At 40.0% G+C, this 144,179-nt stretch overlaps 2 protein-coding genes across 2 annotated transcripts; both read right to left on the minus strand.

Annotated features, from left to right (window-relative positions):
• Positions 1-7,588: 7,588 nt before the first annotated feature.
• Positions 7,589-18,363, minus strand: TTLL2 (tubulin tyrosine ligase like 2; the record flags this gene model as incomplete). The annotated part of the gene is made up of 3 exons (XM_081312580.1): positions 7,589-9,237; positions 14,839-14,876; positions 18,131-18,363. 3 exons carry the CDS (start codon positions 18,361-18,363, stop codon positions 7,589-7,591), a joined length of 1,920 nt encoding a protein of 639 aa, XP_081168706.1.
• Positions 18,364-21,850: 3,487 nt separating this feature from the next.
• On the minus strand, positions 21,851-65,762 carry UNC93A (unc-93 homolog A). Its single transcript, XM_081325787.1, has 9 exons — positions 65,739-65,762; positions 50,722-50,887; positions 48,833-49,014; positions 38,239-38,468; positions 36,739-36,867; positions 32,124-32,335; positions 28,132-28,267; positions 26,310-26,441; positions 21,851-22,190 (listed from the first exon to the last, which is right to left on the minus strand). The coding sequence occupies exons 2-9, from the start codon at positions 50,806-50,808 to the stop codon at positions 21,919-21,921; spliced, it is 1,380 nt and encodes a 459-aa protein (XP_081181913.1). The 5' UTR covers positions 50,809-50,887; positions 65,739-65,762; the 3' UTR covers positions 21,851-21,918.
• Between the last annotated feature and the right edge of the window lie 78,417 nt (positions 65,763-144,179).

Here is a 144,179-nt window from a genome sequence, read left to right on the forward strand (position 1 = left end):
GGGAAGATGTTTCCCTGATAGAAGTATTAGCAACTTTTTCCCCACCCAGGAATGCAATTGCAAAATGTGTGAACTATGTCTTAAAAAAGGGTTCCAATATGATTTGATACTTTTAAAAAAGTTGGGGCTAAGACAAAGCTATCCCAGTTTGAGAGGAATTCTATTTGCTTCTTGCTGCCCTATTTTGACCAGCCCCAACTACAGTAGTGTATTTTTTACTTTGAGAATAGATGTAACTGGCACAACATTAAATGGGTCACTCTGTCAGCTTCCGGAAGGAGGGTTTCTGTTTCACCGGTCACAAGGCCTTGTGCAAGAGTTACATTTTATTTTCCTTCTGGACAGTGTTTTTTTTTAATGGAAAGGAAAATGATAGGAGAAGGTTGGAAATGGGTAATACAAATAGAGAAGGATACCTTCTTGGCCTCTATGAAAAGTTTTGTCAGGGTGATTGCAGCATAGAAGTACTGTAAATTTATTTATTTATTTATTTATTTATTTATTTATTTATTTATTTATTTATTTATTTATTTATTTATTTATTTGACTTATATACCGCCCTATTCCCATAGGACTGAGGGCAGTTTACAGGGCAATTAAAACCATACAATACAAAAGTTAAAATAAACTTAAAACAATTAATTAAATTTAAGCCCAAAAGCTCAAAACTTTAAAACCTAATTAAAAACCCCTCAGTCTAGGCCAGACAGCTCAAAGAGCCAAGTTTTCAGGTCCCGGCGAAATGAACGGAGGTCGGGGGCAGTCCTAAGTTCCATAGGAAGTTGGTTCCAAAGGGCAGGCGCACCCACAGAGAAGGCCCTCTCTCTGGGAGTCACCCGCCGGCAATCCTTCACCGGCGGTACCCTAAGAAGGCCCTCCCTGTGGGAGCGCACAGGACGATGGGGAGTTAATGTCGGCAGCAGGTGTTCCCTCAGATAATCCGGACCCAAGCCATTTAGGGCTTTATAGGTCATCACCAGCACCTTGAATCTCACCCGGAGGGCAACTGGAAGCCAATGCAGCTCGCGGAGAAAAGGAATGAATGAAAGAGAATTTACATACATGTGAATAAAGAGATACACTTATCGTAACTTGCTTTTTCCAGCACTTCGATTGCAACCATTTAACAGCCAATTTTGTTTGCAAGAGAACCAAACGCTATCTTCTAGTGGAGACATGATATTTTAAGAGTGATGTCTGTCCATACAAGAAAGGAACCATGTGTATTCTCAAACATCTGGTCTTTGCTTCGAAGGTGAAGCAGCTGTTTACTGATGGACGCAGAATTACTACATACCCTAATGGTACAAAGATGGAAATTAGTACCGATAAAAAGACAGCTACTGTTACTTTTTACAATGGCGATATTAAGAAGATCTTAGCAGATCAGACAGTGGTGAGTATGTTTGCTTCTATCTCTCTGCTTTAAAGCTAAATTTTTAGCAGTGCTGAATTCTGAATGATTAATCTTGAGAAAAAAGGCGCTAAATAGGAGGCCATGTCGTTTTGTTGCAGCAAAATATGAACACATTTATCTCAGCATACAATTCCATAGTCAGCTCATTTCAATAATGCATAAGGCTAAAACATCTGAAGAATGGTTGCAGGAATTGGGTATGTCTAGTACAGGGGTCTTCAAACTTGGCCCTTTTATGAACTTGTGGACTTCAACTCCCACAATTCCTCAGCCGGCATGAAAAGAAGGACCAGGGGTGACATGAAAGCAGTTTTCCAATATCTAAGGAGCTGCCACAAAGAAGAATGGGTCAACCTATTCTCCAAAGCACCTGAAAGCAGGGCAAGAAGCAACAGATAGAAACTAATCAAGGAAAGAAACAACCTTAAAACGAAGGAGAAATTTCCTGATAGAACAATTAAATCAGTGGAATGAATTGCCTTCAGAAGTTGTGGGTGCTCCAACCCTGAATGTTTTAAGAGACTGGACAACCATTTGTCTGAAATGGTATAGGGTTTCCTACTTGAGCAGGGGGTTGGATTAGAAGATCTCCAAGGTCCCTTCAAACTCTGTTATTCTGTTATAACAAGAGTGTTACAAGAGTATTATTTTGCTTCTGTTGCTAATGGGAAGGGTCATAAAGGAGTTTAACTGAATGAAACCCTTGAATACCTTGAACCAAAAAGTAGGTCAATTCAAGGCCTGCAAATGTAGCTTTTTTAAAAAAAAATAACATCAAGCTGGAGTTTAGTTACAAGAGTCTAATAATTAGAATTAAGGAATTTCAAGAACAAGTAGCCCATGAATACTTGAATACAGACCTGAATGCGACTCATAACATTTCCACATTTGCTAATCTGTCTAAAGTTCTGCAAGCTTTTTTTTTTAAACTGTTTTGGTTAAGGCAGGTAGTCCTCACTTTACTACCACATTTGGGACTGGAAACTCTATTACTAAATAATGTGGTTATTAAGTGAGAGCTCACATGATTTCAATTGTGATTTTACTGCTGCCTTCTACACCAACTCTGCTCATCAGAAGTTGGGTATGAAACTTGCAAATAGCGATCACATGCCTGCGGGACACTATGATGGTCATAAACACCCACGGGTTTCAAAATGCCTGAATCTTGTTCACATGACCACAGGGATCCTAAAGTGGTCATACGTGTGGGGACCAATCAAAAAGTTACTTTTTCATCACATCCATAACTTTGAACAGTTACCAAACAGGGCAGTCACCAAGTGATGACTACCTGTATAATGTTTGAGTCGGGTCATTTTGTGAGCACTCTTGTTAAGTCCTTTAAAATAGGAAATCACTGCTGATCTGTCTTAAACAATCCAGAGATCTCCTTCTAGCTAGCACCAACTCAACCTCCTGGCCATCTTTGCTGTACAAACCTCCACTCTTCCCAGGATGCCTGAAGAGATATTTAAAAATGGAATTGCAGACATCAGCCCTAGGTGCAGACAGCCTGAAGGGCCTGAGGCTGGAAAAGAAATGTTCTTGAGGGATGTTATTATATACAAAGAAACAATTTTAGCAGTTGCATTTTGATTAGACTGTTGAAGAATACTGGGGTCAGCTGCCTTATTAATATTGTATGTTATGTTTGCATATGCATGCAAAGTACTTGAATTGAATAACATATTCTGGCTTTAACCAAGCATTGCCGATGTTATATTGCTCTAATAAAAGACTTTTAAGGTAAATAATGCCTCAGAGTTCTTTGAAGAGCTCATCCGTCGGAAACTTGACAGCAGTTTCTTTCCAGTCTCAATCTTGATGTCCCAATGGAAAAAAATTGGCACCACTGGAAACTAGCCATACAAGTAATGCAGCTAGCTTTTATGTATTCCTTTGGTCACAAAGATAGTAAATAAAAGGAAAGGTTTTGTAACCACCCAAGATATGTGAGGGGGGAGAGATGGTAAGCAACCAAGATTTGTTTTATCTTTTTCAGATTTATTACTATGCAGATGCACAGACAACCAGAACTATTTATCAGGATGGTTTGGAGGTCCTGCAGTTTCCTAATGATCAGATTGGTATGTGATATAGGCCTATTACATTTTAAGCCAACTTATTTATATATATATATATATATATATATATATATATATATATATATATATATATATATATATATATATATATATATATATATATATATATATATATATATATATATATATATATATATATATATATATATATATATATATATATATATATATATATATATATATATATATATATATAAGCCAGTGTGTGTGTGTGTGTGTGTGTGTGTGAGTGTGTGTATTTTTATTCATAAAACGTTCATACTGGGAGAATATGGGCAATTTGGTTTACAAGGAATTTTGAATGATGCCCTTGTTAACAGAAAAGTATCATCCTGATGGTACTGAAGAGATCATCTTTCCGAACCAGACAGTGAAACGACGCTATGGTGGAGGTTTTGAGGAAACCATTTTCCCAGATGGCACAGTGGTTAAAGTAGAAAAGTAAGTAGAGAGATATAGACTGGATGCAGAAGACAATGGTACTGACCTAGTCAACACATCAGCTTTATTTGTCAGGAACTATTAAAGTAGAGCAGATCTTTAGTAGCCTTTTCTGCTGCAAGATTTATGAGTCCTGACTAGACCAAACTATAGATAGTCCTCAACTTATGACTGTAACTCAGCCCCCTCCTCAATTGCAGTCATAAAGGAAGTCACCACATAACCGGACCCAATTTTATGACTTTTTTGTGGTGGTTGAGAAATGAATGTGGACATTGGTAAGCAAACCCATTGTTTGTTATGGGGCTTTTTTTTTGCTGGAAATCGGAAGCAAATACTGGTTTCTGGCAAAAACATTGTAAATCATGGTCATGTGATCACTGGGTGCCGCAAATGGCTGTAAATCCGGGCTGGTTGCTGAGCACCCAAAAAGCAGTCACATGACTTCAGAGAGACGGTGTCAGAATTTTGAAACGGTGTCATAAGTAGTGTTGTGGGGAGGATCTGCTGTAACTTCAAACAGTCACTAAGTGACCGGTCATAAATTAAGACTACATATATAAGCCATTCTTGACTTTCAGGCTAGGCAGATCCTGTGCTTCATTTCTGTTACACTTTTCCTGAGAAACCCTAGCTAATCCCTGTTAAATAAAGTATCCTTGTCTGATAGCCAACAGGGTTATTGGCTGGCTTACTAAACTTACAAAAGATGCTTACTCCTAGGGTCAGGAATTCCTTGTCTTTGGACTGGGCAGTCTGTTGAAGCCAGACATTTTTTTTAATTCTTTACAGAAATGGAGATAAAACCATCCACTTTCGTAATGGGCAAAAGGAGATCCAAGCTGCTGGCTCAAAAAGAAGAGAGTATCCCGATGGTACTGTAAGGACAGTGTATGCTAATAGACAATGGGAAACCAAGAATGTTCCTCAACAGGTTCAAATCCAGAATGATAAGGAAGTACTTATTCTAGATGAGTGAATCATTCCCCTAAATCAGAGGTGGGGAACTATGGCCTTTTTATGACTTCAACTCCCAGAATTCCTGAGCCAGCCATGCTCACAAGTCACAAAAGGGCCATATTTCCCCATCCCTGCCCTAAATGGTGGCCTTGCAACCCTCCTATTTGCAGTGTTTCCAGGTCAGTGTTAAAATTCAAAATGTAAACAAATGTAAACAATACAAATAGGGTACAGCTTGCTATAAATTAATGAAAACAGTGACATAATCAGCATTTTTTTAAAAAAAAAACAAGCTATAGAGACGTTCAATATGAATTTATTTTTGAAAGAGTGGTGGAAAGAATGGTTGTCCCCATTTGCCTGAAGTGGAAAAGAATGCCTCCACCTCTTTGAATTCTGGAATCATGGTGAAAGCCTGCAAACCCTTTGGTTTGAGCAGTGACGACTTGTGACGAAGAATCAAGAACCACTATAACACTAAAATATGGTGTATTCTAAATAGTCAGTTGCAGCTACCGCTAGCAAGTGGAACAGATGTCAAAATTATGACACATATACACTAATATCATCAGACACAGTTGTATCCTAAGGTGTGATGGACATACATAAGCCATAGTATTTGGGTGATGGTGTTGCAAATCTTTTATCATTTGCCCCGCTTCTGTGTGGATCCTGAGGAAAATGTTTTTTTTCTTTTTAACATAAACTATTTTTCTAAAACATTACCAGTTTTAGAACTGATCAGGATTACCTCCTCAGGATCTGAGTTTTGAGATGTATGTGATTAGCCAAGCCATTATTTGTTAAGGAAGGGTTTGTTGAATTGGTCATAACTGACTGGATTTCACAACATGCCAAGCTATAAAGAGTGGTTTACAAATCACAATGAGATCAAGCTAAAATTCATACCGGATTGTTGCTTAAGGCAATGTGTGCAACCGGGCTAGAACATACATCTTTCATCCAGGGAGGGTGGGACAATGACTCTTAAAACTTGTGAAAAGGCAGCAGTAAGAATAGATGTTTCTGGAGCTAGAAGGGCTAGTAGTTAAGTGGAAATGACTACGCACACCAATCAAGCAGTTGCCGAATGAAAAAGCTGTGTGTATGCAACAGGAAGGTAAATGTGATCTTTGACTTACAACCATTTGTTTAGCGACCTTTCGAAGGTGAATGGCACTGAAAAAAGTGAGTTACAACCAGTCCTTGCACTTACGACTGTCATAGGATCCTGACAGTCATGTGATCAAAATTTGGGTGCTTGCAGCAGCATCCCAGGATCTTGCCGTTTGTAACCTTCCCAGCCAGCTTCCGACAAGCAAAATGAATGGGGGCAATTGAACTCACCTAATAACTGCATGATTCACTTAACACTTGCAGTGATTCACTTAATTGTGACAAAAATAATACTGTAATATCAGGCACAAATTGAGATGAACAACTGCCTTGCCTACCAATGGAAATTCTGCCCCAGTGGTGTCATACGTCAAGGTCTATCTATAGTTTTTACCCTCCTCCCTTTCCAGAAGGGAGCGGCTGAGTTGGTAGAGTTCTCTTCAGGAAACTATGTAGTGTAATGGAGCTCTCTAGAAATCTACAAGTAAATAGGACTCCAATGGAGTTTTAAAGTTATGAACTCTCAATTTATACTCAGCTTGTAAGTGCCGTGTGTGAAAATAAGCCCTATGTTACAGAAATGCCATAAATGCTCCAGTGAAATTAAATCTAGATAAACATTTGCATCCAGATAGGTTTCACTCTTCAGGAGTGCATGTCCATAATATTTTTCCAGCTGTGTAAAGAAATTCAGGTACTACGTACTTTTCAGGAGTTCTGTGTCCAACTCTCCCTGTCACTCAGCTGTCCTTTTGTTTGTTTCCCTGGGATACATTTTTTCCCAAGCTGTTGATTTTTAGAAGTGTTGGAGTATAATGTGTATTACCTCTGTTTGCATGGCTAAGAATCTGTGGTTTGTAGTCCAACTCATACAGATGGTGCTGAGTTGGGGAAAGCTCATCTGGTGTCACGTCTTGTGTTTGGATCCTGTGTGGGTCCTTCAATGACAGGATGAATATGTAGATGAGTGTGTCTATGTTAGACCACAGAAAAGGCTTCTGTATTTTTGACATGTTCAAGGGAAACAGGCTGTTTGACCTTCGGTTTTCACTTTTGTAATTTTGATGCTAAACTTGAATACAAATTGAAAGTGGCCAAAAGTCTTTTTAAAATTAAACAATGATATATTAGTACAACCGGTACATTACTTGTTTGTAGTGTTTACTGATTCAAATGCCATAAACTGAATGACCTGCTTAATATTTTATCTCTGTCGTTTGTATAAATATAATATTGTATAAATATAATATTTTGAAGGAAATCATTGCAAATTTTCCCACATTTGCACTTATATTGAGAATTATTTCAAAGGAAGAGAAAGAAAGAAAATTTGGAAGTGTACAGGAGAGATTTTCAAAATTTCCCACCTGCTAGATGTGTTGGATTCTACTGATTTTATTGTTTGAGAAATATAGCCCTTAGTCTGGCACATTTGGTGGGCACCAGGTTGAGGAAGTCTAGTATAAGAATGGCACACATTACATTTTTGTCATCAGCTTTCAAGCTGTTTCATAAAAAAGGGTATAGAATTGCTCAAACCATTTGTCTACTGGTTAGCTAAGTCTTTATTTAACTTTTGATGTTCTGGTTGTAATTCTTTACTTATTAACTTATGGATTTCCTGTATTACACTTTTGACATTCATCCCATTCTTAGATGCTTCAAGTGCTGCATCGTTGAAAGGAAATATAAGGGTAAAATCACCTACACGGGGGAATGGCCGGCGGTCTTTATCTGAGAGAAAATAAGGAGGAATAGTTGGCTTGCGGGTGTAGAACTCTAGTGAGTTAAACCAATGTGTGGACTGCACAGACTCACATAGCGAATGACTAGTTCTTAACATCTGTCTGCTTTTGGATAATGGCTTTGATTGGATAGGTGTTTGGGGCAGGTGCATCTTTTCACGCAATTGTGAAGTCAAAGTTTTCCGAGGGTATGCACTAGCCGTTCTGCCATACGTAGGTGTTCTTTTATTGATCTGCAAACAGGATGGAGAAGGGGATGTTGTTGCTGATTTGGTTCCTTTCCCAAGAGCCAGGAAATCCAGTGGGACCTGTGACTGAGTGGTCAGCAAATATTGTGACTGGCTGAAGCACGAAAGCCTCCGATTGGTCCCTCTGCTTTTTCTTAAAGTATCAGCTTCCTTGTAGTTTAGCAAGTCGACAATGTCATGGAGCAGCTTCCTTTTGACAGTGACATCACTGGCACAGTCTAAACGCAGACCTGGGCTGTGGTTTACTTCGAGAAGCCAGGGTTTCATTTTCTCATCAACCAATATGTCAAACCCAAAGAGTTCAAAGCAGTTGGACGTAAATGGTACTGAAGTGGTGATGGCCAACAAAGTTAGAATGACTATATGGTTGATTCTTTTCCAGAGGAGCAGGTCATCAACATTGCAGCTCCGTAAGTAGGCCCGAAATTTGCTAAAAGTCCATTTGCAACCAGAGCCAATGACTTCTTTGTCCTTTCTGTATGATGGCCCAAACTTATTGATGCTTGTGTTTGTCAGGTGAGCGTAAATGTTGTCAAGGGATCTCAGGTCAAACTTCTCTGTTGCAAACCTCACCAGTCCTTCTTCATATATATAAATTGTAAGGGGATAAAAGCTTGTGACACAAACATAAATACGGAGGTCCCATTTGTATCCGGAAATAAGCAAAGGGTTACTGATATATTTTTGCACAATTACCATGCAGTCATAAACAAAATCCTTAATGTCTTGAAAAATGAGAATGCCTCTCCCGCGAGACCTATCAACTGGTTTGCAGATCCAGTAACTCAGCTTTTTTCCTGGTATTTGCCTCTCCTTGGAGTACTCAGTTATAAATTTTATATAGTCATTGGGCATGATGAAGGCCACGGGACTGAACTCATAAAGGGTGGTTCCATAAATTCCCTTCATGCGTTTCAGATGTCTTGCCAAATAATCTTTCCGAGTGATTCTGATGGTTTCTGGATGGTGATTGAGCCTCTGCCATGGTTTGATGCTCTGGTGTTCTGTCAGCCGGAAAGGGCAATTCCTCCAGTACAAGTTCCAGTCTTCATTATCTTGTTCATGCTCATTATATTCAATCCAACCACGTTCCAATAAAATTTCACGAACTAATGAAGGTACACTGTCATGGAGCCGGAACACGAGTGGCCTGGTGATGCCTCCAAGCTCAACTTTTTTTGCTGTTGTGGAACTCTTACTTCCTACAAAATTAATAGGGGCACATAGTAGGGTAGAAACAATTCATTCAGTTGATTTGAATTATGATATCATGAAATAAATGCTATTGCTATCTCATATTTTCTAGGCCAAGGGTCAACTTTAAGACTTGTGGACTTCAACTCCCAGAATTCCTCAGCTAGCCATGAGGAATTTTGAAATTGCCAAGTTTGGAGCCTCTGTTTTAGGCTAAAAAAACCCCTACCTGTTCTATAAACTAATCTCAGGATAAGTTTTTCAATCCAGATAGTATAAAAATAACCTATGTCTTCAACATTAAGTGGGAATATAGGAAACAATTTGACAATCTTGTTTGGGAATAAGGGCTCTGAAACCAGAACAAATCATGAGCAATCTACGTTCACGTTTTGTTCTTAAAGTCTGATTTTTTTTCATCCTAACTGGCTTTAATTGGATAATTGAAATATGAGACATATTTATAAACCAGGTCCTTTGGATTCCTTTCCTAGCTGTCTGTGCCAAAAAGAAGTCCAAATTTCTTACTGTTGCTACAATGTAAGAGCTCTATTAATTAAAATCAAAAGAATATCTTGTTTAACATTCTGACTCAATGTAGTCAGCCAAATGCCTACAAACAGGACATGTATTCAGTAGGGCCATTTTGTTAATATTCCCTTGGGGCTAGTATTAAGAGGCCTGCAGCTCCTAATCTTGTTAAGTATTATATACCTATCATGACCAGCAGCCATGAATAATAACAGCAATGACTTCTGATTTAAGAGCCTGAATCATAAGCTGTACTCATATTCATCAAGTTTGCAATTCCTTACATCACACTGATATACAGGTAGTCCTCTCTTAATGACCATGATTGGGATTGACAGTTCCATTGCTAAGCAACTTGATTGTTAAATGAGGCATCACGTCTGCAATTTTGATTTTACTGCCAGCTTATCCATTGACTCTGTCTATGGAGACTCTCAAACATCCAGGTCATACTTATCCCAAAGGTGCTTTTTCACAAGGCGACTAGATTTTCTTGTTTTTCTTTGAAGACATTTCACTTTTCATCCAAGAAGCTTCTTCAGCTCTGACTGGATGGTGGGGAATGGAAGGATTTATACTCCTTGCAGACAGCTGGTCATTTGTATTCTTTTTAGCAAGTCGTTGAGGCTGGAGGTTTATCTGTGTTGTCAGAGTCACCTAGGTAGTACAAATGGGTGTGGAGACTTCTTGAAACTGCTGAAAGGATTGTGTTGTAGACTGGAGATAGATGATGTTCTATAATACTAATAATAAAAATAATGCTAATAATACTAATAATAATAATAATAATAATAATATAAGTTGGAAGGGACCTTGGAGGTCATCTAGTCCAACCCCCTGCTCAGGCAGGAAACCCTATACCATTTCGGACAAATGGCTGTCCAGTCTCTTAAAAACTTCCAGTGTTGAAGCATTCACAGCTTCTGGAGGCAGGTTGTTCGGTTTCTCCTTAGTTCTAGGTTGCTTCTCTCCTTGACTAGTTTCCATCCATTGCTTCTTGTCCTGCCTTCGGGTGCTTTAGAGAATAGCTTGACTCCCTCTTCTTTGTGGCAGCCCCTGAGATATTGGAACACTGCTATCATGTCACCCCTCACCCTTCTCTTCGTTAAACTAGACATACCCAATTCCAGCAGCCGTTCCCCATATGTTTTAGCCTCTAGTCCCCCAATCATCTTTGTTGCTCTTCTCTGTACTCTTTCTAGAGTCTCAACATCTTTTTTTACATCGTGGTGACCAAAACTGGATGCAGTATTCCAGGTGTGGCCTTAAGAGAGAGTCAAAATTGAGAGAGAGAGAGAGAGAGAGTCAAAATTGGACACCTGTCTCTCAACAGAGGGGGAGGAAGAAGACATTATCTATCTCCTGTTTACAATACAGTCCTTTCAGCAGTTACAAGAAGGCTCCATACCAATTTGCACTACTCAGGTGACCCTGATGACACAAATAAACCTCCAGGTGGCCTCAACGACTCTCTAAAAGAATGCAAATGACCAACTGTCTGCAAGGAGTAGTTCATTAAAAGCAGTACTTTTTGCCATATTTTCTTTTCTTTTTTTCTTTTTTTTTGCCATATTTTCTCAGCCTTGTGTTCTACAGATATGTTTGGCTCCAGTGTCCATAATTCCCAGCCATACTTGTTGGAATTTGGGAGTCAGCTACATTGAGAACGAAAGTTTGTCTGGGCATGAATGTTGAACATGTCAATAACTAAGCAAATCAAGTCCATCTCGGTAACAAATGCAAAGTCAAGTGAAAGGCAGATAGAAGAAACTCAGAATTTAAACTACAGAGGATGTGGTTTCTTCTGTTGACAGAAAGCAGCAAGCTGGGTAAATTGGCTTCATCTTGGCTAATCTGTCTAATACCAGTTTTCTGCTGAGTTCAAGTTCAAGTCTGCTAGTTATGGGCGCCCAATACAACCAAAAGGGACTAAGATAGGGAAGATTTATTTCTATCTATTCCTATAATCTATCCTTGATTTAAACTGTAATTTGAGTTAACAACAGTTACATCCAGTGATATTATCTGACGTGTGTAGTTTGCTTATACAGTGAAACAAATATTATATTATTAAACTATCCCAGTAGTATTCCTGGTTGTCAAAGCACGTGCAGCAGCCTGTTGTAGGTTAAGGTAAAGGTAAAGGTAAAGTTTCCCCCGCACATGTGTGCTAGTCGTTTCTGACTCTAGGGGCCGGTGCATTGAGGGTAATTATGGTTCAAGGGCCCTAAGCTGTACTGTGAAAAGAGTAAGCCATTCACAGATGGAAAATTAAACTCTTGGCTTCTGTGTCACCCCCCACAGATCCCCAGAAGTTGGAATGCTATCTGCTCTTTCTGCTATTGCTTTTTAATGGCATTCCTTATATGCACGTTGGTGAAGAGTTTCAGGGGGCCTCGGCTGACAGACGTGTTTGTTCACAGACATCTCCAAGACTGGCATAGAAGATGTATTGGTTGTTTCTGCTTGGCTGTATATGCTGTTGACGGGAGTTATCTGGCTGTGGAATTCAAGGGTCCCCCTCTCTTGTGAAGTCACATACTGCATTCACATTGATAAGGGCAGGGGGGGGGGAAATCACAGAGCCACTAGCCTACACTTGGTTTGACACATACTAGGCTAGTCCTTACCATTGCCAAATGGAAAGGCCGTGGGAAAGTGTTTCCACAGCAACAGCTGTACTGTGTGAAAACCACTTGTCATATGGACTGCCTTAGGAAGCTCGAGGGTCAGGGGTTAGAGGAGTGCCCACATGTTCCTTTTGCTGTATCCCTTTTTTCTTTTGGTCAAATTGTACAGCCCAACTTAGCTCAGACAAAGAACCTGCCTGAAGCTTGCTCTTCCCTGTGTGATTGTGACTGACAGCTGCTGTCCACAGATTCCACAGCAAAGTGTCCATGTTCAGACTGCTTCGGGATGTGTGCATTCACACAAGGAGTTGGATCTTCCCTTGTGTTCCTGTGAGCTGCTGCGAAGTGGCTTTGGACTCATTATCACATCCCTTTAACTCTAAGCCATAAATTTCTAACTGTGACATGAACATGTTCTGCTAACCATTTTTTAATGCCATGATTTTATAATGTTGCTTTGTCTCTTCCCTAGCCCTTCACTGTTTCTGCTTCATCGGCAATGATGTGGTGACACAGTCAGAGATGGGATACTGGCCAGCATCTTTTGGCCATTTTAGGCTGGCACCTCAAGCACTCTTTTCTCCACCATTCTGTTTTGATTTTTGTTTGTTTGTTTGCATGTTTTGTTTCAGGAGAGCCTGGAAACTCATCAGTGGCTTATACAGGCAAAGCCAGGAGCCAGGTTAGCTGTTTAATTGTTATTGTTTTTTTATTAGCTTGGTAAAGGTAAAGGTTCCCCCGCACATGCATGCTAGTCGTTTCCAACTCTAGGGGCCGGTGCTCATCTCCGTTTCAAAGCCGAAGAGCTAGCGCTTGTCCGAGGACGTCTCCGTGGTCATGTGGCCGGCATGACTAGATGCCAAAGGTGCACGGAACACTGTTACCTTCCCACCGCAGTGGTCCCTATTTTTCTACTTGCATTTTTACGTGCTTTCAAACTGCTAGGTTGGCAGAAGCTGGGACGAGTAACAGGCGCTCACTCTGTTATGCGGCACTCAGGATTCGATCCGCCAGACTGCTGACCTTCTGATCGACAAACTCAGCGTTCTAACCCACTGAGCCACCACGTCCCATCATTGTAGGTTATCCAACAGCAAAACAAACATCTTCCAGATTTTACATTTGCTCTTGAAATCCTCATGGTTTAAAGTGCTTGATCGTTGCATATTTAGTTACATCACATTTTTGTTCAGCTGTGTTCGTATTTTTAAGAATTCTTATGTAAGCTGAGAATTGGAAGTTTAGGATAACTTGTCAGCAGGCTGGTATCTTTCAGTCATATCTGCCAGAGCTATGTTAGAGCATGATGACTCCACTCAACTGAAATAAATCCATTTATATGCATAGTATCTAGGCAAGTTTTCTTGGTACTATATAGGCAGACCTTGTTTGACAATCATTCGTTCAGCAGTCATTTTGAAGTTTACAACAATGCTGAATAAGGAGACTTCTGGCCAGTCCTCAAGGTTGCAGCAGCACCACAGCCATTACAAAATTCACAGCATCCTGCAATCATAGGATCACCATTTGTGACTTTCACTGCCAGCTTCCAACAGCAAAATCAATGGGGAAGACAGCAAGAATCTGCAAATGGCAACCACACGACATTTTGCCTAGCCACACATGTGATTCACCTAACAACCATAACGAGCTGCAGGGTCGTCCCATTTTATGACCATGCTGCTTAACATTAGATTTGCTGATCTCAGTTACTGTTGTTAACTGAGGACTACCTGCCCAGCTACATAAGACACAAAACAGATGTTCGGTCTAAAGGCAGAACTTTGTGTGTGTCTATGTGTGTGTATGTGTGTGTGTGTGTTTTGCATTCTGCAAGTAAGATCAAAAGGAGTGGCTTGGGCCATCATTTATTTGATGGGGACAGGTGATTATTGGAATACAAGCCCCCATTTTCTTTGCTGCTCATTCTGAAAGGGACTTGAGATCAACAACATCTGAGAGTCACATATTCCACTTCTCCATGCTTAGATGTGTGAAAGAAATGGGGGGGACATTATTGTAGATGCAGTGAGGAAGAGCTGCAGAGGAATTGTGTGAACCATTTTAGATACCCTGGATAGACTAGTGCTCTGGTGAGCTCTGTTCTGGAGAAAGGGTATCTCTCTCTCTGTGTTTGTCTGTCTGTCTGTCTGTCTGTCTGTCTGTCTGTCTCTCTATCTATCTATCTATCTATCTATCTATCTATCTATCTATCTATCTATCTATCTATCTATCTATCTATCTATCTATCTACCTTGGTCTAGGAGGCTTCACCTGAGTTCTACCAGCACAAGAAGAAATGATGAAATAATATTATTTCAAGTATAGCTAACTGACAGGATATGCATTGTTCCTTAATCGTAATTATGCATTAGCGTGAGAAGTTTTCAGCAGATGAGCTTGTGAAGGACACAAATGAAATGTTAAAACGAAATAAATTAAAAGTACCTTTCCTTGGGCTTGTTGGTTCGGCAGGATTTTCAGTACTGTAAAAATATGTAAAAGTAAATGATTATCTGTCAGTATCTGACAGTAAAAAAATGGGAATGACCTGGCACCTAATGGGGCTGAAAGAGCTTTTTATCTAGTAGGTTTATGATCACGACTTCAACACATCTGGATTTGGTTGTTCCCCACCATTTCTAGGTATCTCTTTCTAATCACAAAGGGACCCAAAATGACGAAACATACTGTGATATCATGACCCAAGCTCCATCATTTAGGGTGGAGGAGCTGCTCATTCTGGATTTAGCTCAACATTTTTTCCAAAGATGGAATGACCCACAACCTTACAAAAACAGTATGAATAATGAATAAAGGAGAATATTTAAGACTGATTGATTGGTTTACTTATTTGCATTCTGCTCTGCTCTGAAGGTGGCAAACATCAAATCATAAAAAAACCAACTTTATTAATAGCAATAATTGATTATGTGCCATCAAATAGTTTTCACCTCTTAAGGAGCACATGGATAGATTTTCTCTACAAACAATAATAGTACAAAAAATAATTATAAAATTAGTGAAAGTTGATAAATAACATAGCAATTCAGGAGAGAGTAGAAATTAGTTAGCAGTTACTCCATTCTTTGGAATTCACTTCATTCCATTTGATGTTACTAAATCAACTTGGTATGTTTCCATTTGCTGAGCAGATGGTGATTATTATAATTTTTTAATGATCTGACTGGGGCCAGTAAGCAGAGTTTGACACTCATGTTTCTTATATTTCTGTTCTGGACTTCCCACATCACATTGGTAGTTCTGACACTGTGGTTACAAAGTCCCCTATGCTGATCATTAATGCTTTGATTTGTATTAAGTCTTGTTTTGCTTTGCCCTTTCCTGATCTTCTCCATCTAAATTTAGATTGTAAATTCCTTGGGGGGGGGAAGCACTGTATTTTACTTAAGTCATGCCATAACCTCATTTACTGACAGCAGGAGATAAAAATGACCATTTCATTACAGAGCTGCTGACTTTACTGATCCTTATTCGAACATTTTTCTTCATCCTGTGAAACTTTCACCCTTAAATGATCACTTGATAGTTTCTGTAGTGAAATCAATGTCACTGCAGAGAAAACAGCAGATTAAGTTATATTTCTCTGATGAATTGGAAAGACTCGGTCATCACCATCAACAACAAAAACATAGTTTTCAGAAATAGTTCTACATTTACAGCCACAAGGATTGGACATCTTAGTGATAACCAGATCTTTCTTGTCAATTTTCTATCTATCATCACCATTTTCTGAGAAATTATTGGACAGCTAAATATCAGCATTTTAGTTAGGAGACAAATATCTGTAAGAAAATATTGCAAACCATATTTTCTCCGCATCTGTGCAGATTTGATCTTTTTCAAGGCTGGAGTCTTCATTTTGCCAGAGTGTCATCTTGACCATCTCGTGCCAATTTGAAGCTTGCTTTCTTCCATTCTAATTGCCCACCTTTTGAAGAAAATCCACCTTTTAAATGTATTGTTTACAAGTTCCCAATCGCCATAGGAACTAATGATGTGGTTCAGGTTGCCCATTTCAACATTCTGTTTCCTTGTTCTTTTGTTCTTCTCAACAGAATATTCAGGGATATTCCAATATCACCCACTGGATGATTGCCAAATCTCCATTATCTCTTTCTGACAAACACATGTTTAGAGTGGGCAACAAACACTATGTCATACTTGATTCCCACAGAGAGATGAACAAATATTGCAGAAGATGAAATAAAAATATTTGTTGCGCATTTGTTTTCTTTGTGGTTCTCTTTGCATTTAATTAAGCATCTCTACTTAAGTAAGAGGCGCAGTGGTTAGAACGCAGTATTGCAGGCTCTTTCTGCTCACATTGCCAGGAGTTCAATTCCCTCAATCCTGACCGGCTTATGGTTGACTCAGCCTTCCATCCTTCCGAGGTTGGTAAAATGAGGACCCAGATTGTTGGGGCAATATGCTGACTGTAAACCGCTTAGAAAGGGCTGTAAAGCACTGTGTGAAGTGGTCTATAAGTCTAAGTGCTATTACTATTGCTATACTAATGATGGCAAACCTTTTAGAGACTGAGTGCCCAAACTGCAACCCAAAACCCATTTATTTATCACCGGGAGCCGGGTAGGTGTGGCCACAGGATCATGGCCGACTGGGTAGCTTTGGCCATGGTGAGTTTGGCCACCTTGATGATGCTTGTGGGGAGGGATGCCTGTGGGGGCCAGGCAGGGTTGGGGAAGATCCGGGGGGGGGGGTCTCTGGCAGTTGGGACGGTGGGCCGGAGGCTCATCCTGCAGGGTGAGGTGAGGTGAGGCAGGGCAGGTGTGCCAATTGCTGCGGGGCAAGGCAAAATGAGGCAGGGGCTGGATCAGCTGCTGCCTGACACCATTGGCCCCCACATACAGAGCCCAGCGAGTTCATGGGGGCCGACAGTGTCCATCAGCAGCCACAGCCTGCTGGCTGTCCTGCATCATGGCAGCCCCATTGGCATGGGCAGAGATGGCCCCGAGATGTCTGGAAAGAAGCCCTCACCTGGTGTAGGCCCTGTCTACCCGGTGGCTCTGGAGTCATCTCCGCCCATGCCAATGGGGCTCCATGGCCAGTTCGCCATTATGCAGGACAGCCAGCAGGCTGTGGCTGCTGACAGACACCGTCGGCCCCCATGCACTCACTGGCCTCTGTGTGCAGGGGCCAATGATGTCAGGCAGCAAATCCGGAAGCAAAGCTGTGTGTCCTGGTTCCGATAAATGAGACAGTTCAAACAAAATGCAGGGATTGTTTATCTAAAAAGTCTTAATAATGAAATGAAACGTCAGCACTCATGGAGGGATGCCAGAATCTGAAATCTTCTCCCCCCCAAGCCCATTGTAACACACACAATCCCCGCCCTTATCTACACATCATAAATCACATTATCCAATTAGTTTTACATATGAAGTTTCACTTCCCATTCTGTAGGCGGGCTTTTCTTATCTTCTCAAAACATCCGGCTAATGTTTCCCCCCAAAGCGAAGCAATTAAAGTAATAGGCTGTCTCTTATATTGTCAGTGCAAAAATATGTCAATGTTTGCAGCATTGACACTGGGCTGACCATCCTCATGCTGGTGGGGGAGGTGACGGCAGAGGAAGGCAGGATCTGGCATGCGCCCTTTGCCGCTGCTGCCCCACATCATCCTGTGTGCACCTCTGGGCCGTGTATGCGGCACAATGTGGGGTAGCAGCGGGGAGTGGTGGGTGTGCACCACAGCTCACCTTCCCCTGCTGCTGCCTCCACCAGCACGAGGATGGGCGCCACAGCTTTGCTTCCAGATCTGCTGCCTGCTGGACTTGGTGATGCAGGGATCACTGCCTCTACCGCCTCCTGCTTCCCTTTGTGGTTGGCAGATCGAGGGGCTCAGAGCAGCAGGAGGAGCAGCGGCCGCCACCCCTATCAGAGCCACCATGTAGACAGGGCCCGCACCAGGTGAGGGCTCCTTTCTGGTCATCCCAGGGCCATCTCTGCCCACACCAATGGGGCTGCACTGTGGAAGGGAGATGGCGGCTCTGATTCCCCCCTGCCAGCTGTCTCTCCAGCCCCCTGCCGGGTGCCCCTTCTATGCAATCCTACATGACTGCAGTGTGGATGAGAGTATCGGCTGACAGGAAGGGCAACTTTCCTCCACAGAGGTGTCCTGGCCCTCCCACCCACCCCTAGCCAGACCCCCTTGCTTTCCCCCAGCCAGGACCTGATGACCCCCACCTTCCTGCCCCCACCCTAGCCGACCCCCTGAGCAGCCCAGGCCAACCAAGATGGAGGGAAGGTGAGGCAGAGAACCAGTTGTTAAAATGATTGTAAACCCACCACTGGTCGCTTCCAAAGGCCGCTCACTCACTCTCCCGCCAAAACTGCTCCTTTTATAGGCTCCCTCACCCCGCCCAGCTCTCGCAGCCGTTCCCAGACTACGCATGCATGGAGAGGGGGAGGGGAGGAGCCCTGCGTTCCTCTGTCTGTGGCCATGGTGCGCGCGCCAACAGGGACGGCTATGATGCATGCCATAGGTTCACCACCACGATGTTATACTATAATGCAGAATCTTTGATGTTGTGGTGTCTAGCATTTGAAATAGTTGTTTATTAGCTGTAAACTTTAAGGTAGGCTACAGTTTTAATTCCTTTGCTGTATTTATTTAGCCTTCCGTGCTATACATTCAGCATAGTTTGTTGTCCAGGAACTCCCTATGCACTGCTAACTTCATGGCCACTGCTGTTTCTTCAGAAGCTTCTTGATCTTGGACAGGAAGGCTTTTAAGTAAAAGACACCTTCCAGCAGATCTGTCATCCAGCAATCTTTCAAACATAAGTCCATCCTCTGGGAAGCAGGTAGATCCTCCCGCTCCCAAGCTTGTCTCCAGTAATCTAATTTCCAATTGGTTTTTTTTTTGGTCTTACCCATTTCATGGCTGTTGTTCTCAACTTCATTTTTCTTCCTGAAGGGAGCTAAGATCTATACTTCTTTGGGAGTGGAAGGTTCACATACCTTTCCCCTTGGGTGAGTTTGGATGATATTACTGGTGCTCTTGGGGCATAGCAATTATCCTCATGGTCTTCAGCACAACCCATCTGGTCCAGCCTTGATTCAGGGAGAAGGCATCATTTAAATTTGCATCTCTACTTTTGACTTTCTTAAGGTTCAGGTGAAAATTCAAAAGCTATCAAAATAAGCATTAATAGCTGCTTCTTACCTGGATCTTTCATGGAACAAATAAGCCACAATGATTCAAACAGTTGCCTAGCAATGTGAAACAGATCTTATGAACACAAGCAAATATTGCCATCGTCACAAAAACCTTCAGCTACCCTTTCTTTTCTTTAGTGCATTTACTTCCCAGTCTTAAGCAGAATCAGAGAGATCTTAGATTACCAATGACTTTATCAGCTCTTGTTCTTGCTGGACCCATGCAAAGTTCATCAGTTAAGTTTTCTTTAGCTTGGAAACAAAGAGTTGCTTGGAGCAGAGATATTTGCAGCCATTTAATGCCTAGAAGGATCACTGCAGAAGTTAATTAAAAAATGTTGTTTTATTCTTTCGTCTCTTTGGTATATTAATAGTAAACCTGTTTTTTTTTTCTTTTTCACTTTTAAAAAGAATTTATTGTGATTTGCAATTTCATAATATTACTGTATGATTTAGACCGTATCAGTTGTTATTCCTGATATACAGTAGTTATATTCTGCATTTTTTAAGAGTGACTTTGGGGAATCAAAGAAAAAAAAGGAAAAAGAAATATTGCAGAAGTTGCTAAAGCACATCTCCCAGATCAAATAGCATTCATATAGGTAGTCCTTGACTTACAGCAGTTCATTTAATGACCATTCAAAGTTACAATGGCATGAACAAAATGACTTTCAGCCACTCCTTGCAATTACCACCATTGCAGTATCCCTACAGTCACATGATCAAAATTTGGGCTTAGGCAACAAGGGATGTATTTACCACAGTTTCAGCATCCCAGGGTCACATGATTCCCAGCCATCCTTCAGCAAGCAAACCCAATGGAGGAAGCCAGAATTGCTTAACGACTGCCTGATTCACTTAATAACTGCAGTGATTCACTTATTAAGCATAGCAAGAAAGGTTGTAAAATTGTGCAAAACTTACTTAACAATGGAAATTCTGGTCCCCAATTGTGGTTGTAAGTTGAGGACTATTGTATCTGTTTATTTTAATGTTAAATGATAGAGCAAGTTCTGACATGGATAGGTTGATTTTTTTTACACATATGTGCGTTGTTACTTTTTGGCACCATTTTTGTTTAATTAATGAATTAATACTAAATTTCATGAATAACATTAAATCTTAAAAAGAGCAAAGAGTTCTGAGGGGTAATAAACAGACGTCGGTGCAAAAGGAAAAAATAAGAATCTGCATTCTTACCTAGTTATTTAATATTTATCCTATGCCCACTTTGCTCACTTGGTAGAGCAGAAGAGCTAATAAGCAGGCATATACATAGAATGAAGGCTACTGCTAAGCTTGTAAGCCGCCCTGAGTCTTCGGAGAAGGGCGGGATATAAATGGAATTAAAATAAAAAAATAAAAAAAATACACAACACTGCATTAAATACAATAATATTTCTGATCTGAACTCTGGAGTTGGGCTTCCCTTAGATTCCTGTCATTTCATCAGTGGCCTTATCTTCCTGCATCAAATCTCACTCCTCTTTAGAAAAATCTTGTGATGGTTCACAGAACATAATTCAGAAAATATAATGAAAGGGGCAGGGGGGGCAATGGAATGCAGTAGCCCCCAGTTTGGCCTCCAGAAGGCTCCTTCCAGTGCAAAAAGAATGGACAGTCCTTGGTGTGGTGCAGAGTTTTCATCTAGCAGAATATCTGATCTCACATGGAGTCACCGAGATCAGAAAAAAATTATGTGTCTCTCAGGGAACTCAGCTTGTTTCTGAATGTATGAGTTCTCATATTTGAAGGAAATACACAGTATCCCGTCTGTATGATCACAGCTGAATGCATACAAAATTTGACAGTTGCATAAATGGGGAGCTAGGATATGGCTCATTGCCTAGAATTCTTAACTCTAAAGAAAATGTTTACTCTTACTGATTTCAACAAGATCCAGTTGCAATTGTCGATTTACATCTGCTGTGCCAATACAAACTGTTTAGTGCAAATAAAAAGTTTTGTTTATCGATTATGTATTGTTTATTGATTTTTTAAAAAACTATTTTTTTTTAAAAAAAAGGTAAAATGAAAATCAATGCTGTATTTGTCCATTATCCATCTTTGCTCCAGGAATTCATGTGGCCTACACAGGACTCTCTCCTCCAATTTGTTCCCCATAACAACAATCCTGTGAAGTAGGTTGGGCTCAGACTATACAAGGAAAGTTCATAATATGGCACAGTCTTATCAGAAAAGAAGAATCAAAAAAGAAGTGCTTTGACCCCTTCTCATTGTCACCATTTAGGCCCTTCTCTATTGTCCAGTAAATATTCTTATATAAACTTTGATTTAGAACCCTTTTCTGCATAGAGTTCCTTATTTAGAGGTTGGTTGACTGAGCATTTTGCTGTGATGTGGTTAGTTCCTGCCTAGCAGCGTTGAGTGTTCCAGAAGACATTTTGGATTCCAGGTATTCGACTACTCCATAAAAGACCATTGCCACAATCAGTACAGGTAACAAAATGTACAATTTGATGGAGACACTTAAGAAGGTGCTGTAGCCAAAGGCTATGACAAAGCCCAATGACTCCCACAGGCGGTAATTTGCAAAGGCTGCCTCTTTGTGCTTCTCAAATAAAATTCCATAGAGAGCTATAAAAAAAAGAGAGAGAGAATTATATCAGATAACCTTTAAGACATCAACTCAGGTTTATGTTTATTTTAAGAAGAGACTGGACAGCCATTTTTGTGAAATGGTATAGGGTATCCTGCCTGAGCAGGGTGTTGGACTAGATGACCTCCAAGATCCCTTCCAATGTTATTATCATTATTGTTGTTGTTGTTGTTATTTCTTTTTAAACAACAGCTGTCACCCATTTCAAACAAAAGTGATTCTGCAATAAAGTATTTTATTATACCTCTCCTTTTGTATCAAGTATTTCCAGGGCGCTGTGTTATATATAGATTGGGATATCTTTTGTGACTGCAGGGAGGGAGTGTTCTGATTGCATCAAACTCTTTGGCTCTCATATCTCTGCTCTGAATGCCAAGACTTTCCTGAGTCTTTTCTCTTTTTAGGTAGACAAATGGGTTTGCCTTCATTTGCTGCTTGGGATATTTTTAGCTTTGCTAATCTAAATGCAGCACACACATATTCTGAACAAATGTGTCAGGAATGAATGAAAATGAATCCTGCATTTTCTTTAGATATGCTCTAGGGGGAGCTCTTGATTAGTATTAGCTCCCTACTTTAAAATATAGAGTGACTTTCTTCGGTTCTGAAGGCTGATGAATTTTTGACCATTCTTCCTAAAATGTTGTGATCCTTTGCTGAGAGAGCTGGGTTAAGGCTCAGCAATGTTAGTGGCTTTTAAATTGAGCTGTTCTTATATACTGCCCACTGCCCACTCACTCATTCAGCAACTGTTTGAAGTGATGACAGCATTGAAAAAGGAGATTTATCACTAATCCTCGAAAACAGCATCACTATGATCACCGTCATTGTGATTTGGGCACTTTGCAATTGGTGTGAATTTAGGACAGTCTCAGCATTCTGTAGTCATGTGATTGCCATTTGTGACATTCACAGCTGACTTCTGACAAGCAGAGTCAATGGGGAAGCTTGAAGGAAGACCCAGTTATGCGATGTTGCACTTAATGACCTGTGGTGATTTGCTTCACTTAAAAACTGCATTACCAAGGAACAGAATTGCTGGTCCCAGTTGCAGCTGGTATGTGAGGACTATCTGCAATCCTAAAGCCTCAAGTTTTAAATGTAGCATGGTTCTTACCATTTAACTACCCTGTGAAAGAAAAGGAAGGGTCTTCTGAGCATGCAACATGAAACCGCTGGGTGAGATCATTCGCAGCTTTGGAGTAGGGTACCATCAGTATGCTGATGACACCCAGCTTTTCATCTCAACTCCAAACAACATCAGTGATGCCATCGACGTGATGTCCCGCTGCCTGAAAGCGGTCCGGGAATGGATGGGGAGGAACAGGCTTCAACTGAACCCGGACAAGACTGAATGGCTATACGTACCGGCAAGCCAGGATACTCAGAGCATCCCATCCCTTAACATCGGGGATGAGTTACTACCCCCTGTTGATAGGGCCCGCAACCTGGGTGTCCTCCTAGACTCACAGCTCTCCCTGGAAGATCACATAGGAGCTGTGACCAAGGGGGCCTTCTCCCGGGTTCGACTGGTGCGCCAACTACGGCCTTATCTGGACCTGGATGCCTTACGTACAGTCACCCATGCCCTTGTGACCTCTCGCCTAGACTACTGTAACGCTCTCTACATGGGGCTGCCCTTGAGATCCACTCGGAAGCTTCAACTGGTGCAAAGTGCAGCGGCACGGACACTTTTGGGAGCCTCCCGATACTCCCATATCACACCTCTCCTCCGTGCGCTGCACTGGCTTCCGGTTGCCTTCCGAGTGAAGTTCAAGGTGCTAACAATGACATACAAAGCCCTACATGGCATGGGTCTGGACTACCTACAGGAGCACCTTCTGCCAATGTCAACACCCCACCGCCCTGTGCGCTCCCACAGAGAGGGCCTCCTCAGGGTGCCACCACTCAAGGAATGTCGGCTGGTGGCCCCCAGGGGAAGGGCATTCTCAGTGGGTGCGCCAGCCCTCTGGAACTGCTTACCAACTGAAATCCGGATGGCCCCCGACCTCCGCACCTTCCGGCGCGACTTAAAGACTTACCTATTCCAGCAGTCCGGCCTGGCCTGATAGCTCTGATAGCTCTGATAGCTCTAATTGGGGTCCCAGTTTGTTTTGTTTTGATTATTGTTTTTCAATACTGTTTCATTATGTTGCCTATCTTACTCTGTACACCGCCCCGAGTCCCTCGGGAGAAGGGCGGTTTATAAAAACAAATAAAAATAAATAAATAAATAAATAAATAAATGCAAGGAGAACATACAGGATCTCTTACAGAGACTACAGTAACTGATATTAGATTCTTCAGGTGGTATGCAGCCTTGATAACACTAGTGCCCAATGAACATTGCTTAGCGTGAAATCATGTAACTACTGGATTATTTAGATCAGTGTTTCTCAAATTTGGCTAGTTGAAGACGGGTGGACTTCAACTACCAGAATTCCTCAGGCACGCATACATATGTGCATTTATGCAAATAGTAATTTTAAATATCTTCTGATTTTAAATCCTCCCCCCTTTTTTAAAAAAAGTTTGTTTAGAAGGCACCCTATAAAGAAACAAGGATACTTTCAAGTCAGCTGTGTGAGGATTCGGAGCAGAGATACTGTATATAATTTTCCATTGTCTTTTTCAGAGCTTCACTTTACTTTAAAAAACAAATGCTGTCCAACCTACAATTCTGGAAATCCCACGCAATTCCCCTCTAATTATTAATCAGGGTTAATCTTGCTTAGCTTCTGAGGTCAGCTAAGGTCCGCTGGATACTATTTATCAATGTGAATGATAAATAAAAATAAACCTTTATCCATAGCTTTCAAATGGGTTGTAAAAATTAACAGATATAAAATAGGCTGTTAAGTTACATTATGATACTTTACCGATGATCTTTCTTAATTTTCCTGTTCTTTCCCTCTCCTTTTATAGTGTTAGTTTAGTAATTTGAGTTTACCATTTCTCAGAATTGGAAAGGCAAACAGAAACACACAAAGATCTTTGAATGAAACCTAAACAAGTCTGATTGTGGGGTGGTGCAGAACTTCAAGGCGGCAAACAATAAAAAAAAGAACACCTCCTTCAAAGGGTCTTAATGAGGTTGATGGATGCCAGGCCACTCCCTGGCAGTGAAATTCTAGATGTGCAGAATATGTTGCCTTCTAAGATAAATGTATTAAGTGTTGCTAAGTCTTAACAATTCTAAGAGATCAAATAATTTTATGGGTTTGGGATGAAGTCTACTCTGTTCATTATTTCAAGAGGAACTAACGTATCTAAAACTCTGACTATCCAAACTGCAATATGAAATCCTTTAGGTTTTTCCCTTTTTAGAAGTTTACGTGTTTTTTTTAACTGAAATGGAAAAGTTGCAAAAAATTATACTTTGTAAAAAGCATTGCACTAAAAGGCACATATTAAGGAAAAATGCAACTATGTATGTTCAAGAAGGGACGCGGTGGCTCAGTGGGTTAGGACGCTGAGCTTGTCAATCAGAAGGTCGGCAGTTTGGCGAGTCGAATCCCGAGTGCCGCATAACAGAGTGAGCGCCTGTTACTCGTCCCAGCTTCTGCCAACCTAGCAGTTCGAAAGCACATAAAAATGCAAGTAGAAAAATAGGGACCACTATGGTGGGAAGGTAACAGCGTTCTGTGCGCCTTTGGCGTCTAGTCATGCCAGCCACATGACCACGGAGACGTCCTCGGACAAGCACTGGCTCTTCGGCTTTGAAACGGAGATGAGCACCGGCCCCTAGAGTCGGAAACGACTAGCATGCATGTGCGGGGGAACCTTTACTTTTACCTTATGTTCAAGAAATTGTATAGATTTTTGTGAACATAGGAATGTGGGTGGATGTTCCTGCAGATTTTAAAAATTCATCAAATTTGCATAGAAATAGGGTGTGATCATTATGCACAGAAGAACAGGCCTACTACCCACGATAGGCAATCCACGAACATCACATAGATCCATCTAACAATTCCTGCTGAGATGACACTTTCCAGTAAGGCTAATGCAGTTATTGGAATTGATTATCTCCTTTCCATAAAGCCCACAATCCCATTTCATCTTTCTGTTGACCTTCTCTCACTATAAATGCTTACCATTAGTTAGTGTTTGCAAGATAGCATCTGCTACACCCCAAATGGCAGGTATTATAAAAAATAGGGCAAGTTGGCTTGGGTGAGGTTTCCAGAGCAGTAGTGCTATTATGCAGCCAAGATAGAGGATGGCACCTGTTGGATGAGGCGAAGATCATGAGAAAAGAGTAAAGCACATTCTAATTCACACTTTATGAATTGAAGAACTACTTGGCTTCATAGGACTCAAAAAGCTCCTTACCCATAACTTCATTTCTAACAGCAAGTAGACTCTGGAAGAAAGAAGCAGGATTGGCCCATAGAAGGAACCAATGAAGGTAGTGCTTCTCAACCTGGCAACTTTATTCTCTATTGCCATAGAGGGCATGACTAAAACCAGGGCTAAAACTAAGGAAGGTGGTTTAGACTAGAGATTGGAAAGAACCTCGTGATTGTATGAAGTGTTAGCCAATGGAGAAGGCTGCCACATTATGTGGCAAGCTCTCCTTTGCTAAAGGTTTTCCACAGAAGGTGGATGATCTTCTACTAGATATGCTGTAGGGAATCTTGTACCTGAGCCAGGTGCTGGTCCACAAGACATCTAAGGTCTCTTCTTCTCTATGATTCTTGTACATCACTTGACCTTTCTAATTAAAGCAGCCTTTTCTCAAGCTACCACATTAGCCTCTGAAAATATGCTGCTGCTTTAAGAAGACTACACATTAAGATTACTACAATGTGCCTTTAAAGCAGCAGCCTCCTTTTTCCAAGGCTCACACTTTAACGAATAGCAAAATAGTAACATTTGTCCAAGATCTAAAGCAATTATTCCAAAACATTTTTAAGGTATGCATAGCTCTAATGTCTGTTTTTTGTTAAACAAATAAATAAATTAAATTAACATCACATATATGGATACATTGTAAAAGGAGTACCAGAATTGTTGAACTGAGGTCAGATACTGAAATTAATGTACTGGATCAAAATTTAATGTAGCCCATAGGTCAAGCAATTTCTAGATCACCTTGTCCAAGTTGGAAACCTTTAACTCCTTTACCTCCAGAAGGTTTTCTGAGAAATCTTCGAATTACAGTGAATTATAATTTATTTTATTTTATTTTTATTTATTATTGGGACTTATATGCCGCCCTATCTCCTGAAGGACTCAGGGCGGCTAACAACAATAAAATACAATAATACAGAAGTTAAAAGGAAATTAAATTAATAGCCCCTGTAGAATAAATTTAAAATTAAAATTAAAATAAGTTAAAAATTAAAAACATAATTAAAATCCCTGTCAGTCCAGGTCAGCCTGATGTAAAAGAAGTGTTTTGAGGCCGTGGCGAAAAGACCGGAGATCTGGGGCCATCCGAAGCTCAGGGGGGAGCTGGTTCCATAGGGCTGGTGCTCCCACAGAGAAGGCCCTCCCCCTGGGGGTTGCCAGCCGACATTGTCTAGCCGACGGTACCCTGAGGAGGCCCTCTCTGTGTGAGCGCACTGGGCAATGGGAAGTGGTTCCCGGCAGCAGATGGTCCTGCAAGTATCCCGGGCCTAAGCCATGTAGGGCTTTAAAGGTAAGTACCAGCACCTTAAATCTCACCCGGAGGACAACCGGTAACCAATGCTGCACCTTCGGAGAATTTTTCAATGAAGTTACTGATTCAGCAGATATATTTATCTATATAACTATTGGGACTGTTACTTTTTCATCTGGCTAGTGATGGGAAGTCTAGATTGATTATGTCTCTGAGCAATTGCTTCTTAACTTGTATTCTATTCCTCATAGCTCACGTCAAATCCATTGAGATCATCACAATAGACAAGCACCCAGTTAGCCTTTACCTACCCAGTGTAAAGAGAACCTTTCTTCCAGTGAACTGGTAAATCTTGCCAAACAGCAAGGAGGCGAGTGAGTTTGTAGCTGAAAAGCAGATCATCACATATCCAACAAAGTTTATCCCAAGAGCACAGGTCACATAGGACTAGAAAGAAAATAAGAAAGAGAGAAGTGCCCACACAGTTATATTGTTATGCAGAACAGCAGCTTCAATTTTCATGTTTGCAGTTAAAGGTCTGACGAGTGCTTCGGAATGCTCGTGTTGAATATTCATGCAACACCTATATAACCAATAAAACATTCTTCTCTGTCTTGCTACAGAGCCTCTACATGCAATGTGCAGCTGCTGTGCAATATGGGTAGATGGCTAGGACTTGATCAGTTACTGCAGCTGTTGTTAAACAGCCAAACAAGTGAAAACTGGACCCGGAATTGAAAAGACATAACCTACTCATTCTCAAAGTAGCATCCTCCAGGTGTGTTGTAATTGCTTGACAGCCTATCCCTTTGGTTTCTGCCTGTTCCAGCAATCTAATAGAGGAAATATTTTCGGGGTTTCCTTCATGAAACAATGTCACCTGGGAGGTGCTGGGAAGTGTGGTGTGTCTCATGGTGTCTGCCTTATGGAACAGCCTTCCCATGGACAGACCCACCCCTTTTGGCCTTCTGGAAGGTTGCCATGACTTGGCTTTTCCCCCAACATTGGAACTGGATACTAACTGAATTCTGGCATTTGCATGTGTAACATGTTGATGATGATTTTTTTTATAGGTGCCTCAACTTGTTTTTTTAAATTGTTCTGCGTTATGTTTTTGTATTTGTTTAGTACTCAGAATTCCACTGGTGGCCATATAAATGTAATAATAATAAAAAATAAAATTAGTAATTTCAACACATTGGAATTTTTAGCAAAGATGGAATTCTTTGGACATATTGAATAAGAATTCTGAAAGTTCTGATTCTGATGCAACTGGAATATAAAAACCTGGCTATGCTCCTGAGCCTGGGGCACTACATGAGCCAACGGTCCCGCCTCCTAGCTATATTGTTAATGGGCCAGATGTCTTGCTTTTGTATGTACTGTAAATTTTTTTTACTATTTTAACGCTTTTTACTGTTGTTATTGTTTTAAAATGTTTTTTTAAAGTTTAATTGTAATATATGTTATGAATTGTAAGCTGACCAGAGTTGTTTGCTGAGATGGGCAACTATTGAAATCAAATGAATAAATGTACAGTATGTGTACACACACACACACACACACACACACACACACACACACACACACGGGTGGGAAAAGCTAATGTTGAAATTTTTTACCTAAGAAAAATTCAGCATGGTTAATTGGCAACTCTGGGAGTTGCAATCCTCTGGGAGCTGAAATCCATCATGTTGGGAAACATTGGTGTAGAAATGGTTTGCATAGAGAGAATAGTTAATACAATATAGTTAATTGACAAATGCATGGCCAATTCAGAATTTAAAAGCATCAGAATGCAACATGTTCAAACAAAAAACCATGGTGGCAAAAACATGGCCCAACTGAATTTTTCTAAACATGTTTGGATCTGCTGTCTACTTTGGTTTTTTTTTAAATTTTATCATTTTTTTCCATGAATACATTTCATTTGAAAATGCATGTATATTTCAGTATGCATTCAATTTTCTGCTCACACCCTTTCAAGCAGAGCATCCTAATGTTGCAAGACCAGCACACAGGAGCATAATGGTCTGCAATTGATCTGCAGAGTGACTAGTTTGGCTCTACAGGACAATCATTTACATTAAGGTGGACAGCAGTAAGGAGCTGGAGGTGAAAAACGGCACCTGCTTTGCATTCCTTCAAACTGAATCTGCTCTCTTCCAAAGATAAAGTGGAGGAGTTGCTCCTCTTGGACAACACAGAAGAGTGAACTCCTGGTTCAGTGAGGTTTTGTACATGGAATTGAAGGGGACAACCTGTTATTCTTTGCCTCAGGCAATTAAAGGCTTGGTCTGATTGTGAATGCAAATCCCACTCCAGAACTAGGGATTTTGTAATTTGTAAGCTACTCTGAGGTAACTTTTGATGAAGTGGTTTTATAAGTTAACAATTCATACGATACCGATTCTTAAGAAAGATTCTAATTTGGAGGAATGGCAGAGAGGTATCAATAAATTTGTTTGGGCAGGGAAAAGACCACGAGTCAAACTTAAGATTATGCAGGATACCCGTGAAAGAGGTGGTCTTAAAATGCCTAATTTTAAATTATATTATGAAGCTGCTGCGTTAGTAGGTATAAGTGATTGGATCAATTTGACACAAGAGAGATTATTAAATCTTGAGGGCCACGACTTGTTGTTTGGTTGGCATGCATATTTGTTGTATGATAAGAAGGTAGATAATGTGTTTAGAGTGCATATTTTAAGACAGGCATTGCTGAGAGTTTGGAGGAAGTACAGACATAAACTAGACTGCAAGATACCATTGTGGGCAATTCCAAAACACGCAATAGAAAATATACATGCTGGTTTCAAACATGATGTGACTACGTATAAGGAGATTCTAAACTTGGAAAGAAATATCTGGTGTTTGAAACCATATAGTGTCTTGCGAGATGAGAAGATTGTTCAGAATTGGTTTCAATATACTCAGTTACGGGCCAGGTGGAAAGAAGATCAGAAAAATGGTTTTACAATGACTGATGAAAATCTGATAAAGCAAATCAGAAATCAGGGTCCAGCACATATTAAACGGATATATCTTGCATTGATAGAGATTGATTCAGAAACAGAGCTTGTTAAGGACTGTATGATAAAATGGGCCCAAAATATTCAAGAAGTTATTACAATGGACACGTGGGAAAAGATTTGGGTGAGGAATGTAAAATTTACACAAGCTCAAAATCTAAGAGAGAACTTTTATAAAATGTTCTATAGATGGCATTTAGATCCTAAAAAGCTTGCAAGTATGTATCCGAACTATCAACCAAAATGTTGGAGGTGTGGTGATGAAGATGCAACATATTTTCATGTATGGTGGACTTGTAAAAAGGTTAAGGCCTTTTGGATAAAAATTTGGTGGAATATGCAGAAGATTTTCAAGCAAAGGATAAAGTTCTGTCCGCAACTCTTCTTGCTGGGAATAATTACGGATGCTACGGTTGTGGACACTAAGTTGATGTTGAACTTAATCACGGCAGCAAGACTTTTAATAGGTCAGTATTGGAAGAAAGAGGAACTGCCGACCATAGAAGAATGGACTTTAAAGGTTTCCGACCTGGCAGAGATGGCAAAGATCTCGGCTTATCTGAAAGATCACTCGCAAGAACGTTATATTATGGAATGGCGAAAATGGGTTGAGTACATCCAGAACAAATATAGGGTTAAGAAGTTTTATGTTGCATTTGAATAAGTCTTCCTTCGCTTTCTCTTTCTTTATTTTCTTTTTTTTCCTTTCTTTTTCCTTTTCTATATATATTTAATATTATTAAGATTTGTATTATTCTGTATAAGCTAGAGAGTGATGGATTTTAGAGTTTATGGTTGTTAGCATATGCTTGTTTATGATTGTTTTTTTTCCTATACCTTGTATTTAGCTCTGGGAAGTCGGGGGGGGGAGGGGGGGAGGGGTAGGGAGGGAGGGAGAGGGGAGGGGGAGGGGGGGATTGTTAAAGATAAACTGTATGTTAAAACTTTTCAATAAAAAAAAACAATTCATACAAAAACTATGCCTACTGATAGAAAATAGTTCTCCTAGAATGCCTTGCTACCTATACTTATGCATCTTCCATCCCATTATTATTCCCAACTTTTCTTTTAAAAATATTTCCAGGAATTAGAGCCAAAGAAAACATACAGATAACTACATCTGATGGCACATCATTTAGATGAGTTTTCCAGTCCCTTGAGAGAGTCTACACTGGGCACTGTGTGCAGTTCTGTTGTCGACTTCTCCTCCTTCTGCCTCTTTTCACTTAGCACCTGAAATAGATTAGATAACTCTGTATTTTATAACCCACCTTGTTATAGTCACCAGCAAGGAATCCTTGTTCAAGTCCACTATACATAGTCAAAGGTATCAAGAGACACTGGCGTTTATCTTTAAGATGTTGAAATGTTTCCAGAAAAGTGGATCTAAAGGATGACACAGTCTTTTCTTCACTCTCTGCTTGGTTGGTTGAGATTTGATCCAGAAATGTAGTCACTAGCAACACAGCTAGAATCTGACTAGCTGAGAAATGAAAGGATGTGTTTGAACAAACAAAATTAACAGCGTACATTGTTGTGTTTGGAAAAATTGGTATTTAATGATAAAGTCAAATCAAGTGCTATTAATTTAAATCTAGCAATATTAAAAATGTCTCACTTTAACCTAAAGCAAAATACTTTGGGGGCATCCTTTTTTCACAATTCTTTTTGCTCAGCTGTGACGTTTGTGTTATGACAGCTAGCAGGAAAACAACAACAACACCACAGTCTGCTGTTGCATAAAACATTTGTTACCATTCCAGGTCAAATCAGAGGCTTTACTGAGATTAGCATGAATGCAATATCACACATCTGTCAATATTGCTTTAGTCCAGATGAGCATATTTTTTGAGCCATTTCCTTGCAATGATAGTATTTTCTGAATTACTTGTGAAGGGACATTGTACTAAAAACAGGAATGTTACTTTTTATTACTTTATATTGATGGAAGTCAAAGTATATTCAATCCAATCAAATGGATTGAATATAAGAATTAAAATGATCTACAAAATATTCAGAATTTGGTAAGATTTACAATTTCTTTGTTCATATTTTAAATAGGAAATGTTACCTTCAGAATCAAAGCATAACATTTTGATCCCTAATATTTGAAATTTGAAAATATTTGACTGAGTGATTTGGAGGTCTAGCCTCTTCCTTATCACAAGCTGTGGATCACATCATAGGAATAAAAATTCCCAAACCCATGTTGCATTAACTATAATTGAATTGAATTGTATGCCAACCAAGAAATAGCATTAATATAAATCAGTGCTTTTTTTCTAAAAAAAAAAAGGTGCCGGAACTCAGAGGTGCTGTCACTGGGAGCGATGCTGGTGTCTTGCTACGGCATCGTCGCCCATCCTTTGCACCCCTGCCCCATGGCTCGGAGCCACATGCCGTGGGGATTCCCCTCCCCACAGCCACTGTGGGGATTCCCCTCCCTGCAGTTGCCACGCCATGGCCCATGCTGAGCCCCCACCCGGAGCTGCTCCAAACCCCGATCCAGAGCTGTGTTCCTCATGGCAGCAGTCTCCGGTGCCAAACAGCTGATGGCCTCTGGCACCGGCACTCATTCACTTACTGCCCCATTGCTTCCAAATGCAGTAAGTGAGTGAGCGAGCAAGTGGTGTTTGAAAGCATTTGGAACCGATGGGGCAGTAAGTGAGTGAATGAATGAGCAAATGGCGTTTGGAAGCGACGGGGCAGTAAGTGAGCGAGCGAGCAAGAGGTCTTTTGAAAGAGATGAAGTGAGTGGGGCAGAGACTGAACAAGGTGCCTTTGAAAGAGACAAAGGAGTGAGTGAGAGCAACTGGAGGTTTTTGTGAGCAAAGTGTGAATGAGTGGGGGGGCTTTTGCGAGTGAAGGGTGAGAGAAAAAGGGAAAAGTGAGGGGGAGAAGGGAAAAAGAAAAGGCAGTAACTTCTGACTTCCTCTATTGAAGGAGTAGAAGGAAGCATTAACATTGAACCTCAACTTTTTGCTTTTGTATAATATTATAAACTAGCCATTTCTATAACAATAAATGAATCTAACCAATGAAACCCAAAATACCCCCCCTTTTTTAGTCATCAAGTTTTTGACACCTTGTTAAGCACTGGTGGTGCTTGAATATTGTCATGTCCTAAAAGTGGTACAATTTCTGAAAAGGTTGAAAAGCCCTGATGTAAATGCAGCCTAAATTGTTTATTGCCATCCTATTTGAGATGGTGTAGTTGGGCAGCAGGGAGAGGTGCAAAGTTCCTGCCTTCGCTGCAGACAACTTGCCTGTGCAACGTTTGCTGGCTGGGTCTGTTGGCGTGCTCAGCAGCAATTCCTATTGGCTTTCAAAAGCCAATAGGCCAGGCGTAGGCAACCTTGGCTCTTTTATGACTCGTGGACTTTGACTCCCAGAAGATGTTACAGTACATAACATAACGTCAACTGGAAGTTGTTAAACTATCCTTCTGTTTCTTTCCTTCCCAAAAATTGTGTTAATGAGTCTTCTCTAAGCTCTGCTGATCAGCTTGTCCTGGATTCTTTTGCTGCAAAACGGAACGGTTTTCAAGTTGCAGTTGAGACAGCCCATCTCATTTTCATATCACATATAATTGAAGATTGTAATTAGTTGCGTGTGCACGTTCAGCAAGTGTGATGTATTTGTGCTGGCATTTCTAGGCCTCTTTCCAACCACATCCAGAAAAAATTGTAACAAACATTGGAATTCTTAAGGCCATGTTTAGTATTTCCCAGCAATCTGTTACTGGAAGGAAAAAGCAATCACAGATATTTTGGACTTATTTTTGTTTCTTTGCATGTTTGATATTTTTAAAAAGGCATATGCTACTGACTACACTTATGCACATATGTAACCTCTTTTGCTAGGATACATGACCACTGCTTGTCCAGAATGTGAAAAGTGAAAGATTGTGACTACACAAAATTTTAATGTACAGATAATACCACCAGAAATTATTTTAGCCTTTTTAATAAATGTTGTTATTGATGTTAAGCTCACCATGGAAAACATCATATATTGTTATATATATACTAGATTAATTATTTAAAGACTGAAGTGCTACATAACTAGATTCTAAATAATCTATTTTTCAAAACACACAACAGTCCAAACAGTAAAAGTAAAGTCCAAATTAAGAATATTTCATTCTTAAGAATTGTTTAATTTAAAGTGGTTTAGTTGTAATACATAGTTATAGATTCAAAATAGTTTTCAAGAGTATGTACAAAAGATACTATTTTTTTCTAGCATCAGCTAAATTAGACATATTACATTGAGAAAAATGTTTCTCATTTCTTTCCTACCTTTTTGATTTCAGTGCAGAGATGTTAACATAGGAAATAGATTATTTTGTTATCTAATTTTACCTTCCAAAAGACAGAAGCAGATGAAAAATGTGAGGTTCTTTCCTGTTGGCTTTTTTGAATTAGCTGTTTTAGATTCTAAAAGTTTAGTTCCTAAAGAAGTAACCTTGTAAATAATTTTAATATCCTCCTCTAGTGCAGGGTAGGCAACCTTGGCTCTTTTATGACTCAAGGACTTCAACTCCCAGAATTCCTGAGCCAGCATGGCTCAGCTTGGAAACCTCTCTCTTTCCCCTCAGCATGGCTGGCCTAGGATTTCTGGGAGTTGAAGTCCACGAGTCATAAAAAAGAGCCAAGGTTGTCTACTCCTGCAACAGGCTTTCAAAAGCCAAAAGCTAAAAATAAGAGGCCTTCTATAAGAGAATGGACCACTTTGAGAGACGGCGGACTCTCCTTCGCTGAAAGTATTTTAACAGAAACTAGACAGCCATCTGATGTCAGGGATGCTTTAAGAGTGGATTCTTCCTCTGCTCCAAGGTATTCTCCAATGTCCTGTTCAAATTTTACATGTAGGGATTCTCTGTACATGTAAAATGTTACCTTTCTCATTTTAATATTTAATTTTAATATGTAAAATATATGAATAGTTTGTACATCCTGTTTAAGGCATAGGACAGGGATGTCAAACTCAATTTCATTTAGGGCCGCATCAGCATTGCGGTTGCCCTTAGGGGGCTGGGTGGGTGTGGCCTGGGAGGGTGTGGCCTACTGGGTGGGTGTGGCTAGAGTGCATATGGCCTACTGGGTGGGCGTGGCCAGCTCTACATCGTTCGCATCAAGGGTACCTATGGGGGCCTGGGCAGGAGTGGGACAGATCTGAGGGTCTCTGGCAGAAGGAGGGTCTCTGGGCCAGGGCCAAGGCAGTGGGGGCCGTTCCCTCCCTGTTTCCAGGATGGCTTCACGGGCCGCATGAAACCACTTCGTGGGCCGGATCTGGCCCCCGGGCCTTGTGTTTGACATGTCTGGCATAGGAGATCCAGTTGTAAACCTCCCAATTTTTCTTATTTTACTTTGGTCAATTAATGATTTTCCAAACATAGAAGTTCAGCTCCATTCATTCTCATCATGGGTCAACCTTGTTCTCTATTTGAGGGTTTTCAGAATAGAATACATCTATGCTCTATGCCAGGGGTAGGGAACCTTGGCTCTTTTATGACTTGTGGACTTCAAAATCCAGAATTCCTGAACCAGCCATGCTGACTCAGGAATTCTGGGAGTTGAAGTCCACAAGTCATAAAAGAGCCAAGGTTCTCTACCCCTGCTCTATGCCATTCTGAACCATCTCACAATTAAGAACTCAACATTTGATATATTAATTTATCCACTTAAATCTTGATATGATGGAGCTCAAGGCATGAAAAGCAAATTTCCTAGATAATCTCCTATCAAGGCGCTACCTAAACTGAGAACCTAGTTTTAGTAAGGTCCTGCATTGTGTAACTTTAAAATGTACTCTGATACATTATACATACAAATTATGTATGCTTTCCTTCATGGAATGCCAAAGATGCCTGAGAGGGCTTACCTGTGTAGATTCCCATCAAAGTGTAGATCAAAGTATTAGATGGTCCTTTTGATGTCACAGTCCTATTTGTGATGTTTATCATGCAGCTGCCTGTACCACAGCACACCAGATCTGTTTCTGTGAGATTCACTAATACATTAAAAACATAAAAAGGAAAAAGGGATTTATTAATGGTCAAAATACAGAGAAAAATGAAGGCTGCATATACAAATGAAGGCCAAATATACAATCAAGCTGTGATTCTGTGTCATCAGTTTTCAAGCTTTCTTTTAAAGAAATTTAAACTGCCTTGGAGTTCTTATTTCTAATCCAAGAAATATCCATGGGATCTATGATACTCTCTGAACTTGGTTCATTCATACGTTCATTCATTCAATTTCTATAGCCACCCATCTCAGACAGTGACTCTGGGTGGCATTCAGTTCAAAAAAGAATACTACAATTAAAAATATTAAACACATTTTAAAACACTAAAAACATCCAGATGAAAGATACATAGGAGAAAGATACATGATCTATTAGTAATACAGCCAGGAAACATGGTCATTGAGCACCTCAGGCACAGGAGCATAGCCAGGTTTTAGAATCTTATGAAAGGCTAACAGATTGGGGCCATTCTAATCCCCTCTACACTCTGTTGTGTAAAAGACAAATTCCTAAGTGGTGTCTACTGTGCATTCTTGCTGCAAAGTCCTTCTCTCTAAATTGCTTTTCTGGGTCCAGAAGTTCAAGCAGTTATATCAAGAACTTGCTAATGTGTTGATGCACATGATAAAGGTTCACAGTAGTATAATATTATTTGTGAATTCCACCCCCCTCAACACCCCACCCTCCCAGTAATTTTGCCTTTGAGTTGAGTATGCTCCTTTGAAACATTTCAAGAATATCACTAACAGTTTCTGAATTGTTCCTAATAGTAATGTTTGGTCAATCAGGGACTTATATCCATTATGAATAAATCTTTGTAAAATTGCCCCATTAGCAGTGGTTTTAATTAGTAACATTCAATCCCAAACAATTTCTTAGAAGAAGTAACTACTGTTCTAATCCATCTAGCCTCTATTATCCTTACACTAAAGGATTAAATAAAACTTAAAGTAAAAATAATTAAAACATAGAATATAAACCCATAGACTGAATCTTTAGAGTAAATGCTAGAAACATCATTTGTTAGGGTCAGCTTGGTAGTTTGTCAGCAGATTCGTAAAACTAGGGTAAATATAAATGGAATTAAAATAAAAAAAATAAAAAATAAATTGCATGGAATTATCTAATATGCTAAACCAAAATTAAGAAACTACGTTCTGATTTAGTGCAATATATGAACTATATCTAGAATCAGTTATTTGCAAACCCAAGAGGCAAAGATAACATAGGTCAGTTGTAATACTCGACAAGAGTTTTAAAAGCCTTAAAACATTTCTTTTCTCATTACATTATTTACAAATAACATAGGCTTCATGTGTCTTCTTTACTACATGTCTACTTAAACATAATTACCTTTGTTAGGAGTCTGGTCAAAGACCAGAGAGGCTATTAGATTCCCCCAGACTCCAGAGGACCGGTATATCAAAAAGAAGATTCCAAAATACTGGGTAACTATATATTTTCCAACTTTCCCCACTTTCTGAGCATATAAATTGCCAGCCATAGTAAGGTAAGTACACTTGGCTGACCAGAGGGGGGCTGCTCCCAGTCCTAAGATCATAGATGTGGGGATGAGTGTGAACCTGCCAAAAATACGCAATTTGGTTATTTTTATGAAACAAAATATAAATCCAAAATACTTATCATTCCACTGAATTTCAGAGAAATGTCTTATTTGTACTCCCTCTGCAAGGACAAAAACAGAATGTAAAAGAGGCAAATAATGATTCATGTGTTTTGTCATCATCACTCTAATGCCAATCCTTACATAGTTGCGTAAGAGGTCACGACAAAAGTACAGAATTAAGGCATCACCAACAGAGGTTCAAGTCTTTGCAACTTTGGCACCAGAAACTCAAGTGATGTCCACCCTCTATTTGCCTAGTTACACAGGGGTAGGCAACCATGGCTCTTTTATGACTCATGGTCTTCAGCTCCCAGAATTCCTTTTTTTAAAGCAAGTTTTATTGGTTTTCCAGTTAAAATCTACATATTTAGAAAGCATCATGGTGACTGGGTAATCAGAGATTCAGTAACAGAGTTTTCAGTACATAATTCAGGTTACATTATCAAAACATCCTTCTCTATTTCCCTTAACATTTCATGCAACAAGTTTAAACTAATGAATTTCTAGAAATAGCATGGTCAGTTAAAAAATTTGTCAGTTCAATTTCATTGAGATATATCTATGTCCTGTTATTAAATTTTACCTAATTTTAATTTTATAGTATTCAAATTTAGCCTTTAACATCCCAAATAATATACACAACCCAAATTTCCCTTATTTCATTACACCAAAAACTGTAGCATTTACCATATACACAATAGCTGAATAGCTATGCTCTACCTAATAAACCCCTTCATGGATTACTGCCTTGTCGTGGCGAAGGGGCTTGCGTAATTCAATGAAGCTATGAGCTATGCCGTGCAGGGCCACCCAAGACGGACAGGTCATAGCAGAGAGTTCTGACAAAACGTGATCCACTGGAGAAGGAAATGGCAACCCACTCCAGTATCTTTGCCATGAAAACCCTATGGACAGTACCAAAAGGCAAAATGATATGACGCTGGAAGATGAGCCCCTCAGGTCGGAAGGCGTCCAATATGCTACTGGGGAAGAGCAGAGGGCTAGTACTAGTAGCGCCAGAAAGAATGAAGCGACTGGGCCAAAGCCGAAAGGACGCTCAGCTGTGGATATGTCTGGTGGTGAAAGGAAAGTCCGATGCTGTAAAGATTTTTTCTCCATAGGAACCTGGAATGTAAGATTCATGAATCAAGGCAAGCTGGACGTGGTCAAACAAGAGATGACAAGACTGAACATCGACATCTTAGGTATCAGCGAACTAAAATGGACAGGAATGGGTGAATTTAATTCAGATGACCATCAGGTATACTACTGTGGGCAAGAATCCCTCAGAAGAAATGGAGTAGCCTTCATAGTCAATAAAAGAGTAGGAAAAGCAATACTGGGATACAATCCTCAAAATGACAGAATGATCTCAGTTCGAATCCAAGGCAAACCATTCAATATCACAGTAGTCCAAGTCTATGCCCCAACCACCAGTGCTGAAGAGGATGAAATTGACCGGTTCTATGAAGCCCTACAGCACCTTATAGAACTAACACCAAAAAATGATGTCCTTATCATCATGGGGGATTGGAATGCTAAAGTAGGAAGCCAAAAGATAACCGGAATAACAGGCAAGTTTGGCCTTGGAGTACAAAATGAAGCAGGGCACAGGCTGATAGAATTTTGTCAAGAGAATACGATGGTCATAGCAAACACTCTTTTCCAACAACCCAACAGACGGCTCTACACATGGACATCACCAGACGGTCAACACAGAAATCAGATTGACTATATGCTCTGCAGCCAAAGATGGAGAAGCTCTATACAGTCAGTAAAAACAAGACCAGGAGCTGACTGTGGCTCAGACCATGAGCTTCTTGTTGCAAAGTTTAGGCTTAAACTGAAGAAAGTAGGGAAAAGCACCAGGCCAGTCAGGTATGAATTAAATCATATCCCCGTTGAATATACAGTAGAGGTGACAAATAGATTTAAGGAATTAGATCTGATAGACAGGGTGCCTGAAGAACTATGGACAGAGGTTCGCAACATTGTACAACAGGTAGCAACCAAAACCATCCCAAAGAAAAAGAAATGCAAGAAAGCAAAATGGCTGTCTGAGGAAGCTTTGCAAATAGCTGAGGAAAGGAGGGAAGCAAAAGGCAAGGGAGAAAAAGAAAGATACGCCCAATTGAATGCAGAATTCCAGAGAATAGCTAGAAGAGATAAGAATGCCTTCTTAAATGAACAGTGCAAAGAAATAGAAGAAAACAATAGAATAGGGAGGACCAGAGATCTTTTCAAGAAAATTGGAGAGATGAAGGGAACGTTCAATGCAAAAATGGGCATGATAAAGGACCAAAATGGCAGGGACCTAACAGAGGCAGAAGAGATTAAGAAGAGATGGCAAAATTACACAGAAGAACTATACAAGAATGAGCTTAACGTCCCTGATAATCACAATGAGGTGGTCACTGACCTCGAGCCAGACATCCTAGAATGTGAAGTGAAGTGGGCCTTAGAAAAGCTGAGCAACAACAAAGCTAGTGGAGGTGACAGTATTCCAGCTGAGCTATTCAAAATCTTAAAAGACGATGCAGTAAAAGTGCTACACTCAATTTGCCAGCAAATTTGGAAAACTCAACAGTGGCCACAGGATTGGAAAAGATCAGTTTACATTCCAATTCCAAAGAAAGGCAGTGCCAAAGAATGTTCAAACTATCGCACAATTGCACTCATTTCTCATGCTAGTAAAGTTATGCTTAAAATCCTACAAGCTAGACTCCAGCAGTATGTGGATCGAGAACTACCAGAAGTACAGGCAGGATTTCGAAGAGGCAGAGGAACTAGAGATCAAATAGCCAACATACGCTGGATCATGGAGAAAGCTAGAGAGTTCCAGAAAAACATCTACTTCTGCTTCATTGACTATGCTAAAGCCTTTGATTGTGTGGATCATAACAAACTGTGGCAAGTTCTTAAAGAGATGGGAGTACCAGAACATCTTATTTGTCTCTTGAGAAACCTATATGCGGGCCAAGAAGCAACAGTGAGAACTGGACACGGAACCACTGATTGGTTCCAAATTGGGAAAGGTGTCCGGCAAGGCTGTATACTGTCGCCTTGCCTATTTAACTTATATGCAGAGCACATCATGAGAAAGGCAGGGCTAGAGGAGTCAAAAGTTGGAATTAAGATTGCTGGAAGAAATATCAACAACCTAAGATATGCAGATGATACCACTCTAATGGCAGAAAATGAAGAGGAACTAAAGAGTCTCTTGTTGCGAGTGAAGAAGGAGAGTGCAAAAGTTGGGTTGAAACTAAACATTAAGAAAACCAAGATCATGGCATCCGGCCCTCTCAATTCCTGGCAAATAGATGGGGAAGAAATGGAGGTAGTGACAGATTTTATTTTCCTGGGCTCCAAGATCACTGCAGATGGGGACTGTAGTCAAGAAATTAAAAGACGCTTGCTCCTCGGGAGGAAAGCCATGGCAAATCTAGACAGCACACTAAAAAGCAGAGACATCACCCTGTCAACAAAAGTGCGTATAGTCAAGGCTATGGTCTTCCCAGTTGCAATGTATGGCAGTGAAAGTTGGACCATAAGAAAGGCTGAGCGCAAAAGAATTGAGGCCTTTGAACTCTGGTGCTGGAGAAGACTCCTGCGAGTCCCTTGGACTGCAAGGCGATCAAACCGGTCAGTCCTAGAGGAGATCAACCCTGACTGCTCTTTAGAAGGCCAGATCCTGAAGCTAAAACTCAAATACTTTGGCCACCTAATGAGGAGGAAGGACTCACTGGAGAAGAGCCTAATGCTGGGAAAGATTGAGGGCAAGAGGAGAAGGGGACGACAGAGAATGAGGTGGCTGGATGGAGTCACTGAAGCAGTAGGCGTGAGCCTAAATGGACTCCAGAAGATGGTAGAGGACAGGAAAGCCTGGAGGAACATTGTCCATAGGGTCGCGATGGGTCGGACACGACTTCGCAACTAACAACAACAACCTAATAAACATTGTCTGTTTCACATTTTAATACATCACATGTTATTGATAGGACCACAGCCTATGTTTATCAATCTACATCTACTTATACACAGCCAGATTCTGTTTTAAATTTTAGCTAATTCTTAATTTTTAAATAGAATAATCAAACGTCTTTTAACATCAAACATGGGATCCATAATCCAAATTTCCATTATGTCAGTGTAGAAATTTTGTCTAAAATAAGCCTAATAAATACATAAGCACATTCTAGTTCTATCTCATAAACATTTTCTGTTTTAGGTCCTGATAGATCACTGATTACTAAAGGGGCAGCCTTTAATAGTTCTCTAAGAACTCACTTTTTAAATCTAACTCTAGCTTTCTTTCTTTTTTGCCAATCAGGTTTCCAGACCAAGGACTTTAGATTGCCAGATGAGTCTCCCTTCACTCTAATACATATTATTTGAATCGAAGGAGGCCATCTAGCCATCAGTAATCCACAAAAACCAAACCATTTGTAATCATTATGTTGTTGCCCTGTTATATAGTTCTATCTCTGTATTTGCTCTAAAAACCAGTTCAGTCTGGATTCCTCTTCCATCTGGGTTCATCTGCTTTAAGTACTTATCCAGTTTTGCAGTTAGTGCTTGGTTATCCAGGCTTTCAGGAAACTGTCTTTGTTGATCTTCCACGTCCTCTATGTTAGTATCACTATCTTGCACATAGTATACTTCTGAAGTTGTAGGCTCTTTTGATGAAGTCAAGAGTTTGAGTATTAAGTTTTCCCATAGTTTGTTGTTGGTCCTTAAGGTTATTTGCCATAGTAATAGTTCCTTTTACTTTTAAAGTTGTTGGTTCTTTGGATAGAGTCAAGTTTTTAGTATTAGCTTTTTCAATATCTTGTTGTTGTACCTTGTATTCCTCTGTCTCAATAGTAATTTGTTCCAGTTTTGTTATATTCTGAGTTGCAAATTCTTTAGTTAAAGTCTGGGTTACAGTTTGTAACTTGGAGTTGGAACCTAAATTTTCCAGTCTGGAGATAAACATCTCAGTGACTTTATGGATTGTTTCTAATATGAGCTTATAGTCAAGTGAGGTTTGTGGCTGATCAGTCTCCATTTTGAAATAATGGTAAATATCCTTAATGGGGGCTAATTTTTAAACAAAAGTCAGTAATTCACCTCCACAAGCCTTAAGTTCACCTCCAGCTGTTTCAGGTTTTTATCTTTAGCTGATAATGTCAAGGGCAGTTCCAAAATATAAACAGGTTTATTTGTGAAAAATATTCACTTATTATATCAGGTTTGGCCACAAGATGTCCCTAGTGTACTTAAAATCTTTTTCAGACAGAGTAAATTTATCAGTTTTGAGTCCTTTTAAGTAGTTCTTTTCTCTCTTTTCTCCCTTTTTTAATCAGATAGATAGAATAGCCAGTTTCTGTAAGAATAGGAGTTTTGGGTCGCCAGAAGTAAAGAGTAAGTAAGTTGAATTAAATAGTATTATTCTGTTCAAGGTTTTCTTTTTTCTCCCGACGTGATGAGAAGCCGCCTTTAAGGAGGATGGTGGAAAAAAGGATCCTTTCCCTCTCTCCTTGCTGGGGGAAGCAAATTTAAGAAGCTTTTAGCAGGAAAAGGTAGACAATTAGGAAAGGAAGAAGGCAATACTCACCCAGTTTTCAAGTGCTTTCAAGTGCTTTGTTGTAATTTTGGCTTTGGCAGGAAATGTCTGAAGGGATGGGCCATGGGAGTGGCCGATCCTTTCTTCGTGGGTTCGGAGAGTTGCTCCAAGCTGGCGGGAGGGCCTCCACCCTTCTACCGCCAACAGGAGAGTCCTCTCCCCCACTCATCACCCCTCCAGGGCGACTTTGGACCTCTTTACAGGGGTCCCCTGGTGAAAGAAATCCAGACGATGTGAAGAGCCTTCTCCTCAAATGTCTGGCCATGCTGTGATCCAGAACTGGAAGCCAATTCCCAGGATTCCTGAGCCAGCATGATTGGCTCAGGAATTCTAGGAGTTGAAGTCCACAAGTCATAAAAGTGCCAAGATTGCCTACCCCTGGCCTAGTATAATAAATATGGCTGTTTCTGGATAGGCTTTCCACAGTGAGCCAGGCATTAATAAAATCAAAACTATGCTTGTGTAATGAATTTTACGTGGGATGACCCTGTGAGTGATTTAGAAGCTGCATCTGTTTAGAAAGGAATGCTACATTTGTTCAGTTGGACGCCTTACCATTCATATTTAAAATTTATTTCCTAAATTTGTAGAGTCAGTTTGCTGTAGTTATATAGTATATAGACATATTTCCCCTCTCCCCACTGTAAAAGAATATGTTTTAATGATACCTCGGACAGTTTCACGGGGATCATTGTTTTCACATGAAAAGTAAAAGTGTATTTTCAGGGTTACCTCAACTATTTCAGTCTGTTAATAGAAACTGATGAACATCAAGGAGGCATTCATGAAGATCAGGGGTTTTTTTTTGTATACAGAGCTATAAACAAATCCACTAGAAATGCCATGTTGCTCAAAGCTTAAATATACAAGCTCTCCACATAAACAAATGTGCTCATGAGGAACCTATTCTCCTAAATCTTCACTCATGATTTGTCAGAACCAAGAAAAAAAATCACATAATTTTCAACCTGTTTTGTTTCAAAGTACCTTCTGTTCATTTTTTTTCTATACATTGTGGGTGTTGTATGAACTCTATTTTTCTTGCCTATAAAGTAAGTCCTGAAAGAAAATTATTTGGATCAGGCCTTGGAGAACAAGGGAAAGATACAAGCCAATATTTTCACTGCAAAATACACTGCTTATATGCTCATTGCTCCTGTGATCCTGCTACTAGGTGAAAATGCATGGACACGAACATGATTTTCACAACTGAGTATGCTACACTGGTTAAACAATTGCAACAGGCCTCAGGATACTCAAGTTCAATTTTATCCTTAACCATGGAGATCTCAGCTTAGTCTATTCTACAAATGTCTTGTGGGAGAAAAATGATAGAGGGAGGGTTCTGTACACAACCTTGAGTTCCAAGAGAAAAAGTGGGATAGCAATCTAACAAAATAAATAAGCAAACAAAAATTCTCTCTCTCTCTCTCTCTCTCTCTCTCTCTCTCTCTCTCTCTCTCTCTCTCTCTCTCTCTCTCTCTCTCTCTCTCTCTCTCTCTGTGTGTGTGTGTGTGTGAGAGAGAGAGAGAGAGAGAGAGAGAGATTTACATGGAGGAATTAGTGTTATAGAAGTAGATGAACTTGCCCTTGTCCTGATATAAATGAAGATTTTCCATGAAGACATTGTGATTCTGAAATGTCTATCACATCTACCTGAGTCTGACTGCCTAATATAATGAAATGCAGGATATTCCAGAGATGTTATGCTACTAGGAATGGATTAATATGCAGATAGTCCTCGGCATACGCCTCAACTTCCACAAACTGGATTCAGAACTTCCACTGCTAAGCAAGGCAGTTTTAAGTGAGTCATGCCCAATTTTATGAACTTTGTTGCTGTGGTTATTAAGCGCATCACCATTATCTTTAAATGAATCAGGTAGTCATTAAGTGAATCCAGCTTTCCCTATTGACTGCTTGTCGGAAGCCAGCTGGGAAGGTCATAAATGGTAATTGTATGACTCTGGGATGCTGCAGCTATGATAAATACATGTCAGCTGCCCAAGCACCCCAATTTTGATCACATGACCATTGGGACATTGTGAAGATTGTAAGTGCGAGGTCTGGTTGCAAGTTACTTTTTTCAGCACTGTCATACCTTTGAACAATCATTAAATGAATGGTTGTAAGTCAAGGACTACCTCTATTTATAAGATAAGATCACATAAAATAAGCCCTCATAAGAAGAAATAAGGTTTTTGAAAGTTTAATGGTCCAAGTCCAACTTATTTATGGCTGTGTAAAGCTACCTTGTTATATTTTTCTCACGTGATATTCTTGATTCTTTTGCACTCACTAGAGGTTGGTGGAAATTAAAATACATGGGTTACATAGCATTCTCCAGACTAGTGCCCTCTGGCTATGTTGGGGAGGGGTCTACTCCCAGATTTCTACTGCTAACCTGGCCAAAGTTCTGGATGGAGATTTAAGGAATCTCCAGGATGCTCCATCACTGGAAGTTTTCAAGAAAAGATTGGACAACCATTTGCTTGGGATAGAATAAGGTCCCTATGATTCTATGAATTGTACTCCTGAGACATCATGGGTGGGGTGGAGTGGGGAGGATATCAGGCTGATAAAATGTTGGCTAAACTTCTCTTCCCCTACCCCAGGGGTCTTCAAACTTGGTCCTTTTATGACTTGTGGATTTCAACTCCCAGAATTCCTTAGCCAGGCACACTGGGAGTTGAAGTCCACAAGTCATAAAGGGGCTAAGTTTGAACAGTCCTGCCCTACCCTTTCTTTTTGAAATGTAATTATAACTCCTGTAGTTAGATGGTGCCTTTACTGGCTTTTGCTTGGTGTCACTTGGCTCAGGCTTTGTTTGCTAAAGGAGATGTAAGTGGTTGCCTCAGCTACAAAAGCAGTTGCTACACACTCTCCAGTGTATCTGTTTATTTGTTCTGCTTTTTTGTTCATGTTCTAATAGCCCATGAAAAGGGCTGCACGTGAGTGGCTGGGTTGTTTTGGTGTGAAGCCCTTCCCTGACATATCAGAGGTGGACTGGTTAAAAAAAAAGACAAAGACAAAACCACAAACTGGAAATCAGCTAAACCATCTTAGCCATCTATAGAATGGTCTAAAGCAACAGCTGCAGTTTTACAGATGGAAATTGTGGCAACCCAAATGGCTATCCTTCAAATCCAAAATTAGTAAGACTATTTGATCTCTGATTCTCCCAGTGTCTTACTTTAAGTACATTTGAAAATGATCTCAGTGTGTGTGAAGAAATGCTCAAAGCTAAGTGAGGCAGAAGAAATACACCAAAGTTATTCACCACAGATCTGATCTTCTCTTTCTTTTCTCCTGTTATTCCAAGGGCAGGGAACTGTTGCTATACTTTCATTCCCTATTTCAGTGGTGGCGAACCTATGGCACACGAGCCAAAGGTGGCACTCAGAGCCCTCTCTGTTGGCAAATGTGCCACTGCCGCTGCCAGCAGCAGGTCCATCAGGCCGCCACCACCACCCGGAGCAGAAGCCCCGCCCAGCACAAAGGAGGCGAAGCGTCCGACTAGCAAGCTCAAGTAGAGGTGGTAGAACAGAGGTCACCAACCATTGTTGATTGGCGGACTGGAAGAAAAGGGAGGGGGAAGCATTTTACATGCATACATGCGCACACAGGGCCGCAAGCATGCATGCGCAGTGAATAGGGTGGGGCTAGTGCCTGCATGATACTCACTAGTTCTGTCCCATTCTTGCATGGCACAGTGCCTTGTATCTGCACCCCGCGGTGCGACAGCGGCCGTTTTTGCGTCTTGCTGCACGGTGGCCCATTTTTGTGCCCCCGGGTTTTGCGTGCCAGATGCGGCACTTGGAGATGCCTCCCTGCCCCTTCCCCGAGGGCACCACAATGGTGATGTGGCCCAGGCACTTTGCAATAAATAAGTGGGTTTTGGGTTGCAGTTTGGGCACTTGGTCTCTAAAAGGTTCGCCATCACTGCCCTATTTCCATTGCCAATAAGAGCTCTATCCATATTGAAATTGGTATCATTCTGAGGCCTGGCCTGATCTCAAATATTTAAAAGTTTTCTCTTCTCTTCATCTTAGGGAGCTGAAGGCCCCTATTTCATTCTTTAAAAACTTACATACAAAGTTGTCTATTGGCTCTGTTCATTTGCAGATCTTGGCATGTCGTAAAAAACCCAGTTCTGTCCTTCAAGTCAATAAAATTTCACACCACTTCTATAGATATTTTTCCATTCTTCTTCCCAGCTGCTACCTGCTGCTTCCTCAGGTATCAGTAATGTTTATAGCCTTAAAGCATTCATTTTAAAACATTTATTTGTCCTATCAAATCCTAAAGTACTTTTGTGAAGCCCAAACCATCTACTGAACAAATATCCACCTATTTACTCTGTAGCTATACATTTCCCAATTTAGTTCAATTCAATTAGATTTTTCATGGTGGTATCCCCCTACAGATCAGTCAGCCAGAAATTATATCTGTTGTCCCAAATATGGAGAAGAGAAGGCAGAGCTGGGGAGTGGAGTTAAGTATGTCATCAGTTTAGAGTCCTTGCATTCCCACAAGCATTCCAAGTCCAATCCCTCTTGAATTCTGTTATCTGGTGCCCATTTAGTTCAGGTGACCAGATTCTTGTTTATCGGCTGGAATAAATCTTTTACGCTGCAACCTTAAGAATGATCCTAATTCTTTGTGTTTGGCACAATGCATTGCAAATGTCATAGGAATTAGGAAATACTTATTACCAGCTGGCATAGAAGTTTCCCAATGAGAATGTAATATAGCAGCACATGGAGACTACAATGGTCCACTTGCATCCAAATTTCTTAATGACGACTGATGGGAGAAACATGGAGGAGAGAATGAGAGCAGTGTAGATCACACTCAGGGAAGCAACTCCCAGGCCTTCTTCAGAGTGGAGGCTGCTCTGTACAGACAAAATGTAACAGAGGCACATATTTATAGTAAACACGATAATGCATGGGGGGCAATGATTGATAAAAACAGAGGAAGACACAGTTAAGCCAGAAAGGTTTGGCAATGAAACCATGATTTCAAACACATATGACAAATGCATTGTCATCACAAAATGCTGCCTTAGCTTACTGTGTCCTGACCTCTGAAGAAGTCAGAGCATTTGGGTGATGATGTTTCATCAAGCCTCCCTCCATGGGTGCCCACAGATTAAGGCCCTCTACTGGGGCATCCAGACTCATCAGTCTTAATTGTACAGAGCAATGGAAATACATAGTGTCTCTTGCCATGGGGCACTTTTAGAAAGGAAGCAGATTGACCAAGCCACCAATTGCCACCAATAATCAATTAAAGTGCTAATGTTTATACAAAGCTATTCCAGCCTGAGAAAGTTAGGTGGTAAGTTCTTGTAATGTGAGAAAGACTTTGCTGAGGGAACAAACAGATAAGAGGGCGCATGGCCCACAGCTGCATAATGGACAGAGAAAGGGACTTTGTTGTAATCTCTTTCAGAAGCTGCAAAGGAGATGGCGGGAGTTTTGTACTTTCAGAATTGTAAGGATTTGAATCTTCGAAAGGAATCTTACAATAAGGAAGTATTAGCACATCTGATAGTGTTTTCTATCTGTTCTACCTGGGATGATTGATAGTTTATGTCAGGGGTCTTCAAACTTGGCCCTTTTATGACTTGTGGACTTCAACTCCCAGAATTCCTCAGCCAGGCACACTGGTTTATGTAGTCATGAAAGGGCAGCAGGCTGTTGGAAATGAATGTTGTTGAAAGGTGATAGATGCTGAGAATTTTCTGCCCTGATACAACAAAAATTATTTGGTCACACCACCAGGATCACTGCTCTTATCTTGAGGCACTTATGATTTATTTCAATTTGTGGGTTAAAACTTTCCTCCATTATGCAACCTCACATCATCTGTTTGAAAACAATAGCATTTTGCCTCTGAAAATCAGGTTTTCCCAAGGCAGAATACAGAACATTAAAATTACAGAGAATAGTTTTAACAGCAATTAAAAGACACAATAAAATAAATAAAGCAGCCACCAGAGTGGTTAATCATTTTTATGCAATATATATTTAGTATGATAAGTATTATATGAATACACATCACAAATGCACAAATGCATAGGTATATACAAATGTACATGATCAGGAAAAAATAAATAAAATAAAAATAAAATGTGAAAAGCAAATGAATTTATATCAGTTCTATATAAGGTGGTAGCACAGTTGGTAAAACATCAGCCCACAACCATTGTGTCACATGGCACTACTTAAAAGCCACATAATGGTTAGCATCCTAAACATTTTAGGTCCATACCCTTCAATCAATCAAACAAAAAAAAGAGAGAAGAGGAGAGGAGAGGAGAGGAGAGGAGAGGAGAGGAGAAGGGAAGGGAAGGGAAGGGAAGGGAAGGGAAGAGAAGAGAAGAGAAGAGAAGAGAAGAGAAGAGAAGAGAAGAGAAGAGAAGAGAAGAGAAGAGAAGAGAAGAGAAGAGAAGAGAAGAGAAGGGAAGAGAAGAGAAGAGAAGGGAAGAGAAGGGAAGAGAAGGGAAGAGAAGAGAGCACGTACAATTCATTCTCTGCATATTCTGGAATGGATAGTGCTCAACAGGATCTCATAGATCCAAATACAGTTCACCTACCTGAAGGTTCTGGAGCCCTCCATAAGCAGTAAAGAGAAATGTGAATCCAAATGAAATCACAATAACGTTTTTCAGATATGAGTCCATAGCTGAGACATAGAAGTTCCCAATGGAGAAAACTGAGAGATGAGGGTCTAAGAATGGCTGGATTCTAGCTTTCCTTCACCTTGAATATAAAGGAGTCATGTTAGCTATATGAAAACCTGCCCACGAACATTGCCTTCTTCAGCTTTGAAAATGTTACAATTCTGGTAGCACTGGGAAGAAATGGTACCAATTAACCTGTTGTGAAGTATTGATAGGGCTCCACAGAAGGCACACAACTTTTGTATGAAGTCTTCTCTAAAATTTTGTAAATCATTCCCAGCCACAAGGCAACTTTCTAGATTGCTTTTTTTAAAAAACAGCTCTCCCTTCCTTGCCCACTCACGCTGAAGGAGGAGTATATTTTAAGAAACAGGTGGGTGGGATACAGTTTTGGCTTACCATTCCATTGAAAAGGTCACTTGGAAAGCTGTAGGACTTACTGTTTCCCAAAACAGTGTTCCTCAAAATATTTTCTTCCAGATATGTTGGAGTGCAAATCCCATCTTTCCCAGCTATTAAATATCTCTATGCAGCAAACACCACATATGTGCTGCACACTAAAAAAAAAAAAGAATTTGTATGCAACAAGCCATATTAAACCAATCTGCACAGAATGAGAAGCTGAGAGATCAACAGATATACTGTGGAGTAGAAACCCAGGAGAAGAATACAGATACAAAGCAGGACCAAGAACACATACATTTAATAACTAATAAATAAATAAGCAAATAAATAAAATCATGCCAAGCATAAGGAAAATCTAGGTAAATGTAAACAATTCAAGACAAATGCCTTTATGACTCCAGGAATAGCTTCTATATAACCACGGCTATGACTGAATGCAAGAATATATTTTATAAATCATGGTTCACAAACAATCGTGTACGGTATATAAATTCAGTTAAGATCACTGTTTTTTGCCTCAGCATGCCTCACAAAGCCTCAGGTGTCAGTGGATCCAGATCACAACTAGCCTGTTCAGTTAATTCTGCAGAATTTTCCAACTTGTTGTGAGTGAATCTTTCTTTACTTGTCAAGGCTGAAAAGTTGTTGTTGTTGTTTTTGTACCAAGCTCTAAAATGTACCTCAAAGGCCTGTGGTATGTCAGCATTGACACTCGGTTAGGTTTTTTTTTCTGTCAGGGCACCTAAGATTAAACTGACTCCAAAGGAGCCCAGATAGTCTTTGTCTGTCTGTCTCAGCTCTTATATATGCAGAGAATTTAAAGAATGTCCTCTTAAATCCTTTCCTTTACTACAGCAATGCAGGCCTGACACAATAATTTGCTATAGAATGGACATTTCTAGCAAATGAAGGAACATCTTTATGTAGCCTAAAGAGAAAAAGAAAAAGAAAGAGCTCAATTTTTCCTTGAAGTTCATTTTTCCTTTCTCTAAACTTATTTCAGTTTATTAATGCCCTTCTTTACATTTCCGTTTAAATATTCATACAACTTTAACAAACATTTGGGGTGTATTATCAGCTACCTTAAAACATGGCTTTCATTCATCTTAATAGTCTCACATGTGAAAGTTTATGAAACTTTTCTTCAGTACCATGACTGCAGTGCTCCACTGCACTCCGCAGATTGCTTGCGTTTGCATTGCAGGCTAAGCCATCGTGATTTACAATCTTGACAGCTGCACTCATCTGTACCAAGCAAAAAACTAAACAATCTGCATCATGGCTTAATGTACTGTATGAACTCAGTCTGATATATGTTAGCAGCATTTGCAAAATATGTCTCCTACATTCAGCCAATCATATCTAGCAGGGATTAAGAAAGATGCTCTCTTTTGAACAGGAAACATTCAGTTTTAGTTTGACAACCAGAGAGCTGAGCTGACTGAGTCTTTGCAAAGATGGAAAATGAAATTTCTTTCTCAACCACCTCAAGAAAAGAATGGCAGCCCAGGACCGTCACGTCACTGGAGCTCATGTGGAAAAAGCTGAAATTGAAACTGGGATCAAAACCATCTTATTCTTCACACACACACACACACACACACCCCAATGTTAAGTTTGTTGCTTTGGTAGCTGATCTGCTGCAATCTCTTTTTATTTCTCCTCTCCCTTACCCCACTTTCATCTCATCACTATAAACTGATATTTAATATGGAACATTTTGTCCAGAGCTGGATCACAATGATTTGTGCCAGCTCTGTTTAGATAATTGCAAGCTTTGGCAAAGCAGATGGATGTGAGGACTTTTCCACAGAGGAAAGTGGGAAGGCTGAGTTTCAGATGATTCCAGAGGTCAGAAGGAGATTGAAATATTGACTCATGCAAACTGTCCTTTACATGTCTACTCATGCAATCTTCAGCAAGGTTCTCATCATCTTCATGTAGGACTTGTAACATGAAAAAGGAGGCACTGTGATATCATTCAGTAGCTAATGTCAGATTTTGGTCTGGGAGACCAGCAGCCAATTTATTTTCTATTTTTCCAAAGACTCAGACAGCTCTGCTCTTTGGTTGTCAAACTGAAGCTGAAAGTTGCCACCTACCGAGTCATATCTTGATTCATCTGGCCCATGAATTAGCTCACCTGTTCGAAAGAGCATCTTTCTCAATCCCTGCTAGATTTGATTGACTGAACGTAGGAGACACCTTCCTGGAAAAACAGGTCTTCTATTAGTAATCTATGGTATTCTTCCCCATTAATAATCTCTCACATGGGTGACTGATAAGACCTTTTTTCTAAATACTCTATATCAGGGGTATAGAGTGCCTGGCTGAGGAATTCTGGGAGTTGAAGTCTACAAGTCATAAAAGGGCCAAGTTTGAAGACCCCTGCTCTATATACTTGTGGATAAGCCAAGAACTTTTAAGTACCAAAATATACCCCCTAATCTGAGTTTGGTTTATCTGCAAATAGGCTTATCCATGAGTATACAGTATATGGTAGGTTTTCCCCTCAGCCTTTTAAAAGTACCTGCATATCCTGAATATACTTGTGAATAAGCCCATCCACAGATAAGCTGACCCTTGAATTTATTTCCAAAATATCATGGAAAATGTTCCACCGCTGGATATGCTAATTGTGAAAATTTAAAGATATGAAATTTCAAAGGTCAGCTTATCTGTAGGTGGCATATTTTTCATGGTATTTTAGATATAAATTTAATAGTCAGCTTTTCCGCTGATGGGCTTACATGTGAATATATACTGTACCACAATACAAGCAAAAAGCTGAATGCTATAATTATTCTCTTAAAATAATCACAATTATCTTGTATCTGCATCAAAAAGTAATTCAACTTATTGCACTCTTAACATTTTCTTAATATTATTGAATTGGTGTGTGTGTGTGTGTGTGTATACACACACACACAAACACACACACCCCAATTCAATAATATATATATATATATGCGGTGGCTCAGTGGGTTAGGACGCTGAGCTTGTCAATCAGAAGGTCGTCTAACAAATGGACAACCAGAAGTTTGGTCAGGGCCTCTGGACTCCCAAAATTCTGTTATCTCAGACCTTTTGATAAGACCACCGGGATAGCTGTGAAACTGACCAGAAGCAGCCTTAAAATGTCAGCTCTGGAGATAAGGTTTTAAAAAAAAACCTGATCCAGAAAATCAGATATCTGGTCATGCTCTTATAATACTTTGAAAATACTCCCTTGTCATTCTCCAATTTAGTTTCATCAGCTCCAAAAAAGACTGTCTCCCCAGGGCTTTATTCACCATTTCAGATGTTGATTTTCCAGTCCTAGCAGTCTTCCTGAAGCTTTTTAGTCTGATGGTACCTAATCAGGGTGAGGGCTGGATCCACTGAAGGGCAGATATATCACATTGTATCAATAGATAGCTAGATCTCTGTGTGTGGTATGTGTGTGTGTGTGTGTGTGTGTGTGTGTGTGTGTGTGTGTGAGAGAGAGAGAGAGAGAGAGAGAGAGAGAGAGAGAGAGAGAGAGAGAGAGAGAGAGAGAGAGAGAGAGAGAGAGAGAGAGAGAGAGAGAGAGAGAGAGAGAATATTTTGCAGTTTTTCTCCTTTTAAATGGCAATATCGTTGATAGGGCAACAATGGATCACATGTTTACATTAAGGATGCTAGCATGTGACTTAACACTAGCCATTATCCCTAAGTAAAGCCACTTTTGTCTCCCCCTTTTGCCCTCTGTTTGTGGTCTCTCAATTTTAGTCCATAAATAATAGCAATAACTTCTTACATAGAATGGTATTCTTCCTGGCCAGATTGAAAATACCCAGAGGGTGCCGGTACTGAATGCAGAATAATATACAAAGATGATGATGATGATGATCATTATTATTATTATTATTATTATTATTATTATTATTATTATTATTATTATTATTATTATTATTATTATTATTATTATTATTATTATTATTATTTGCCACCAACTTCAATGGACTTCAATATATTTTGATCGGGAGTGGTGAGGTGAAGATTTAAGTACTCCTTGATGAGTTTTTGTTTTATTTTAATAGCAATAGCAATAGCACTTAGACTTATATACCACTTCATAGTGCTTTACAGCCATCTCTCAGTGGTTTACAGAGTCAGCATATTGTCCCCAACAATCTGGGTCCCCATTTTACCAACCTCAGAAGGATGGAAATCCGAGTTAAACTTAAGCCCACCAAGATTGAGCTGCTGGCAGTTGGCAGAGTTAGCTTGCAATACATTCTAACCGCAGTAAAACTCTCCTACCTTACCTGTGGAGTTTAATAGGAGACTTCCATTTCCTGCTTTTTCTGTCTTATTTATTTCCAAGGAAATCAGTTAAGGAGAAAACATTGCAGCAACTGCAAGATGATTTTGATGGCAGTAGTAGACACCCACAGGCATTCTTAGAGCTCTGATCACAGTAGAGGGAAGTCACTGGAGACACAAGCTGCTAAATCTATTTCCGTTGCTGAATCCTCCTCCGCTTTCTTCTCCCCGACACTGCACCTAGACAATCCCCTCTTCTAATTTATTCAGTCAGGTAACCTTTTAAATTATATTTCCACCTCACCCACTACAAGTCTGATGGCTATTGTCCAAGAGTGGTGTTGGACACCTGAGCTGCTTTTTCAGAATCAAGGCAGAATCTTCTGAGACTAGTAGTTTTATGCTATTTAAAGTCTGTCTTCTTATTCTATTTGAACACAAGTTTCCCCCACCCCAAAATAGAGAACTTTTATTATACGGTAGTCTCTCTTGACTTGACACACCGTACTGTTCCTGCAATATGCCTTTAAGCAGGAATGACAAGTGTGTTGCAATGCACTTCTGTCTTTCACAATCCTCATCTTAATTTCATATTTAATGCTAGTGAACCGAAACATGCCAGAAGTGACCGCCCAAGTCACCTGGTTCCAGGAGGAAGGGAACGCATCGGCAAGGTTACTTGAGTCTACTCCCCAACTGACTCAGCAGGTTTGAGCAAAAAATGGCTCTGCAAGCCACACTATAACAATTGTCCCACAAATGGGCTGTAGACATTTTGCCACCCCCTCTCCAGTCCAGTGGAGTTTTGCCACCCCCTCTCCAGCTAGTGGAGGTGACAGTATTCCAGCTGAGTTATTCAAAATCTTAAAAGACGATGCAGTAAAAGTGCTACACTCAATTTGCCAGCAAATTTGGAAAACTCAACAATGGCCACAGGATTGGAAAAGATCAGTTTACATTCCAATTCCAAAGAAAGGCAGTGCCAAAGAGTGTTCAAACTATCGCACCATTGCACTCATTTCTCACGCTAGTAAAGTTATGCTTAAAATCCTACAAGCTAGAGTCCAGCAGTATGTGGATCGAGAACTACCAGAAGTACAGGCAGGATTTCGAAGAGGCAGAGGAACTAGAGATCAAATTGCTAATATACGCTGGATCATGGAGAAAGCTAGAGAGTTCCAGAAAAACATCTACTTCTGCTTCATTGACTATGCTAAAGCCTTTGATTGTGTGGATCATAACAAACTGTGGCAAGTCCTTAAAGAGATGGGCGTACCGGACCATCTTATTTGTCTCTTGAGAAACCTATATGCGGGCCAAGAAGCAACAGTGAGAACTGGACACGGAAGCACTGATTGGTTCAAAATTGGGAAAGGAGTCCGGCAAGGCTGTATACTGTCGCCTTGCCTATTTAACTTATATGCAGAGCACATCATGAGAAAGGCAGGGCTAGATGAATCAAAAGTTGGAATTAAGATTGCCGGAAGAAACATCAACAACCTAAGATATGCAGATGATACCACTCTAATGGCAGAAAGTGAAGAGGAACTAAAGAGCCTCTTGTTGCGAGTGAAGAAGGAGAGTGCAAAACGTGGGTTGAAACTAAACATTAAGAAAACCAAGATCATGGCATCTGGCCCTCTCAATTCCTGGCAAATAGATGGGGAAGAAATGGAGGTAGTGACAGATTTTATTTTCCTGGGCTCCAAGATCACTGCAGATGGGGACTGTAGCCAAGAAATTAAAAGACGCTTTCTCCTTGGGAGGAAAGCCATGGCAAATCTAGACAGCACACTAAAAAGCAGAGATATCACCCTGTCAACAAAAGTGCGTATAGTCAAGGCTATGGTCTTCCCAGTTGCAATGTATGGCAGTGAAAGTTGGACCATAAGAAAGGCTGAGCGCCAAAGAATTGAAGCCTTTGAACTATGGTGCTGGAGAAGACTCCTGCGAGTCCCTTGGACTGCAAGGCGATCAAACCGGTCAGTCCTAGAGGAGATCAACCCTGACTGCTCTTTAGAAGGTCAGATCCTGAAGCTAAAACTCAAATACTTTGGCCACCTAATGAGAAGGAAGGACTCACTGGAGAAGAGCCTAATGCTGGGAAAGATTGAGGGCACTAGAAGAAGGGGACGACAGAGAATGAGGTGGCTGGATGGAGTCACTGAAGCAGTAGGTATGAGCTTAAATGGACTCCAGAAGATGGTAGAGGACAGGAAGGCCTGGAACATTGTCCATAGGGTCGCGATGGGTCGGACACGACTTCGCAACTAACAACAACAACTCCAGTCCACACATTCTTGCTATGACATCATGCTTATGTTATTTTTGTCTTACAACTTTGGTTTCTTAATCATTATTTAGGGCATGACAATATGTGTAAACAAGAGCACAGAGTGAAATTCACATATTCCTAACAATAACATGGTTGATTTGGGGCTAGCATGTTGAATGAACCCAACCACAAGGTGTATAAAAAGATCCCTCTCCTGCCCCCCCCCAGCGCAATTTACTTGAAAAGAAAAGCAATGCAGAAATTGTACTTTAAAAGTGCAGTTAATTATGCCATTTCCTAAAATGGCTGCCATTGAGAGCAATCTTCTTTTAAAATAAAAGCAGCATTTTTCTTAAACAGAATTGCATGAAGCCACATTAATGCCTATAAGCATTAAATCCAGAAGCACTTTAATGACTCCTTTTCTTTTTTAAAACAACAACAACAACTTGTGCTGGAGTGTGTATGGACAAGAAAGAATAAAAATTTAACACAAAGCAGTTCATCTATTAAAACCTTTTATAAACAGGTGACAGGATAGGCCAACCTTTCGGCGGCTTTCGATACCATCGACCATGGTATCTTGCTGCGGCGCCTCAGGGGACTGGGAGTGGGAGGCACGGTTCTGCGGTGGTTCTCCTCCTTTCTCCTGGGTCGCTCGCAGTCAGTGCTGGCAGGAGGACAGAGGTCGACTCCGAGGCCTCTCGTTTGCGGAGTCCCTCAGGGGTCAGTTCTCTCGCCTCTCCTGTTCAACATCTACATGAAACCGCTGGGTGAGATCATTCGTGGTTTTGGAGTAGGGTACCATCAGTATGCTGATGACACCCAGCTTTTCATCTCAACTCCAAACAGCATCAGTGATGCCCTCGACGTGATGTCCCGTTGCCTGAAAGCGGTCCGGGAATGGATGGGGAGGAACAGGCTTCAACTCAACCCGGACAAGACTGAATGGCTGTACATACCGGCAAACCAGGACACTCAGAACATCCCATCCCTTAACATCGGGGATGAGTTATTACCCCCTGTTGATAGGGCCCGCAACCTGGGTGTCCTCCTAGACTCACAGCTATCCTTGGAAGATCACATAGGAGCTGTGACCAAGGGGGCCTTCTCTCGGGTTCGACTGGTGCGCCAACTACGACCTTATCTGGACCTGGATGCCTTACGTACAGTCACCCATGCACTTGTGACCTCTCGCCTTGACTACTGTAACGCTCTCTACATGGGGCTGCCCTTGAGAGCCACTCAGAAGCTTCAACTGGTGCAGAGTGCAGCTGCACGGACACTTTTGGGAGCCTCCCGATACTCCCATATCACACCTCTCCTCCGTGAGCTGCACTGGCTTCCGGTTGCCTTCCGAGTGAAATTCAAGGTGCTAACAATGACATACAAAGCCCTACATGGCATGGGTCCAGACTACCTACGGGAGCACCTTCTGCCAACGTCAACACCCCTCCGTCCTGTACGCTCCCACAGAGAGGGCCTCCTCAGGGTGCCACCGCTCAAGGAATGTCGGCTGGTGGCCCCCAGGGGGAGGGCATTCTCAGTGGGTGCGCCAACCCTCTGGAACTGCTTGCCTACCGAAATCCGGATGGCCCCCGACCTCCGCAGCTTCCGGCGCGACTTAAAAACTTACCTGTTCCAGCAGTCCAGCCTGGCCTGATAGCTCTTGGGGTCTCAGATGTTTTTACTATCGTTTTTACTATTGTTCAACTGTATACCTACCTTACTCTGTACACCGCCCCGAGTCCCTCGGGAGAAGGGCGGTATATAAAAATAAATAAATAAATAAATAAATAAATAAATAAATAAATAAATAAATAAATAAAACTAGAGGCCTTTGTAATGTAATTAGCAAACAAAATCTGATAAAATCCAATCTTTTTAAAATGTACCTCTTTTCAACAGAGATGGTATTCACTTGCAGTAGAATCTTTACAGTCGTCATGAGCCAAACATATTTTCTTAATTCTCTTGGTTTCTGAACAGAACTAAGGTAGTCCTCAACCTACAAAAATTTGTTTAGTGACCATTTGAAGTTACAACATCAGTGAAAAAGTGACTTGTGAGTGGTTTTCACACTTAAAGACCATTGCAACACCTTTACAACCACATGGTCAAAATTCAGAACCTTGGTAACCGGCATGTATTTATGATAGTCACACAGTCTTGGGATCATGTGATCACCAGTGTGACTTTTCCAGTCAACTTCCAACAAGCAAAGTCAATGGGGGAAGCCAGATTCGCTTAATGATTGCATGATTCACTTAACAGCTGTAGCAATTCACTTAACAACTGTGGCAAGAAAAGTCATAAAATGGACAAAACTGCCTTGCTTAGTAACAGAAACTTTGGGCTCAATTATGGCCATATGTCAAGGACCACCTGTATTAGAACAAGAATTTGTAACTATTCCGTTCTGGTGGGAGAGCTGCCTCGCACCAAATATATGGAAACTATTGCTGCATCTACCAGTAAAGAGCTCCGGTGATGTTTGATAATTGAGGAGGCATCCATCCTCTTCTTTCAGCAGATATTCCATGAAATATCTCATGTTCAATGTGTTTAACATCTCATTATTAACCTGATACCGATACAAAGTTATAGGCAGCTCCTTAATAAATAGAGAAATTGGACAACCAGATCAAAAGAACCTCAATAATCTAACCAAAAAAAGGTCAAATTACAAGAGAAGGACTCTGGCAAATGAAAAGCAGTGGACCCATTCTCCCACATTTCTATGGATACCCAGAAATGCACAAGCCCAACATAGACTCTTTGTCCAATTGTATCATTCTGAGAGACCCTAATTTATAATGTAGACAAAGAACTCACACACACACACACACACACACACACAAAGCTTGGACATCTCACAGAGGAGAGTAAATACCCCACCACAGTGATTGCAAAAAATCAAAGCCCTAAAAATAGAGGAAGATGAAATTATAGTTTTATCTAATGTCACATCACCATTCATGTCTATAGATTGAGAATTAGGAAAAGAATCCATGGCATCAGTGCTACATAGCATATATGACTTATACAAATACACTAAAATTGAAATACCTAGAATCATAAACCACATCAACCTCTTTCTCACCTCCACTTTGATGGACAAACATACCAATAAATCAGAGGCACACCTATTGGAATGCCACTCTCAGGATTCATAGGAGACATTCTAATGTAGCGTAAAAAACTATAGCACTCCCACACATGAAACCAAACATATGGATCTAGTATGTAAATGACACTTTTGTCTTAATAAAAAAAGAACAACACAAGACAATCAATAATATCTTCAAAGGAATAAAATTGACAAAGCAACAACTACTTTTCTGTATACCCTCATCAGTAGAGGAAACAATAGCAAATGAGAAGCACAAGTCTATTGAAAAACAGCCCATACTAGCCAGTGCTCCATTACCAAAGTAACAATCCAACCTCCCATAAGAGGAACTGTATAGAAATATTATTCCGAAAAGCACAAATGCACTGCAGCAACCTGGAATACCAGAAAAAAGAAACAGATCACTTATACAACATCTTCCAACAAAATAGATACCCATGCAACTTTATCAAAAAGTGCCTGACCATTTAACTGACTGTAGCACAACCAACGCAAGCTACGAAAAGGATAACACTGCCATACATCAAAATCATCTCAGAAAAGAACCAACAGATTATTACAACCACACAGCATCATGTAGCACACAAACCAATTTAAGCCCTCCAAAACAACTCAACGAAACCAACAGAGCCAGTAGCACAAGAAGGAGAAACAGGAGTCATCTGCAGTAAAGGTTCCCCCACACATGCTAGTCGTTTCCGACTCTAGGGGCCGGTGCTCATCTCCGTTTCAAAGCCGAAGAGCCAGCGTTTGTCCGAGGACGTCTCCGTGGTCATGTGGCCGGCATGACTAGACGCCAAAGGCGCACGGAACACTGTTACCTTCTCACCGTAGTGTTCCCTATTTTTCTACTTGCATTTTTTACGTGCTTTCGAACTGCTAGGTTGGCAGAAGCTGGGACGAGTAACAGGCGCTCACTGTGTTATGCGGCACTCAGGATTCGACCCACCAAACTGCCGACCTTCTGATCGACCAGCTCAGCGTCCTAACCCACTGAGCCACCGCGTCCCTCCCTCATCTGTAGTACAACATACAATTTAAGAACTGTAACAGCCAGTAGGTAGGACAAGCAGAAGACTAGCAGAGCATATCCATGAAGGCCAGTCAGAAGACTTGATAAAATAATCTCACTTGATGAAATAATATCATGTCCTCTTCATTAGTCAACACCCAGATAAACAATGATTAACAGCACACAAACAATTAACCAGAAAGCAATACCCTAATAAGGAGCCACCAAGGAGAAAACCACACCTCCACTGAACCTGGCAGGGCAAGCTACTGTATATAAACTCTGAATGGCTTTAAAGCATAGAGTTTGTGGCTCCTGGGGTAGCAGGCAGTCATGAATATTTATGACCATTGAATTTGCAGCCATTGAATGGAACAAACAAAGCGTAGAGGATTGCAACATGGATGTGTTGGGCTCACAGTGCAAGAATGCCTCACATGACAGAAGACAGTCGATTCTGATATCTCTTTATGCAACCATTGGGTCAATAACTGTTACTATATCATACCATAATTGTATAATCTCCTATCCTTTGCACATTTTTAGAATAAGCATCACCCATGCCACATTTTGAACGGTAACAACATTGCAGTAATGGGTGGCACAGTGGTTAAAATGCAGTATTGCAGGCTAATTCTGCTGACTGTGAGCAGTTTGATCCTGACTGGCTCATGGTTGACTCAGCCTTCCATCCTTCTCAGGTCAGTAAAATGAAGATCCAGATTGTTGAGGGCAATATACTGACTCTGTAAACCACTTAAACAGGGCTGTAAAGCACTGTGAAGCGGTATCTAAGTCTAAGTGCTATTGCTATTTCTAAACATAACTAAGAATAATTTTCACAGATTTTAACATGATTTATGTCTCAGTAATAATTCTTAGAATCTGTTCAGCCTATTCTCTAAGCCAAGCACCTGTGAGCTTTTGTACAAGTTCAGGCAAAGAATGAGCTAGATGTGGATGAGTTGGTTTTGCTGCTCCCTTATTTTGGAAAACAACTTGGCACACTCCTTTTCCAATACATTTCCATTTTCTTGTGCAATATCTGTTATAGTACCACTACAATATGATATAGCCAGAATTGGAATATGATCAATTTAGGTTCATTGTGAAAAATATTCATGGTAGCCAGATACCCCATTAGCAACCTAATCAGATAAAGCCTATCCAGTAATGATCTTAATGTTAGAAATAGAAAAGTAATGGCTTTAAAGATAGGGGATTTAATATTCAGCCTCTGTTGCTTAGATTGAACAAAAAGAGGAGCCTATCATCATGGCAGAATGAAGAGTTGATGAATAGGACAAGGAGAGGACTTGAGATCACCTACAAGTGCTCCAGATAGCTGCTCCTTATTGGAGCTCAAGCTGGGAAGGGTTGGCTTAGAGCTTTGGGAGATATGGGAAGAGCTGTCTTGCTCAGACTGTGGTGGTGCCTTTGAAAAGACATTAAATTCACATATTTTCCTCTCTCTCTCTCCCCTTCTCTCTCTCCCCTCCCTCCCTCTCTCTCTGTACTATAGGCAGCCAAAAGGTTTGATCGGACTAAGGGTCCAAATAAATTTGAAATTAGATTTTGGAATTAATTATAAAGAATCCTTCCTATGGGAAATGCTTTTATTTTGAAACATAACATTTTAAAAATTAGGCACTAGAGGGAATTAGAGGGAGACTGTATAGATTACAATTCAAGGAGAACATTTAAACTCAATTTAAAATTACGGAATAAAGCAAAATATTTTACTGTAAGATAAATTGAACGAGTGTCTGTTCTATAGATATACTATATCTAAAAGATGCTATCTAAAAGATGCTATTTTTATTTTTATTTTTATTTTATTTTAATTCCATTTATATCCTGCCCTTCTCCGAAGACTCAGGGCGGCTTACAAGCTTAGCAGTAGCCTTCATTCTATGTATATGCCTGCTTATTAGGGCTTTCACACACCCCCAAGCGGCATTATTACAAAGTCAGCTTAATTGCCCCCAACAATCTGGCTCCTCATTTTACCTACCTCGGAAGGATGGAAGGCTGAGTCAACCTTGAGCCTGGTGAGATGCGAACCTGCACTAATTGCAGGCAGCTGGTGTTACTTAAGGAGGCATTAGCCCACTGCTCCACCAAGGCTATGGAAGAGGAGCACGTTGTACCTAACGAGTGAGACTAATTTCACTGATTTTAGAAAAGAAATTGGCTTATGTTTTAATAATTAAAAGGGGGATACAAGAAATAAACTGAAAGAGTGACCTGGATAACCTTCCTATAGTGGATTTAACAAATGAGTTTTGTTAATTTTGAAAAATTTTATGAAAGGCGAAAAGAAAAAAGTAAATCAAGTTCAATGACATTATTTGATGGGGCTAAAGAATAAGATGTTAGAAGTAAAAAAATAAGGAATATAAAACTGTTTTATTTGATCAAGGTTAAAAGAGATATATTGCTATTTCTGACAATCCCTATAGACCTTTGCTGATATCAGGACAGAAATGACAATAGTAATTTTTAAGAGAAATTACTAAAAAATTTTATACTTGTGATGAAGTTGAGAAGTCACTTCTTTACATATGTCTTTTTTTCTTTACTATATTATTTTTCTTTCTTTTCTATTTTCCCCCTTTTTTCTTCCTTTTTTGCACTTTCTGCTTTTTCTTTTTACTATTCTTTTTTTCAATTGCATTAATTTTTACTGTTGCAATTATAATAATTAATTTACCATAAAAAAAGAAATTCTATAAGGCTAGCCACCAGGTGTCATTAAAGTATAAGTCTGCAAAGCAGTGGTCAGCCTCGCCACCCTTCTGCTCTTTGACAGTTAGGACAGCTTTTAAAAACAAACAAATTACACGAATGGAGACAAACAAGAGTTCTGCCATTTCAACAGCACAACAAACTGTGCAGCTGTGTTTTCAGGCTGCTGGCCAAGAGTATGTTGTTTTTGCTGTTTTTTCCTCCAGCTGCTACAAAGGGCTGACCCATGACAAGCCAAAAGGGAATATGTGTGTATGTGTGTGGGGGTGGGGGTGGGGGTGGAGAGGGGGACATCCATACACAGCCAGCTAGCAGCACATCAAGATAAAACCACAAAAATGCAAATGCTTGAAAGCATGATGCAGAGATACCGTTGCTTGCCTTGAACTATCACAATCCTGACTCCTCTTGGCTGGTTTCCCTACACTAAATAAAGCTAAGCAAGGTCTGGCTGCTGTGGAGGAGGAGAGGAAGATATTCAGCCTAATCTGCTTCAGAGCTTGCTTTAGCTCTTTCATTTGTTTCCTCCAGAGTCACGGAGGATAATGTTTGACACTTTTGAAATCTTTGTGTGAGCGAGAAGATGTTCTTCTGATTGTCCCATGCCTTTCTTTCCTGCTTCCTGTCCTGAACAGGTATAGTTTTCAGCTGCTATTTTTTCTCAGCCAAAGGGCGGATCTGTAAGAGGGATGAACATCTTCTAGAGCAGGGGTATTCAAGCTTGGCAACTTTAAAACTTGTGGACTTCAACTCCCAGAATTCCTCAGCCAGCTGGCTGAGGAATTCTGGGAGTTGAAGTCCACAAGTCTTACAGTTGCCAAGTTTGAAGACCCCTGCTCTAGAGCAGTGTTTCTCCAGCTGTGTGGTCTTCAATATCTTGCCTGGGAAATTCTGGGAGTTGAAGTCCACACAGATTAAAGTTGCCGACACACTGGTCTAATAATTTGCCTTACAGTCCAGCATTCCCTGGTGAGAATGGCCTTGGCATCAGCTCCAGAAGATAAAGTTAGAGATTAATTGAAGTGAATTTTGAACTGAGAAACCAGGGTTAGAATAGATTAGAAAATTACCTTCTGTTATCTGGATGTTTTAATCCAAAGATGTTTCTGGTTCCCTGAAGCCAAGAATGAAGACATGCAATACATAATATATTTATTCCTTCTCTCCTTCTTTATTGATCTCATTTTGTTACAAGATGGGTAGCAAACAAACAAACAAACAAACAAATAGATAAATGTCAGTTTATAGTTTTGTTGTTTGTGGTATGCTAGCACTGCTCTAAAATATTTTTTTTCTTTCCAGGTCTTATGAAGTTGCAGAGGAAGCTATTATAAGAACTGTATGCTTAAAAAAATACATCAAAGACAGATAGCACTATCGGCAGTAGATTATTTCTTTATAAACATATGTAACTGTAAACAGCAGATAGGAGAATAACGTCTTCCTAACATCTGAGGGCCAAATGAAAAATGGCCCACTGAGTCTACGATCAGAATTTTTTTCCATTTAAAAGAGAAAATCAAACCTTTCTTTTCTTTTCTCCTATTTGCATAATTTTGTCTAACTGAGTTGAGTCTCCCTTGAGGACCCTTTCTGGTTGCTGAATTAAATTGTTATCTACCCTTCTTTGAATTCATCCAAAATGGTGCCTACATGACATCTGCTGCTCCATTCCAATCCCCAATGTTAGGAAGATGCCATACTCATATCTGCTGTTTACAGTTACATATGTGTATAAAGAAACAATCTACTGCCGATAGTGCTATATGTCTTTTTTTAAGCATGCACCTCTGATAATAATTTGCTTCTATTATGCTTCTTCCAAGTCACCACCAAATAATACCATCCTGGTTACTTGTGTCCAGTGTGAGATAAGCATAATGAATTTTTGATTCTTATGTCTGTTTTGTTCTCCCTCGCCAATCAGTGGAAAACCTTTGCCAATCCTGGCACTGGCACAGGAATGGATGGCTGTGACTGAAGGATTCTATCCATCATTCATAGGTTACTAATACATTTTTTTTCTAAAGAATCTTTTTCTCATGAAGACCAAATAGGATGAATTTTAACTGAGAAAACCATTTTTAAACTGAAGCGGGATGGGGGTGGGGGTGGGGATTTAGAAAATGTTTCTCTTATTCCAGTCAGAAATAAATCTGGACTTTCTTGAAGCTGCTGTTCATTTTTGACAAAATCCTTCTGACCTTGGCTCTTTCTGTTATGTTATCTAAAAAGAGGAATGCTTTGAGGCAGGAACATCTTGGCAGATAAAATGAATATTTTCCCCGCTAATGCTTGCATTCCATAAAACAAATCTTATAACATTAGTCTTCACCTAGACAGGTACCAGATATTGTAACCTAACTTCCTTTGCTTTGCAGAATGATAGCAGTCAATAAGTTCTTTGGGCTATCCATTAATTGTGGAATTTGTAAGTTGGGATGGAATATTTATCTTTTAGTGAATGCTACTGCTACTTCCCATGCTTCTGAATAAAGGCGTGATGCTTTTTTTGCCTGAAAATTATCTTCTCCCATTACAGTTTTGGGACAGCACATCCAAGAATATGTGTTCCAGCTAAGCTAAGAATATAATCATATTATCAAAAGGGAAGCAGTACTAATGGGAATAAATCTAGCACTTTTCTAGAGAAGCACTAAACCTGTGTCTAAAAAATTAACTTGGTTAACAGGCTGAACATGTTTGGGGCATAAGCTGAAACACGAGAACTCACCAGGGAGTAAAAACCAAATAACTCTGTTGGGAAGTGCCCAAAGATTGGAAGAGAAGAATCCCAGTGAGCAAATCCCAGCCCCTGACCATGTCATAGAGACCACATTGCAGATTGTTCCTGTGATAGGTCTGTGTTGGGGAAAAGAAGCAAATTTTAAAAGCAGAATAGCTAAATGCAATTTTAAGCATTCTTGGAGGCAGGTTAGGGATGAGATAAAGGTGATTTAATGAGACGGTAGGAAGGCATCTTTGTACAAAAGATAGTGGGATATAAGGATGAGTTCTGTACTACATTCACAAGGAATTGCTACATTGAGATCCCTGTTAAGCAGTGGATGCCAGATGATCATCAGTCCTCAATTTGTTTAAATCTGTGAATTTAAACAAGGGGTGTCAAACTGCGCCATGCTGAAACTGCACCCACCCCAGCTCCAGCAATGGGGAAAAAGCTGCGATACGTCATGACACGTCATGTGATGTGGCAAGTTTGACACCGCTGGGCTACAGAGAAAGGCTCATACAATCAGTGGGAAGCTAACAAAAATGTAAAAGTACAATAGGTTACTAGCATGTATTTTATAGTTGATGGTGATGTCTAAATTAATAATGGTGTTGTATTCAGACTCACTACTATATATGTACATCTATCATAGGCAACACCAAACATGTTCATCAACAGCAAGGAAAAAGAAACATCAACCACATTTGCTTTTTGTTTTACAGATCACCAGGAATCAGGCTTGGCTCAGTGGCACTAGCTAAATCATATTATGTTTGGATAGTTATAATTTCAGCCTTCCAATTTATTGTGATCCCTGACCAGAATCAGACATGTTAACTAAGTCAATTGATAGTATTATAAATGTTTCAGATTAATTGAAGACATTCAAATATGTGAACAACCGGTTCTCTGTGTGGATGCCGCTTCCGGAAGTCCATTCTGGGCTTGCACAACAAAAAATTAGCTACTGGTTCTGCTGAAGAGGTGCGAACTGGCTGAATCCCACCACTGACCCTGCCTAAGAAGTCTACATGTCTGTGTCCCTTGTTAGGGCAGATCTCACATGTAGGCTGTGATAAGAAACCCTAAACTGGTTTGTTTACACTGACAGAGCTAAAGGTCAGTGACAGATAGCTTTGAATAGAATGTATAGCTCATTGGATTAAACTTTTAGTCAGGAAGAGAAGTGATAGCCAGTCCATAATTCTTTCTTCGCTCATAGTAAATATTAATTTACATACCTTACATTAATTTCATATATATACATTTTTAGTAAATAAGTATTTTTATTTTTATTTTTCACTCTCCTAAGTCAAATCAGTAAGTGATTATACAGACAACTGTGTATAACCTGTGTGGAATAAATACAACGTAATGTAATATTACAAGATATGCAAGGTTATTTATTTTATCCAGTAGGAACAATACACATGCAGAAAACTGTCCATTTCCAGATATGGATATAGAGTGAAAATTATTTTTATTTGTTTGTTTATCAAATTTAGATACTGCTGATCTCACTCTCAGAGCGACTCAAGGTGACACCTTGCCAATGATTTCTTTGATATTGTTGCTGCAAACTTACCATTGTGCCTGATCCTGTTCTCCCTGTTCTAGTCTGAAGGTGAGGAATGGAGTTTGCAGACAGTGAAGACTGCTACAAAGGAAGGAGAGTCTGAGTTGTGGGTTGCACTGAGCACTCCAGGCAGCTACTGGTGAGACACCAGACTAGCACCATCTCCCAGCTCATGACCATGGCGGCTTGTCATGATGGACTGGATCATGAGCCAAATGATAGCAATATAAGCTGTTAGGTGCTTATCATCTTTCAAGGCACACAGTTTTTTAAAGCAGACTTTCTCTAGACAAGGAAATGGGGAGGCTTGGCACAAACTCAAGGGGATGAGAATAAGGTCCCCATGTCAACTGGCACAAACATTGACCAACTCATCTCTTGGTCTGGAGGAACAGGTTCTGATTGGCTATCACTTCTGTGACTGCCCTACAGTCTGATGAACAAGTAAACACATTTATTTCTGTAGCATTCAAGCTTCACTTTCTTGTCACTGTCGATCAATTAAATCTTCATTACAGTCATAGACCAGCATAAGGCAAATAAAATACAAACAATTAGTAATTTTAAAAACTAAATAAATATATATTCATTTACACACACACACACACACACACAAACACATACAAAAATCTTCTAAAAATCTATAAAAGTGGATTAAAAACATTAATTAAATAGAAAAAACCATATAGGTTAGTATATGGCTAACTAATGTATCACAGTACAAACACTATCAGCTGACAAGTTAAACATTAATTAAGGCTGCTTGGAGGCAGGGTCATCATCTGACAGATTTTAATCACTGCTGACATTGGCAACATTGTTGTTATAGTGGGATTAGTGTCTACAAGCAACAGGAAGGTAAAAAATTGTCCTGTGAGCCCTGGGTATTTAGGCAGATGAATGTCTCTGTAGGCACTGGAGGAGCACATGCGCTGTTGTTTCTTTATGCCCAGAGCTACCAGGACATTGCCTCTCTGGGTAAGGTATCCTCCTTGCAAACGTGAAAGCAAAAATATTTGGGCAGTGGAGAATGAGCAAACCTTACAGAAACTCTATGGGAATAAATTAGCCCATCTCTTACTCTCCTCTGTCCATGTTTGTACCATAGGAGAAGAAAAGGCAGAGCCAGGAGGTGGAGTTAAACATGTTATCAGCTTAGAATTGTTACATTGCCACAAATGGTCTAAGTTCAACCCCCTCTCATTTACCCTTATCTGGTGCCAATTTGGTATTGAACTTTGGTTGATTAGATTTTTGTGTATAAGCTTGAGCAATAAATCCTTTAGAATTGAAACTTAATCTTGATCCTTTGTGCCTGACAATGTTATCCATGTATCTTCTGAATCGTCTCCAGGTTGTTTTCCACTTCTCAGAACAGGAAACAGCTCCTTGTCTGAAGGGGCACCTCTTCTTGTGCTCAATTTATTTATTTATTTATTATTTAATTCCATTTATATCCCGCCCTTCTCTGAAGACTCAGGGCGGCTTACAAGCTTAGCAGTAGCCTTCATTCTATGTATATGCCTGCTTATTAGGGCTTTCACACACACACCCAAGCGGCATTATTACAAAGTCAGCTTAATTGCCCCCAACAATCTGGGTCCTCATTATGAGTATGCTTGGAAAGAAGTCTGATCACTGAATCAACATAAGAGCCCAACTAGTTTTCATCCCTTCTCTGCTGGTGCTCACCTGCAATTCAGTTCCGTGCTTACAAACTTGATTTTATTTTCCTTGCAGTTGTAGAGGTACGTTCTGCCAGCTTAGGAGGAGAGAAGGGATCAAAGGTCTTCTGGCTGGGAAAACAGTCAGGAAAAGAAGTGGATGGTTAAAGAATGGAGCTATTTTAATCAAAATTTAATGTTAGGTGAAATGAATCAAATACATTTATGATTATTTTCATGATTACACTACTTGTAGAGAATATTTTTTTCTCTCTCTACACATGGAAAGTGAAAATCTGTTGTCACTTTTGGAAGGACTCTAGGGAGTACTGAGTGTTTCAGGGGGAGAGCACAGGTTGTCCCTGATTTAATAAATGGATGTAATAATTCTGAAGAAAATAGACCACTGTTTATAATGCTACAGTTAAATAAAAATGTATAAACTTCACTGCTTAAAATCACTAATAAATCCATCTGATAAATTAATAGGAAAAATTAAAGCAAAATATAATTTTAAGCCTTTTTTGTTGTTGGTGGTGGTGATGATTTTCATTTTATTTCATTTCCCACGAGGTGAACTGATACAGAAATTCTTCACTTGATTAAACTGGGAAAAAAACCCAGGAATAATGTGACTGGGATGTGGCTGAATTAAATCAGACAAATGTTTTCATTACCAAGACTCAGGTGTAAATGCTGCAAGTATCTAGTTTGGTTCTAATTTTCTAATTAATATGCGATTCTGGGCCACTGTTCAGTTCAAAATAATACCAGAATGAACAGGCATCACTAACTGATTACACACTAAGACCTAACTAACGTTGTTACAAAAAAATATATTAGGCAGAACAATGGCTCTTTGTTTTTGCAACAAAAATGCTGATCTAATAAATATGAAAAGGAATGTCTGGGACTTCCAGAGAAGTCGGGGAAAGAGGAAATCTTTGTGGGAAGAATTGGCTTCCCTGAATAGTTATGGGAGAATCATGAATATAGATGCTCTGCATACATTCAGAGCACATACCAGAAAGTTATTTATTGACAATTACACCTTCATCCACAGACTTCATTTTAGACTTGATTTCATCAACCAAGACTCCTGAACTCTGCTTCTGTCAATATGAATTATCTTTTAAAACTATTGGGTTTTGCTCACTTAAAACCCTTAAGGAATTCTTATTTTCAAACGATAATAGTGGAAAACTTAGGTCTCACAAGACCTAAGACTAAGATGATAATAGATAAGTATCAAGAGGAAATGAATACATAAAATGCTTGAAGCTTTTGTATGAGAATGAGGAAAAAATTACTTTTTCACCTAAAATAGCACTTTGGCCTATTGTAGAATTTTTGAAGGGCATATTTCTGAAATGACCTTTTGAATTTGTGACATGACAGTGACAACCTCCATTTTCAAACAATGACAACTAGTTTTAATTTTTCAAGAAAAAAACGCAGTCAAAAGATGGCAGTTAATGCTGGTGCTTCTCCAAAAATGTAGTAGTCTGCATTGTTCTATATTTCTCATGCCTTATGGTCAGTGCTTTTTTTGTAAAAGAAAAAGGTGCCGGAACTCACCCATGTCATACAACCTGCTTTGCCTACCCTACAAGGTTCCATCCAAAAAAGGTGCCGGAACTCCGTTCTGAGCGTTCTATGAGAAAAAAAGCCCTGCTTATGGTAAATTTTTCCATGATCAGCTTTATTATTTGCTGCCTTCAAGTCAATCTTGAGTCCTACCACTTTCTGAACAGCTCTCTACAGTTTGTTTGGCGAGATTTCAGAAGTGGTTTGTCACTGCCTCCTTTCCAGAGCTGAGAGAAAGTGATTGGCCGAAGGTCATCCAGCTGGCTTTGTGCTTAAGAACTAGAATTCATGATCTCCCATTTTTTAGCCTGATGCCTTAACCGCCAGACGAAATTGGCTTTCTAGGATTTATACAGAATACAAATTACATCTGGCTCTTTTCTTTGGGCCAAACGGCAGAGAAAATTTTTTGTGAAAGCTCATTTTAGGACTATTCCAGTCAGAGAATATGGAAAATATTTAAGAAGTGGCAAGATTCTGGCTTTTCTATTTCCTGCAGTATTTATATTTTTATTACCCTCTAGCCACTTACATCTTTTTCTTTTCATCATGCCTTCCATTACTCCATCACTTTCCTCTCTTCTCTCCCTCTCCCCCCCCCCCATTTTCCAAAACTGTCTTTGCCTCCAATGGAAAGATGACAGAAGGGTGCTTTTATTTTCCTCCACAGAACTGATGGGAAATATTTCCGCCAAGTAATTGAATACGGTAATCAAATTTACAACCACTCAGGCACCCGTTTGCACAAATTAGGCCTTATTATCCCAGTGCTAATGAGGTTTTCTCCCTCCTTAACATTCTTCGATATGGCGTCATCATAATATTCAGAAATCAAATTATTTTCCCGAAGTAAACTTTACTGCACAAAAATGATGCCCAGGTGACTAAATTATCAGCTAGACAAGAATAGTATTTCACATTCCCTGGGAGCAGATGGATGTTTTAGGGACATTCTTCCAAAGGCCTGGCTCCTTTTAGAGGAAAAAGATTTATTAGTACTTTGGAATTCCCAACCTAGCAAGGGCAGGTTAGTGTCTTCTCAGCTTTCCAACAGGGTGGGGGTGGGAGAGTGTCTTTTAATTTAGATAAATCTTTGATGCGTGCATATCATTTGGCTCATGATGTCCAGGGCAGACTGGATGCACACTGTAAACAAAAAATTTCTTTTATATTTTAATTTACTGTTGCTGTTAAACTCTTGGAAAGCTATATGTAGCAGAAAAACAAACACTGAAATATAATGAAAGGAAATATACGTGTCCCAGGATGATGTTGATGATGATGATGATGATGATAATAATAATAATAATAATAATAATAATAATAATAATAATAATAATAATAATAATAATAATAATAATAATAATAATAATAATAATAATAATAATAATAATATAGTTGGAAGGGACCTTGGAGGTCATTTAGTCCAACCCCCTGCTCAGGCAGGAAACCTTATACCATTTCAGGCAAATGGCTGTCCAGTCTCTTCTTAAAAACCTCCAGTGTTGGAGCATTCACCATCTCTGGAGGCAGGTCGTTCCACTGGTTAATTGTTCGAACTGTCAGGAAGTTTCTCCTTAGTTCTAGGTTGCTTCTCTCCTTGACTAGTTTCCATCCGTTGCTTCTTGTCCTGCTTTCAGGTGCTTTGGAGAATAGCTTGACTCCCTCTTCTTTGTGGTAGCCCCTGAGATATTGGAACACTGCTACCATGTCACCCCTCACCCTTCTCTTCATTAAACTACACATACCCAATTCCAGCAACCGTTCTCTATATGTTTTAGCCTCCAGCCCCCTAATCATCTTTGTTGCTTTTCTCTGTACCCTTTCTAGAGTCTCGACATCTTTTTTACATCGTGGTGACCAAAACTGGATGCAGTATTCCAGGTGTGGCCTTACCAAAGCATTGTAATGTGGTATTAGTACTTCACTTGATCTTGATTCTATCCCTCTGTTAATGCAGCCTAGCACTGTTTTGGCTTTTTTGGCAGCTGCAGCACACTGCTGGCTCATATTGAAGTTATTGTCTACTAAGACTCCGAGATCCTTCTCACAGTTACTACTATTGAGCAAGGTACCACCTATACTATACCTATGCATTTGATTTTTTCCTGCCTAAGTGTAAAACCTTACTTTTTTCACAATTGAATTTCATTTTGTTAGATAGTGCCCAGTGTTCGAGTCTCTCCAGATCCTTCTGTATCTTAAGCCTATCTTCTGGAGTATTGGCTATTCCTGCCAGCTTGGTGTCGTCTGCAAATTTGATGAGTTCCCCATCTATCCCCTCATCCAAATCATTAATGAAGATATTGAAGAGCACTGGGCCCAGAACAGAGCCCTGGGGCACCCCACTACACACTTCCTTCCATGTAGATGCGGTTCCATTGAGGACCACACGCTGAGTACGGCCTGTCAGCCAGCTACGAATCCATCTGGTGGTAATGCTATCTAACCCACATTTTTCTATCTTATCAAGTAGTAGGTTGTGATCTACTTTATCGAATGCCTTACTGAAGTCCAAGTAAATTATATCTACAGCATTCCTCTGGTCCACTAGTTTTGTCACTTGGTCAAAGAATGTAATAAGATTTGTCTGGCATGATCTGTTTTTGACAAACCCATGTTGACTTTTAGTGATGACTTTGTTTGCATCAAGGTGTTCGCTGATTTGTTGTTTGATTATCTTTTCCAGAATCTTCCCAGGTATTGAGGTCAGGCTGATAGGTCTGTAGTTTCCTGGATCTATTTTTTCCCTTTTTTGAAGATGGGAACTACATCAGCTCTCTTCCAGTCCTCTGGTAGTTCCCCAGTGCTCCAGGATCTTTGAAAAATATAGTTCAGTGGTTCTGAGATCACGTCTGCCAGTTCCTTGAGAACCTTGGGGTGTAATCCATCTGGTCCTGGTGATTTGAACTCGTCTAGGCTGGACAGGTGCTCACTTACCATTTTCTTGCCTATCTTAACTTGCGTTTCTATTCTGGTTTTTATGGCACTGGTTTTGGTAGGTTGGACTGTTTTTTCCCTTTGTGTAAAGACAGATGCAAAAAACGAATTAAATAGTTCTGCTTTCTCCGTATTGCTTGTCACCTTCTTGCCACTTTCCCCCACTAATGGACCAATCATTTCCTTAACTTTTTTCTTGTTTTTTATATGTTGAAAGAAAATTTTTTGTTATTTTTGACTTTGGTCGCAAGCCTTAGTTCATTTTGAGCCTTAGCTTTCGTCACTTCATCTTTGCAGGCACGGGCTATTGGCTGATATTCTGACTTAGTTATGTGCCCCTCTTTCCAATTCTTATACTTGTCCTTTTTATCTTTCAATTTATCAGAGAGTTCTTTATGCAGCCATGCTGGTTTCTTTTGAGAGCTGTTATTTTTCTTCTTTGTTGGTATTGTACTAGACTGGGCCTTTATTATCTCACTTTTCAAAATTTCCCAAGCTTCTTGAGTTGTTTTCCCCTTTAGGATTCTCATCCATGGAATTCTTCCCATGGTCTCTCTAAGTTTATTGAAATTAGCTCTTAAGAAGCTACACCATCTAGGCACCACATAAATATGATGCATAGAATAGCTCAAAGTATACATTCCAACAGAGAAAAATTCTCTGAGGATGGGCTCCAGTACAAGTCTGAAAGCTTGAAAGCCAAAATCTCTGGTCCCAATGATTGACCCAGATTGGATCCTGCAACATTATTCTGGGCCACGTATATTTGCTTTCATTTGTTAAGAGGTGTTCTAGTTTTGAGGCATCCATTTGAATCAAGAATATGTCTTTATCTGGTAACCAGCAGTTTCTTACAAATTTATATAAAGTTTTTGATGACAATCAGTTCCTACCATACATTTTCTAAACATTGTGGAAGATGTCTGTCTGTCTTCTCTAAATTTCTATCTTGCCGCACCCTGGAGACTTTCAGCAACATATTGACAAAGCCAACTATTGAAGGATAATCCTTAAGTCAATGAACAGGTCTTTCCCTGTCTACTTGTATCAATATATCCCTTATAATTTCCATGAGGTCCACTATGTTTTACCTGTTGCTGAACATTTCATAGATCATTCCCACTTTTGGGATAACAGAAGAGAGCCATGGCCGGATGCTCTTTCAACAACTGCATCTTGTGTGCCAATTGCCCCTATTCCTACTTTGAGAGGCTCTGATTTTGGCCACTCTAGCACCTCCTGGTTGGAGTATTGCAATGTACCCCTCCAGAGGCTGTTTTGGAGGACCGTGCAGAAGCAACTGTTGATCCAGAAAGCAGCAGCCAATGTAATTGTGGGTGCACATCAGTAAAGCCATGAAACACCACTATTGAGCTGCATAGCTTCTGGCTCCAGTTCGTGGTGCTGGTTATCAACTATAACACCTCATGTGGAACGAGCTGAATTATTTGCAGGTCTGCCTTTCTCTGATGGTTTCAACCCATCCCCTATGATCTGATAGGATGAGAACATTTCAGGTCCCTTCCCTGAAACAATATTTTGTTCTGTACAGTGTCTGCCCTTTGAAATAAATCTTTTCCTCTCCCCCATCCTCTGACACAATTTGCCCTAACTTGCTGGCCTTTAGAAAGGCATTAAAAAATTGGGCATTTTTTTCTCAGGCACTGGGGCCAGGTTGACTGATAGATAAATGTTCTCCAAGTGGCTGAACTGTAATGCATATCCCACTAACTGTGTGCAGAAGCGATTGCACCTGGATAGAAATATTTGGTTTGGGAAGGTAAAACTACAGTTGTAAAAAAAGTATTTTTATGCAGTATATACGAATGAATTCAACGTGTTAGAAATACTGCCTGGAATCTATAAATGGATCCAATTCAGATTGCTCATGGAATTCAGTAGCGTTGACCCATTTATCACTTTGGGGCTGTGTGTGGGGTGTGGAGATTTGTCTCTTGGGGTTTTCCTTTTTTCTTTTGGACCAGTACAAATATCAGTACCTCTGAATATGTTTTCTGTAAAATGAATTTGAACATTGAATGTAAAGGTGCTTTCTTTGGAAAATAAGGTTTTCGGTTTTTGACGTTCAAGCTTAAGAAACATAACCTGCTACAGTTTTAAGCTGCAGACAAACTAGAGAAGGGAACCAGAATAACTTTGTATGTTTATAGATGTATTTCTGCTGCCAAATAATGACAGAAAAGGAAATTGAAGTCACATCTCTTTCTGGCACCTGGATTCATGGGCACTGCAATTTGACACTATCCAAATTTAGTTAGCATACTGGGAATAATATAAAGTTTTCTCAACTTTTTACAAGGTTTTTCCCCCCTAATTGTATCACATATTCAACTTTAACTATTTTGGGTGGCTATTTATTGGAAACAGACCATTCTTGTCTCCATTTTTGTCCTTGTTAACAAGCATTTCATAAGGTAATATTACTCTTTAGTTTATTCTTTAGCACAGAAGTGGGCAGTCATAACCTGCAAGTTACATGCTTTCCATGACAGCTTCTCCTTTGCAGATTCCAGAGCCACTTCCCCAGTAGTGCAGTACCACAATTTGGTGCCAAACAGTCACACAGCGCACTGATTACTGATAGAAATAATAGAATAGAATACATATCTTCAACCTGTAATAGCTTAATACAACTAATTACATATAGAAAACATATAACATAGGACAGGGGTAGGCAACCTCAGCTCTTTTATGACTCATGGACTTCAACTCCCAGAATTCCTGAGTCAGCTATGCTATGCTGACTCAGGAATTCTGGGAGTTGAAGTCCATGAGTCATAAAAGAGCTGAGGTTGCCTACCCCTGACATAGTATAACAGGTTTGGAAGGAACCTTGGAGATCTTCTAGTCCAGCTCCGTTTGAGCAGGAGTTCCTATACCATTTCAGATAAGTGTCTATCCAGTTTCTTCTTAAAAGCCTCCAGTGATGGAGCATCCACAACCTCTACAGGCAAGTGAATCATTATGTGACTGGATGAGATTTTACATTTTTACCATGGTAAACAGACAAATTTATAAGGGTCAGAAGAAAGCAAAACTTTGAAGTTCATCTATTCCATTAACAATTCTGCAATGCTGTTATGTCCTCTTAGGGTCTTTAAAAAATAGACTATTTGAAAACATTGTTTCTCTTTTGTAGACTTTTCTTTTGTAGAATTATAATTTGCTGCCTGATGCACTTGAATTTCTACTAATGGATAGATAGTCTGGTTCTATCTTGGAGAATTTTTTTGATACAAAACAGAATCCTTTTTCTTCCAGTGATGGCAAGCATTCCAATATTCAAGGCATGAAGTCATCCAGAAAAACTGATACTACCATTTCTATGCTAGATGAGTTCTCGATTCAGAATCAGCTTTGTGATTTGAACAATTATCAGACACATCAATTACACAGTCTTGAATTTGGGAAAACTGGTCAGGAATGAGTCCAACTGCAAAAAGTAAGGATTACCAGAAATCATGGAAATGTTTTATATATACCCAGGGCAAGTGGCTTCTATGATTTGGAGGGTAAACCAAACCTCCCAAATGAGATGCCACAATGAGTTGTGCCACATTCAGACTGTGGTTAGTTATTTGGCTCGGGAAGACTTTGGAATTATTATCATCAAGGCAGGGCCAAGTCAATACTTTTGGAGAAGAATGTCACTGTACTCATCTTCTGTTCTTATGCCTACTACCAGTCAATTTCCACTCTCTTGTGGGCTGTGGCAGTAGGAGTGACATAGTCCTGGAGTGAAGGATGCATGCATATAAATCACCTTATCATCTCTCTCTGAAGAATGTTCCTCTAGAAGAGTATTTTTCATGATCCTGAAAGCAAGAGGTTACAAAGTTAAATGGCAAGGCTATTCATGTTTAACTAGGCATACAAGGAAAGGAAAGGAAGAAAACACACAATGTTGAAGGGGACAAGTTTTTAAAATACTACAGGTAGAATCCTTCCAGTGAGCATAGCCTCTGTTTGTCCAGTCATGCTCCAAAGCCAACTAGTAAGTCAAAGTAGACTATAAGACAAACTGTCCTAGATCAGTGTGTGTGTGTGGGGTGTAAACCTGGGATTCTAACCCTATTTCAAGGTGGAGGCCTGGTCACTGCACATCTGTAAAATTGATTATAATAATTATCTATATTTGCAACTTCAGATTGATTTGGACAATTAATTCACCTAGCCCAGCACTGACCAAGGATTTCCTGGATTTTTCCCAACTCTTTCTACCTGATCCTTTCATGAAAGAAAATAGGAATGAGATTACAATGCTAGGCTGATGTTCGGCAGCCTCGTATTTGAGACCCAAGGCTGCCATGGGGTGGGATGAGCTCTCGTCACATGCTTCAGCTTTGCACTGACCCAGCGGTTCAAAATTGGGCGACTGCAAGTAGATAAAAAGATACCACTTCAGTGAACAACTACGTGGGCACACAAAAGGAGCCCCCAACTGGATGTCCCCTGGGCAATGGTGATGTCACTGGAAAATCCTTTGACCGTGGAAGCACTGGAAATAGTATGAAAGAAAATGGTGATGGAATTTAGGCTCTTCTCTGTACAGTTTACCACAGAGAGGTAAACTCTCTGTCTCAGAAAAGGCACAGTGAACAGAGAAGAATTCAAAGAATTTTATTTTGGGGAAAGTTCAAAGATTCAAAAGTGGGTCTGCTTAGAAATGTATTAAACTGACCTGGTTAGAAAAATAACTGCATACCGGAGTGAATGTGAACAGTATCCATCATGATGCGGCACAATTTCTGACGTATGAAATAAGCTCTTTAAATATGTTCGATGATGTGCTGATTTAGTTGGGAGGCTAAAAAACAATGAAGTAGAGCCTGCAGGCAAAAGCCTTCTGTTCCTGAAGACAGGATGGAGCTAGAAAGACCTTCACTAGTGGGAATGCCAATTTTTGGCAAATAAGATGATTGCTTCAGTGGGTAAACAGCCATTAGCACGAGGTCAACATAAAAAGCTGGACTATGTTTGGAAAAGGAAGCATCTGGGAAGAGATAAAGATATAATGTACAATGAGTACACACTGTCGAATCTCAGAGCCAATTTCCTTTTATTTTTTTCTCCCTAGGGTAATGTTTATTTATATAAAAGTAGCAAACACTGAAGCCCTCTGATGAGTATTAATCCACACATGTGCTTTGGGTAACCATCTGTTCATAACTTAAGACATACGCTGCTAAAACATCTCAAAATTAAAACAAAGGATGGAGACAAATTAGAGATACTGTTGGTAGGTGGCTTTTCAGAGGCTCTTGATGATTGCCTAAGAAGGAGAATTTAGTGGCCATTAAACTTAATGAAGCTCTAATCTCCTTTAAAAAAAAGGCCAGTCTCTGAAGCCTATCCAGTCAAAACATCTGGAAGCCAAGTGACAATCTGGTTATGTCAAAGTCTTTTGTTTCCAACTAGTTTCCCTCTGTTGCCTATAAACAGTCCAGTGCAAGCTTTTCAACAAGTTACATGAAAAGTCGTGGATTATTATTTCATCCCTTTCTCCTCTGCTCCTTGAACTTCCTTTCCAAATGAAAATCTATAAAGAAAGGAAATGGTTTCGTCCTGATCTGTCTATATTTACTTATTTATATCTAAATTCAACTTGGTTTCCTAGAAGATAGAAACAAATTTCCCTGATTTTTCATCTGTACTGTACCTTCCTTCTCTCTCTCTCTCTCTCTCTCTCTCTCTCTCTCTCTCTCTCTCTCTCTCTCTCTCTCTCTCTCTCTCTCTCTCTCTCTCTCTCTCTCTCTCTCTCTCTCTCTCTCTCTCTCTCCCTCTCCCTCTTGAGTTGGCTCTCTCTCCATTTAAATTTTAGAACAGGGAGCAGGATTTACACTTCAGAAGCATGTGGCATTCATATATATTTTTTTTTAAAAAAAGATTAATTTAAATGGCATATTGGACACCTTCTTTGGTGAATGTGGATATCAAGTTCTCTAATTAGATTGCCCCAGATGGACAGCTACTGTGATATAAGATCTAATCTGGTTGCTTGCCTGGAAAAAAGCTGAAAAAGTAGTTGTGTAAGGATCACCAGGCCAGGCTTCATTTTCTTCTTCTTTACTCTTTTATTTTATTCTTTATCTTCACAAACTATTATTATGATGCAAAGATAAAAGAGCTAATAATAGCACTATTTAATTAAAAACAGCATTCCCTATTCCCAAAGACCTGACGTTTTCTTTTCTAAAGCTCAGCACCATGCATGCATGCACTCAACTGCACACATCACATGCATGCACACAGAAAAACGCATGGGAGCAGGAGGAAGGGGAGAAGACAGGAGGGAGAGAGACATTCCTTTTAAATTGTTCAGAATAATGGAGAACCTCAATATGCTCCATTTTACAAACTTTTAACTTCTTTTTCCCTTGTACAGACATATTTTACAGTAGATCATTTTCTCCTGATTACTATAATTACCTGTTGCGCATGTTAAAACATGTTCACTATCAGTGCAATAAAACAAAATCTACAGGCAGCTTCTGGTTTTGAGTATATTGCCACAGGCTGTTCATAATACAAGACGAACGTTTATATTGTGGCTGGATGGACAGTCTGCCAATATTCGCTGCTCTTTTTCACTTGATTTCTCATCCTGCCACCTTCTATGTCTATTTTGCTTCAGGCTGTCTAGATTCCCTTCCTCTCTCTTGTTAATTGACAGAGCTTTTCAAGGAACACCAGAGTCAGCGCTCCAGCTGCAGTGTGGAAGAGCTTCATCAGTCCTGGCTGAATTGCCAAGGAAAATGACACGGATATAATTTAGCACTTATGGAAAAAACGGTAGGCATTACATTCAAAGCAAAAAGTCTGCAGATAAAAAGCAAAGATGCTTCTGGATAAGAAAATATGGAAGATGGGATATAGAGTAGGAACTTTAATTGGCTTTCTAGAACAGAAAAAGCATAAGGGACAACACAGTTATCAACTTTTCTTTTTCCCCCAAGCTGAGAATGTTATTTATATTGATCATTAATTATGAGATATGGTGCAATTTTTTCCCTGTGAGTCAAAAGTCAAGATTCAAATTGCTACCCCTTGTCTATAGGCCTCACTCATGGTCATTCCTGGTAGCTTACAGAAGTAAACCCCTAAGTGCAAACCCCAATAAACCTATTGTTTACTTATTTCCTTCTTGAGTTACCACTTTTCTAACACAAAATAGTTGGATTTTGATAGACATCAATTTATGGCTGAATTAAAGGAAAACCCAGATTGAATAAATTATAGGTGATCTTCAATTTACAACCATGATTACTATCAGAATTTCTGTCCTAAGCTGGTGCAGTCATAAAGCAGAATAACAGAATAACAGAGTTGGAAGGGACCTTGTAGGTTTTCTAGTTCAGCTCCCTGCTCGAGCAGGAGATCCTATACCATTTCAGATGAGTGTCTGTCCAGTCTCTTCTTAAAACCCTCCAGTGATGAAGCAACCGCAACTTCTACAGGCAAGCGAATCATTATGTGACTGGATGACATTTTACATTTTTACCATGGTGGTTAATTAGATCAGGCAATCATTAAGCAAACCTGGCTTCCCCAATTGACTTTGCTTGTCAGAAGCTGATTGGGAAGGTCACAAATTATGGTCCTGTGACCACAAGACATTGCAACCATCATAAATGTGAGCCAGTTGCCAAGTACCCAAATTGCAATTGTGTGACCTTGGGAGTGGTATGGCGGTCATAACTTTTGAGGATGGGTAAGTCAGTTTTTCTGAAGCTCTGGTAACCTTAAACCAACAAACAGTTGTAAGTTGAGGACTACCTGTGTCATAGATCATTCGAAGGAGAGTGAGACGTTCTCCTTGGTGTTTTGTTCCCTCCCTGCATTTCCGGTGTTAGAATCTAGTAATCACATTGGGAAGACAAGATTTAGAAATCATGCCGTGCTTTTCACATTTCTCTACTTTACACATGAAGAAGTGTAAACCAGAACACAGGTAGTCCTCAACTTACAACCTTTTGTTTAGCGGCCATTCAAAGTTACAAAGGCACTGGAAAAAGTGACTTATGACTGTTTTTCACATTTACGACCATTGCACATGATCACGTGATCAAAATTTGGATGCTTGGCACACTAGTTTGTATTTATGACAGTTGCACTGTCCCGGGTTCATGTGATCAACCTTCTATGATCTTCTGACAAACAAAGTTTATTTATTTATTTATTAATTTAATTTGTATACCGCCCTTCTCCCGAAGGACTCAGGGCGGTGAACAGGGCAATACATAATAAAAAAAAGATACAAAAATTAAAAAGTAATTAAACAGCAATGCCCGTAATAAATTAATACAGATTAAAAAGTTAAGGTCAATTTATAAAACCCAACCCCATCCCATCAGGCCAGGCCAGCTTGTTCAAAAAGGTAGGTTTTAAGATCGCGCCGGAAGGAGTGGAGATCAGGCGCCATCCGGAGCTCGACCGGAAGATGGTTCCATAAATCCGGCGCGCCCACAGAGAACGCCCTCCCCCTGGGGGCCACCAGTCGGCATTCTTTGACCGGTGGCACCCTGAGGAGGACCTCTCTGTGGGAGCGTACTGGGCGGAGGGAAGTTAATGGAGAAGCGAGATTCACTTAACAATCATGCTACTAACTTAACAACTGCAATGATTCACTTAGCAATTGTGGCAAGAAAGGTTGTAAAATGGGGCAAAACTCAACAACAGTCTCACTTAGCAATGGAAAGTTTGGGTTTAATTGTGGTTATAGAATAAGGACTACCTGTTAAATCATTGCTACAAACCATTTTGCAAAAGTCTATAAACCAGTAATTTTTTAAGTAGTTATGATTCATGAAACACTAATTTCAGTAAAAAAAAACAGAACACAGAAAATGAAAACTGTCTTCTCAAAAATCTACATAAATGTGATATTTAATAAATAGCCATGCTATCTAGGAGATGATAGAAGATGAGTAATTTATTTAGAAGTCATCAAATTGAGTTAAGATGGGATAGAGAACAGATAACTGTGATCCTGACAATTAAAAACCTAGTATAATTAGGGATAATAATAGAATGGAATGAAATAATAGAATAGAATAGAATAGAATAGAATAGAATAGAATAGAATAGAATAGAATAATAGAATAGAACAACTTCATTTTCACTTTAAATGTACATTAATCGACATACATTAAAATGAGATTTCATTGCATGCAACTCTCAAAGTGTAAACACCTCCAATATACACTGCATAAACATGATAAAAAATATGCATATACCTTCGTGCACACACACACACACACACACACACACACACACACACACGGCTCAGTGAAACAACATATTTGGATGCATACATATACATGGCAAAAAACCCTGAATCTTGCAGTAATGTCAATAACAATTTTAAAAATAATGGGGATGAAAATGAGTTATTGACACAATGTGCTAAGCCCTAATACAATTGGTCTGGTTTCTGTGATATATAAACCTAGCCTCTGTAATTTTTAAAACGTAGTTTTAAAACATAGCTTATGGTCTAATTTTATACGTGAATTAAAACCCTGCAAATTGTTCATCATAATTAAAATGAACAATAGTGATATGAGAACCCAGCTAATGTCTGATTTACTCAAAGCTTCATTCAGCAGTACCATATTTTATTAACTTATGCGAAATTAGCCCTGAATTTCTAACACTAATTTCTCCCCTCAGCCTAAGCCAATTCCAGCCCCAGGCAAGGAATGTCTTAATTTGCATAGTTTAGATAGCTGGTTTTGGAGACACATGTGTGTTGGGGGGAGAGAGCACGGGGGGGGGGAGGCTCAGCTAATCTCAATGTACACATGTTGTACTTTGACAATAAAGGTTTATTTTATTACATTTATAGTATGGTATACAATCTTACACCCCATTCCCCACTATGCCAAGTGGCCCCTAGAGCCCCAAATTATTATTTGTAATGTGATGGAAGGAGGGGGGGGAAGGGAAATACTGGGAGAGTGAACATACTGTGTTCAATTTGTTTTTAACTGAATCACATTTAGTTTTGTGTTGTTCTTGCTAATCCTTCCTTATCCTCATTTCCATGCTTGCTAAAATGTCAAATGCCTAAAAGAAAATGCATCTTATGTACAAATTAATTTTCTGCAGTGTTTTTAGATTCATTTCCCCCTTTAGATCCTTTAAATATTATATTGGTTTTAATCGTGGTAAATAGTTCTAAAGAAAGTTGACGTATTAGAAGGGTGCAATATGAATGCCATATAAATTAATATGTAAATGTATATCCGAATGAATTCTTTGATTAATTCTAATAAATGCATATCTTGCTGGTAATAAATATATTTTATTTGAATTCCATATTTGTTGAATGGATGTGATATTATATATTTTCATGCAAATAAAGACAAGCCTGTTAATAATGTCTGCCATAGGAAATCAAGGATAGCAATTTTACCAGTGATGAGAATTTGATTGTCTTGCAGTGTTTATTGCAAAGGTTAATACTCAAGAAATTATTTCATTCCAAGCACCCCCATGAATTATCTGCCCTTAAATCTAGTTGTAATGTCAAATACATAAAAATTAAGAAATCTTTTTTCTTAACTAAGGGTCAAGGGTATATTACAGGAGCACATTTATTTTTAATGTCTGTTTCTGAATCCCTTTCATCTCATTTGAGTGTTATTTATGCCCAATTAGCATACATTAATCAAATGCCTGAACAGGTTTTGCAGTAGTATGCTTCAGAGGTAATACCCTGAATTTCCTTTGCTTTCTCATCAGTTTGTATAGTGCTAGAAATAGATTATAATTATCTTGACCTCCTTGACATGCTGCTGCACCAGAAATGTAAAATCGAGGAATGTTCTTTTCCATGGCTTCCTTCCACAATAAATATTAGAGTAGTCCTCTGCAGTTGCTAGCAAATAAAGAAACAAGCAAAATTATATTCTCTTTCATTCAGCCTTGATTCTAAAATAGAGACTGAGATCTTATAGTACTCCACGTTACAGGCTCTCATCCGACCTAGCAAGCACAGCCAATGGTCCAGAGCCAGTCATGGTCTTGGTTTATCATTTCTCGTGAGGCAGAAAATACTCACAAAATTGGCTTTAAAACAGTGATAGTCCCAGGTACAAAACACAGCTACTCCACTGAAAGGATCCAACTTCCCTCCGCCCAGTACGCTCCCACAGAGAGGGCCTCCTCAGGGTGCCACCGGTCAAAGAATGCCGACTGGTGGCCCCCAGGGGGAGGGCGTTCTCTATGGGCGCGCCGGATTTATGGAACCGTCTTCCGGTTGAGCTCCGGATGGCGCCCGACCTTCGCTCCTTCCGGCGCGATCTAAAGACGTATCTCTTTGAACAAGCTGGCCTGGCCTGATGGGATGGGGTTGGGTTTTTATTACTTTTAAATGTGTTTTAACTTATTTAAGAGTTCTGGGCACTTTGTTTAATCTTTTTTAATTTTTGTATTCTGTCTTTTTAACATGTATTGCCCTGTTCACCGCCCTGAGTCCTTCGGGAGAAGGGCGGTATACAAATAAAATTAATAATAATAAATTAATAATAATAATGATAAATACCAACAACGACCATCTTTAAGGGAGAGAAATAGGCTAGATCATACTGACTTCAGCTTGCAGCAGACATAAAGAAACATTTATTTTTGGCATGCTTTAATCACATCATTTTTGCCAGAATAGACATCGGTTTCTATGTTCAGAACAACATTCTCCTGGAATATACTGTTGTAAATTACATGGCGTTTGTGGACAGAATCTTCCTCTTTTCCTTCTATCTTTCTTCTCTCCCTCCTTCCCTTCTTTCACGCGTTCCCCTTCTCTTTCTTTCTTTATGATAGCTTTTGTACTCTTGTCATTTCTTAATTTCTCCCGACTGCTCTCAGGAAAGGGGAAATTTGCTTTTGTGACAGGTCTAACGTAATACGTTGCCCTCACCTATGCTGACCTAAGATTTTTGTGCTCTTTTTACCATCAACTAATAAGGTTAATTTAGATGGTTGTTTTCTTGTGGTTCTATGGAATCAGTTGGAGGATGGCTAGGTGGTGTTAATCTCGGTGTTTCTTAATGGAAACAGAGCAATGGAAAAGCATCTGGAGCATTCTGTATTTAAATTTAAAAAAATTGCTTTATTGCCTTATAAAATACAGTATAGAATACAAATAATAACCAAGTAATGGAAAAAAAGGGACGCGGTGGCTCAGTGGGTTAGGATGCTGAGCTTGTCGATCAGATGGTCGGCAGTTTGGCGGGTCGAATCCTGAGTGCCGCGTAACAGAGTGAGTGCCTGTTACTCATCCCAGCTTCTGCCAACCTAGCAGTCTGAAAGCACATAAAAATGCAAGTAGAAAAATAGTGACCACTACGGTGGGAAGGTAACAGCATTCCGTGCGCCTTTGGCGTCTAGTCATGCCGGCCACATGACCACGGAGATGTCCTCGGACAAGCGCTGGCTCTTCGGCTTTGAAACGGAGATGAGCACCGGCCCCTAGAGTCGGAAACGACTAGCACGCATGTGCGGGGGAACCTTTACATTTACCTAATGGAAAAAATACTTCCAAAATGAAAAACTACATGCACTACAGAACTCACCTAATTTCCTTGCCCAGATGCATAGGGGAATGAGCACCGGACTGTTCCCATCCCCTCAGGAGTGTCTGAAGGGTGTGGCCAAAAAAGTCAAGATGGTGGGACCTCAGTGGTGGGACCATAGGTCTGCATTGCACATTATTGAAAATGATCAGAGCCTCGATTGCATCATCAAGGTTGCCATCTTTACTTTTTCACTCCCTCCTACAGGTCTTCTAACTATGTGCCAATAAAACAATCAGCAAAGCATGTCTGATTTTACACATTTAAAAAGTGCCATGAGTTGATACCAGATTGTTAATCAGTTGCTATCTGATTAATGCCAGAACAGTTCAGAATGATGTGAAGCTGTCTCTCTCATGGATTGGGGTAAGATGAAGGCATCGACATGGAGACATGACAGAAAAATAGATTGTCCCATGGATAAACATGTGATGTCACTCTCGGAGCTAATGTAAAAACAAAAAATGTTTAGGAAATAATGTTGCACATTGTTTCAAAACCAGTTACTGCCTTACAAGGCTAACTGATCAAGAATATAATTGCTGGAGGAAATAAAAAAGAAACAAACTAAGTAAGGCAAAAGAGAGATAATCACCTTTTCTACTACAATTTTTGGATACAGTTACTGTCTGCCCTCTGAATAAGAAGCAAATTGCTAGAACACTTTACAGATATTCCCTAAGTTTAGTAAAATTATTTGATTTGTTCTGACCTTCTTTTAGCAACCTACATCTAATCTAATATCTTTCGTTTTCAATGTGAAGTATGAATAAAATTCTTCCTGGCAACCGTAATGGGATATTGTATAGCAATTCAACAGGAGCAGAAACCCTTTCCTTTTTATGTCATTTTTTTTTTGAAGAGGCATAGAAATACGTAGTTCAAGACAAGCTTTTTCATGGATCTCAGATGCTAAGAAACAGAAACCGATTTGGGTGGAGGAGTGGATTCCTGATCAATACTCTCCCTCTGTTTATTTTTTTTATTACAACTGCAAATGAAAAGTAGATTTACAGTAAATGTCCATCAAACTGTTCTAATCTGTGCACAAAGCCTCCATAAAAAAAATAGGATGGAGCAAAGCAAATTATGGAAATAGAGACGAGCTTTCTCTAAACCCAGAGCAAATATCTGAATCTCTCAAATCAGTTTTCCACTCACTTTGAGAAGGTATTTCTGACATGCCGAATTGTGTTACGAGAAGTCATTTCAACAAATCATTCACAACGTGAATAATACAATCTTAACTAGGTAGGGAAAAAGGCTCTGCAAAGCAGCATTTGCTCATTGTGGTTTGTTACAAATTCACAGAATGAGACCTTGACTGATCCAGATGGTATCTCCTCCCATTTGCTATCTGCAAATGCCTGAGGCAGCGTCTCTGAAACCACCCAGGGAGCAGCAGTGCTTATGTAACTAAATATATCGGAAATGGAATATGTGGGAACTGTATGGCTGGATCTTTTGAAGATAATATAAAAGGAAATGATGTTCTCCTCTAAGACTGATTTAAAAGCACTTAAGGGGTGATGTTGGATTGAAAATTCAGTTCATATTTATGTTGGAACCAGTAACAACATCCTACAAGTTATCAAAACAGGTTAAATTTTATCGGCTTATTAGCAATAAATAGGCTCTCCAAGACCATAACTTAACTTCCTGATCCCCTTTCCAATTTCTCTGAGACAGAGTGAAGAATCTCATTCATGCTGGGAACCAACCTTATTCTCTTATTCCCTTTATGGCTCCTATTAACAGGAGACTCAGGGCTCTCATTCTCCTTGTCTTCAGTATCCCATGTCTTTTGTTCCATTTGAGCATCACCAGAAGAGAATAGAAAGCAGACAAACTGCATTATCCCCATAATTAGCCACCTCAACAATGTAGCAGCATCACACTTGGCGGTGATGCAGTATAACAATCTGCATAAATTAGTTTTCATGTCCCAGGAAAGCTATTTCAATAGCTTCTGAAAGGAAAATAAGTGCTGGGGAGGGCCAGGCTAATGGAAACTGGTTATTGTGATCAGACTAAAGGGAAGAATGGAAGCCCTCATTACAATGGCTATCTAAGAGTTGTGTGCTTCATTAGTCAGGCTGTTTTTGTTTAGCAAGTGTGGGTTTGTTCTTGTGAGATTTGGGCAGCTGAACTGGGAAGAATTAAAGTCTTATTCCAAAAGAACTAAAAGAGAACTTTGGGGAGTGGGGGAGGCATAGAAGGATTCCACTTTCATAGTTGTCTGCAAATTGCAAAGCAACTTTAAAATAATTTATCAGAGAATGAGCAGACTGATGAGCAGAGAATATCCAGAGAAAGTGGTGGGCACCATTTGAGTATATAAATTAGTAATAAGCAAGAGAAGCCACAATGTCTAAGTAGTCCCCCAAGTCTCAGTTTTAACCTCCAGTGAATTTTGGTAGCAGATTAGTTAAAATCAGAGATATCATTTCCTGTTATATGAGTTGACTAGTGTACAAAACTGTTGTTTATCATATAAAGCAGACACAACACATTTCAAAAGCAAAGCAAAACAAAACAACTTCTCCATAAGCCCAGAAATAATATGAAATATTACTTCCACATCAATGTGTGTGATGCACTATTGCCCTGGCCCCTTTGCTACTTCTCCAAAATGGTACCACACTCAATTGAAAGGAAGAGTGCTTGAATTTAAGATGATTATTCTCTGGGACTTCCGGTGGCTCCGCGGCGCCGAAGACAGCCTTCCCGGGCTGCCCGCGGCTCAGCTGAGTGTTTTTTCGCCCGAAACAGCGCCGATCAGCTGTTCGGGCGAATTTGAAGCCCCCTCCTCGGGAGAAGAGGAGGGGGTGAGGCCCCAGGTAGGGGTTGAGTTCTCCGGGGCCGCCTGAGCTTGGAGCTTGGGCGGCTGAAGGATTGAACTCCCCCGAAGCCTGGGTTGCTCCCAGCTGGCCAGCGTCTCTGCTCCGGATTTCTTGGAGCAGAGCCAGGCGTCTGCGACCACCCCTGCCTGAAGAAAGGACTATGGATTAAAAGGAGCAGGCAGAGCGGTACAAGAGGAAAAGGTGAAGAGGATTATTTTATTTTACTCTCGAGCTTGATGGACTTTTTAAACTTTAAGTGAAAGTGCGTCACAATTGAAAGTAAAAGATGGCGGCTAAACCTCCCTCTAAAACTCTTCGGAGTGCTGGAACTTCTCCGGTGCAACAATCATCATTGCAGGCATTGCATCCTCCTGATGTATTGACATCGAAGGATTTACAAGATGCTCTTGAAAAACATACCCAGGTACTTTTGGAATCAATTAATCAATCAATTGGTGATAAATTTGCACAGATGGAGGAGAAATTGAAGAAGTTGGAGGAGAGAATGGAGGAGAGGATGGAACAGAAGTTCAGGGTGATGAAGGTAGACATTTTGTCTTCAGTGTACAAAGTGGCTGAATGTGTGGAAGATTTGGATGAAAAAGTGGAAGATTTGACTCAAAAGAATGCCATATTAGAAGCAAAAGTACTGGAGAATGAAGATTTAAGAGATAAAATGGATAGAGAATTGAGTCTTGCTCAATATTTCCAGATGCAGTTTGCCATTAGAATCAGAGGTTTAAAGGAGAATATTAAGGAAGATCTAAAGCAGCTGGTTTCTGAGGCTCTTGAAGTGGTATTGAATCAGCCAGCATCTGAAATAAAAGGAGGCATGGATAAAGTGTTTCGTGTGAACTCATGGATTGCTAGACAGAGAAAGTTGCCTAGAGATGTGGTGGTTTATTTTGCAAAAAGGGAAATTAGAGATGAAGTTATACAAGCTGCCTATGATACTAAAGTCGTGATTGCTGATCAAGAAGTTCTGGTTCTAAAAGAAATTCCTCCAAAGATTTTAAGGAGAAGGAAGGATTTTACATTTCTTGTGCAAGAGCTCAAGCAACGAGATATAAGGTTCAGATGGGAGATTCCAGTTGGGTTGATGGTGATGCATGAAGGTAAAAGGTACCGTTTGGTTACTGTGATGCAAGCGCGTGATTTTTACAATAATGTTTTAAAAGCAACCCCATTAACACTTCTGGAAGCTGCAAAGGGATCTGGAGAAGGAGAACATCAAGAGGCTGAAGATGGACAGACAGAGGAGAATGGTGCTGGAGGAGATCAAGTTATAACACCTTTGGATGATCCCAGAGAACAGAGGGTGACGCGTGCTGCTTTAAAACGATCAAAAAAGATAAAAGAACAAGATCAGCAGAAGTCTAAGGAACTTTCACAACGTACTTACAGCCAAGTAGTGGGAGGTGGGAAAAGATTTGGGTGAGGAATGTAAAATTTAAACAAGTTTGAAATCTAAGAGAGAATTTTTACAAAATGTTTTATAGATGGTATTTAGATTTTAAAAAGTTAAGTATGTATCTGAATTATTAGCCTAAATGTTGGAGGTGCGGTGATGAAGACGTAATATATTTTCATATATGGTGGACTTGTAAAAAGGTTAAGGCTTTTTGGAAAAAAGTCTGGTGGAACATACTAAGTTGATGTTGAATTTAATTACGGCAGCAAGACTTTTGATAGGTTAGTACTGGAAAGAGGAACTGCCGACCATAGAAGAGTGGACTTTAAAGGTTTCCGACTTGGTTGAAATGATGAAGATTTCGGCCTAATTGAAAGATTATTTGTAGGAACGCTATATTATGGAAGGGAGAGAATGGCTTGAGTTTATCCAGAATAAGTATAGGGTTAAGAAGTTTTATATTTGAATAAGTCTTCTTTCTTTGTTTTTTTTTTCTATATTAGTTTTTTTATATATATATTTAATATTACTAAGGTTTGTTTTATCCTATATAAGCTAGAGAGTGATAGATTTTGGAGTTTATGGTTGTTAGTATATGGTTGTTTATGATTGTTTTTTTTTATATACCTTGTATTTAGCTCTGGGAAGTCGGGGGGGGGAGGGGGGGAGGGGGGAGAGGAAGGGGGGGAGGGAGAAGGGTGGGGGAGGGGGGATTTTCTAAGGGAAAAATTGTATGTTAAAACTTTTTAATTAAAAAAAAAAGATGAATATTCTCTATTATGGAAAGATCAGAAGGAAAAACTCCTCTGCCTCCATTACCACCTCCTTAGCAAATCTAAGATGACACTTCTCCTCATATTTGGGAAAAATAATCTTCAGTGCAGCTACATGCAGTCTTCAGCTGTCAAATGGTTGCCTATCTGTTTGCTTTATGATACATAGGGATGCCTTTATAATATATTCAGATATTAATGGAGGGGAGAAATTGAATCAGAGTCTCTATACCCACACAAAAATAAAATAGGCATCAGAATGATGTGGAGTATTTGGTGCTCTCTAAGTTTGGTTGTTTGCTTGCAGATGTTTCATTGCCTGACTAGGTATCATTTTCAATGCTAGCAAGTATGGGTTTTGCTCTTTGTTTATATACAATAGGCTGCCCTGTTAGTGCTGGTGGGAGTGTGGTTTTCTCTTTGGTAATTCCTTGATTAGATTGTTCCTTATTGCTTGTTTCTCTGGATGGGTAGTTCCTTGATTAGGGTACTGTTTATGGCTTGATTATTTGTTTGGTATTAACCCCTGCTTATCTGGATGTCAACTGTTGGCAAGGAAGTGTTCTGATCTTTATAGTTTCTTTTTTAGCTTTTTGTTGTCTCTTCTGAATGGTGTGTAAATGTTGTTTATCTCTGTGTGTCAGTTGGTGACTGATTTGCCTAATTGCCAAGTTTCCAGGAATTACCTAATGTCTTTTGACTTAGCTTGGTCTAGAATGCTCAGAGTTTCCCAGTTGAAACTATGGTTATGTTTGTCCATGAGTTGTAAAATTAAGGAGTTTTCATTATGTCTTCTGACTGCTAATGATGTTCATGGATTGGGCCTTGAGCCATTTGGAACTGGGCTATGGAAGTAGCGGGTGAATGTGCATACATCCCCACTTGCACAAGCAGCAGGCAAGCATGAGTGCATCCCCACTTATGTGAGCAGTGGGCAAGCACATGAGTGCTCATCCCCATTTGCATGCGTGCGCTTGTCTGCTGCTCATGTGGAACTATCCCCTCTCCCTCCAGCTGCCAGTCCACAAAGCTGGAAAAGTTGGGGAGCTCTGCTTTGGTGGGTTGAGTGGTCAGGCAGTATTTGATAAAGTTGTATGGGTATCCATTTTGTTGGAAAATGTTGTATAGGTGGCTGTTTCCTTTTTCTGGTGGTCTGAGTAGCTGCAGTGCATTTATGCTCATCTGAATAATGTTCTTACACAGATCGCCTTGTGGAAGGTTGGGTTCTTATTTTGGTATAGTGCACTAATTTGCAGCCATTTCCTCTTCTGATAAGGATATGTAGAAAGGATAGCGTGTTGTTGTTTTCTTCTTTCCTTGTGGATTCTATTTCTTTGAAGATGTTGTTCATATTTTCATATGTATTCTTTCATTGTTCCCTTTTTATTATAACAAAAGTGTTGCCTATATGCTGGATCCTTATTCTTGGCTGTTTATGTGAGAGAGTGCTATAGTTTCTAAACTAGAGTGAATTTCACAAAGAAAAAGCACACAGAGGTTTTCTTCAAGGTTTTATGTAGGGAAATTATCAAATCTGAAATTGTCACTATTTCTTTTTTCTTCCCTCTTTTTCCCTCTTTTATCTATTCATTTTCTTTATGGGACATCAGGCTTGAAATTCATGACCCAGTTTGTTGAGCATAGTCCAGACAACAGATTCTCAAGTGCTCAGTGCTTTAGATGGTGTGTGTGTGTGTACACACACACACACACACACACACATGTACACAAATATGAGCTGCCACTGCTGTGGCTACTGCCTGTAGATGGCCTTGGGCTAGGCTGAAACAGGAAATAAGATTTGTCCCGTGTCTGGAACCAAGCAAGTGTATTCTGAATGCTTAACAAACATTTAACATTTAACTCTAGGGGCCGGTGCTCATCTCCGTTTCAAAGCCGAAGAGCCAGCGCTTGTCCAAGGATGTCTCCATGGTCATGTGGCCGGCATGACTAAACATCAAAAGCGCATGGGTGAATCCTGAAATAATGTTTATACATATCTATCTCATATTTGATTGAATGTGGACTATCCCTAGGCAAATATGTCCATGATTGCATTTTAAGAATACCCTTTTAAATATACAATTAGTGTTATGAATACTTTACTTACAAGCAAACTTGGGCAAGTAAAATGCAATTTTTTTATGGTTCATTCTTCTATCTTTTGTTTGTTTGTTCCTGGCAGGCTTCCATGGCATTAAGATAAAACATAAAATCTCTTTCCCTTATAGCTTTGTGACTTCATGGACATGTTGTTTTTTGGCAATTATATAGAAGTGGTTTATCATTGCATTCTACTAGGATGGTTTTTCAAGTTTCTAGCAGTTTCTCACCCTGGTTTATTTATTTGTTTGTTTGGGTGCCATCCATCTTATCTAAAGGCAAGTCTGACCATGCTAAGCTTTTTCAAGAGCGGTCAAGGTCAGCTAAGTAATGCTGTCTGCTGTGGGTGCTACCTTTAATAGATATAAAGGTAAAGGTTTCCCTTACCCAGTCATGTCCTACTCTAGGGACAGTGTTCATCTCTGTTTCCTAGCTGAGGTAGCCAGCTTCTGAGGTTATGTGACTGGCATGATTATATACTGAGGTACACAGAATGCTGTTACCTTCCCATCAAAGTGGTACCTATTTATCTATTCTCATTTGCATGCTTTCAAACTGCTAGGTTAGCAGGAGATGGGGCAAGAACGGGAGCTTACCCCACCAAGCAGTCTGTAGGTCTCAAATTGCCAACCTTTCGGTCAACAAGCCCAATATCTTACCGCTAGGCCACCCTGCCCCTTTAACAAGTGTGTAAAACAAGCACATGAATCAAATGGAATAGTCTCCTCTTGACTAGCATTATACCTGGAAAAAGAGGATGCAGTTAAATTGCTATTTGTCCTGCAAACTTTAAAAACAAAGAATTGTGCCTGAAAGGAGAAGGTGAGAATCTGCTTGGAGTGACTGAATTAATGAATCCAGGGTTGTGGCTAGGTTTTGCTACAGAGTTGTGAACATGGCAGTGCAGGGGACTAAGTTCTGTCTCTATGTTATTAAGTTGGAATCTGTAGATGATTTGAATGTGTCCTGCATGGTGGAGATAACATCAAAAAGAAGATTGTGTTCTGTGAAGTAGGAATATAGTTCCTGTCCCCCAGTTTGGGTGTCTCTTTGAATATCCGCATTTCTTATCCATAATTTCAAATATCTTTAAGGTATAATTCCAGAGAACTGGTATATTATTTAAAAAGGTGTGAGTCTCACACAGGATGAGTTATAAATAATTTGTTCTTTCATTAAATTTTGTAGTGCCTGAAAGGAAGGCAGGTAACAGATCAGGTAAGTTTACAAAAACCCCATGCTTAAAACTAATGATGTCCAAAATGTCCTTGGAAAGAAATTTGGCAGGAAACAAAAGAAAAACCAGTTATGCTAAAAAAAAGAAGCTTTATAGAACAGAAAGCTTTTGATTATAGGTTTCTTTCTTCTGGATAAGAAAAAATGTACAAAGATTATAATTTTCATTCTGTGCCTACATAAATCAAGAACAGTTTTTCCCCCTAAAATAAACTCTGTTACTGATAGAGAAGGCTGGATAGCTCAGAAAGCAGGAAGTTGCTTGTATCAAAATGCAGGCAAGGAACAGAAATTCCTGACTAGTCAAAAGTAGTCAGTAACCCCAGATTATTCAGATTATGTTGACAAAAAAATTATCTGAGTATCTGGAGACTATAGAGGCCTGGATGAGGAGGGACAGACAAGATCAAATGACTATGGGTTTTTGGAGTACTCCTAAAGTTGGATATGTTTCATCTTAGTCCTGAATGGGGTTACATTTCCCTTTAGCTGTTAAATGAATCACTGAAGTAACTCTGTTCTTAAGTAAATCTGGCTTCCCCATGGGCTTTGCTTGTCAGAAGGCTGCAAAAGTGCATCACATAACCCTGGGACACGGCAATAATCATAAATATGAATCAGTTGCCAAGTCCCTGAATTTTGATTACCTGGCCATGAGGATGCTGCAATGGTTGTAAATGTGAAAAATGGTCATAAGTCACTTTTTCAGGGCTGTTGTAACTTTGAATGACGACTAAACAGATTGTTTTAAGTCGGGGACTATCTGTATAACACCTGTGCTCTGTGAGCTGAACTGGTTGCCAGTAGGATTCTGGGTGCAATTCGGGATGCTGGTTACCACTTAGAAAGCTCTTCACAACATAGGACCTGATAATCTTAAGGGCTATCTCTCTTTCATAGTTTCTATCTGGTCTTGATAGAAATTCTGTTTACATAAAACACCACACAGAGCAAACAAAGAGTACAGTCACCATGTGCATTACTGCTCAACTATGTAACTGTAACAGGAAACAGGAAACTCTAATTAGAACAAAAGAGCAGAGGTCCCCACCTTATAGGTCATGGCCCACTACCACGAACCTTGTTTGGGGGGCGGCAGCAGTGTGAGTGGAACTGGGTGGTCGTGCACCACACACACACCACATGCATTCCTTGAACCTTGTGTGGGCAGAGGAAGCACCGCAAGCGGTATATGGGCCACAGCATGAACCTCATGTGGGGGCAGCGGCGTGAGCCTCGTGCCGAGGCAGCATCACTGCAGGCTGCGGCGTGAGCCTCATGCAGGTAGTAGCATTGCCGTGAGCCTGGCAGCGACGGTGCCACAAGCTTCACATTGGTGCTGCTGTCGCTGAGAGCCTCATGTGCATGCTTGCAGCCCTGTTTGTGTGGTGCACATGCTCACAGCCTGTTTGTATGCATGAGAGCACATGTGGCCACATTCACATTTGGCCACATGTGCACATAAGGCGCCTGCCCCCCTCTCTTCCACTGGGCCGCCAACCCAAAATAGTTAAAGACCTTTGGCATATACCATAGATCTAAACTTGAAAATATTGCCATCAACTGCCTGAATACTACTGTAGTTGTTGAATAGAAATACATTTCAGCAATGAATTCCAACGTCTATACTGTATTATTGGAAACATAATTGGCCTGCTCCAAATCCATTCCATTATACAATACTGTATCACCTGATGGGACTTAAGAAATATGTCTTCTCTCTTGCAGTGCCTGCTTATGGAACATTTTCCCCTTGAGATTAGTCTATTTCCTACCCTGTCCATGTTTAAAAGAGTCCCCAAAATGTAGCTGTTTCTTCAGGCCTTGGGTTAGAGTAAGGGGCAGGTCCTATGTATTGTATTTTTTTTAGAATGAATGTTTTTTTGTTCTGGATGCTTGGAGGTCTTCTGTATATGTTATTACTGATTTTATTATACACTGCCAATAGTTATATAGTTGGACTGCTACATAAATTTAATAAAATTAAGAAATAATCTATTGATTCAGCTAAGATCAGTGTCTCCTAATGGCTGAATTATGGAGTGATGCAATTAAACATTGGTTAAACATGCATAGAACTTCAGGCTAGCACATGAATACAGGGGAAAAAAATCAAATGTGTACATCCACTACAAGTCATGATATAATCTGCTTCCCTATATATAGGCATGCATTATACATGCATATTCACACATATTTCCAGAGGCCAATGAAATTAGTGGAACCTATTTCCTGGAAAACATAAGAATTTACTCTGGGAACAGATGAATATTTTTAATCCTGAGTAGGAGGTGATGCAAATATGAAAAGAATGGTTTATTAACCCAAATATTCCTGTGGTAAAAGTACCCTGAGGATTGTTATGAGGATCAACATGTTCTGGTTATGTAATGTCTAATTTGACCCCTGCTGAATTAAAATGCTTAATCCTGGCCTTCTTTTCATGGCTGACAACCTCTCTAAATATTTTTTTAATTAGCTATTGGGAAAGATGAGAAAATGAAAGCTGAAAACTCAGCATCGCAGAAGCTGTGTGTGGTGATGCAGCTGATCCCTTTGACCTGGATCAGCTACAAAATGTTACAGCAACACTGTCCATAAACTTTGGTTGAAATCCCTTTGAGAGCAAAAATACAACAATTTCCAATGTATTTGAGAAGCAGCTTGCAACTCACCAACAACCGCCTTACATTCCAGATGCTTATGTAAACCAAGAGATGAGGCAGGCACAGCCACACTTCTCTGTGCATCAATGATTCACCTGTGGAGATGGTTACCAGCATCAAATTCCTGAGTGTGCAGGTAACGAGTAGGCTGGCTTGGTTGCTCAACAGTGAGACACTGGTGAAGTGGGCACAGCAGCGCCTGCACTTTCTGCGTCACATGAGAAAAGCACATCTTCCTTCCCCTGTCCTGACCACTTTCTACAGGGGGACGATTGAGAGCATCCTGTCATACAGCATCACAGTCTGGTTTGGAAGCATCACTGCTTCAGACAGAAAAGCAGTGCAGAGAGTGGTGAGGATGGCCGAAAAGATCATTGGCAGTTCCCTCCCTCCCATCCAGGACATAGCACAGAAGAATTGCTTGAGTAGGGTCTGTAAGATTATCTGGGACACTACACATCCTCTTCACAACCTGTTTTCCTTGTTCCCTTCTGGGAGGAGGGGGCTTCGTGGTATCCGTAGCAGAACATCCAGATTCAACCATAGTTTCATTCCATACAGCATTAACCTTGTGAACTCTCAAGCTTTCTCCTTCCCTTATATATTCAAGATGGACAGTATTTAATATTTATTTGTTATGTATATGAAGGGGTGTGGATCTATACATATGTTGTATATAGTATGGTTAGGTGTGTGTCATGTATGTGCTTCACTTTGAGAGCAGGCAACTAAATTTCATTTTTGATGTGTGCCATTGTGCCCACAGTAAAAAAAATGACAATAAAGGTTATCTTATCTTATCTTATGAATAGTCAGATGGGGGCCCTTTTCAGAAAACACTTGATGTTTCTACCTTGCTACAATGGGTTAGGCAGATGTAGCTGTGTAGGACATGTTCCACTATACAGAATAATATTCTTATATAAATGCTGTAACAGTGTGCGTATTTCAAGTAATTTCAGGTTCTACATTACCGGTAAGCTTCAGTTAACCTTTCTATATTTTAACCGAATACATGTTTGGTGTGTTGTACCAAGTGGATTGTTAGACAGAGGGGAAAAATGAGTTATGCAGAAACATATTCTGAAAATACGTTTTCAAAATATAGGCACTGAAAGTTGAATTAATGTCATAGAATTTTCTTTTCCCAACTGGGGCAAAATTTAACAAGTGGGACCTGCCAGTTTTAATATTCCCTGTGATCAAACAGGGGATCCAGAAGATCATTCATATTAAAATATACAAAACGTTGACATTCGAACCGAAGCTAGTTCATGAAAACGCAGCGAATGCTGTTAAGTACAGCCTCAGAATTCTACGAATTGTGCCTTCAACAGATCTGTGGGGTAGATCTACGGTAGTTGGGAAGCTGAATTAGATAATGATTATAATATGACAGTGAAAGAGGTAAAGAGAAATATTGCTCAGTCAAGTATCCCCCCCAAGGCTCTGCGTTGATTTGTGCTTAGATTGTAAGCCGCCCTGAGTCTTCGGAGAAGGGCGGGATATAAGTGGGATTAAAATAAATAAAAAAATAAAAAATAAAAAAGAGGGTATAATTGTTTTACGGAAATCTGCCTAGACAGGATGCGTCCCTCTCACCCTGCATTAACAAGGTGATGAAGAGCAGGGAAGAAAAGGATCAGCTTTCTTTGAGTCAGCGTATCAAGCTGTGCTAGTAAAAATCTGTTATCCTTACTCCTTCTCCTTTCATCTTCCTTTCTTTTAAAAATACAGGATCTCAGGCTTCTTGCTTGTCAAAAAAAAAGAGTTTTGCAGATTGTTCTAATTCCTTAAGAATATTAGTCAAGCCTTCAGTTTTCTCCTACCTTGTGCCCTGCAAAAGGTCCAGGGCTATAGCCTCCAAAATCTCCAGTTACAGCCAATGAAAGAAAACAGTAAGCAAACTCTTCCACCAGCACAGGAACATATATTGACATTGGGCCATTAAGGAGCAGCTGATTTAGAATAAAATCACAATGCCATCAATCTTTAATGCCCCAACAAGATCAATAAAGCTGGCAGAACTTGCAAACAGGAAGCTTTTAATAAAATGATGAGGATCTTTACTGGAGTTTTGTACAAGTCCCATCAGTCAGAATAATGCGGCAGCTGTGTTTTACTGTAAAATAAACCAACACTCCCCCCCCCAAAAAAAAACCATAGAAGAAATCAGATGTGAAAAACTATGTATGTGAAAATATATATACAGCGAGTCAGCCACTTCTCTTACCTCACCCTCGTAAAATTCTCACTCTCACTTTGGGTTAATCATGATTTTAAAGCAAAGTTACATGCATCCTGTAAAGAAAGTAATTTGTGACTTACTGAGTTAATTACTCAACACAACTAAAATTTCACATCACAGTTTCTTTCTGTCTACAGTTCAATTGTATCCTAATGTTTGGATCACTGAAAAATCTGGGATATTTTACAATCCCATCGCTCAAGCCTCTTATATTTCATAGGCCCAAAATTAACCTAGTAGAATTTACTAACTGAGATGGCAAGACACATTGCTACTATACCATCCTCCTTTTAGCTGATCTGCTGAATGCTTCATTCTGAAGGGTAGTAATATAAAGGCGTTATTTCTGAATCAAAACTCCTGAAGGACATTTAATAAAGGATGAGTTAGCATTAAGACATAAAATTTTCGTACGCTATTTGGAGCCTGCTTCCCCTTTTTGCTGTGGCATAACTGTCTTTTCAAACAATACCTCCTTTTGAAAACTTTCAGAACCACATTGGGCAATTTTTCTATTTTAAAGGCTTCCAAACGGAAGGCAGGGTGACCTACATACTTCTCCACAGTGGAGGTGTGCAAAAAATGAAAAGAGTATTTTGTTCCCAGCTTGAAACCTTATTTGAATGATTCTGTAGTAGAAGATTCCATGATGGCTGTGTTTTGATTGAACAGAATTTAAAACAGCTTAAGTATCTACTTATAGGAAATAAAGGGAACTTAAAACAAGCAATTTCTAACAAGGCAAGTTGGGGGAAAAATATTCAAACAGTTGATTTAAAAAAAAATGTTTCTGAAACTATTTCAAAAATTCCCAGAGGAAATTACTGGGATGAGCAGCAGTAATTAAAAAAACAGCAACAACAACAGTTAGATAGAATCTTTTGTCAGAAATAGACCAAAGAATTGGAGAGACAGTTAGCCTGGTGATCTGTATGTCACCTTAAGCTTTCGCATTGAGGACTTCTCAGAAGAAAGCAATAGGATTACTTGATCTAATACTCAGAGTAGCTCACCATATGGTTGGTTCTCTCTTCATGAGATGTTAGGGTGGGCAGCTGCTCAGAATCATGGGTTGGAAAGGTGGGGGCAAAGATGGGATATCAATCCTCTGCTTTTCTGATCTACCGGCTTTACATATCCAGCCTGGCTTTTGTGCAGCTTGCACTACTGGAGTATACCGTAAGTGTTCCTGAGCTTAAACAGAACTAAATAAAGGCATTTTGGTTTTATTCTATAAAGTAATTCATAGCACTTTTGACTTCCGGCAACATCGGCTGATATTTCTAAAGTGTCCTTCTCTTTTAATTCCAAATGCATCGTACTTTGTACATAGAAAAATATATCTTCTTAAAATAGAAAACTGAAAATGTGTTAAATGAATCACAGCATAAACAGGAGTTACAGGTTGCTGGGAGAAGGAGTGAACGTACGTTTCCCACACATATCAAAGAATTATATCAGCAGTCATTCACTAGTCAATGTTTGTAGAATTAAACAAACATTTCTCTCCCAGCTGGTTCTGCAGCATTAATAAGCAGGTTGAGCAAGTTTCACCACCTACGGGGACTCCATCTCAATACTTGCCTGGAACAATCTGCCCTTGGAACAGTTGCCACAAGTCTATCTTTTCATGGATTTGTGGCGATAGTGGGGGTGGCTGCAAATAATTTCCATATGGAAGCAGCTATCACAGAGTTCCATGATCTGCAGCGGCAGATCACCTCATTCAGGCTGTCTATAGGCAACTGGATTGGCTGTCTAGAACATTATGGGCATTAGGGTAATTATATGTAGGCAGGCTGTTTGATCTTTACTTAGGGAATAACAGTGCCAGGAATTTACTGGTGACTGGAATTGCTGCTGGTGTGATAAAGAACAAGAATACAAGTAGGGTTGAAGTAAGTAAATAAGTAGCCTTGACTTACAACAGTTTGTCTAATGACTGTTCAAAATTACAGTGGCATTGAAAAAAGTGACTTATGACCGTTTCCCATACTTACGACCATTGCAGCATCCCCATGGTCATGTGACCAAAATTCAGATGCCTGCGAACTGACTCATATTCATGATGGTTGCAGTGTCCCAGGGTCATGTAATCACCTTTGTGACTTTTGACAAGCAAAGTCTATAGAGAAGCCAGATTCACTGAACAACCATTAAGTTGTTGTTCCTCACTTAACAACTGCAGCGATACCCTTACCAATGATGACAAGAAAGGTTTTAAAATGAGGCAAAGATTACTTAACAACTTTCTCGCTTGGCAGCAGAAATGTTGGGCTAAATTGTGGTCATAAATTGAGAATTACCTTATACTTTTTGATATTTCTAGTTGAAGCTATTTTTGAGTAACAATGCAAGCAGATTTGCTTTTTGTCTGTGACTGTCAATCTATGGGCTACATGGACCAGAACCTAACCAATGGTACAAGCCACTTTCCTCTGTGCCCATAAGATGAATCCAGGAACTTGGTTCCGTCCTAAATTTTCCAAGGCAGGTCTTTTGCAAGGGGTAGGATCAGGGCTTTTTTTCTCATAGAACGCTCAGAATGGAGTTCCGGCACCTTTTTTTGGATGGAACCTTGTAGGGTAGGCAAGGCGGGTTGCATGACATGTGTGAGTTCTGGCACCTTTTTCTTTTACAAAAAAAGCACTGGGTAGGATCAATATATCAAGGCAATTAGAAAACAGTTTTTGATTCAGAAAAGTCAGCATCCCCTCCCAAAACCTGCTTTCTTGCAATAACATGTATGGATGGCACCAGGTAGAGAAACTGGAATGGCCCGTTTCTTAAACTGCAAAAACAAAAATGAACATACATAAAAGCCCTGTGTTCTCATCAATGAAATATGGAATTATAAATTACTACAGTCACCTCTCTGCCAGACCACAGACCTCAAGGCATTGACATGGTTCATACATGATGCAAATCCATAAGGTAGTTAGCTTGGTTTTGCTTAGGGGGTTATAGAACCAGGGTCATCCTTCGTAGCCAAGTGTCTTTACTTTCCCATCTTAACTGTCTATTCCTTATTGTTAATTGTGCTGTTTGGCAAAAAAAAAAAGGATTGATTGATTGGTTGGTTATGTGCCATTAAGTTGTTTTCAACTCCTAGCAATCACACAGATTTTCTTCATGACATCTATCCCCTTATCATCATTGTAACTGAGTCCATTTACTTTGCTGTTGGTCATACTTTTTTCTCCATCTTTCCATCTTTCCCAGCATTACAGCCTTCTCTGGAGAGGTAGATCTTCACATAACATGTCCAAAGTAGGATAATTTGACTATGGTGATTTTTTTCCTTAACTGAAAACTCTGGGTTGTTGTTTTTTTGGATGAGCCATGAGTTTGTTTCCTTCACTGTCCATGATATTCTCTAACACAAAGGCTCGAAAATATGAAAGGAGGGATATCCCATGCATAAACCAATCACACAAACTAACCGTCATCAGCACTGATGATGTTGTCAAGTTTCGGTAATGAAACATCTGCAAGAAAGCAATCGAGGTCAGAGAGGACCAAGGACCCCTCATTTCATCCGTGAGCTACAAATATTCTCCTTTATTGGGACAAACCAACCAATCCATTGTGGTTTATTCCAGGGCTTTTCAACCAGTGGTACGGGTACCACCTGTGGTACATTGGCACCTGACAGGTGGTACGTGACCATCCTAGAAAAGTGGTAGTGGGGGAGGGGAATGGCAGCACCGCACAAGCCTGAGCGAGTGATGGCTGGAGCTGCAGGGCTGTCAGGGCTCAGCAGAAGCGCCAGGATCAGCACTCCTTCGGGGCTGTCAGGGCTCAGTGGAAGCATCAGGATCAGCGCCAGGCTCCAGCTGGAACTCGGCACTGATCTTGGCGCTTCTGCTGAGCCCAGAAGAAGCGCTGATCAGCTAGAATGTTGCAGCATCTCCAGGGCCTTGTGATTTACATTCAGATGCTTGGCAACTGATTCATATTTATGATGGTCACAGTGTCCCAGGGTCATGTGAAGTGACCAAAACCTGTTGCAACCACCCAGCAGACGGGGGAAATAAAAACCAAACACCCCCCACCCAACCCCCACTGCCAATCCTCAACAGAAATGCTCACAACAATGAAAACCTTGGACAGGAAGAAGAGTGCCACCAGGCTGGAAGGCAGGTGTCTTACTAGGCTGTGGCTTGGGGGGGGCACTTTTTCCAGTGCCATTGTAACTTTGAACAGTCTCTAAGTGAACTGTTGTAAGTCGAGGACTACCTGTACTTCATCACTTTTTTCCTTTTTGGGGGGGGTCATCAAGTTTTTGACACCTTGCTAGGCGACTGGTGGTACTCGAAAGTTGCCGTATCCATAAGTGGTACAACGGGTGGAAAGGTTGAAAAGCCCTGGTTTATTCAACAACCATGGTGAAAGCAGAAGCAGACCTTAGCTTATGGAAGAAAAAGACAAACGTTGTTCCCACTATCTTTGTGCTGTCCCTGAGAGCTGCCTCTAACTTGGCTTTCACATTTCAGTGGCAAAATGTAGAAATTATTATGTTTGGACTTCTGTGCTAGCTGAGGAATTCTGGGAGTTGATGTCCATATATTTCCAAGAGATGATTTACAGCAACTTTTATCTCTGGGAATTCTTTGTTGGTTCAGCTGTATGTTGTTAGTTGCAAAGTCATGTCCGACCCATCGCGACCCTATGGACAACATTCCTCCAGGCCTTCCTGTCCTCCACCATCCCCTAGAGTCCATTCAAGCCCATGCCCACCGCTTCAGTGACTCCATCCAGCCATCTCATTCTCTGTCGTCCCCTTCTTCTATTGCCCTCAATCTTTCCCAGCATTAGGCTCTTCTCCAGTGAGTCCTTCCTTCTCATTAGGTGGCCAAAGTATTTGAGTTTTAGCTTCAGGATCTGGCCTTCTAAAGAGCAGTCAGGGTTGATCTCCTCTAGGACTGACCAGTTTGATCGCCTTGCAGTCCAAGGGACTCTCAAGAGTCTTCTCCAGCACCATAGTTCAAAGGCCTCAATTCTTTGGCGCTCAGCCTTTCTTATGGTCCAACTTTCACTGCCATACATTGCAACTGGGAAGACCATAGCCTTGACTATACGCACTTTTGTTGGCAGGGTGATGTCTCTGCTTTTTAGTGTGCTGTCTAGATTTGCCATGGCTTTCCTCCCAAGGAGCAAGCGTCTTTTAATTTCTTGGCTACAGTCCCCATCTGCAGTGATCTTGGAGCCCAGGAAAATAAAATCTGTCACTACCTCCATTTCTTCCCCATCTATTTGCCAGGAATTGAGAGGGCCGGATGCCATGATCTTGGTTTTCTTAATGTTTAGTTTCAACCCAACTTTTGCACTCTCCTTCTTCACTCGCAACAAGAGATTCTTCAGTTCCTCTTCACTTTCGGCCATTAGAGTGGTATCATCTGCATATCTTAGGTTGTTGATATTTCTTCCAGCAATCTTAATTCCAACTTTTGATTCATCTAGCCCTGCCTTTCTCATGATGTGCTCTGCATATAAGTTAAATAGGCAGGGCGACAGTATACAGCCTTGCCGGACTCCTTTCCCAATTTTGAACCAATCAGTGGTTCCATGTCCAGTTCTCACTGTTGCTTCTTGGCCCGCATATAGGTTTCTCAAGAGACAAATAAGATGGGCTGGTACACCCATCTCTTTAAGAACTTGCCACAGTTTGTTGTGATCCACACAATCAAAGGCTTTAGCATAGTCAATGAAGCAGAAGTAGATGTTTTTCTGGAACTCTCTAGCTTTCTCCATGATCCAGCGTATGTTGGCAATTTGATCTCTAGTTCCTCTGCCTCTTCGAAATCCTGCCTGTACTTGTGGTAGTTCTCGATCCACATACTGCTGAAGTCTAGCTTGTAGGATTTTAAGCATAACTTTACTAGCATGAGAAATGAGTGCAATGGTGCGATAGTTTGAACATTCTTTGGCACTGCCTTTCTTTGGAATTGGAATGTAAACTGATGTTTTCCAATCCTGTGGCCACTGTTGAGTTTTGCAAATTTGCTGGCAAATTGAGTGTAGCTGTATATAATGCAACAAACAAAAAAGAAACACAATCATGAAGTTGGAGGAACCATAATTGCTGATTAGTTCTATTCTCTGTCAAACATGTCCCGATGGCCTCAGGATCTCAGAATCAATACTCTGCATTTATTTTGCCACTATGAATATTTCTCCTCACAGGGGAGATATTCATATGATGTGCAGATTCAGTTATGCAAAAAAAACCTGTTATGGTGCAGTCATGGCGTTTCACCTATTCAGACTTGAAACTATTCCAAGTGAGAATTGGGCTATGCTCAAACAGGGATAATTGTGTTAGCAAATTCTGTAAATATTAAAATGCATAACAAAGCTTTCAACAACCAGCAATTAACCCAGCATTGCATTTTTCAACCCACAGCTTGAACAGCCAGGCACAAAAACGCAATAAACCCAGTCAGCTGCCTCAACATATGTGTGCACTGAGCTGTGAGATTCTGAAAATCTCAGATACTCCAGCACAAAGGCAGGCAAGTAAGCTCAGCACCTCACTTTGTTTTCTATAGCCATCTTTTGTGAAGTGGCATGGGTAAAATTCTAATGAGTTTCTACCCTCCTGAAAGGACCTTTTTTTTGTTTTTGTTTTTGGTGAGATAGAATTCTGTTTTTATAGTGAAATTACAATAGAAATTACAATAAATCACTCTTTCCAAAATAAGAGCAGCAAGCTTGAAATAACTCCCTGGAATGCTTACTCATTACAAACACAGACAAACGCATAAATGTTTTCTTTGTAGTTTCTCCCCATCCACTCCCACACAATGCTAGCCTTAAAAAGAAGGCTAGGAATGACTAATACAATGTGATACAGAGAACACACTTGTATCAGTGAAATTCAAATGGGGATACGTGTGTATCTTGTATTATACATTTGGTATAAATGTTGAGCCTTGCCTTGAATCTGCTTGTGGGTTGGAATAGATTTCTCAATATCTAAAAAAGTTAGATCAATTAAGATTCCAAATAAATCTTAAATGAGTCACCTTTTTAAAAAGTGCATTGTAGGAAATACAGTATTTTTTTTCAAGCATAGTTAGCATATATTAGATACACACATATTCTCATCATGAAATTCTCCTTTGGGATAATCAAAAAATAAGTCCTCCTTCTACTTTAATTCAGTGTACATGGGGCTGCCCTTGAAGAGTATCTGGAAGTTTCAGCTGGTACAGAATGCAACAACATGGGCAGTTATATGTACTCCTAGAACGATGCGTGTTACATCTCCACTGAGGGAGCTGCATAGGATACCAGTTTGCTTCCAGATCCAATTCAAGATGCTGGCTTTAATCTTTAAAGCCTCTTATGGTATAGGACCAGGCTATCCGAGGGACTGCCTTTCCCATTTATATTAGTTCTTGCAGAGAAGGTGTGCTGCAGCTATCATCAGCTAGGAAACTATATTTGTTGGGCCCTTGGAGATGTGCCTCTCTGTTGTGGTGCCTCCTTATGGAACTTCCTTCCCTCCAGCATTAAAGTGGTCCCATCCCTTCTGACATTCTAGAAGGCCCTCAAGACTGGTTATGTGACCAGGCCTGGGGTTCCCAAAGGACCAGAGACTTGTCTAGGAGTTCCATGGTAGTGGGAGACCATTTTATTAATTCTCTCTCTATTTAAGGTTGTATTTTAGGTTATTTATTACCAGGGTTCTTATAGCTATATTTACTGTTTTTGCACTTTTTGTTTTATTTATTGTTGTATGCTGCCCAGAGTCATCTTTGATTAGATGGATAGCTATATAAGTTTGATCAATAAATAATTAAATGATGCTGATTATTCAGCACATGCTACGCCTGTATTCTGTGAGCTGTATTGGCTTCCAGTGTGCTTCTGGATGCAATTCAACAAGGTGGTTGCTACTTTAAAGCCTTTCATGTCTTGTGACCATTCTCCTCAGGTGTTTCTAATCATCCAATCCAGTCAGGCAGGATGGCTATGCTTCGGGTCCTAATGGCCAAAGAATGCCAGTTTTAGGGCCTAAAAGATGAGACTTTTCTGCTGTGGCACTCAGTCTTGCCAGGTAGACCAGATAGAAAATACAACCAGAATCTTACTAAAAGTCTGAAAGAAAAATTCTTGCACCATCACCTTTACAGTCTATGAACTTAGGGGTGGGGTCTCTTCTGAACCTCTTACTCCACTCACTGTGCAGCTGTGGTTTATACAAGGGGTCCCCAACCCCCGTCCATGGACCAGTACAGGGCCAGGGCCTGCCAGCAACCGGGCCGCACAAACAAGCAAAGCCCCATCTGCAGGATGCAGGCAGCACACAAAACCACATACCCTCCAGTCCATGGAAAAACCTCTTTCCATGGAACCAATCCCCAGTACCCCAGCATTACTTCAAGAGGCCTCCCAAGATCTTTCTTATATACCATTATAAGCACTTGGTTTATGAAACATTCTCCCTTCAGAAATTAGCCCAACCTTGCTGGTTTTTCCTATGTCCTTAAAGACCTTGCTCTATGCCCAGGCCTGGGGCCCTAAGTGTCTGCAGGGACCCATTTCTTGGTTATTTTAATGATTATGGGATACATTTTCTCTGCTGCAATGTATTTTCCTTTTTGCATTTATTGCAACAGTTTTATTTTATTTTAATTTAGTTCACTACCAAGAGTCACTTGTTCAGTTAGGTCGCCATATAAATTGAATAAAATGATAAATCATGCAGAGTGCAGGAAAGGAGTAAGAATAATGGGCTAAACAAATCAAAGGCAGGACATAAGGAGAAGAACTGTAAGTAAAAGCTAATTATATTGACATCAACCTTGATATCTGTTCGTGACTTTCTGCTCTTGCAAACCATTACTGCTTCCACCAAGTCTATCACTTCATATATTGCCTTCTGTAAACTTCTCAACACTCTCTTTTTCAAGCTTTCATCAACTTCCTCCAGCCACAATTTTCTCAGTTTCCCCTTCCTCTTGACCCATTCACACTTTCTTCCCACTTCACTTTATTTTGTTCCTACTAGTCACTCTCTTCTATGTTCAGTCTTCCTTTATGTCATCATCAGATCTTCACATTATCTTTTTCTTTTATTTTAATACTTACATTATGCACCTCTTTCCCACTATATTCACCTCACATTTACAATATGTTTCCCAACACACTTTTTACAACCAACTGTAATTTGTCCTTACAACAAGTAACTCATCCCCAAATACTCCATGGGCATCTGCCATGACTATGATTATTTTGCTAGCTTTGTCTACTGATCCTTTCCCTTATGGAAAACTTTTGACTACTATGGCACAAGGAATATTGTGACTTGGAATGTAAACAAAGTAAAGAACATGAATGAAGAAATACAATTAATAGAAGTGAAATCAGTATGTTGTGTGCCTGTGTGAATGGGAAAGGGTGGAAAGACCGGAATAAAGATCCTCTGATTTGGGAAAGTTGATGCATATATGCAGGGAAGTAAAAGAACAGGTTTAATTATAATGGAAGGCTAAAATATATATTAGAAACAAGAATTAGTGTCATCCAGGTAGCTATGCTTCTGAACATAGTTGAAAGTATAATCTGCATGTTAGTGATACAGGTGGTCCTCATTTAGCAACATTAAGCAAAGCAGTCACTAAGTGAAAGTATAACTGTGCTTATGCTCTTACTTCAGCTTTCCTTTACAGACCTGCAAAGGTCATAAGTGCAAAGATTGGCTGTAAAATTACCTTTTCATCACCCTCATAACTAGTCGCTAAATGAGGCAGTTGTTAAATGAATTCTACTTGTAATTAAGCTCCCAGTGAATGGTAGAATTGGACATGACTTTGATAAGCCATCATCCAATGCTCTGAATAAATGCAATCAAGAGAAAAATATGCTCTTCTGGGTGACAGTAGTAGGTGGGTAGGAGTGAGAAGAGGGGGTACAGGAAAAACGGTAATTGAGTCATTTGAAAATCCAAGAATAAATGAGAATGATGATTATTCAAGGATTATCTGCTCAGAAAAAATGATTCTGCATCTATGGTTTCATCAAAAGTGTATTTACATATACAGATGGCAAAGAAACAAATATAAATATAAAAGAATGTTTGGTTTCAATGTTTATGATGACAGATTAAGAGAATTAAGGATACGAGGGGATGAGAGATTCTGAGTATGCAACACAATATTTTTGGTAATATTAAAAGCAGATCTTGGGGAAAAATTATTTGGAAAAAAAAAAGAAAAGAAGTGAAAGCAGAATGACAATAGGAAGAAAAAGTACTGGTCACACTGGACGTGAAAAGTATTAGGACATAGATTGATTTCCCAACAGAATGAAATGGAAAGTAGATGTTAGGAAAGAGAGTATGGAATCTGCTCTATGCTTAAGGCATCAGACTACAAACTGGGAGATGGTGAGTTCTAATTCCACCTTAGTCATAAAGCCAGCCACTCTCCGTCTCAGCCTTAGGAATAAAGTAATGTCAACCCACTTTTGGAAAAAAAAAAATCTGTTCAGAACAAAGTGAAAAGTGTGGGATTATATTAAATGGAAATACAAAGAGGTTTGCTGGTTGTAATTCTTACCTGAAAGGCTGTAGATAAGAAAAAACCGCACATAAGAGAATCCTGCAAAAATCTGGAGGAGAGGAAAAGATTGCATGATGCGTGCAGAGGGGGAAAAAATAAGAAATGGTTAGGATTAAAAGGCAGAAAAAATAGAAGTAACTTTGGTAGGAATAAAACATGTTTTTGAAGTAGACGGAAAGGTCTAAACAAGAACTGAACTGAAGAAGATTCTTGGATGGGAAGCAAAACGTTTTCAAAGAAAAAAACAACAAGATGCTTTGGTGGAGCAGTGGGCTAATGCCTCCTTAAGTAACACCAGCTGCCTGCAATTAGTGCAGGTTCGCATCCCACCAGGCTCAAGGTTGACTCAGCCTTCCATCCTTCCGAGGTAGGTAAAATGAGGACCCAGATTGTTGGGGGCAATTAAGCTGACTTTGTAATAATGCCGCTTGGGGGTGTGTGAAAGCCCTAATAAGCAGGCGTATACATAGAATGAAGGCTATTGCTAAGCACATTGGTTTGTGCTTTAGATTGTAAGCCGCCCTGAGTCTTCGGAGAAGGGCGGGATATAAATGGGATTAAAAAAAAAAGAAAAAGAAAGTCCAGCTGACTTTTGGAGAAAGCACCTTGGGGAGAACCATAACCTGGATGATTGAGAACCTCCACAGATGTCCAAAGAAGTCTTCAGCAAAGTGAAGAGAATTAGAAATAAAAGGAATGAGAAGATCTGGACTAAACTAAAGTGAGGACATCTGGAAGGAAGGAGTGATTTAGACTAGTGGATCCCAATCTTTGGGGCACCCGGCACTGGTTCTACGGAGAGGGGATTTTCTGTGGACCGGAGGGACTGTGGATTCTCAAGCTGCCTGCATCCCAAGGGTGGTTTTCCGCTTGTTTGCTCAGCCCGGTTTCTGGCATGCTGCGATCTGGAGCCGGTCCACAGAAAACCCTATTTTAGACACTTGTATTTTTGACCTTCCTTAGACCAAAACTAGTGAAGGGATTTTTTAAAAAATATTATTATTATTATTATTATTATTATTATTATTATTATTATTATTATTATTATTATTATTATTATTATTATTATTATTATTTATTATTATTATTATTATTATTATTATTTTAATTTATTATTTTTTTATTTATTTATTTATTTATTTATTTATTTATTTATTAAATTTCTATACCGCCCTTCTCCCAAAGGACTCAGGGCGGTATACAGGGCAATAAAACACAGCATACAAAAATTAAAAATAAATTAAATTAATTTAGCCCCAACAATAAATGGTTAAAAATAAACCCAAACCCTTAGTCCAGGCTGGCCTGTTCAAACAACCAAGTCTTCAGGTCACGGCGGAAAGAGCGAAGGTCGGGAGCCATCTGGAGCTCAACAGGCAGTTGATTCCAAAGGGCTGGCGCACCCACAGAGAATGCTCTCCCCCTGTGGGCCGCCAGCTGGCAATCCCTGAGGAGGCCCTCTCTGTGGGAGCGCACAGGACAAAGGGAAGTTGATGCCAGCAGCAGGTGCTCCCATAGGTAATCTGGACCCATGCCATTTAGGGCTTTATAGGTCTAACCAACTGATTTTATTATTATTATTATTTTTTACTTACGGAGCTAGCCACCTATTTTAGAGTTGATTCACTCCCATTCCTAGGGATTACAAATATTACCAAAACATCAAAATATCAGAGAACACTAGGCTAATAATATCACATACAGGTTTTTTGTTTTTCTTTAAAAAAATGCATTCCAACATCCTAAAATTTGCTTCCTTTGTCCACTAACAAGATGGGCATTGTTTATTTAAACAATTGTTTATTTAAAAAAACCTCCTACCCTACTTAGCCTTGTTACAATATATTCAAAATGAAATCTGTTGTCAAAAAAAGAAAAAGAGAAGTAGGGTTGGAGCATAGTTTCAACTGCCAAGTCGTATAAAAGGGATTGCGGCATGTGCTATCCTTTAACTCAGTCAGGTTTTATTATTCTTTTATTTTAAATGCCACAGCCCTGTTGTTCTCAATCCAGTCTCTTCAGGGAGCATTAACCAGGGAATGTTGCCACAGTCTAAAAAAAAATGTTCTACAACTACTGGCCTTGCAGAATATAACATTTTGTTTTTAAAATACGCTGCAGATTTTTGGTAGATGAAACAGACATTTAAACTAGCCTAAGATTTAGCCCTCAGATGCAGGAGCCTGAGAGAGACACGTGTTAACCCTCCTCTTTTTGACACCATCTAGGTTTTTGTCTCATGTAACGGAGATGTATGCAACTCTTTTGAGCTGGAGCCTATGTGCATACACAAACATATGCATTCAATCCTTGCAGGAACGTAGAAATCATGGCATTGAAACACATTGACGTAACTATGGAGGGCAGGACAAAATTATTCAACCCATTTCAGCTGGGATCGTAAGATGGTTTTGCTAAAATTGCTATGTTAATACATCTCTTTGGCATGTTGTTAGGAGCACAGTGGCTTGCGTGGTTAGGATGCTGGATTGCAGGCTATCAAGCCAGCGTTTCAGACTTGAGTGCTGATGTGTGCAGGGTGAGCTACTGTCCTTCGCTCCAGCTCCTGGTGGGAACGTGAAAGGATCCCCCAGCTGGGCATCCCCTGGACAAAGATGATGCCACCTGCATCATTCAATATGAATATTGAATTCCTTTCAACCTGGAAGTGCACCGATGCTTCTGACATGAGGGTTATGTGGTATTTTGGTTGACACTAAAAATGAAAATAATCACCCCACTGAAAATGGGCAAGTTTGCTTCCTGATTTCAGCAATAGAGGATAGGTAGGGCTACAAAAAAAGCAGCCAAATTGCATATGAGCTGAAAGGCTCTGGGTTGTCTACCCCTGCAATTGATTTTGCCTTAGTGTGTTATAGGAATCCAACCATTATAATTTGTAACCTGTGGTTTATGGCTTAGCATGCTGTAAACACCAAGCCAATTATGTTTTATTCAGGAAACCATGCTTAAGCTAACTGTGGCTTAATGCCATGTGTGCATCAAGTCAATTTGATTTCTGACAAGAGTTCAGCTAGGCAGTAGCAGCAGTCAGGCTGATCTCAAAAGGAAGGATCTGCTTAATTCTTGGACAGGAGACCACCCAGGAGACACAGAACTGCTAGTAAATGGGAAGTAAAAAAAAAATCAGAAAAGCAGTGGCTTTCTTCCATACTGTTGCAGAAAAAACTACATGGATGTGTCCATAAAGTCAATCAAGATTAAACTTGATTTGAAGATGAGCAGTAAGGCCACACGTGGAATCCTGCATACAGTTTTGGTCACCACATTACAAAAAAAAGACGTTGAGACTTTGGAAAAAGTGCAAAGAAGAGCAACTAAGATGATTAAAGGCCTGGAGACTAAAGCATAAGAAGAATGGTTGCAGGATTTGGATATGGCTAGTTCTAGAGAAAAGAAAGACTAGGATTGACATGATAGCAGTATTCCAATATTTGAGGGGCTGCCACAAAGAAGATGGTGTCAACTTATTTTTCAAAGCACTTGAAGGCAGGACAAAAAACAATGGATGGAAAATGATCAAGGAGAAAAGCAACCTGGAACAGTGGGGACAATTAACCAGTGGAACACCTTGCCTCTAGAAGTTGTGGATGCTTCATCACTGGAGGTCTTCAAGAAGAGATAGGATAGCCAATTGACTGGGATGGTATGGGATCTCCTTCTTGAGCAGGGGGTTGGACTAGAAGACCTCCAAGGTCCCTTCCAGCTCTATTCGGAATTGAATTGAATAGTGACTTGCTGTTATTTTGATAGCATGGGCCGGTGAATAGGGGTTTCTTTTTTATATATACCCTGAGTGTTTTTCTTTGCAGGTGGGCACGGGCAGGACAGGAAACAGGAGGTAACAAGCACGTGGTTAAGGGAGGGTAGGGAGAAAAACTGCCTTGATTGGGTGATGTTTGGGAGATGTTGAAGGTGTCCTCAGTTCTTCAGAGAGAAAGCAGTTCAAATTGACACGTGACTCCTAAACAGCTTCCATGCTCTGCCTTTTCTGCTGACTCCAAACCTGAGTGTCAGTTGAAGATTAAATTGGAGCCCCTAGCAAATGATCAAAGGGTTGCAGCTTCCTTTTGATGGTATCCGTTTGGCACAGCATGTTCAAGCCACAAACGGGTTCGGAATTCCAGGGCGCAAAACACCACAAGCTGCAGGCGGCCTTCATTCAGGCCAATCTAATTTCCAGAAACCAGTAGTAAACCTGGGGACCTAAAGAAAATGGGAGTCTAAACTGCTCTTCCTCTGCTCTGAATCACAGCTGAAATGAAACCCTCCCTTCTAAACGCCCGTGCTGAGAGTTCCCAAGAGAGGAAATATGTAGCTTGTTATTTCTCAACAGCTTGGAAAAATGCATCATGCTAGCTGCCCCCACTGGATTCTGATGTTATAAAATCACCTCCACAAGGAGCTATTATGGCAAATGGGCAAGGAATCGCATGAAGCCGGAGCATGTTTGAAAAATGGGATAGTTTTGCCAGTCAACAGAAATTAATTGCTTCTGGCCTTTAGTAAGATGCTTCATCCAAGCTGAGAACCTGAGGAGCCGAGGAGGGTGGGGAACAGGACAGAAGCTGAGAACCAGAACATGAGGTTGGAGAGAGAGAAATGATTTGCCAACAACTGTACTGGAGGAGGAATTCCATTGCTAAAATCTCAGCAAAGCAAAAGCTATTTGATCTCATTAAAAAAAATCTAGAGGCTTACTTTGTTGCACAGAGATTTGTGTTTTTGATGTATTCAGAAATGTTTAAAATTAAGCAAGCTTTTTAATATGCTTGAAGGGCAGGTTTTGAAGGGCATGGGTGATGTTTGACAACTGTGCAGGAAATAATAACTAATAAACCAAGAAAACAGTTGTGCCATTGTTGTTGTTGTTGTTATTAATTGCGAAGTCATGTCCGACCCATCATGACCCCATGGACAATGTTCCTCCAGGCCTTCCTGTCCTCTACCATCTTCTGGAGTCCATTTAAGCTCACGCCTACTGCTTCACCTCATTCTGTCATCCCCTTCTTCTATTGCCCTCAACCTTTCCCAGCATTAGGCTCTTCTCCAGTGAGTCCTTCCTTCTCATTAGGTGGCCAAAGTATTTGAGTTTCAACTTCAGGATCTGGCCTTCTAAAGAGCAGTCAGGGTTGATCTCCTCTAGGACTGACCGGTTTGATGGCCTTGCAGTCCAAGGGATTCGCAGGAGTCTTCTCCAGCACCATAGTTCAAAGGCCTCAATTCTTTGGCGCTCAGCCTTTTTTATAGTCCAACTTTCACTGCCATACATTGCAACTGGGAAGACCATAGCCTTGACTATACACACTTTTGTTGGCAGGGTGATGTCTCTGCTTTTTAGTGTGCAGTCTAGATTTGCCATGGCTTTCCTCCTCAGGAGCAAGCCAACATGGGTTTGTCAAAAACAGATCATGCCAGACAAATCTTATTGCATTCTTTGACCAAGTGACAAAACTAGTGGACCAGAGGAATGCTGTAGATACAATTTACTTGGACTTCAGTAAGGCATTTGATAAAGTAGATCACAACCTACTACTTGATAAGATAGAAAAATGTGGGTTAGATAGCATCACCACCAGAAGGATTCGTAGCTGGCTGACAGACCGTACTCACCATGTGGTCTTCAATGGAACGGCATCTACATGGAAGGAAGTGTGTAGTGGGGTGCCCCAGTGCTCTGTTCTGGGCCCAGTGCTCTTCAACATCTTCATCAACGATTTGGATGAGAGGATAGATGGGGAACTCATCAAATTTGCAGACAACACCAAGCTGGCAGGAATAGCCAATACTCCAGAAGATAGGCTTAAGATACAGGAGGATCTGGACAGACTCGAACACTGGGCACTATCTAACAAAATGAAATTCAATGGTGAAAAAAGTAAGGTTCTACATTTAGGCAGGAAAAATCAAATGCACAGGTATAGTATAGGTGGTACCTTGCTCAATAGTAGTAACTGTGAGAGAAATCTCGGAGTCCTAGTGGACAATCACTTAAATATGAGCTAGCAGTGTGCTGCAGCTGCCAAAAAAGCCAACACAGTGCTAGACTGCATTAACAGAGGGATAGAATCAAGATCACATGAAGTACTAATACCACTTTACAATGCCTTGGTAAAGCCACAACTGGAATACTGCATCCAGTTTTGGGCACCACGATGGAAAAAAGATGTTGAGACTCTAGAAAGAGTACAGAGAAGAGCAACAAAGATGATTACAGGTCTGGAGACTAAAACATATAGGGAACGGCTGCTGGAATTGGGTATGTGTAGTTTAATGAAGAGAAGGGTGAGGAGTGACATGATAGCAGTGTTCCAATATCTCAGGGGCTGCCACAAAGAAGAGGGAGCCAAGCTATTCTCCAAAGTACCTGAAGGCAGGACAAGAAGCAACGGATGGAAACTAGTCAAGGAGAGAAGCAACCTAAAACTAAGGAGAAACTTCCTGACAGTTAGAACAACTAACCAGTGGAACAACTTGCCTCCAGAAGCGGTGAATGCTCCAACACTGAAGGTTTTTAAGAAGAGACTGGACAGCCATTTGCCTGAAATGGTATAGGGTTTCCTGCCTGAGCAGGGAGTTGGACTAGATGACCTCCAAGGTCCCTTCCAACTTCTTCTTCTTCTTCTTCTTCTTCTTCTTCTTCTTCTTCTTCTTCTTCTTCTTCTTCTTCTTCTTCTTCTTCTTCTTCTTCTTATTATTATTATTATTATTATTATTATTATTATTATTATTATTATTATTATCATCATCATCATCATCATCATCATCATCATCATCATCATCATCTTTTAATTTCTTGGCTGCAGTCCCTGTCTGTGGTGATCTTGGAGCCCAGGAAAATAAAATCTGTCACTACCTCCATTTCTTCCCCATCTATTTGCCAGGAATTGAGAGGGCCGGATGCCATGATCTTGGTTTTCTTAATGTTAAGTTTCAAAGTTGTGCCATTATTTTAGTGCAATTTCTGGAGATACAATGCTTAATTTGGGTTATGGACTTAATTGGCAATTTAGCTTTTCTTTTTAAATATTTGTAATTAGCCTTAAAGATTTTTTACTTCACAGCTTCTTAAACACAAACAGCAATAAAAAAAATCTGTAATTTTTTACAAACTCAGGAAATGCAAAAATAATAATAATTAACAAGACATCAATTAACAAGAAATTACAGGAAATGTGGTAGTTGATAGTAAGCTTTAGGCATACTGCACATATACCTTCTTTTGCTCTAGGAAAAAAGGTTAAGTAAACCTTACAAAACTTCAGCTCATTGCAAAAAAAAAGAACAATAGAAGATAACACAGCCAACTTGCTGCTTATTTTGCAGAACTCTATGTACTTGTTCCTCTCTAGGTCTCAGGAGTGTTTTGATCTTGGCAAGGCTTTCCAATGTTTTTATATTTTTATTTTCCCATTGCTCTACTCCAAATAGCCTGGACAGCATAAGCTTTCAGTGAGGGATGGAAAGGCCCAAGCTCTGTGTGTAACTCCCACTTCTTTCTGTGCTGCTCATGTATGTGTTTGTGTGTCAACCAATGCATGGCTAATCCTCAGGTAACTGAGTGCATACAGGAGGGCAGTTCTGAGTTAATTTGCTTTATCACGTTCTGACTGGTCCTCCTACAACTCTTATCTTGCTGATTTTGTTTTGTAACATTTTAGTATTGATCAATTCGCGATACCACCTCTTGGATGTCATGTGTTGTATGCTTGTTTTTCCATTCCTTTACCTATCATTGATGTAGCTAGTACAGGGGTAGGCAACTTCGGCTCTTTTATGACTCATGGACTTCAACTCCCAGAAGAGCTGAGGTTGCCTACCCCTGAGCTAATATATATAGCTACAGGTACTCTTGCCTAATGATTTCCCTGGTTAGCAACCCCTGAAGTTGCAATGGCCCTGAAAATGTAAGTTTATGACCAGTTGTCACACTTATTACCATTGCGGTGTGCCCACAGTCATGTGAGATTTGGTCACTTTGCAACCAGTGGGCCTTCAATGGTTGCAGCATCCCACAGTCATGTGATCTCCATTTGTGTGCTTCACAGCCATTTTCTGACAACCAGAATCCATAAGGAAGTTCACAGTAAACTCAAAAGACAAGGTCACTTGATGTTTCGCTTAACAAATTTGGATGATTTGCTTAACAACTGTGCAGAAGTGAGGTTGTAAAGTCCATTGCAGTCACATGATGTCTCACTTAACAACCACATTGCCTAATAACAGAGTTGCTGGTACCAACTGGAGTCATTAAGCGAGCACTACCTATAGTAGAGTACAGAAAAGCCTTTATTGATGGTGGCTAATTGATCTGTAGCATAAGATGCTCTTTTGATCAACATGATGCTTCTTAAGCAGTCCTGCAGTAACTGAAAAAAGAGAGCTCTCGCTGGAGCAAAGGGGAGTAACCTATTCTAGCTGTAGTAATTCCTTCTGTCACATTATCCTTGGCTTGACTGTCAAAATTAACTCAAGCTACGTTGCAGTCAGAAAAATTGGGCCAAGGAATACCGGCAGGATAGGGCAGGGAGTGAGTCAAATGTTTGTGCAATGCAGTTCAGAAGCAACTGAGAATGGATTCTCAAGCAGATCATAATCATAATTGGATTACCAAATCATTGAAGACCCAAATCCAAACATCAAGCCATGCAACTGCATTCAAGCTGGTCATTCAGATATGCTCAAAGGGATTACTGTATATGCTCTGATCAAATGTCAGACCCAGGTGAAGAAAACCTCTTAGTTTTATAGTAATTAGATGGCTGTTAATAACTCAGCCATATACTGTGACATATAAAATAGTCAAAAAGAATCACGCTTATTGCAGATAAACAACTTCTCTCTTTCCATACCAAGTATTATAAGTGTAATGTTATTTCTCTTTTTAATAAGCCTTTTAATTATTATATCAGAGTTTTCCTGAGAATAGCAGTTCAAGAGAAAAAGAGATGGTGTTATCCTAGCAATAAACTACAAAGGAGAGGAGGAGAAAAAGCTGCATTTTTCTTTCTAGCATTAATCCACTAGAAATAACAATATCCTGTCGCTTCCTCAAACTAGGGCCAGAAATCTTTCAAAAGCAGAAATAATAATTTGATGCAAATTTAAATGTCTAAAGGTACAGCATATTTTTTGGGTCTGGTCCAAGTGGAAGGTCAGAAAGCACTCCAAAGCACTCTTTAAAAATGGAATCTGAAGGACTTCACACGCGAACTGAATAGCTCTGGGTATCGAATCAGCTTTGAAGATGTAATTTGTTCATTCCAAAGTTCATCAAGTTTATGAGCACAAAAAAAAATATCATTTTTAGTTAACTGCATGCAGAGCATGAAGGAGTGATGGCATTTCAATAATAAAATTACAACCCCGTTATGCCTTTCAGAATTTAATAACTCCAGCCAACTGGTTTGATAAATGAATCCATTATGTTTTGCTTGGACATTCAGCACTGATGGGCTTTGATATTTCAAGGGGAGCTGCAGGCTTTTATTTTCATTAGAAGTCTTCTTGCAGATACAAGGTGTGTTTATGCTGTTTGTTATTCTTCTTTGGTGCAGGTTCAGCAGAGTGTGCTTATTGTAGATTTTCTACTTATTCTAGCACTACTCCCCAAACATGCTTTTCCCCTATGCCATGTAAGGGTGGACCTGGATTAATCCAGCTTCAGATATTCCCACAGCTGTACTGGATCACATTTCTCTAAACCTAAATTATCTTAAGAAATTGCTGGGAGGATAAAAGATAGGATAAGAAACCCACATCAGCTTGCACTCACTGAAGGATATGTTGAATAGAACAAGATGAGTTTGGGCATATCCAAGGTCTCCAAAGAAGAAGACAGTCTACTTCTTTAGTACTAATCCTGTTTTACTTTGCATAGAAATGTCCCCCCCAAACAAGAGGCAGCTGTAGAGAATTCTCAACTCACTTGGGGCCACTTCCTTCGCTGCTATTTCTCTTAATCCTTGGAGGTAAAACTATAAATTAATAAAACTGTGGCAATGCTTTTGTCTCATCAGAACTATAGGCTGAGACAGTTTGATCATCATCCTAAATGTGTTTTTTCTCCTCCATAAAAAATAAAATATAAAAAAGTTAAATATATTTTAGTGAAGCAAAGCATTTTGGCCATGATTGTCTATGCCAGGGATCCCCAACTCCTGGGCCGCAGCCCGTCTGTGAACCATTTGGAATCGGTCTGTGGAAGTGGTGGATGAGCGTGTGTGCATATCCCCAGTTGTACAAGCAGCGGGCAAGCACATGTGCGCGTGCTTCATTTGCGCAAGCAGCTGGTGTGCATGGCCACCACTTGCACAAATGAAATTGCAGTTGTGCACTTGCCCACCAATAATGCAGAACCATCGCCTCTTCCCACCCCACCTACTGACCTACAAAGCTAAAAAGCTGAGGAACTCTGACCTATGCTCTACATTTTACCAATATCTGGCATAGTTTAATCCAAGGGAGCATCCATGGTTGGTGGTCTGCCTCCTTTTTTTTTTTAGTTCCCAGATATCAAACTTCCAGATATTGATAGTAAAGTGCCCAACATATACAGGTAGTCCTCAATTTATAACAGTTTGTTTAGTGACCATTTAAAGTTACAATGGCACTAATAAAAGTGACTTATGAACCTTTTTCACACTCATGACCATGACAGCATCCCCTTGATCAAAATTCCGATGCTTGGTAACTTGCTCATATTTATGACGTTTGCAGTGTCCCAGGGTCATGTGATCACCTTTTGCAACTTTCTGACAAGCAAACTCAATGGGGAAGCCAGATTCACTTAACAACAATGTGGCAAGAAAAATGGTAAAATGGAATAAAACTCACTTAATGAATGTCTCACTAGCAACAGAAATTTTGGACTCAATTGTGATCGTAAGTTGAGAACTACCTGTTTATGTATTATAATCGATCACATTAATCCAGTGCAGATTAGTAGCGAGAGGTTTTTCAGCTTCCCAGTCTAGAGTTGAGACAATATATCTGGGCCACAGAGAGTAGATAGATAGATAGATAGATAGATAGATAGATAGATAGATAGATAGATAGATAGATAGATAGATAGATAGATAATCTTTATTGTCATTTTTTAGTTGCTTGCTCTCAAAGTGTACACATACACAACACACATTTAAACATGCTACATACAACATATGTATAGACCTAACTGCATACCCAGGAATTTGTTGCTGGTAACCTGACTTTGTAATAATGCTGCTTGGGCGGGGTGTGAAAGCCCTAATAAGCAGGCATATACATAGAATGAAGGCTACTGCTAAGCTTGTAAGCCGCCCTGAGTCTTCGGAGAAGGGCGGGATATAAATGGAATTTTAAAAAAACCCGTCTCCACAGGTGAATCATTAATGCACAGAGGAGTGTGGCTGTGCCTGCCTTTTCTGAAATTGACAATGATCTCTTTGGTTTTTCCAATCTTTAAAACTAGGCTGTTTTCTTTACACCAGTTCACCAAACCCTCAATCTCCTTGCGGTCTTGAATAAGGCCCACTAGACCTGAAAGAGGACTAGAACTCCTGGTCTCATGGCTTCTGGTCCAGCACCTTTAGTCCCTCCACCAGACTGGCTCTTGTGTATGCCTCTTTTACGTTTACCACACTGAAACTATACAATACAAAGCCAATCCATCTGAAAATCCCAAGCTTACTTATTTCAGTGATACCATGGCCTCACTCATTGCAAAAGATGATTTGCTCAATCTGTAATGTACTTCATCAGCAACATTATTGTCAGGGCAGGCTGAGAGAGTTTATATTTTACTGATTGCAAAGGAGTTTTTGCTTTTAGCTCAGCCTTTTCCAACCTGATGCCCTCTGAAGGTGTCAGATTTCAGCTGATGGAATTCAGAGTGTTTTTATCCAACAGTTCCAAAGATCACCAGATTGAGAAAGGCTGCTGGCCCAGAAGGGCTGAGTACACAGTATTTGTGCGCCCAGAAGTTTAAAAAGAGAAGCAGCTGAAGTCCCTAGAGATCCATACAGTATGCTGCTTAGCACTCTTGGAAAAAAGATGAGGTAGTTATCATTATGATCTTTACCATAGTTTCATTACATTATTACTCCTCACAATATTTCATTTTTTTGGTGCATTAAACTTATCAGCTCCATCCAGATATTACTTTCAAAATTTCTTCCTTCCTCTTGACCTGTCCACTTTCCCTTTTTGTGTTTGTTCTGTGATATCATTTCCTCATTTATTTGCTGTACCTAACCAGACCAGAGAGAGAAAGGAAAATGTCTTTCGATCTAAACTTCTCTCATGCTACTTGTGTCAACCATTATTGTAGGGTACATGGGAAGAAGGAAATAGTTGTGACCTTCTATGCTTCAACTCCACTTCTACTTCCCTGGGAGCAAACTCCATAAATTCAGAACTATTTACATATAAGGAGAGGTGCATGGGAAAAATACAAGACTGTGCAGGGTAAGTTATTATAGATATGCTTATGCTTAAGATCTGGATACCTGGACTTTTCTTGTCCCTTCTCCAATTCCACTATTTACTTTCCTTACCTTTAAATCTCCACCAGAATAGCAAACTCTAATAAGAGGTGCACCTGCTCCTCCACTTGTCTGTTCTTCCTTAAGTCAGCCATCTGGGAGATTGAAAGGGTTGTTCCTAAAAGGCACTCACAGCAGTCAAAAGAACCACAGTGGACAGGGCTTTTAATGGAACGGAGTGATGTGAATATTCCTAAAGGACTGCTAATGCCTTAGCAGCATCATTTAGAATACCAATGAACTATATCTGGAAGGTACTTTGGCAACCCTAAGAGATGTGTTAAAGGCAGGATTCCTCAGAGGGATACTCACACATACCCACGCATGCACACATGTACCCACCAACAGCTGTATTAAATTATTGCCCTTTTGGATGCAGTCATTTACATTAGTAACATTTTCACACTTTAAGCTGCAGTGAGGGCATATGCAAACAAGTGGAATTACCTGTTCTGATTCTTTCATAACAGCCAAATCAGATAGCTTCCATTTATTGTGGGCCACTTATATTTCTGCATTGGTTATACAGCAGATGTGGTATAACATGTCATACGTTGTATATACATGGTAAACGTACATGATAAATTGGCTGAAGAATTGGTTCGTAAAGATTGGCACAGATATGCTTTCTAAATATACTAGGACACATCCGTATTTTATCTGCTAAGGTAGCTGTGCTAAAACCCATTTGGCATTTCTATTTCTTTATTCTAGTCTCACGGATCCTTAAGCAGCATTATCCTTCCTCTGTAAGTTCTTGTAATGATGTCATCTAAAGCAAAATTATGTAAGAAAACTTCCCACTATCCTTTTATAGCAAACTGTAGGCTTTCAGCTGGGAGAGAAGAGTGATTTTTGCATCTCCTACAGATATATAATTTGAAGACATTCAAGAGAAGAGGCCTGGCAGCTATCAAAGGGAGATTGGCAGGCCACAGGCAGCCCTCAGCCTACACTTTTGGCATGCCTGAGCAAACCATTTTGTGGAAAATCTTAAACTACTCATTCAGTTTCACAGATACTATGGTGAGAAACCATACATTGAATTCTCTATTGGGGTTATGTAATTTGTTTGTTTCTGGACCCAAATATAGTAGGTGTTTGTCTTCCTGCAGTAGGGTACTATTCATATGCTAAGCTTGTGACCTGCAGAAACTAGGGTGGGAAAAAGAACTCAATCAAATGATATTTGAAAATATAGTTAAATTCCAAATGGAACGTATGTTTTTCCTAAAAACAATCAGTTATTTGAGAGAGAGAAAAAAAATCAAGAGTACTGTATAAAAACAAATGTATCCACATTTTTGTTTTCCACATCAGATAGTCAAAATAAAATGAGGCTGACAACCCACAACATAAATATTGGGTCAATAGCATAAAATGGATAATGAATATATAGATGGAACTCTCTCTTGTGTTGTGCCTGGTTCACTGGGATTGAGTTCCCAGCAAGAAAAAGCTATAAGGAAGAGCAAATAAATGGAGGATACATAGATAAAGGGAAGAAAAGGGAAGAAAAGGCTTCCCTGAGTAGATCAGTTGAAAAAGGAAGTTTCCTACGATCAAAGCTGAAGAAGGCAAACACAATGAGAAGGAACCTTTCAGTGAGCAGGGTCACTTCTGAGAAATGTGCATGACAGACACTCATGGAGTGCTAAATAATTCAGCTCCAATGTTGCACTGTTGCATTATTTACTTATTGGATTTGTTAAGGCTGCCCAACTCCAACAAGTTATGGGGTGGTAGGCCTTAAATCCAATACACAGATTAAAAACACATTAAAAGCACATAATTGCCCAGATCATAACAACACTCCCCAAGGTGCAAAAACTCAACTGGGGCTCCATAACTAACAACAACAACAAACAACAACAACAACAACAACAACAACAACAACAACAACAACAATAATAATAATAATAATAATAATAATAATAATAATAATAATAATAATTTGGAAGGCACCTTGGAGGTCATCTAATCCAACCACCTGCTCAGGCAGGAAACCCTATACCATTTCAGGCAAATGGCTGTCCAGTCTCTTCTTAAAAACCTCCAGTGTTGGAGCATCCACCACCTCTGGAGGCAGGTTGTTCCACTGGTTAATTGTTCTAAGTGTCAGGAAGTTTCTCCTTAGTTCTAGGTTGCTTCTCTCCTTGACTAGTTTCCATCCGTTGCTTCTTGTCCTGCTTTCAGGTGCTTTGGAGAATAGCTTGACTCCCTCTTCTTTGTGGCAGCCCCTGAGATATTGGAACACTGCTATCATGTCACTCCTCACCCTTCTCTTTGTTAAACTACACATACCCAATTCCAGCAACCATTCCCTATATGTTTTAGCCTCTAGTCCCCCAATCATCTTTGTTGCTCTTCTCTGTACTCTTTCTAGAGTCTCAACATCTTTTTTACATTGTGGTGACCAAAACTGGATGCAGTATTCCAGGTGTGGCTTTACCAAGGCATTGTAAAGTGGTATTAGCACTTCATGTGATCTTGATTCTATCCCTCTGTTAATGCAGCCTAGCACTGTGTTGGCTTTTTTGGCAGCTGCAGCACACTGCTGGCTCATATTGAAGTGATTGTCCACTAGGACTCCGAGATCCCTCTCACAGTTACTACTATTGAGCAAGGTACCACCTATACTATACCTGCACATTTGATTTTTCCTGCCTAAATGTAGAACCTTACTTTTTTCACCATTGAATTTCATTTTGTTAGATAGCGCCCAGTGTTCAAGTCTGTCCAGATCCTCCTGTATCTTAAGCCTGTCTTCTGGAGTATTGGCTATTCCTGCCAGCTTGGTGTTGTCTGCAGATTTGATGAGTTCCCTTCGTCCAAATCGTTGATGAAGATGTTGAAGAGCACTGGGCCCAGAACAGAGCCCTGGGGCAGCCCACTACACACTTCCTTCCATGTAGATGCGGTTCCATTGAAGACCACATGCTGAGTACAGCCTGTCAGCCAGCTAGTCTGGAGTTTGGATATGGAAACCATTTGAGAGCCAATGTGAAAATGTCCCATACCCAAGAGGCTCAAGCAATTATAGTCACTTAATTTTCTCAGGATTGGGCCAAAGTCTGTTCTTTCTCATCTAGACCCAAACATTGATAGCATCGTATTCACAGTCCAGGGTTGAAATGTATAATCAGGTATCATGCATCTATTGATAATACCAAACTCTAAAATTTGTTAAACAAGAGAGATGTGTCAGTCAAATCCTGAGGTACCACAGAAGTGAGTGGCTGCTGGCACAATCTCTCCCCTCCCTCTCCCCTCCCTCTAAGAATTTCCCTGCTCAATTCAACATCAAAAGCTTGGTCTTGGCTGAATCATTGCTGAGAAACAAGAGGGATCATGAGACTTGTTCCTTATTAGGCATGTGTAACTTTCCCAGGCCATGGGCTATATGGTTGGCCTTTGAATGGCATGCCAGGGCTGGACTTCAAAAAAAAGTTGAATCAGGACAAAGATTAGGTTTTGTAGATAACATGACTCTTCTCTCGGCGTGTGTTTAATAATTTTATATTTTTTGTTATAGGAAAGCTGTCACATGAAACAGCTTGCAGAGATCTGTGGAGACCACACTTAGCTTCTTAGAGATTATTATCCAAATGCCCTAAATTGATGTAAATGAACTAAACAAAATCTAGTTTAATATAAATTTTAAGTGTTTGTCCAAATAAAAGCAATGGACTTGCCTGCTGTTTTGAGGACAATCTAAACAGAGGTTATCCATTAAATGTGGGTCCACGAAATCTAGGTGTTATCGTAAAATTTGCGGCATTGAATTTAAACAGTCTGAGAGGTCTTTAGGAGCCATGAAAAAGAAGTACAGAAAGAAGCAATAGCTCTTTTCTGTTGTAGATCAGATGGTGATAGTGAATGGAAGGGCTTAAAGCAGCATGATTACAGCTGGTTTGGTCTAGTGGTTAAGGCACCAGGCTAGAAAGCAGTAGACCAAGAGTTCAAATCCTGCCTTAGTCATGACAGCCAGATGAATGACTTTGGGCCAGTTACTCTCTTTCAGCCCAACCTATCTCACAGGGTTGTTGTTGTGAGGAAAATAAGAGGAGAAAGATGTGTTGGCCAAATTTGTAAAAATAATAAAGATGGGATACAAACAGTGGTGGGATTAAACTATGTGAACAACTAGTTCTCTGTGTGGATGCCACTTCCGGAATCCATTCTGGGCCAGGGCAACAAAAAAATTAGCTACCGGTTCTGCCAAAGTGGTGTGAACTGGCTGAACCCCACCACTGGATACAAACAAATACAGAACTAAATGTTAGCAAGTGTATGCATTTATTGGAAGACCTCTATCCTGATCCTCCATTGCCCTCGAATGAATACAAACACAAAGACCCTTTTTCTTGTGTAATGCCCAAATAAGAGAGGGAAATAGCAGGTGACAATCCTATTTTCCTTAACCTTTCTGTGGATGGCAGGAAAGAATTGGCCTTTAGTGTACAAAAGGCCAGGTGCTACTTGACAATCCATTTACAGCTTTTGTAAGGTCAGTGTGCATGTATAGTTTGGGCACAGCTGCTATCTTTTCCTTTTCTTTATCCTTGCTTTTGTTTTTGTTTTTATTTTTTAAAAAAGCCTTAATCTGCCACTGAAGAGATTTGTAAAGCAGCCCAAAGCCTTAATTGACTCCCAGCAAGGTTTGTCCACAGCTGAGTCACTGCTTAAAGATCTGCCCTTTGTTGTATGACTCTTCTGTTGAACATCCTTTCAGAACGGAGTTAATTTTAGAAATATAGAATTTTAACTGCAACATTTAGCAGGAATAATAGGTCACGGAACAGTATAAATGAGGTGGAAATAAGTCACAGATGGGATGGAAATACTATTATCAGAGGAAGATTCGGATGAGGAAATTGTATTGCAGTGTTTCTAAATCTCAGCAACTTTAAGATGTGTGGACTTCAGCTCCCAGAACTCACCAGCCAGCATGCTCCATTGCCTGCCTAATAAGAGACCAAATGCAACCCCATCAGAACCAAATGGAGAACAGAACTGATCCATTGCAGAACACCTGCCTAGCTAGATAACCAGTGTGGAACAGAACACCATGATTTAAGGGATATAAACAATAGGATTATCACCCAGCAAGGTAATTTCAGAGGCAATTATCCTAAAGCCCTAGCAGTTGCCCAGGGAATCGAGAATCGGAGTCTAAAACATCACAAAGAAAGCCTCGTATCACCTTTTGTCTTTCTACCAGTATGACACTTTCTTGTGAGATGGACGGCTATAGAAATATGACAAATATGACATAAATAAAATATATATGCACTCATGTATATGGCATTAATACTGTTCGCTATATCAACACAGAAAAAGAACTGGCTGGTACTCTTTTCACAGAGAAGCCATTTTGTTTATCTCATCAATTCCTGAGACTTGTTCAAAACTGTCTTGGCTCTACTTCCTTTGTCACCTGCCACAAAGTTTTTGCCTGCCAGCAGCTGATTACATCTGCTTATTTTGGTGGTGTCGTGTTTTTCTTTCCCACCAAATGAATTGGGGTTATTGATCAATGCTTGACAGTGCCCTCTGTACCCCCACCACAATCACAACAGTGATATTGCATCAGTGGATTTTATTTGTGCTGAGTGTAACCTTTTCAGACCTAAGACTTCAACATTGTGGCAGAGAAAAAAGGAGCAAGACCCAGTGGCTTATTGTTGAGACTTGAAGTACAAGTGGGTAAGCTGTCAATGTGTTTGGAAGAGGACCTGTTTTCCTCTAAGCACACTCCTAACAGAGAGAAGCCAAGGGTGCAAACTGCACAGGATTCACTAGTTCTTCCTGAAAACTCTTTTTTCTTCATTCATAGGTACAGTATTTCAATGAGGACCAAAGGAGACATGTGCACAACAATGGCCCATAGACCACGTGCAGCCCTTACATGTTATATATTTTATATGTAGCCCAAGAGAATTCCTCTTCTCTCAACGCAGCTTAGGCAAGCCAAAAGGTTGGACACCCATGGATTAAATTGTGTTCAAACTCCTGGTACAAGCAGATTGGGGAGATCAAATATGCTGAAACTGTAGCTGATGTTGGTGAAATTGTGGGAATTTTGAGTACTAGGATGGGAGATAGATAGATGATGCCATTTTTCTTTGTGGTAAGTAATAGGAAGGTAAGGATAAAGATATGATACTTGTACTTCTATCAGCTTTGTCCTACCAAAGAATTCTTTCATATCACCAGCATTGATTGAGAACACCACAGCCAATCACTTCTTTGTCTCTAGGTGATCCAATAGGAGAAAAGGGGAATTCTGGGACTTGAAGGCCACATAGTTTATGGTTGTTAAGGTTGAGAAACACTGCCCTAATCTAACCAATGGCTCTCTTCAAAATCACTACCTGTTATAGCAGTGCTTCCCCAACATTGTCCTTCATTAGCCAAAACTGCTGGTCAGAAAGTCTTCATTTAAATATCCCTGTTGTAATTGGATAATGGGTTTGTATGTCATTACCCAAATAAAAACCACTTTGACCCAATTTGGGGTATTTTATCCAGGTTTGGAAAGTACTATGTTACAGAGTAAAAAAAAAGTATGCAGAATCTAACTCCACACAAAGAGGGAAAAAATCTGAATTATGAACAACTCCCATCCATGTTTTTAGTGCATTCATTTGTGTGCATTTGAAAGTCAATTTGATCAGACAATTTATCTGATTGTCTGCAAAGAAGAAGCTATGCAGGGCATACTTGATTGAAAAAGCATTTAAATCCTTATCCCCAAAGACAGTCCCTATCATCGTGCTTCTGCTGCCTCTGCTGCATTTAAAAGACTATGTGGTTTGTATAATAACATGGCCTGGGGCACTAGGGGATCGATCAGGGCTGGAGCAGATTCTGACATGCTGCAAAACGCTCATGTGGATGTGTCTAAATAATTATTTTCTGATCTGGATTTCAAATTTAAGCCTTCCTCATTTTTTCTCCTAAAAGTACAAAGATGATACATACTTTATTATAAAGCAGTGTGGACCCCAACCCCTGATCCACGCAGTGGTACCGGTCTGTGGTCTGTTGGGAACCAGACCCAGTGGTGGGATTCAGCCAGTTCATACCAGTTCAGCAGAACCCGTAGCTAATTTTTTGTTGCCCAGGCCCAGAATGGACTTCCGGAAGTGGCATCCACACAGAGAACCGGTTGTTCACATATTTGAATCCCACCACTGACTGGACCATGCAAGCAATGGGCAGAAGCTCCATTTGTCCAAGCAACAGGTGCCCACACACAAAACCATACCCTTCCCCTTCTCCCCGCTGCCACCACCGCTGGTCTGTGGAGCTGGAAAGGTTGGGGACCATTGTTATAAAGGACAGTCTTGTAGCCCCCTCTTTGAAATGAAGATTCATGCAAATTAAAACAAGCAAACCATCTTCTATTTCTACTCAGTTAGTGGTGGTTTGGCACCCAGCCTCTTTCTGAAATTTATATCCAAATTACGGTCAGTAACTGTCACCCTCTAAGCACATGACATTTTCCCAATACGATTGAAATAATTCTCTCTCTCTGAATTTGCAGCTAGCTTCATTTTTCCCCTCTTAAAATGAAAGGGCAACAGGATGTTATTAAAAAACCCCATCTCCCACCCACCCGCCCCCTGCTCCCAACCCTGCATATTATGAATTTGTTTTCTTGGGAGTTGAAGTCTACAAGTGATAAAAGGGCCAACTTTGAAGACCCCTGGTCTAAAGATTGCCTCTAGTTCGGAGCAGCTTCCACTTGGCTCTCTCTGGTTAAGCCAAGACTCAGAACTTTACAGCCAGGACTCTGATCCTGCTGGAATAAAATTTGTAAATTTTTTTTTAAAAATGTCATACTGCTGCTTCTTTTCAAAATTTCCAGGACAGTTTATCAAAATGAAATCTGACAAAGCAACAAAAGATAATGCAAATGGCAACAGAAGTCAAATATAAATCTGGTTTTAAATGCATCAAAGATCTCTAATTAGCAGGAAAAAGTCATTAGCATGGGCGCCCAATAGATTTCCTGAGGAGAGAGCTTCACAAGCAAGTTGTCACGGCACAAAGTGTTCTATTCTCTGTTGTCTGCTGTCACCTATCTTGATTTTTTGGGGCGGAGGAACTTAATGAGCTGCTCCGGATTGAAACACACTGCTGAGTTTTCCTCCATAATGGAGGAATGGATCGTGAAGGTGGCAGAGGTTGCAGGAATGGCTAAAGTGACTTGTTTGATTAAGGCAGAAGCAACAATTGCTTTTATAAAAGACTGGAAACCTTTTATGGACTTTTTGCTGAAAGTGGATTAAAAAACAACTGGTGATTTCAGGATTTATTAATTAAAAAGGTTTGTTTATGGGAAGAAGGGAACCATGATGTATAGTAATATGGAAGGGTGGAGATGGCAATTACCATGTTTGTAACTGTTGCAAAGAAGATTGAAAGTCACTTCTTTAGATATCTTTTCCTCTTTCTGTCCCTTTGGTTATCTTTCCCTCTTTTTTCTTCTTCTTTGATGTTATTTTTTTTCTATTTTTTCCTTTATCTTTCTGTTAATTATAAGCTTATGTAAATTTTTCTCTTAATAGAATTTGTAGTTTATACATATGTGTTTAGATATGTGTGTGTGTGTGTGTGTGTGTGGTGTATAAAGAAACATACTGCTAAGCTTTGAGGAAGTTTATGGATAGCTGCAAAACCTCCCTAGCATCCATTACTGGAAAACCAAAGACACCCTTAAGTTTAGTTAGACTCCAGGCATCTACACCTTTGCAGCTTGCCATTAATTTCTTACAGAATATATATTTTTTCAACCTCTCAGTTTAGCATATAAATCTTAAATTCCCAAGTCATTCCTTGTCCAAGTACTAACCAGGGTTGACCCGCTTAGCTTGTAAAATAATGCATGTCTCAACTAGGAATTGCTCCCTGCTAAAATAAGCATCCATTAAGGATAGGAAGATATTTGGAAGGGTTCACATATCTCACCTTTAGAATGCACCCAGATAAGTAGACGATAGAGAGTTGAATGATTCATTGATTGATAGATCAGTGCTAAATGCTTTTATGAAGGTTTCTAATCCCATTCCTCCCCTTGTCAGTCAACAGGGCTGGCAGCCAACAGCACTGAGACTTTAGGGAGGAGGGAGAAGTTGGTAGAAGAACATGTGCAGCAAAGAAAACCACAGAAGAACTGCATCACATGAAGCACCAGTACCTTATTTTAGTCTGTACTCATTTAAATCACACATTAGATCTCAGATTTGATGTGACATTCTATTTGGTATTCTATCTGAAGAACGTCATGGACATTTGATGTATGCAGCTTGCCTCATTGCTTTTGTTATTGGGAACCATCTGCTTGCTTAGCTTTTTTCCTTCCAGCTTTCTGCTTGTGGCAGTGTTAAGTCAGGTTTGTGTTGGTTACAACAGCTCATCCTGTCAAGCTGTCAAACTTTGCTCCCCAATTCCTGTTCATTTCCACCTAAAAATTGCTTTTTCGTTAGTTAGGAAATCCATAAGAATGGGATGCAGGTTCATTATTATTAAGATGACTCCCCTTCTTTCCTTCTCCCTGCTCCGAGTGTTCTGGGTGAGGGTTGGAGTCAGTTCAGTATAAAAGGTAGGGTTTCCTCTCCTGTGCTGGATCGGTGGGGTTTTTGCCAAAAGCAAAAATGAGGTTCTCAGAACCCAACAGGTGGATTGTTTGAGCAACAGAGAAGGACTGAGCATTACCCAGTCAGAGCCAGCACATTTTGTTTATCCCCAGAAATAAGAGCCGTGGAAAAGGGAGTAATTGTTGAGTAAGAACAAGAGAGGAATGAATGAAGAAGGGATCTTAACTAAAAGGGTGGAAGAGATTTTTTAAAAATATTATGTAGAGTAGAGTAGAGTAGAGTAGAGTAGAGTAGAGTAGAGTAGAGTAGAGTAGAGTAGAGTAGAGCTGGAAGGCACCTTGAAGGTCTTCAAGTCCAGCCCCCTGCTTGAGCAGGAGAATCTATACCATTTCAGACAAGTGACTGTCTAGTCTCTTCTTAAAAACCTCCAGTGATGGAGTGTCCACGATTTCTGAAGGCAAGCTGTTCCACTGGTTAATTGTCTTCACTGTTAGGAAGTTTATCCTTAATTCCAGGTTGCTTCTCTGTTTGGTCAGTTTCAACCATTGTTTTTTGTCTTGCTTGCCCTCTGGTGCTTTCAAAAATAAGTTGACACCATCTTATTTGTGGCAGCCCCTCAAATACTGGAATACTACTATCATGTTGCCCCGGTTTCTTCTTTTCTTTAGACTAGCCAAACCCAGGTCCTGCAGCTGTTCTTCATATGTTTTAGTCTCCAGGCCTTGGATCACCTTAGTTGCTCTTCTCTGAACTTTTTCCAAGGTCTCAACATCCTTTTTGTAGTAAGGTGACCAAAATTGGTTGCATTATTCCAGGTGTGGTCTCACTAGGGTTTTATAAAGCGGTATTAATACTTTGCGTGATCTTAATTCCATGCCTCTGTTTATTGGAAATGTTCTTATTTTATTTTCTTGGCTTCTCAGTTTCATCTCCATCACATTTCACCTCCCTCCTTTGGGAGGTGTTTCTAGCTTTGCTTGGTGTGAAGGTTCACTCAGGAAATTTCCTCCAGTATTCTATGCACCCCCCATTAAAATCATATGTGAGATTAAAGATATATTCAATAAATAAGTGCAGAACATTTATCAAAACAGTCCCACTCAGGTTGAGACTAAATAATAGCTAAAGGGAACATGAAGATTAGGGGGCCCTGCCTTTTACATCCCTCCACTGCTCTGGTGTCGTTTGTGGAACACATTTCTGAAGGCCAGAGTGCTTTCAGTAATGGAAGAGGCCTATGAGGTGACTGACATCCATAGGTTAATGAGGGGGTCACAAAATCTACTTTCCGGCTGGCTGATTTTCCTTGGACTTTTCTCTGATCTCCCTTATCTGCACCACCTCTACCTTTCATTGAAAAATGTGCTCATGAGTCCATGTGATTCTTCCAGGCAGATACTAAAGCTGTCAGTGCTATTGATGGATGCCAGGTGCATTGAGGGCTGCCAAATGAAGGCACACATGGAAAGACACATACATCTTTATCTCAGGCTGTGTACCATGTCTGCGGAGATAAATTTTATGGCCCAGGTAATGAGATTTTTATAACATCTGGAACATAGAAACGTCGATTTATACTAGGCCTAATTTTTACACATGTAGTCAGTGGCTGCTAACACCTAACATATGTTCAAGGTATGAATTTAATGTCTTGGGATTTAGATTTAAATCTGCCATAGGTTTAGGCCATGCCTAGGAGACATGAAAAAGGGCCTGGCTTTTTTGAATTAATATTAAATATTTCAAAAGAGAAATTAGGCAGTAATTCTAATTACTTTAATGGTAAATTACAAAGGTTTTGAGTGGAAAAGTACAACAGAAACCCACTTCTTCTAAAAGATAGATTGGAAAATAAATGTTTTAAAAACATTTGCATGTGCACAAGTATACAGGATGAACAGCCGGGAAGCAAATGGTCTAACAGATTGAATTAGCCTTATCATTTAGCACAATTCAATCACTCACAACTCCTTAAAAGCTTCACTCACAACTCCATAAAAGCTAGCCACAAAAAATTCTTAACAATGCTAGTCATTACTGTAAGTACTATGGGCAAAGATGGAGGAATAATGTAGAAAAAGCATCAACAAATGATGGATTCACTAATGTACTCCTAAGCACACAGCCAAGACAACACAGGAGTGGCTTAGGGACAACTCTGTGAATGTCCTAGAGTGGCCCTGTCAGAGCCCTGACTTGAACCCTATTGACCATCTCTGGAGGGACCTGAAAATGGCTGTCAGTTGCCATCCAACCTGACTGAGCTTGAGAGGATTTGCAAGAAAGAATGGCAGAAAATCCCCCAAACCAGTTGTGCAAAGCTTGTCACGTCATACCCAAAAAGATTCTAGGCTGTAATTGCTGCCAAAGGTGCTTCAACAAAGTGAAGGGTCTGAATACATATGCCAATGTGATCTTTCATTTTTTTTCTTTTTAATAAATTTACAGACATTTCAAAAATTCTGTTTTCTCTTGTGATTATGGCGTACTGAGTGTAGATTCATGAGAAAAAAAATGAATTTCAACAACTGTAGATTCAGGCTGCAGCATAACAAAATTGTCAAAAATGAAGGGGATCTTAATCACGTGGCAGAAGAGGAAGCATAAAATAATGGGGAATAATCATATATGATGTCTATGGAGGTTCTCAGTCATCCAGGTCATGGTTGCTTTTTTTGAAAGGCAACTGGACTTTGTTTTTCTTTGAAGACATTTTGCTTCACACCCAAGAAGCTTTTTCAGTTCTGACTCCAGTCAAAAGTCCAGATGAGAAGCAAAACGTCTTCAAGGAAAAAGAAAGCCCAGTTCCCTTTGGAAAAAAAGCACCTTTGGGACAGTCATGTATGATGCAATGGTGTTGGACTGAGGAGCAGCAGTTTCAAATTTACCTTCAGCCCTGAAAATGTACTGGGTGAGCATCAGTTAGTCTTTCACAGCCCATCCTACCTTGCAGAACTGTTATTGCAGGACTTTTTTTCTCATAGAACGCTCAGAACGGAGTTCCGGCACCTTTTTTGGATGGAATCTTGTAGGGAGGGCAAGGACGGTTGTATGACATGTGTGAGTTCCGGCACCTTTTTCTTTTACAAAAAAAGCACTGTGTTATTGTATGGATAAAATAAAAGTTATCCTTTATGTAAGCTGCCTTTTGTTCCTGAAGAAAGGCATGATCTAGTTTTAACATATCAACACCACTATTATCATCCAAATGCGACTCTCAGCCAAGAAATATCACAGGATTAATTACTTCATGAGGGAAGCAAGAGACACCCTTGATACTAAGAGTTGCCAAGTTTTTCCAGCACAGCTCTTACGCTTTCAGCAACCGTGGAAAACAGGAAATTCTACTGATGAAGCTGAGGAAGTAAAACTGTACCTGTTGGGTTGTTTGGCACCTCTGAATAGAGGCAGATGTCTATCTTCCTTCACGGTCAGAATAATCTCAATGCTACCCTTGTAAGCTATTGCCTTTATGCAGCATTTCGGATGCTATTCTTTTTTTCCTTTATTTGTGGTCTACCCGGCTGTGTTGTCTAATTCCATGCTTTTATCCTATATCTTATCTGATATTTTTTTCACCAAGCAACAACACTATCTGGAGAACACTACAGACAATTGTTTCTCTTGCCAAATTATGCAGTCATTCAAGAGGAGAGCTACTGTAGCTATTGCTTGTCTCCTGAGAGCAACAATGCCTTCATTTAGGGCGGCATCAATCCCACTTAAAGTGATCGCCACATAAAATAGCTGGCAAAAGGACATATCTGGATTTACCATCATGTTAGTTGGTACAAGCATGCTGCTGTCTTCCCTCCAGAAAGCATAGGATAGGATTCTGAATCAGTTTTTGGGTTGATGCTTCTGCTCCTTGTCTAACTGCTAGATCAGTATTTCTCAAACATGACTAGAGAATTTTTGGTGTTCAGGTCCACACATCTTAAAGTTGCCAAGGTTGAGAAACACTGGGCTAGAAGGATGCAAAGTTGATTTTTCTGTCAGTAGCGAAAGAATCATGGATTCTGTTGAATTTCCACACATTTCTAGCCTTCCCCACCAGCAACCCCCATTCAAAAAAAAAAGGACAGCTGAAGTTTTGAAGATATGTTAAACACTGGAGCAAAATTAAATGAAAACTCATGAAGAAGATTGGAAAAAGTTGGCACATTCCATGCAGCATATCCACGTGTATCAATTAATGATGTCCTTTATGAGTACAATCTGACGTTTTGCTGGCCTATGTAAGGTCTGCCACAAAGCTATTATAAACTAGCATAAAATTGTCTCTGATTTGCATCCTAAATCATCTTGCACCAACTATGATTCTCTCCCTTGATCTTCCAGTGAGGTCTATTTTTCATGGCCAATACGAAGAATTAAATAAACACACAAAAGAAAAGCAAACACATCTTCATCTTATGTATTGACTGCTTCCATTTCTATCTGCTGGCCAAACAAACATAACATAAAAGCTGTATGACAATCTCATGAGCAATATGTTTCTTCCAAAGGGGATGTAAAAAGGGGACCTCAATCCTGATTCCACATTTGCACTTGAGTGAGGTAGCAGAACCCTGAAAAGACAGAATAACTGTATTATTTATTTATGTATTTATTATATTTACTTCAAACTAAAAGTAAGAGGAGTAGTTGAATCCTTCCTGCTATTTGTGTGAATAATCCCAGATAAAGGATAGAGCTCAGACCTTATCCTTTCTGGCTTCTTAGGTGCTGAGGTTTTCAGCTTCCAGGTATTATTTCCAATATGTGGTGATGAGGCATCCTTCCATTTCATTCAGCCATGTGTATAGGCCAAGGCGTTTCCCTTCAGTAAATATGACTGGGGCCAGATGCAGGTTGTAAACAAGCAGGTCTTTCACTAGGCTTTGTGCTTTAGCTCAGGCTTAATCTCCTGGTCTTCATCTTTCCTTTATCTTTACCAGACTGAAGAGATTTATGACAAGAGAGAAACTGAATGGTTAATTTTATTATGCAATGTAATGGAGGTCAAACATGGGGAAAGTGAAGTCTGGAATGTTTGCTATGTTTGCTTTGTAAGTAAAGCCAAATCCCAGAACAGGGATAGGTTTTGATTAAACCAGGCTTCGGCTAATCTGTTTTCTTGCTAAATACAGCTTTGACCAAACTGGGTCATTATCAAAGGATTGGGGGAAAAAACCCTGAATAGGGTTATTGTTATGTATTTACTCCATACAGCTGCCAAAACACCCTGGTTGTCTCTTTGCTGCAACAACTGAAAAAACCATCCAATATAGCTGCTGTGACTTTTGCTAAAGAACAAATAGGCGCTAAGCCTATTATATTGGACTTGGACTTTATTGGGCATACTACAGTGTATAAATACAATTTTCAGTGGCAGCTCTAGTTTTGTCTTATACTGGGGTTGTAAGACATCTAGTTCAGTGGTGGGATTGAAATACCTGGCCAACATGACTATACGAACAAGGTGCACAGAACACTGTTACTTCCCCACAAAAGGGGAACACTGTTACTTCCCCTATTTATCTACTCACACTGCTAGGTTGGCAGGAGCTGAGGCAAGTAATGGGAGCTCACCCCATCGTGTGGCACCCGGGTCTTGAACTTGGGCTGTCAGCTTTCCATCTGACAAGCTCAGCTCTTTAACCATTGAGCTGTGGTGTCCCCTTGTAAAAGATGACGTTGACTTTAAATTATTTTTACATGAAAATCCAGGTTTATAGATTACAATTTTTAGGCCATCAAAGCATTTTTAATATGAAATGGGCTGAGCTCTAGAAGATTCTTGTTTTTCAAATATCTTTTTTCAGCTTCCTTTTTCATTTTGAATTCCACTCACCAATGCATTGTGATCTTTAATTAATTGTTTCTTTTTTAACTTATTAACTTTTTTTAAGTTTGTTCCCTGATTGACATTTGCTTTGCAATTTATTCCATCTTTTTAGATAGTCCCTTTTCACACCACTGCAGCAGTGTATGGAACATTTAAATGCAGTTGTAATATTCCTTTTTCAAAATATTACTTTATCTCCATCATGTATTAAAGAGATGATTGCAGAGATCAGATTATCTTCTTCTAATGTCAATAAAGTATCAGGTATAAGGTAGAATTAATACATTATGGAGGATCCGTATCCTTGCCTGTTGAATGTAGCTATGTTTCATTATATGAGAGGGAACAAAAGAGAGATTTGCTATGGAAAACAGAGCTTCTGAAACCCAACCCAACTCTACTTTTCAAAACCTACTCTTGTTGTTGCTATTGCCTCATCTGAAAACAAAGAACCACAGCCATCAAAACCAAGAGAAACCGGAAATTCTGCTGTGCTTGCAACATCCAAGTTGGTCATTCAGCACTTCTGTGTTGATACTGCCCTTCAAGGAACTGACACATGGGCTAGGACTCTATTAAATTTTTCTTATGTCATGTGTGGTTATCATGATTGAGGGGGAATTCAAATAAACATTACTGGATATACAAATAGGGGGAAAAGGAGCCATCATTAAAATTAAGTGCCTACATAAACAAGCTCAGGAAATGCTAAGAGCTAGATGGGGCTTCACATTAAAAATGACTACAGATTAATTGGCCCAAGACTCAAGACTTTAAATGTCATTTTATTTTTCTCTTAGTACATTTGACATATATCAGCTCTGAGCAGAGACATTATGAGTCCAGTTCTTGACTGGTGATTTACAGCTTTGTATAACAACATCCAGTCATCATTGGAGCAATGTACAGCTTGTCCTTGTCACTGGTGTTTTGGACAACAATGCTTCCATAACTATAGGACTTTAGTTAATGTGTGGTGAAACAAAAGAGACAAAGAGGACAATTTACAGCGAGATAGATAAACTAGTCTATGGTGGTGGTGGAAGCCATGTGCTTAGAGCTCAAAGCATTGTTAGAGACCCCACATACCCACTTTGCGGTCTGTTTCTGTTGCTCCCCTCTGGGAGGAGGCTTTGAAGTATTTCTAGCAGGACTACCCAATTCTGTAATAGCTTTGTTCCCTATGTCACCAATCTGGTAAACTCGCAAGATTCGTTTTTCTCGCCATGCACATGTATACATAATCTGAACCAGACTGTTGTTTCTTTGTGTCATATAATATATGTGGGTATATGCATTGGTATGTATGTATGTATGTGTGTATGTATTTATTTATTTATGTCATGTTTATGTAGTGTATATCAGAGGTGGTGACCCTTTAAGAGCTGAAAGCAATGAAATTTCATTTTAATGTATGCTGATTAGCGTACATTCAAAGTGACAATAAAGTTATTATTCTATTATTCTATTCTAAGACCTGAAGGGCCACGTTGGGGGTCCTGGAGAAAGTCTAAGATGAGAGTCAACAGCAAGTTGATGGCATATTGATCAGTTTAAATCCATCCTTCTTAAATGATCCATTTTTTATAAAGCAAATTAAGTAAGAATTTGAAGAATGTCACCATGTGCTTCAGAAGAAGAAACTTCTTGTACTTTTAATTTTGTCAGATAAGGAATTTTTACTGTAATAGAAAAAAATTATTCTTACTTAAATCCTTCATCCTTTATTTTTATTTATAAAAATGTTATGCCCTGTTTTTTCCATTGGTAAATTAAGCTACGTTTTTAAAGAGAAAAAAATGAATTAAAAAACTGAAACAAATAGCAAGAAATAGTGCCTTAAGAGTCATTTTAAAACCTTAAAAACTTACAAACTCAACTGTACCAGCCATTCCAAAAATTCACAATACTGTTATTAAAGTTTCAGGAACCCTGAGCTTCTTTACATCTTGTTCCCCTAGAGCAGACATGTCAAACACAAGGCCCGGGGGCCGGATCCGGCCCACGAAGTGGTTTCATGTGGCCCGTGAAGCCATCCTGGAAACAGTGAGGGAACGGCCCCCACTGCCTTGGCCCTGGCCCAGAGACCCTCAGATCTGTCCCACTCTTGCCCAGGCCCCCATAGGCACCCTTGATGCGAGTGATGTAGAGCTGGCCACGCCCATCCAGTAGGCCATACGCACTCTAGCCATGCCCACCCAGGCCATACCCACCCTGCCCCTTGAGGGCAACCGCAATGCTGATGCAGCCCTCAGTGAAATTGAGTTTGACACACCTGCCCTAGAGGGAGGAAAAATGCACTGAGTACAGCACCTACAGTATCTGTCCTGTTTTTGGACTGATCGTCTGAGTTATAGACTGAAATATGTCCAAATATGGAAATAAAGCAGATAATTTGGTGGAACCTAGATAGCTAGTGAAAAGGTTCTGTTTCATCATACTGTTTATTAAAAATAAGGGAGCACTGATGCATAAAAAATCTGAGTGTTTTATTTGTTGAACTTGCAAGGATACATTAAGAAAAAAAAGAGTTGCACTTATGAAACTTTTGATGAACACAGGAGGTCCACAGGCTGGACAATATTTGAAGAATCTGGAGGTTTAGTTCAGTGTTCTGACTTTCAGAGGGTTATTGAAGCCATTAATAACATGGAGATTTCATCAGAATGGCTTGAAAATGTCCACCCTTTCCTGGGATGGTATTGGGTAGCGTTCAGGCATTTATTAGGTTTTAAGGGTGGGAGTGAAGACAGGAAGCTTCCAGGAAACAAACTTCTACCATGTCAACTTTTAAATCACCCAAAGCAATTTGACCAATGCTGTGAGATGCAATTGTAGTCCTTAAGGTTTTTTTTAAGGAACAGGAAAAAAAACCCTGCATTGCTGAAATAAGGTTCTTTTAGCTCACAAATTTTGGTAGCATAATCTTGGGGTGTTGAGAATTTATTGGTGGCCCAACCTGTCTTAATTGTTTCCTGAGTATACGTCCTAAGAACAGAAATACCCTTGGATGAAATTTTCTGCTCTATGTTCAGGGAAACAATATGGCTTTGACTTTGATTTTGATTTTCCTACACTGCAAAGATAGGAAGTCCAAAAGGAAAACAAAGAATAGATCCCGTTCTTATGAGCACAAAGAATAAAGAGGTTTCTGTTTCAGATATTGTTGGATTAAAATGGCATTTCACAGAGAATCATTCTTCCTTTCTGATTAAAACAGAGAGCGATACCAGCAATGGGGGTGCAGAATGAAGAAAGCAATGTTGTGATATCATGGTATGAGCAATGTCCCTTTGTACATGTGTTGTGATAACACAAACACATAGGAAAAGGGGGGAAGTACAGAGATGAATACTATTGAGAGCCATTATAGTCTTGGGCTGCTTCCACAGATACATGCTGACAAGATCAGGGTGTTGTGATTCAGGGTCAGCCTGTGGGTTCGGCAGTTGGGTCGGATGACTCAGAGGAGGAGGAGGAGGGGGGTGTTGAAGAGCTTGCTGAGGGGATTGGACAGCTTGATGAGAGTCCTCAGCCAGGCCCCTCTCATCTGGTCACGACGCAGACCCAGCTGTGTGAGCCTGACAGCGTGGATGAAGATGACCCACAGCTGGCCCTGTTCAAGGACGCCCGACGCAGGAGGCAGTCAATCAGGAGTAAACAGAGGAAGGCAATGGGGCTCCTCGGAAGGAGGCAGAGAGAAGCCACGCCCTGAACTGTATCTAAGGGGGAATGCGTGGGAGGGCTGGTTTGCTGAAGGCAACTGCTTGAAAAGCTCCTGTTTCTTGGTTCGTGTCTTGTTCTATTTGTTTTTGTAGCAATAAATTTGGCAGGCGTAATTCCAGCCTCTTGCCTTCTTGTAAAAGGGGTTGTCCCTGCCTTTTCTGCAGGGCCGGTAGCAGGCTGGTACAGAACACAGGGCAAGTGAAAATTTTACTCTACACTGCACTGGTCAGACTGCACATGGAATACTATGTCCATTTTTGGTCAGCACAACTCAAGAAGAATGCGGAGGAAATGAGTACCGAAAACAGCAACAATGATGGTGAAGATCGTGGAGCTTAAATTCTATAAAAAATGGTTAAAAGAAGTGGATAGGTTTAGCCTAAAGAAGAGAATGCTAAGGGGAGATATACTAGCAACCTTCCATTCCTTGAAATAATGTCATAGGGAAGAGGATGATAATTTATTCTCCATAGTGTCTGAAGGTAGGACAGGAATCAATGTGTGGAAGCTTTTCAGAGAAATGCAAACTCAAAATGAGAGTGAATTTCCTGACCATGAAAATTATTAGGCAGTGGAACAACTAGCTTCTGGAACATGGTTACTTCATCTGTGGAAGTTTCCAAACAAAAAGTTTGGACAGCCATTTCTTTGGGATGGTCTGAGGTTTCCTGGCTTGGGCAGGGAGTTGAATTAGAAGGCTTCCAAGGTCCCTTCCAATGCTATGATTTCTGACAAGCCACACAGACATTCAACCTCACTTGGAGAATTGGCCATCATAAATGATGGTGATAGGTAAAAAAAAGAGGCCAACCTATAATGGCAACTTTACTGGTGGAACAATGAGGACACAC

This window comes from Vipera berus (genome assembly GCF_964194415.1).
Source record: "Vipera berus genome assembly, chromosome: 1".
Classification (NCBI taxonomy): domain Eukaryota; kingdom Metazoa; phylum Chordata; class Lepidosauria; order Squamata; family Viperidae; genus Vipera; species Vipera berus.

Excerpts from the sequence above, each read along its gene's own strand:
- UNC93A (XM_081325787.1), bottom strand. The coding sequence starts at position 50,808 with ATGGACTCATATCTGAAAAACGTTATTGTGATTTCATTTGGATTCACA. Across the intron at positions 38,469-48,832 it reads GGAAACTTCTATGCCAGCTG|GTTCACACTCATCCCCACAT; the intron begins GTAATAAGTATT and ends TATTTTTGGCAG. Across the intron at positions 32,336-36,738 it reads TTTGATGGGAATCTACACAG|CTAGTCAGATTCTAGCTGTG; the intron begins GTAAGCCCTCTC and ends TTCATTTCTCAG.